The sequence below is a fragment of the Salvelinus alpinus genome, chromosome 22, assembly GCF_045679555.1.
Source record: "Salvelinus alpinus chromosome 22, SLU_Salpinus.1, whole genome shotgun sequence".
In the NCBI taxonomy this organism is placed as follows: domain Eukaryota; kingdom Metazoa; phylum Chordata; class Actinopteri; order Salmoniformes; family Salmonidae; genus Salvelinus; species Salvelinus alpinus.
Window position 1 is genome coordinate 19726289 of NC_092107.1, and position 144179 is coordinate 19870467.

General features: G+C 44.4%; 3 protein-coding genes and 1 long non-coding RNA gene across 6 annotated transcripts; 1 reads left to right on the plus strand and 3 right to left on the minus strand.

The window, feature by feature from the left end:
• Nucleotides 1-12684: 12684 nt before the first annotated feature.
• Nucleotides 12685-72982, minus strand: LOC139549200 (serine/threonine-protein kinase SIK2-like). The gene is given in 16 exon segments (XM_071359411.1): nt 12685-18600; nt 18692-18786; nt 19031-19141; nt 25091-25257; nt 26260-26559; nt 27578-27809; nt 30963-31133; nt 31495-31647; nt 34386-34447; nt 34450-34599; nt 40746-40869; nt 41644-41768; nt 54876-55037; nt 65905-65968; nt 68212-68328; nt 72544-72982. Coding segments are annotated over 16 exon segments (2742 nt in total). The 5' UTR covers nt 72682-72982; the 3' UTR covers nt 12685-18029.
• Nucleotides 72983-74057: 1075 nt separating this feature from the next.
• Nucleotides 74058-80153, minus strand: LOC139549201 (layilin-like). 2 transcript variants are annotated; one of them, XM_071359413.1, is made up of 7 exons: nt 79974-80153; nt 78799-79096; nt 77588-77745; nt 76988-77032; nt 75920-76006; nt 75526-75640; nt 74058-75198 (listed from the first exon to the last, which is right to left on the minus strand). In XM_071359413.1, the coding sequence occupies exons 1-7, from the start codon at nt 80047-80049 to the stop codon at nt 74871-74873; spliced, it is 1107 nt and encodes a 368-aa protein (XP_071215514.1). In that variant the 5' UTR covers nt 80050-80153; the 3' UTR covers nt 74058-74870. The 2 variants fall into 2 exon arrangements, with proteins under 2 accessions (XP_071215514.1, XP_071215513.1); XM_071359412.1 differs by having other exon boundaries at nt 74058-75201; nt 79974-80152.
• A 25871-nt stretch (nt 80154-106024) lies between these two features.
• Nucleotides 106025-109443, minus strand: LOC139549203 (apolipoprotein A-IV-like). Of its 2 annotated transcripts, none has more exons than XM_071359415.1 (6): nt 109227-109443; nt 108402-108837; nt 107827-107917; nt 107645-107707; nt 107389-107479; nt 106025-107095 (listed from the first exon to the last, which is right to left on the minus strand). In XM_071359415.1, exons 4-6 carry the CDS (start codon nt 107691-107693, stop codon nt 106279-106281), a joined length of 957 nt encoding a protein of 318 aa, XP_071215516.1. In that variant the 5' UTR covers nt 107694-107707; nt 107827-107917; nt 108402-108837; nt 109227-109443; the 3' UTR covers nt 106025-106278. The 2 variants fall into 2 exon arrangements, with proteins under 2 accessions (XP_071215516.1, XP_071215515.1); XM_071359414.1 differs by having other exon boundaries at nt 108389-108837.
• Nucleotides 109444-124216: 14773 nt separating this feature from the next.
• LOC139549790 (uncharacterized) lies at nt 124217-125938 on the plus strand. The gene is made up of 3 exons (XR_011669938.1): nt 124217-124350; nt 124448-124508; nt 124712-125938. It is a non-coding gene; the product is annotated as an uncharacterized lncRNA (long non-coding RNA).
• Nucleotides 125939-144179: the final 18241 nt, after the last annotated feature.

Here is a 144179-nt window from a genome sequence, read left to right on the forward strand (position 1 = left end):
ATTGAATGAAAACTCCATGAGAAAATCTTTTGGCCAGCAAGTGGGAGGGTTTACAGCAGGGGCCCAATTTCGACTTAAAAAATCTATGCCTTTCCTAGGCACTTCTCAGTAGTTGGTATTCAGACTTACTTTATGCAGGCGTGTACCAGGCTTCCCCTTGCGTCTACTGAATACATTTAATTCAACCACTAAAAAACCTCCCACTTGCTGGCCAACAGATTTTCTCATGGAGTTTTCATTCAATAGGGTTTTAAGTACATTTATTTGAATCCATCCCTTTAAATACGGTGTACCTTTCATTTGAATTTTGTCGACAAGACTAGAATACATTATGAGAACAGGTTCAGAAAATAGGGATCAATGAAAGAAAGCCATCTAAATATATGCATATTGCATCACTAACAGTTAGATTTAAAAAAAATACTCTGATGTTGTAGATTATTTCGGCACATTTTAGAGTTAGGAAAGTATGTACAGTACCAGAGAAAAGTTTGGACACACCTACTCATTCAAGGGTTTTTCTTTATGTTTACAATTTTCTACATTGTAGAATAATAGTGATGACATCAAAACTAGGGAGATGTGGGAGAAAATAGGGGGATGTGGGAGAGGGGGTGGTAGGCTATGATTGATCTCAAAGGAAAGAATGTTATCTCGGGAGGTAATGCGGTTGGCATGTGATGGTGAGGTTTTCCAGATCGGGAGAACAAAATTACTTGAGTTCCTGTACGTTACCACAATCACACCACGAGTAGTAAATCAGTAAACATATACCTCCACCCTGCTGGCTGAATGGACGGGGGCAGTATATCCGCAGAGAGACATGATTTCGTGAAACAGAGTATGTTACAGTCCCTGATGTCTCTCTGGAAGGAGATCTTCACCCTGAGCTTGTATACTTTGTTGTCCAGAGACTGAATGTTAGCGAGTAATATACTCGGAAGCGGTGGATGGTATGCATGCCTCCTGAGTGTGACTAGGAGCACAGTCCTTATTCCTCTTCTCAGGGGTTCGGGTGAATGGAACTGCCTCAGGGAGTTCAAACAAAGGATCCAATTCAGGGAAATCTAATTTCTGGTCGAAAAGCTGGTAAGTGATCTTCGATCTAATATCTGAAAGTTTCCCAGGTGGTGAAGGTAGGCAACAACACCTCCGCCACTTTGATTCTCATCATGGGGGCCCCACAAGGGTGCGTGCTTAGCCCCTTCTTGTACCCATTACTGTGTGGCCACCCATGTCTCCAACTCAATCATCAAGTTTGCTGACGTCACAACAGTGGTAGGCCTGATTACAAACAACAATGAGACAGCCTCGAGGCTGACGGACGGCCCTGGTGGAGTGGTGCCAGGAAAATAACCTCTCCCTCAACGTTAACAAAATGAAATAGCTGAGTGTGAACTTCAGGAGACAGCAGAGAGAGCACATCCCCATCCCCATCGACGGGGCCGCAGTGGAGAGGGTGAAAAGCATCAAGTTCCTCTGCATGCAGATCACTAACAACCTCAAATGGTCCATTCACGCAGACAACATAACATAACTGCATATAGCTAACGTTCTTTGATATTTGGTTCGATGGTGTTATGTATTTCCAAAACTTTGTTTACGGAAAGTATTCATACCCCTTGACTTATTCCATATTTGGTATGTTACAGCCTGAATAAAAAATGGATTACATGTATTTATTCATTTTTCTCACCCATCTACACACAATACTGATGACAAACTCAAAATACGTTTTTAGATTTATTTTCATACCCGAGAGTCAATACTTTGTAGAAGCACCTTTGGCGGCAATTACAGCTTTGAGTTGTCTTGGGTATGTCTACTGTATAGTAGCTTTGCACATCTGGATTTGGGGATTTTCTCCCATTCTTCCTTGCAGATTTTGTCAAGATCTGTTAAGTTAGATGGGGAGCGGCTGTGAACAGCAATCATCAAGTCTTTCTACAGATTTTCAATGGGGTTCAAGTCTGGGCTTTAGGTGGGCCACTCAAGGACTTTCACATTCTTGTTCTGACACCATTCCAGCGTTGCTTTGGCTGTATGCTTTGGGTCATTGTCCTGTTGGAACGTAAATCTTCGCCCCCCCTGTCTAAGGTCGTCACTCTGTAGCAGGTTCTCATCAAGGATTTGCCTGTATTTGGCTCCATTCATTGTTCCCTCTATCCTTACCAGTCTCCCACTCCAAAAAGCAAGTCCTGCAGACTCTAGTTTTGTCTTGTCTTGATTATTGTCCAGTCATGTGGTCGAGTGCCGCAAGGAAAGACCTAGCTAAGCTGCAGATGGTCCAGAACAGAGCGGCACGTCTTGCTCTTCATTGTAATCAGAGGGCTGATATAAATACTATGCATGCCAGTCTCTCATGGCTAAGAGTTGAGGAGAGACTGACTGCATCACTTATACTTTTTTATAAGAAACATTATTGTATTGGAAATCCCAAATTGTTTGCATAGTCAATTTACACACAGCTCTGACACACACTCTTACCCCACCAGACATGCCACCAGGGGTCTTTTCAGAGTCCCCAAATCCAGAACAAATTCAGATAAGGCATAGAGTATTATATAGAGCCATTATTGTATGGAACTCCAATCCATCTCATATTGCTCAAATGAACAGGAAACCTGGTTTCAAAAAACAGATAAAGCAACACCTCACGGCACAACGCCGCTCCCTTATTTCAAATCAAATGTTATGTCACATGCGCTGAATACATCAGGTGTAGTTCTTACTGTGAAATGCTAACTTACAAGCCCTTAACCAATGTACAGTTCAAGTCAGAAGTTTGCATACACTTAGGTTGGAGTCATTAAAATTTGTTTGTCAACCACTCCACAAATTTCTTGTTAACAAACTATGGTTTTGGCAAGTCGGTTAGGACATCTACTTTGTGCATGACACAAGTCATTTTTCCAACAATTGTTTACAAACAGATTATTTCACTTATAATTCACTGTATCACATTTCCAGTGGATCAGAAGTTTACATACACAAAGTTGACTGTGCCTTTAAACAGCTTGGAAAATTCCAGAAAATAATGTCATGGCTTTAGAAGCTTCTGATGGGCTAATTGACATCATTTGAGTCAATTGGAGGTGTACCTGTGGATGTATTTCAAGGCCTACCTTCAAACTCAGTGCCTCTTTGCTTGACATCATGAGAAAATCAAAAGAAATCAGCCAAGACCTCAGGAAAAAAATTGTAGACCTCCACAAGTCTGGTTCATCCTGGGGAGCAATTTCCAAACGCCTGAAGGTACTACGTTCATCTGTACAAACAATAGTACGCAAGTATAAACACCATGGGACCACGCAGCCGTCATACCGCTCAGGAAGGAGACAATTTCTGTCTCTTAGAGATGAACGTACTTTGGTGTGAAAAATGCAAATCAATCCCAGAACAACAGCAAAGGACCTTGTGAAGATGCTGGAGGAAACAGGTACAAAAGTATCTATATCCACAGTAAAATAAGTCCTATATCTACATAACCTGAAAGGCCGCTCAGCAAGGAAGAGGCCACTGCTCCAAAACCGCCATAAAAAAAGTCAGACTACGGTTTGCAACTGCACATAGGGACAAAGATCGTACTTTTTTGGTCTGATGAAACAAAAATAGAACTGTTTGGCCATAATGACCATTGTTATGTTTGTAGGAAAAAGGGGATGCTTGCAAGCTGAAGAACACCATCCCAACCGTGAAGCATGGGGGTGGCAGCATCATGTTGTGGGGGTGCTTTGCTGCAGGAGGGACTGGTGCACTTCACAAAATAGATGGCATCATGGGTCTTTCAAATGAACAATGACCCCAAGCATACTTCCAAAGTTGTGTCAAAATGGCAAAAGGACAACAAAGTCAAGGTATTGGAGTTGCCATCACAAAGCCCTGAACTCAATCCTATAGAAAATGTGTGGCCAGAACTGAAAAAGCATGTGTGAGCAAGGAGGCCTACAAACCTGACTCAGTTACACCAGCTCTGTCAGGAGGAATGGGCCAAAATTCACCCAACTTATTGTGGGAAGCTTGTGGAAAGCTACCCAAAATGTTTGACCCAAGTTAAGCAATTTAAAGGCAATGCTACCAAATACTAATTGAGTTTATGTAAACTTCTGACCCACTGGGAAGCTTGTGAAAGAATTAAAAGCTGAAATAAATCAATCTCTCCACTATTATTCTGACATTTCACATTCTTAAAATAAAGTGGTGATCCTAACTGACCTAAAATAGAGAATTTTTGCTAGGATTAAATGTCAGGAATTGTGAAAATCTGAGATTAAATGTATTTGACTAAGGTGTATGTAATCTTCCGACTTCAACTGTAGGTCGGGGTAAAGTGATTTGACCTATATAGTGTGTATGTAGGTGATATGTAGGCTACGTGTGCCTTTAAAATATATATATATATATGTGATGTAGTTCTGTTCTTGTCTATTAATGTTCTGTATCATGTCATGTTTCATGTTTTGTGTGGACCCCAGGAAGAGTAGCTGCTGCTTTTGCAACAGCTAATGGGGATCCTAATAAAATACCAAATACCAGTCCATGCTGCTGAAAAGCGTCCCCATAACATGATGCTGCCACCACCATGCTTCACGGTAGGGATGATGTTAGACGGGTGATGAGCTGTGCCTGGTTTTCAGACATAGTGCTTTGCATTCAGGCCAAATAGTTACATTTTTGTCTCATCAGACCCCAGAATATTGTGCCTTATGCTATCAGAGTCTTTCACGTGCCTTTTTGCAAACACCAGGCCTGCTGTCATGTGCCTTTTTCTCAGGAGTGGCTTCCGTCTGGCCACTCTCGCATAATGCCCAGCTTGGTGAAGTGCTGTAAGACTGTGGTCCTTCTGGCAGGTTCTCCCATCTCAGCCAAGGAACTCTGTAGTTCTGTCAGAGCGGGTTCTTGGTCACCTCCCAAGGTCCTTCTTGCCCAGTTGCTCAGATTGGTCAGGTAGTCGGTCTGGGTAGTTCCATATTTTTTTCCATTTCCCAATGATGCAGACAACTCCTGGAAACATTCTATAAAAGGTTGTATAGCCTTCCCCTGGTATATGCCTCATCACAATTCTATCTTGGAGATCTACGGACAGTTGGTTGTACTTCATGGTATAGTTTCTGCTCTGAAATGCACTGTCCACTGTGGGACCTTATAAAGACTTGTGTTTCTTTCTAAAACATTTCCAAACAATCGAATTGGCCACAGTTGTAGCGACGTCTCAAGGGATGATCAAAGGAAATTGGATGCACCTGAGCTCAATTTGGAGTGTCATAGCAAAGGGGTGTGAATACTTATTTAAATGAGATATTTCTGTATTTTATTCTCAAAAAAATCGCAAGTATTTCTGTTTACATTATAGGGAACAGGCTTGCTTGCCGGTCCTCCATATTACAACACACCCCGGAAAATGTTTTTCCGACACGACTTCGGCATTATTCTGAATTGACCGGTTTTATGTAATAACTAACGGCGACCCACTTCTGTAGAATCACCCAGAGCCCTGTGGAACCAGGTCAAAAGTGGTGCACTCTGGTGCCATTTGGGATGCAGACAGTGTTTGTATAATAGTGGCAATTGCTGCTGACTCATGCAACCAGATACTGTATATAGTAGAGCTCAACAACAAGTTCAAATCTAACGTTCAATAACAAAGTAACCAACTCAATAACAAGTTCTAATCTGACGTTCAATTCAGAGCTATTCAGTTATGGGCCTCAAGGGCTAATGGTTAATGAATTGATCAATTAATGAAATCATGTAATTGATTGGCCAGGTAGTTCACTCACCACCAGGTCTGAATCAGTCCCTGATTAGAAGGAAATAATGAAAACCAGCAGGCCTGGAATTAAATCACCCTCTGGTCGATTGGTTAAGATGGATGACCAGCTGCTTCCCTTCCCTTCTCTCCCCAGATGACCATCCATACCTGGGCCATGTGAAGACCTGTTGGCCTATCTGTCCACATGTGTCAGTGCTTCAAAGTGTGTTTGCACAGCTCTCTCAGTGATCAGCCCAGCTACCTCCAGCCCATTCATGGAGTCCCATTGTGCTCAATTGTTTGCAGATGTTCCTGCTCATGTTTGAGCATTATGGAATGGCAGCTGCTCTGGAGATTAAATATAGATAACTGGCAGGTTGTTTTGGCAACAGGGAGCTATAGCCTAACGTTACTTACACCTCGTGTCAACCCTGTCTCTGCTGCTGATCAGAGAGGCAAGTGTGAAAATCTGTGATGTGAGCAAAAACTGGTTGCATCAATGTTGTTTCCACGTCATTTCAACAACAAAAATTACATCTGACGTTGAATCAATGTGGGAAAACTGATTGGATTAGCAAAAAGTCATCAATCTAAGGGAATTTGGTATCTTTTTCACCCAACTTTTTAAGTAAATCCAATGACATGGTGAATGTTTTTGTTGATTTCACATTAGTTGGCAACTTGACATCTCAACCAAATGTAAATCAGAACTAGATGTTGAAATGACGTCTGTCCAGTGGGTCGGCCCTGTTCACGGGTGAATCGTTCAGGAGCTGGTTTCCTGGACACCGATTAAAGGCATAGTTCATCCAAGTTACAAAATTGGTTTTGTCGATGGACCGCTTACAGGGGGCTGGATTCAAACCTTATTGCTGAAGTTCAGCGCTCGAGCACGATTTAAATTTAAAGGTCATTTCCGATTGAGCCGACATATGCAGTGTTTACCGTGAATCGAGTCTCTGCTAATGCGGGAACATTGCCTTTAAATTTCTATCTACCTGTTATGCAGCTCTTCAGCGCTATGGATTGAGTCCAGTCCAAGATAAGGAAACCAATGTCATTTTGTAATTTGGTTAAACTATCCCTTTGAGCCTCTTGCCCTAAAACGCATGCTAATTAGTGGTTCTCCTTTGAAAGTGCTTCATAGACCAAAACTAGCCTTTTAATCTTTGTCTGGGAGAAGTGCCCCAGAATATTGGGGCTCCCTCGTGGCGCAGTGGTCTAAGGCAGTGCAAGAGGCGTCACTGCTAGTACCTGTTTCGAATCCAGGCTGCATCACATCCAGCTGTGATTGGGCGGCGCACAATTGGCCCAGTGTTGTCAGGGTAGGAAGTCCTTGTAAATACGAATTTGTTCTTAGCTTCCCTTCCCTTCTCTCCCCAGATGTCCATCCATCCTAGTTAAATAAATAATAAAATGTTGCAGCTAGAAATATAATAAATGTGACACGTTTTGTATTCTACATAACAGAATCATATTTGTTCTGGGTGGGTCATACATCTGTCTGAATGTTCTTTGGTGATGCTGAACTGTCCCCAGGGGTGTATTCATTAGGAAGCAAACTGTACAATACCTGAACTTGCCCAATAAGAATCTCTGTTGCAAAATGGTTGTAATGAAGAGCACCTCAATGTCAATTTAGGGACAAAAGTTTTTTTTTTTTTTTTTTACAACTTCACTTAGATGACGTAAAATGAGAAAAGGTGAATGATGGTGTGATATGATTCTGAAATTCAATCCATTGCAGATAGAGGACTTTCACATTTGTGCAACAGCATGGCCTGGATGAAAGGAGTGGACATATGAGTTGTACAAATGCTATTGTCTATTGAGGAATGATTTTTTTTTAAGTTTTGACTTCGCCCTCTGCAGCAGCATAGCGAATTACGTTTGAAGTATGCAGCAGTTAGCAGAGGGCGAATTCATTTTTGAGGTAGATTGTTCTTTATTTCCCTTGGTTGTCACACTGAAGGGTTACACAAGGGAAGACCTTGGCAGCACATCACAAACACCATTTCTGTTACAAAAAAAAAGAGCACTCAGGCACTTAAACACTAAACAGAGCCATCGCATCAGAGAGCGTCATTAAAATGGGAGCGCTTTTTAATCTCCATCAGCATACATAACCAACCCAACCCCCGATTTTATAGCTCATCGCTGGTACAGGCCTACACGTTATGCAAAGGTTAGTCTTTACGTCACATGGTAGCATAACAGTACTGTACTAGTACACAGAGTGTTGGCGGTTAAATGCATAATAGGGAGCCTGGAGCGACGTTGTCACAGCTGGACGTTGTTCAGTTTAGAGGTTGATGGAATAATCCTCTGCATTGGATTGCCAAACAGCTTTGTCAGGATTTACAGTGACTGTAGCCTAAATAACAGTTAAACAGAACCTTTTTAAAAGTATGTTTGATTTAATATTATTAGCCATAATTAATCTAGGAAGACCAGAGCTACTGAATTGAGGAGTTATGGATTCCATTATCTCTTGGATACTAATATTTGAAACTGTCAAACAGAACTGCTGCAAACTTTGAAATAATGCAGCTGGCTCTTCTGAAACTATATAAAGTCATTCATGACAGGATTCAGCAAAGGTACTTCAGCTCAGTGGGGGAAGAGATGCCCTCCGGTTGGTTTCTCTCACAGTGACAAAACATAGAAGACGCAAGGGAAACAAGCTTTTTTTCATTTTCCTAAAGTCAACTTGCCCTCAATATGTCCTTTCTCTCTCACACACTATTTTGAGTAGGTTAGTCTGTCTATCCCGCCCACTCGACCATCACAAGTAGAAGTGTCTTGCCTCTCGTTTCTGTGAGGGCACTGATGGACAAATAGAATCTTATAGTTAATTCGGTGTGAATAAACCATACAATATTTACTGCGTAAAATATTGAATCCTACAACTGTTATCAAATTAAGGGCAGCTTTCTTCTTATCATGTACAGTTTTATTACATAAGCCATGGCCAAGCATATGCTCTCATTCCATGTAAAGAAGACACAGACCTCTTCCATGTAAGAAGGATCTTGCGTAACTGATGGGCAGCAGTCAGTGTAGGTCTCCGTCTGTCTTAGTGTTGTTCTACTTTATCTGGACACCAGACGTTTTAGAGACCCTAATCCCGGCCTGCACATGACCTAGAAATAACTTTGCATGGTCACACATATCAGTAGTAGGTCAGGCTAATGGGATGTGTCAGGCTAGACAGGTACCTTCTCTTTTTTATTATTTTTTTATATATATTTTTTAAATTTTATCCCCTTTTCTCCCCAATTTTCGTGGTATCCAATCGCTAGTAATTACTATCTTGTCTCATCGCTACAACTCCCGTACGGGCTCGGGAGAGACGAAGGTCGAAAGCCATGCGTCCTCCGAAGCACAACCCAACCAAGCCGCACTGCTTCTTAACACAGCGCGCCTCCAACCCGGAAGCCAGCCGCACCAATGTGTCGGAGGAAACACCGTGCACCCGCCCCCCTCGGTTAGCGCGCACTGCGCCCGGCCCGCCACAGGAGTCGCTGGAGCGCGATGAGACAAGGATATCCCTACCGGCCAAACCCTCCCTAACCCGGACGACGCTATGCCAATTGTGTGTCGCCCCACGGACCTCCCGGTCGCGGCCGGCTGCGACAGAGCCTGGGCGCGAACCCAGAGACTCTGGTGGCGCAGCTAGCACTGCGATGCAGGTGACAGGTACCTTCTCATGTGGAGGTTTGCCTCTTTTTCATTGTCAGCCCTAGCCATCCTCCATCAGGGTTGTGTTCATTATGGCATGTGACAGAAAATGGTATGTTATGCAACGGAACACTAAAATGTCTGGGTAGTCTTTCCGTTTCAGTCTTTTCTTTTGTTTGGTGCCTAATGAATATGACCCAGGACTTGTTGCCTTTGTTCAGTGTAGCTTCAACTGACCCCAGCGGGTTAAACTGATGAGTACTCTGACCTCAGCTGGAGAGCAGAAGTATTCTGTTGTCATTCACCTGTTGCCATGGCAACCATCGATTTGAGTTTTACCAGCATGAACAGAGGGTAGAATTCTGATTTGGAAGAAATAAAATAGAAAATCCCTGTTTATATCTGGTGCTGACATGTGTCCTGTGTTATCTTCTTGCCATTCTGATTGTTCCCACATTTGTAGACGGTATAAACAAGTGGAAAGACACTTTTCTAGGAAGGCTTTCCACTTGCTGCGGGGACTTGCTTCCATTCAGCCACAAGAGCATCAGTGAGGTTGTGCACTGATGTTAGGCGATTAGGCCTGGCTCGCTGTCAGCGTTCTAATTCATCCCAAAGGTGTTCAATGGGGTTGAGGTCAGGCCCCTGTGCAGGCCAGTCAAGTTCTTCCAAACCATTTCTGTATGGACCTCGCTGTGTGCACAGGGGCATTGTCATGCTGAAACAGGAAAGGGCCTTCCCCAAACTGTTGCTACAAAGTTGGAAGCACAGATTTGTTTAGAATGTCATTGTATGCTGTAGCACTAAGATTTCCCTTCACTGGAACTAAGGGGCCTAGCTCAAACCATGAAAAACAGCCCCAGGCCATTATTCCTCTTCCACCAAACTTTACAGTTGGCACTGTGCATTCAGGCAGGTAGCATTCTCCTGGCATCAGCCAAACCCAGATTCGTCAATCGGACTACTAGATGTTGAAGCGTGACTCAACACTCCAGAGAACCTTGTTTCCACTGCTCCAGAGTCCAATGACTGCAAGCTTTACACCACTCCAGCCGACGCTTGACATTGCACAGGGTGATCTTAGGCTTGTGTGTGGATGCTCGGCCATGGAAACCCATTTTGTGAAGCTACCGACGAACAGTTCTTCCAGAGGCAGTTTGGAACTCTGCAGTGAGTGTTGCAACAGAGGACAGACGATTTTTACTCGCTACGCACTTCAGCAGTCCCTTTCTGGGTAGGCTACCACTTCCCGGTTGAGCCGTTGTTGCTCCTAGACATTTCCACTTCACAATAACAACCTCACAGAGATCTCCTCACAGTTGACCCGGGACAGCTCTATCAGAGCAGAAATTTGACGAACCGACTTGTTGGAAAGGTGGCATCCTATGGAGGTGCCACGTTGAAAGTCACTGAGCTCCTCAGTAGGGGCCATTCTACTGCCAATGTTTGTCTATGGAGATTGCATGGCTGTCTGCTCAATTTTATACACCTGTCAGCAATGGGTGTGGCTGAAAAAGCTGAATCCACTAACTTGAAGGGGTGTCCACATAATTTTGTATGTATATTGAAAGCAGGTGCTTCCACACAGGTGTGGTTCCTGAGTTAATTAGGAAATTAACATCCCATCATGCTTAGAATCATGTATAAAAATGCTGGGCGGGCCACTATTTTGGCTACCATGGCTATGCCCTCATAGGATAACGATGCCCCCATCCACAGGGCACGAGTGGTCACCGAATGGTTTGACGAACACAAAAACGGTGTAAACCATATGCCATAGCTGTCTCAGTCACCAGATCAACCCAACTGAACACTTATGGGAGATCCTGGAGCGGTGCCCGAGACCGCGTTTTCCACCAACCTCAACATGGATTTTTTTTTACAAGTTCCAAACACTATGCCAATGTGCATTGAAGCTGTGCTGGCCCAACGCCCTATTAAGACACTTTATGTTGGTGTTTCCTTTATTTTGGCAGTTACCTGAAACTGGGATTACAAGCCTGATTGGGATTACAGGCCTGATTTGATTAACTGTATTCCTGCTCAAGTTTTCTGGACAAGGACTAAACTTTGACTGGGACATTAGCTCAATCTGTACTGGGAATAAGGAGACCGCTAGGTTGAAGACCAAGTGATCTCATCATCCACTTATGGGGAGGTCCTCGGAGTCATGGTTCGACGGACTCACTCTAATGCTCCGGTATGTATAGGATAGAGTAGAGTTGAGTGCACTAATGGGAGGACATGGCATCTCTGGGTTCACTCAGTTCAGCTCCCGGGGAGCATTATTTGCTGATCCATACCCAGATAACTTATAGCAAAGGGCATCTGCCGAGAAATGGGCGCAATGGTTGAACTAATCAAATAACCTCCGAAGCAATGACGCTTGTTTGTGGGCCGTGTTTGTGTTGACAACAATCCAGTTAGCAACCAAGACCGACACCAATGGGAACTGGTTTAGTTATTAGTAGAACTCCGGTAGGGGATCCTGATTGAATTCCAGACAAGAGAACCAAGAGGGATATAGGCTATAGTCATGTAGAGGCCTTTTGGAAAAGTGGAACATTTCACTGTCTGAGATGCTCTATCTATTCACACCCATTCCTGGGCCATATTCATAGTGTCTCTGAGTAGGAGTGCTGATCCAGGATCAGTTTGGCCTTTTAGATCATGTGAATATTATATGGACGGGGGACATGATCCCAGATCAGCAGCTTTATGAATACAGGCCCCGATTTACTCCACATCTAGATGAAATGTGCTGTGCTTGTGAGGGAGGCAGACTTCAATCCATAAAGTTTAGACCATTAACTCTGGTCCAATTATGCCATTGATTACTCACAGAACTAGGTCTGTGTCAATGGTGTTAATAAGAACCCAGAACATATTTATCAACACAGTAATGATGCCACATACCCATCCATTTGGAGAGTTTTTACAAAACACTTGCCACATTACCAATCAATTTGGATGTTGAACGGGTAATAAAGTGCTGATAATAACTGACAATGGATGACCTTTGAGACCTTGGATATAGTTCCTGAAATGATTTCAGGCTCATGTACTGTGTGACTCAACTGTTTATGATAAAAGGGCTACGTGTTATACTGGTACAATTGAGGATCCGTTGATGTCCCTATTTGGGCTGTTGTAATGGAATCTCAATATTCATCATTGGATTCAACACAAGAGTACGTAGTCAGATTATTTGGAGAAAAAAAAAGAAAAGTAGATCAAGATACTCACACAAGTTGTTCGATAAACCTTTTTAATCTCAACAGCAAGTTAGCTTATGTGTGGTCAACATCAATGAAGGTAAATATAAAATTAGATTTTCTAACAGGTGTTTGTCAGCAGGAGGTGCAATTATGATACTGAAACACATCCACTACTAATCTTCATTATTTTCTGTATATTTTCAACTATTACTTAGAAATATTGCTATAATACTTTTTAAATGGCATATACTGATTGACCAAAAAAAGCACTGTCAAGAAGCTAAAACCAAGAAGCTCCTAACTCCACATGGTGGGGTTGTACAGGGAAACTTCTGAGGGGACTTTGGTTTTGTACCTTTGTAAAACCTGGGACTACTTATTTTCGGAAAGGATACCCCAAAATAAAAACAGAATGGAATTAAAACCAGAAATAAAAGCTAAAATATTCTTATCTTAATTCAAAACAAAAAAAGTTAAAAAGGCACACTGAACACTATTCACGCTCAACACAATATTTGTTGCATCTTGAGAGCACTAAAGATTCTCTAAACCCCTAATTTGTACAAAGCACAATGAACAACCAATAGTGTTATTCTCGCTGGTCTTTCTTTGAAAGAACCAAATGTTTTGTGTCCGTTTATTGAGATAAGACAGAGAATGTGTCCCTCGCTTTTGTTTCAGTCTCCCGGGGAAGCAGCAGACTAGGCTAAACACCATTCTGACTACCACCATCACCACGTCTCTCACTCTAGCTACATTTCCTTTGTCACCTCGTAAGTGCTCCAGTAATTCAACTTCCACAGACAATTCCTGCAGTCTATGGCTACGTCCCAAATGGCACCCTATTACCTACAGTGGGGAGAACAAGTATTTGATACACTGACGATTTTGCAGGTTTTCCTACTTACAAAGCATGTAGAGGTCTGTAATTTTTATCATAGGTACACTTCAACTGTGAGAGACGGAATCTAAAACAAAAATCCAGAAAATCACATTGTATGATTTTTAAGTAATTAATTTGCATTTTATTGCATGACATAAGTATTTGATCAGCTACCAACCAGTAAGAATTGCGGCTCTCAGACCTGTTAATTTTTCTTTAAGAAGCCCTCCTGTTCTCCACTCATTACCTGTATTAACTGCACCTGTTTGAACTCGTTACCTGTATAAAAGACATCTGTCCACACACTCAAACAGACTTCAACCTCTCCACAATGGCCAAGACCAGAGAGCTGTGTAAGGACATCAGGGATAAAATTGTCTGGGATGGGCTACAGGACAATAGGCAAGCAGCTTGGTGAGAAGGCAACAACTGTTGGCGCAATTATTAGAAAATGGAAGAGGTTCAAGATGACGGTCAATCACCCTCGGTCTGGGGCTCCATGCAAGATCTCACCTCGTGGGGCATCAATGATCATGAGGAAGGTGAGGGATCAGCCAAGAACTACACTGCAGGACCTGGTCAATGACCTGAAGAGAGCTGGGACCACAGTCTCAAAGAAAACCATTAGTAACACACTACGCCGTCATGGATTAAAATCCTGCAGCGCACGCAAGGTCCCCCTGCTCAAGCCAGCGCATGTCCAGGCCCGTCTGAAGTTTGCCAATGACCATCTGGATGATCCAGAGGAGGAATGGGAGAAGGTTATGTGGTCTGAAGAGACAAAAATAGAGCTTTTTGGTCTAAACTCCACTCGCCGTGTTTGGAGGAAGAAGAAGGATGAGTACAACCCCAAGAACACCATCCCAACCGTGAAGCATGGAGGTGGAAACATCATTCTTTGAGGATGCTTTTCTGCAAAGGGGACAGGACGACTGCACCGTATTGAGGGGAGGATGGATGGGGCCATGTATCGCGAGATCTTGGCCAACAACCTCCTTCCCTCAGTAAGAGCATTGAAGATGGGTCGTGGCTGGGTCTTCCAGCATGACAACGACCCGAAACACACAGCCAGGGCAACTAAGGAGTGGCTCCGTAAGAAGCATCTCAAGGTCCTGGTGTGGCCTAGCCAGTCTCCAGACCTGAACCCAATAGAAAATCTTTGGAGGGAGCTGAAAGTCCGTATTGCCCAGCGACAGCCCCGAAACCTGAAGGATCTGGAGAAGGTCTGTATGGAGGAGTGAGCCAAAATCCTTGCTGCAGTGTGTGCAAACCTGGTCAAGAACTACAGGAAACGTATGAACTCTGTAATTGCAAACAAAGGTTTCTGTACCAAATATTAAGTTCTGCTTTTCTGATGTATCAAATACTTATGTCATGCAATAAAATGCAAATTAATTACTTAAAAATCATACAATGTGATTTTCTGGATTTTTGTTTTAGATTCCGTCTCTCACAGTTGAAGTGTACCTATGATAAAAATTACAGACCTCTACATGCTTTGTAAGTAGGAAAACCTGAAAAATCGGCAGTGTATCAAATACTTGTTCTCCCCACTGTATATAGTGCACTACTTTGACCAGAGCCAATAGGGATCAGTTCAAAAGTATTGTACTATTGAGGGAATAGGGTGCCATTTGAGATGAAGGTTGTGTCTCTGACCTCGAACACTTCGGTTTTTCATCCTATTTAATGAAAAGTAGAGTCATGTCTTCGTCAGAAATCTATATGCTTCAAGTAGATTCAAAAGTTAAGTGTTCATTCTAAGCTTGTTGTAAGAGAGCCATGGTGAAACTTGTCAAAATTAATCCAGTGTCGGGTTACTAACGTCTTTTTCCCCCTTATGTTTTACAGCAACCTTTTAGGTTAGAGAAACATTACTTCAGAAACCCAGTAAACCCACTGTTAGACCCACATCAGCTGCATACAACAGGAGGTATAAGGTCACAATCTGGAGATAAAACTCACCTAACAACACTAGTGCAGCAAACTGATTTGATTGGACTTGACTTAGTGGCTTGCAAAAGTATTCACCCTCCTTGGCATTTTTCCTATTTTGTTGCCTTACAACCTGGAATTAAAGTAGATTTTTGTTGTATCATTTGATTTACACAACATGTAAAATATATATTTTTTAAACAAGCAAGACAAACTTGAGCGTGCATAACTATTCACCCCCCCAAAGTCAATACTTTGTAGAGCCACCTTTTGCAGCTACAAGTCTCTTGGGGTATGTCTCTATAAGCTTGGCACATCTAGCCACTGGGATTTTTGCCCATTCTTCAAGGCAAAACTGCTCCAGCTCCTTCAAGTTGGATGGGTTCCGTGGGTGTACAGAAATATTTTACCACAGATTCTCAATTGGATTGAGGTCTGGGCTTTGACTAGGCCATTCAAGACATTTAAATGTTTCCCCTTAAACCACTCGAGTGTTGCTTTAGCAGTACGCTTAGGGTCAATGTCCTGCTGGAAGGTGAACCTCCGTCCCAGTCTCAAATCTCTGGAAGACTGAAACAAAACAGGTTTCCCCTCAATAATTTCCCTGTATTTAGCACCATCCATCATTCCTTCAATTCAGACCAGTTTCCTAGTCCCTGCCGATGAAAAACATCCCCCCAGCATGATGCTGCCACCACCATGCTTCACTGTGGGGATGGTGTTCTCGGGGTGACGAGAGGTGTTGGGTTTGCGCCAGACATAGCATTTTCCTTGATGGCCAAAAAGCTACATTTTAGTCTCATCTGACCAGAGTACCTTCATCCATATGTTTGGGGAGTCTCCCACATGCCTTTTGGCAAACACCAAATGTGTTTGCTTATTATTTTCTTTAAGCAATGGCTTTTTTTCTGGCCACCCTTTCGTAAAGCCCAGCTCTGGAGTGTATGGCTTAAAGTGGTTCTATGGACAGATATTCCAATCTCTGCTGTGGAGCTTCGCAGCTCCTTCAGGGTTATCTTTGGTCTCTTTGTTGCCTCTCTGATTAATGCCCTCCTTGCCTGGTCTGTGAGTTTTGGTGGGCGGCCCTCTCTTGGCAGGTTTGTTGTGGTGCCATATTCTTTACATTTTTTAAATAAAGGATTTAATGGTGCTCCGTGGGATGTTATGTTTCAGATTTAAAAAAAATAACCTAACCCTGATCGGTACTTCTCCACAACTTTGTCCCTCCCTGACCTGTTTGGAGAGCTCCTTGGTCTTCATGGTGCTGCTTGCTTGGTGATGCCCCTTGCTTAGTGGTGTTGCAGACTCTGGGGCCTTTCAGAACAGGTGTATATATACTGAGATCATGTGACACTTAATTAGTTAGATTGCACACAGGTGGACTTTATTTGTGACTTCTGAAGGTAATTGGTTGCACCAGATCTTATTTAGGGGCTTCATAGCAAAGGGGGTGAATACATATGCATGCACCACTTCAGATTTTACATTACATTTTTTGAAAAAAGTAATTTTTTTCACGTCACCAATTTGGACTATTTTGTGTATATCCATTACATGAAAACCAAATAAAAATCCATTTAAATTACAGGTTGTAATGCAACAAAATAGGAAAAACACTTTTGCAAGGCACTGTATTCCTTTTAGCTCCTCGTGAAGCAAAGGGCCTCACAATCTGATGTGTAGTTTGTTGGAAATATCTAGCCGATTTATACAATATTATTTTCCCTTCTTCCCTTTTATCTGCTGCGATGGTATTAGTGGGGGGATTATCTCCTGATTATATCATCACGGTCTAGTGCAGTGATGAGCGGTCACTGTGGATATGTTGGCTGTGAGTCATCATACTGGAATTCTCCCCAAAAACATCACATTAAAGTACGACTTTCTGGTGAGGAAAAAGCCTGTTGCTTCAATATTGCCACGATAAAATATTGACTAACACTGCACTTATCAAGTGCGCATTAATTCATTACTCTCTTGTTCGTTTATTATTATTTTTACTACTTCAAAACACCCAACGTGTTTTTGAGAGTTCTTGTCCTATTTCAATACAAAATAGCATCTTTGTCGTTTGGTTTGTGCTTTCGGTAAGCCAAGTTCCGTTGTGCACGTCTTCCAAAAACGACCAAACTGTGCTAAGTTTTCTTGCATCGTCCAGCACTTGTTCTCGACGAGGCCGCTGCGGCTGCAGTCAGCTTTGAGGCAGTTGTGTTCCTGTGGAGCGATATCACTTCACACGTGACACCCCCCATCATGGCAACATCCATCCACACATACCCAGCCAGCCAACCATGCTGGCACGCCCCCATCACCCAGGCCTGGATCCTAGCATAGGGCTGATGGGAACAGAGAAGTGGGAAGAAGGGAGATGGGGAGGATTTTGGTAGAAAGGTTCTGAGGTTGGTTCACCACAAAAAAAAAAAAAATAGTATTCATTGATACAAAAAAACACTTCCCCTGTACCTTGACCCCCAACTCCACTCCATGACATCTACAACATAATGCTGTGTAGGTTTTCAACTGTCGGTAATACTGCTTTCTCCCCACAGTTCTACCGGCTTCAGTTCACCAGTAGGAAGCCGTGCTGCGAGTCTACAGTCTCCATCATCTCGCTGTCCAGAAAGGAGTCCTGAAGCTCGGTGGGTAACGCCAGCCCCTCGTACCCGGCAACAGGGGCCTCTCCTGGGCCAGGCCGGTGCGGCTGCCCGGGGTCCAGGTGGAACTCGTATTGCTCTGGATAAAGTGCCTCTTGCGGGGAGTGGAACTGGCCCTGCTGGTCACACAGCTGGTAGCTGTATCCCAGGGCCTCGGTGTGCTGGTTCTGCAGCTGGCCGGCCAGGGCAGGGGGCATTAATACTGGGCTGAGGTGGGAGTGAGGGTGGGGGTAGTGCTGGGCCAGGTAGTGGTCGTAGACCAGGTTGGCACTGGGCTCAATGAAGGGGCTGAGGGCCTGGGTGTAGGGAGGGGAGGCCTGGGAGCTGCCCTGCTGCTGGTGGGCCCCAGCCATGGCCCCCTGCTGCTGTGGAGGGGCCCCTGGGTCCCCAGGATAGGAACCTTCCACTATCTGCATCTGGTTGAAGTAGGCTTGGAGGTGGGTCTGCTTCTGGAGGTACATCCTCTTCTGGTGCAACCTGAAGATATAGTGATCGGTTACAGCGACAACCAGGAAAATAAGATGGCGGTGGGATCGGTTTGATAAGTATGAATAGTCTAATAATGTACCTATGCTCCTGCAGCTGTTGCTCTAGACTCCAAGGATTCTCCTTACAGAAGAGCTGGCAGCTAGCAGGACTCACATTAGCCATAACACTAGCTTTCTGTAAGGGACAGAGTGGGAAATATGAGGGATTCAATAATTTTATCTGTGGTTGCAATGAGGGTGACCAGTCTCAAATGTGCCATCCATAAACATTGGCAGATATAAAATTACAATGAAATGTATATAAAAATCGTACAGTAATGCATACAAACAAATGATTAGCCATTTTCTTATTGTAATTGATTACTCCCTTAATAAATACTTTGATAAATACAAGCTAGATTTGAGTGGTGTTTTGGTACCTGTAGTCTGTGTGCGAGATATTGTGTCTCCAGGCTCTGTCTTCGGGACAGTAGAGGCTGGGCACCACCATGGTATAAAGCTAAGTTATCCTCGTGCTTAGATGCCTCGCCCTGAAAACACACAATAGAGTTCAGAGGTTACACTCACAATCACACTGGGTTACAGACCGCCTACGCATACACAAATGCAGAGCAGAGTTTCCATTTGCCAGTAGTTGCCGGCTTTTGGCAAAATAAATACGTAAAGCAGATAAAATTGTCGGTGGCCAAATTGACCGGGAGAAAAAACAATCCCATTGAAAAATGCTTTTTATTAATTGATGGAAATACATTTGACAGTCATACTTATCGGCCTGTAGGTTAATTTGCCTAATTTTGTGGAATTAAATTTGGGCATGTGTATTGTTGTCATGTCTTATTTATCACACGAGCATAGCATAGTATAGAATATGCAGCATAGAATATCACTTGTCAGACAGTGCTAGAGCTGCTGTAGCGAAACACGCTTTTATAAGTCCAGTCATTTCGCAACATTTCTAAATGCAATCGCATATTAAAAACAGTTTTGATCACCACAATTAAAGAGCTACATTTTGTTTAATTTTTACCCGTTTTTCTTCCCAATTTCGTGATTAGAATCTTATCTCATCGCTGCAACTCCCCAACGGGCTAGGAGAGGCGAAGGTCGAGTCATGCGTCTTCCGAAACACGACCCGCCAAACCGCGCTTTTTAACATCCGCTCGCTTAACCTGGAAGCCAGCCCACCAACGTGTCGGAGGAAACACCGTTCAACTGACAACCGAAGTCAGCCTGCAGGCGCCCGGCCCGCCACAAGGAGTCGCTAGAGAGCAATGCGCCAAGTAAAGCCCCTTCGGCCAAACTCTCCCCTAACCCTGGCAAACGACGGGCCAAACACCAGGCTTTAGTGACGCTGCAGTGCCTTCGACTGCTGCGCCACTCGGGAGGCCAAGAGCTACTATTTTTATTTCTCAACTGGTAATTGAAGCATGCCTTCCATTCGCCATTCAAGTGCATAGGCAACGGTAGGCAGGCTATCAGTCCATCACCCATCACTTTGCAATGTGAGCTGGAGGCAGTTTGCATTTTGAACGTTTTACTTCATATTTTGAGGCATGTCTTACCTTGCTTCAAAGTAGCATAGGCAAATTCTGACCATAGAATTTCTTTATAAAGACTGCCATTGAAACTTTCTTTCATTGTCCAAAAGCACAATCCTAGTCATATTAGTAACCCATCCTAGTTGTTGCATCTTTAGATTCCCCTTCTGTCTAAGTTTCTAGAGATTTATCACTAGCACGTTTTCCATCCAAATGGCAACAGACTCATGTGAATATTCAAAAATATGCGCATTTTCTCACGATGTTTCCATCAAATTGACTTGTTGCAAATAAAACACTTTACGTGATACATGGGAAGTTAACCACAAAAGGTATCAAATAAAAAAATACGTTTCCATCGCATTTAACTTTCCTGATGGTTTTCTCACAAAAAAGTTTGCATTATATAGCGAGTATGCCCACTCTGGTATTGGCACGTGCGCTCTCACTAACAGCGCTACATGCACGCTTTTATCCTACACGTACTTTACGCAAAGGTTGGATGTAAACCTGGTTATAGTCACATATGGAACCGCTCACATCAGGTGCGCTGTTTAGAATGGTGTGATCCCACAAATTGCATTTTGACAAATGTTTAAAATTACGTTTTATTGGCTACTTCATTACAGCAGTTGCATGTTACGTTAAGAAGAATGACCATAATCTAAATGTGATTACTGTCATTCTGAGCACCGTGGGTGGATGCCTTAATGGGTTATGCACACTATGCATATGGGTCCGGTACATCTCTGATGGCCGGTAAATTAAAATCTTCCCGGTAAGGAAACCCTGAAGCGGAGACAAGCGCACACACACACACAAAGCTCCACTGAGTAAAGTTATTGCCACTCTTGTATACAGGGCCAATGTGTTGTTGTATTGTTGCTGACTGTGTATAGTAATTGTGTGGTAAGCAACTATAGGGACCTTGTAGACAGACATGCTGCCAATCAGCCCTTAGACCACCAGGGCTTTGTCCCAAATGGGACCCTATTCCCAATCCCTGTAGAGTGCACTATTTTTGCCCAGAGCTCTGGTCAACCAACCAACCAACCAACCAACCACACAGGCCTTGTGTTTACACGCAGCAACCACTGTTCTAAGCCAAGGGAAATGGATGCACTGATTCACAGATTGATCACGCGCTCTCTGTAGGGGCCATTGAATTGACTCGTTGTTGCCTGTTTACAAGCAGCAGCCAACGGTGAATCAGTTCAGTCACTCTCCCTCTCTCTTCTCATATTACCTCAACAACAATGGCTGCATTCACTATGTGCAGCACCAGGGGTTGACTGACTGTCAACAAGGGGACAATTGGCTACCTCCTCGTCCGTACGGAACATTATATAACCAGCCTCCTCTGATTCACCGGCTGGCTGGCTAACAAATCACTGGTGAGGTCAGGAGAGGTGCTGCTGGGTGGGGTCAAACAAGACATGGGTGAAGTAATAATGTTTGTACCATATTTTGTGCTGCTACCATGTTGTCATGTTGTGTTGCTGCCATGTTATGTTGATGTCTTAGGTCTCTCTTCATGTAGTGTTGTCTCTCGTCGTGATGTGTTTTGTCCTATATTTTTTATAAAATATTATTGGTCACATGCGCCGAATACAACAGGTGTAGACCTTAAAGTGAAATGCTTACTTACAAGCCCTAACCAACAATGCATTTAAAAAATAAATAATTAAACACCAAAAAATAAGAAAAAAGTTACATAATTAAAGAGCAGCAGTAAAATAACAATAGCGAGGCTATATACAGGAGGTACCGGTACAGAGTCAATGTGTGGGGGCACCAGTTAGTCGAGGTAATTGCGGTAATATGTACATGTAGGCAGAGTTATTAAAGTGACTATGCATAGATAATAACAGAGTAGCAGCAGTGTAAAAGGGGGGGGGGGGGGGCAATGAAAATAGCCTGGGTAGCCATTTGATTAGATGTTCAGAAGTCTTATGGCTTGGGGGTAGAAGCTGTTTAAAAGCCTCTTGGACCTAGTCTTGGCACTCCGGTACAGCTTGCCATGCTGTACCAGAGAGAACAGTCTATGACTAGGGTGGCTGGAGTCTTTGACAATTCTTCGGAACGTCCTCTGACACCACCTGGTATAGAGGTCCTGGATGGCAGGAAGCTTGGCCCCAGTGACGTACTGGGCCGTACGTACTACCCTCTGTAGTTCCTTGCAGTCGGAGGCCGAGCAGTTACCATACCAGTCAGGATGCTCTCAATGGTCAAGCTGTAGAACCTTTTGAGGATCTGAGGACCCATGCCAAATCTTTTCAGTCTCCTGGGGGGGAAAAGGTGTTGTTGTGCCCTCTTCACAACGGTCTTGGTGTGTTTGGACCATTTTAGTTTGTTGGTGATGTTGGCAACAAGGAACTTGAAGCTCTCAACCTGGTTCACGACAGCCTCGTCGATGGGAATGGGGGTGTGCTCGTTCCTCCTTTTCCTGTAGTCCACAATCATCTCCTTTGTCTTGATCACATTGAGAGGTTGTTGTCCTGGCACCACATGGCAAGGTCTCTGACCTCCCTAAAGGCTGTCTGTTGTGTAATCGGCAAACTTAATAGTGGTGTTGGAGTCGTGCCTGGCCGTGCAGTCATGAGTGAACAGGGAGTACAGGAGGGGACTGAGCACGCACCCCTGAGGGGCTCCCGTGTTGAGGATCAGTGTGGCGGATGTGTTGTTACCTACCCTGACCACCTGGGGGTGGTCCGTCAGGAAGTCCAGGATCCAGTTGCAGAGGGAGGTATTTAGTCCTGTGGCCCTTAGCTTAGTGATGAGCTTTGTGGGCACTATGGTGTTGAACGCTGAGCTGTAGTCAGTGAACAGCATTCTCACATAGGTGTTCCTTTTGTCCAGGTGGGAAAGGGCAGTGTGGAGTGCAATAGAGATTGCATCATCTGTGGATCTGTTAGGGCGGTATGCAAATTGAGTGGGTCTAGGATTTCAGGGATAATGGTGTTGAGTCATGACCAGTCTTTCGAAGCAATTCATGACTACAGACGTGAGTGCTATGGGTCGGTAGTCACTTAGGCAGGTGTTCTTGGGCACAGGGACTATGGTGGTCTGCTTGAAACATGTTGGTATTACAGACTCAGACAGAGGTTGAAAATGTCAGTGAAGACACGTGCCAGTTGGTCAGGGCATGCTCGGAGTACACGTCCTGGTAATCCGTCTGGCCCTGCAGCCTTGTGAATGTTGACCTGTTTAAAGGTCTTACATCGGCTGCAGAGAGCGTGATCATACAGTTGTCCAGAACAGCTGATGATCTCATGCATGTTTCAGTGTTACTTGCCTCGAAGCGAGCATAGAAGTAATTTAGCTCGTCTGGTAGGCTTGTGTCACTGGGCAGCTCTCGGCTGTGCTTCTCTTTGTAGTCTAATAGTTGGCAAACCCTGCCGCATTGGAGCCGGTGTAGTATGATTGTATCTTAGTCCTGTATTGATGCTTTGCCTGTTTGATGTTTAGCCGGAGGGCATTTCTTATAAACTTCCGGGTTAGAGTCCTGCTCCTTGAAAGCGGCAGCTCTACCCTTTAGCTCAGTGCGGATGTTGCCTGTAATCCATGGCTTCAGATTGGGTGTGTACGTACAGTCACTGTGGGGACGACATCTTAAATGCACTTATTGATGAAGCCAGTAACTGATGTGGTGTACTCCTCAATGCCATCAGAAGAATCCCGGAACAGATTCCAGTCTGTGCAAGCAAAACAGTCCTGTAGCTTAGCATCTGCTTTATCTGATCACTTGTTTATTGACCGAGTTACTGGTGCTTCCTGCTTTAATCTTTGCTTGTAAGCAGGAATCAGGAGGATAGAATTATGGTCAGATTTGCCAAATGGAGGGCGAGGGAGAGCTTTGTACGCGTCACTGGGTGTGGAGTAAAGGTGGTTTAGAGTTTTTTCCCCCCTCTGGTTACACATTTAACATGCTGGTGGAAATTCGGTAAAACAGATATACGCTTCCCTGCATTAAAGTCCCCGCCACTAGGAGCGCCGCCTCTGGATGAGCATTTTCCTATTTGTTTATGGCGGAATACAGCTCATTGAGTGCGGTCTTAGTGCCAGCATCGGTCTGTGGTGGTATGTAGACAACTAAGAAATATACAGATATAAACTCTCTAGATAGATAGAGTATCTCATGATAAGCTGTAGACCACACTACCTTGAGAATTCCTTAGATATCGTGAACCAGCTGTTTAAAAATATACATAGACCGCCACCCCATGTCTTACCAGAGGCTGCTGTTCTATCCTGCTGATACAGTGTAAAACCCGCCAGCTGTACGTTGTTCATTTTGTCGTTCAACCACGACTCAGTGAAACATAAGATATTACAGTTTTTAATGTCCCGTTGGTAGTTTGCTCGTAGGTCATCGACTTTGTTTGCCAATAGAACGGATGGCAGCGGGGGTTTCCTCGCTCGCCTACAAATTCTCAGAAGGAAGCCCGACCTCCGCCCCCTTTTTCTCTGTCTTCTCTTCACGCAAATGACAGAGATTGGGCCTGTTCGCAGGAAAGCAGTATATCCTTCACGTCGGACTTGTTAAAAGGAAAAAGCTTCTACCAGTTCGTTGTGAGTAATCGCTGTTCTGATATCTATAAGTTATTTTCGGTCATAAAAGACAGTAGAAGCAACATTGTTAAAAAAAAAAAACGAACCAAATAACACAGTTGGTTAGGAGCATGTAAAACGTCAGCCATCCTCTCTGGCGCCATTCTAATCCCAGCCCCCGTCCCCGCAGGAGGCCTTTTGGTAGGCCGTCAATGTAAATTAGAATTTGTTCTTAAATGACTTGCCTAGTTAAATAAAGGTTAAATAAAATACATAGAAAAATCAAGACAACGAGCTGAATCCCCACTTAGTTAGCAACAATGACAAAAAGCTACAATCTCGATGTCTGTCTGTTCCATCCTCTCCTGACACTTTGGAGCCAGTACTGACCTGCAGCATAGGGTCCAGCAGGTTCTCCAGGTTTGCATGGGGCCCCAGGGTCCTCATGGAGGACGGGTCCTCCCCGGAGCCCATCTGCTCGTACATCTGTTTGTTCAGCTCCAGGATGCCTTTGGTCCGTGCCAGGTTCTGGAGATGCTGCCGGAACGCAACCAGACCTAACAACAGAGTTGGGAGTTAGGGTTTCAGCAAAGCTAGAACACAACCAGACCTGGCAACATAGTTGGGAGTTAGGGTTTCAGCAAAGCTAGAACGCAACCAGACCTGGCAACATAGTTGGGAGTTAGGGTTTCAGCAAAGCTAGAACGCAACCAGACCTGGCAACAGAGTTGGGAGTCAGGGTTTCAGCAAAGCTAGAACGCAACCAGACCTGGCAACATAGTTGGGAGTCAGGGTTTCAGCAAAGCTAGAACGCAACCAGACCTGGCAACATAGTTAGAAGTCAGGGGATTTTAGCATCCAAACTAATCGTTATAACCCGGTTCCCTTGTATTTATCCGACTGAAATTACATAGCTATCACTTCTAGCCTACTTCCTCTACCGCCTGCAGGGAGAGAGTATGTACGTCATGAGTGTGTGTGTGTGTGTGTGTATTGGCGGTGTGTATCTCTGGCTCCTAAAAGGCTGGGTGATTGTTCCTGACAGCGTGAACCATGGGACCTGACTCATCCTAATGATAAGGCTATATAAAGATTTGAGACGCTCCTCCACGTCTCCCCCTGCAGCGGCACGCAGAACCCAGCCTCTGATTCACTGACGTTTCAAAACAGCCATTAGAAAGAACTGGGGCTCTGGTGACTCTAAACTCCTGCTGGGTGTGTCTGTGTGTGCAGACTGAAGAGGCAGCTGGGGGGGGGGGGGGGGGGGGAAACAACACATCTACCAGTACATTTTAAGGTCTCGATTAATTGAGTTACTTTACAGGGTGCTTCTGCAACGGGATGAAAAATTCAACAGAGCTATGTAGGCCAAACCTTCAAAGCACAGTCTGATTCACAAAATGAATCATCAGAGAGAGAGAGAGAGAAGAAAATAAGAGAACGAGAGTCAATTTACAGGTTGAAAATGTGCAGGGGTGAGAATGAAGCTGGAAAGAAGGAGAGAAAGATACACGAAGAACGAGATGGAGACTGGTAAAGAGACAACCAGTGGATCTCACCTTGTGTGAGGGAGGTGTCAGAGGCGCGGCGGCCCTCCCTGAAGCTGATGGGAGAGCGGTTGTGGGCCTCCCTCCTTTGGGAGCTCAGGGCCTGCATGGTGGGGTTGGGGGGCCGCTGGCTCATGAAGGGGCCCTGGGTCACGTGGGACCCCGAGCTGTGGGTGTTGGCCAGGACCACCTCGCTGAGAGAGGGGGCGTCCTCCAGCAGACCCAGGTCACTGTGCAAGGAGCCCATGTCGTAGCCCATGTCAGAGTCCACACTGCCCAGGGACGGGTTGTGGCCCATGGTGAACAGTTTATCTGTTGGTTCACAGCAATACAGGAAAGCAAGGGTTCATTGACAATACTACTGATGGATTGGATATTGCTCTAATCGGGTCACAGGTTTTTCAGGGTAGGGTTGGCACAATTATCATATAAACGCGTAACCGTTAACTATGGACAATAACCGCAATAACCGTTGTCATAATAGTTTTCATACATTCATGTTATGATAAGGGAATCAACTTTATATTTAAGTAGATATAGTTCACCCAATAGGAGTTTTTAATTTTTAGGTAGATAGGAAGTAGGTAAAGTTAATCATTTTACGAGCAGAACGGCATGGTCGGGAGGAGACGCTTCGTTTCCAAAAGTTCAAAGCAATAGTTACAGACAAGGGGGTCACTAAAGCTGTGTTGTATTCATTAGGTATGTGATAGCACATTTTAAAAGATGCATTCAGATGCATTACGAGCTCAACATTTTTCAACAAAATGAATATAACCGTGGCCATTTGCATGACAACTAATTGTTACCCGAAATTCCATAAACGTCACAGCCCGTTTTCCGGGTAAGGTTGCCGGTCAGGAAAGATTCCCGAGGGGTATACTACAAAGCAAGATCAATGACTTAGCCTGTTAACTTTTCAGAATATTCTGAAATAAAACATTTTTAAGAAGATAAGTATGAAATGGGCATGGTCTAAATGCCTCAACCATAATACACTAAGTTTAGCTTTCTTAAATGAACCAGAAAATCGATTGTAATTTCTGGTTGTTTATCAAAGTTAACGCGTTGATCCTGCTTTGTAGTGTACCCCTCTGGCCTTAGCTAGATACAATAAATAAAACCAGTTCATCCACTCATCCATCCACCTATCAATAAATGTGGTGCCTTTAAAATAACAATTTCCACTGGAAGCGCACATTTTCACCATTCAAACGCAACACTTGCTGGCTTAGCAGATCAACAACCCATCGTATGAACACTATGTCCCCTATCTAGCCGATGGCGTATAAGACTCTCTAATGTCCCAGAACCTTGGTTAAGATCTTACCTTGGTTGATGACGGGGCCCAGCTCATTAGTAACCTCGGACAGGGTGTGTCGGCGCTGGCCGAAGCGGGCCGTCTGGAAGGCGGAGAAGAAGTGGGCGGGGTCGTCCTCGGCATCGGGCTCCTCCGTCTCTATGCCCTCGTCGATGGACGTCTCCATCATGTTACTGGGTGACGACACGCTGGACTTGCGCAGCACTGTGGGGGGCAGGGGGTCCAGCATGCAGCCGTTCACCTAAAGGCAAAGACGGGGAGAGGCACGGTGAGTTGCTTGCTGGAGCAATTCATTTAGCTTAATCCATTTACTAAATGTGTTTATAAAATGTATTTCACAGGGACAGTGCACAGAAATAATCATTATTTCCCTTTCCACATTGATGCTCAATTGTCAGCAAAAGAGCAAATTTTCATCCATACTCGCTAGAGTTGTGGATCGAACTGGGTTTCCAACCCAGACTCTCAGGGCATTATCTCTAGGGAGCTAACGCGAGTTCCCAGCAAGGTTACTCATCATGCGAGAGGGTCTCTCCTTAACGCCTCTGTTACGCTTCACTCTGACGTGAATGGGACGTCCTGCTCTGTCACGCACGGCCTAAGAGGGTGAAACCATTCATCAGGACATGGCTCCTCTCTCGGTTACATGACCAGGCAGCTTCCCCCTAATGTACATATCCAGAGGGTGCTCTTTACTTGTGTTATTGGAGTGGACAGCTCTGGAGTTACGGAAACACACAATCTACTGCAAGGTTTGGGGAATGGATGGGTAAACAAAATGTGTCTGCCATTTCTATCCTGCCCTCCCTTTCCCCCTGTTGCTCAGACACTGTGAGAGGGGGAGGGGGGTGGGAGTCTGGAATGCATGCACAGGAAGTGTGCTTTGGCCGAAAGCACAGCGAGAGACTCTCCCACAGACACAGGCACACTGAGACACAATTACATTCGCTCATCAAAACACACACACGCACACACAATGTCTCTTGCACACACACGTCTCTCTCGCACTCACACGCACACGCTCTGTCTGTCTGTCTCTCACACACCCCTCGCTGACACGGATCAACTGAATGAGTTGCCGGGGAAACCAGAACCCTGGGCTCCTCCAGTCAGAGCTGCTTTGTACAATTCCTGATCCCAGTTTCCTGAAGCGTGCTGGGCCAGGAATGCTGCCTGTTACTCAACACACTGGGGAGGGATAGGGGCTGGCTGCTCAAACCCAGGCTACACCAGGCTATTACGGCACACTATACCCTATTTAGTACACTAGTTTGACCAAAAGTAGAGCACGAAATAGGTAACAGAGTGCCATTTGGGACTCATTCCTAGTACCTACAGTGCCTAGAGCAAGCAGGGGCTCATCAGGAGTGAGGGAGGGCAGAGGGAACGGGCCTCAACAGACAGCATCCTGGCCATGTGTCCTGCTGGTGCTCCTGCTGCTGAGATTATGCTAGTTCCTTGTTCTTGAGTGGGCCTGCCGTGTTCACTCACCAAGATAACACTTGAGCGGTGCTTTGATTTAATCTCTTGCAAGTCTGCTGGTTACACAGTAGTTTTTTTATGAGGGTTAATATTTTTTTTTTAAGTCCTATTTTTTTGTTGTAAACGTGATAAATAACAAAGTGGTCAAAATAAAACTAGTATAGGGTCTGTTTTTAAGGCAGTTTTTCAAAACCCAGCAGCAAGCAGGGGAATGGTAGGTTGTTCAACGCAGCGTGCTGACGTCAGGAGTGAAGTCGAATGCTAAAGCCTGGCCAGGCTGGAAGAAAAGGTCACAGTCTGGCACAGATAAAGACAGAAACTTAGCAGAGAGGGAGGGAGAGAGAGTCTGGGTCCAGACCTGCAGGGGCAAGAGTACAGCGGATGTCACATGGGCCAATGCTAAGTGTGCATGTGGTCCTAGTGTGTGTGTGTTTGTTTGTGTGAGGGGGAAAGAGGTCTCTAACTGTGCATGAGCTGTAGAGAATTGGGCAGCTGCCACGTCAGATGTGCGGCCCCAGCCAGTGAGACAGACAGAGGGGACGGACGGGGCTGAGTGGAGTGGCTTACGTAAGCTGGCGAGGGGCAGCTGTGCCTTGCCTGCTGTGCGGTTACTGTTAGAACCAGCCAGCCCAGTGCCTCAGCCTTAAGGGCTCTGGGGAGCTGCTCACAGGGCAGGACATATCCCTCCTTTCCCCCTCTGACAACCAGGCTGTGGCAGGGTGCACAGACAGAGTGTATCCCAAATAGCACCCTGCTCCTTATATAGTGCACTACTTTTGACTAGGGCACTAGTCAAAAGTAGTGCACCTTACAGGGAATCTATGAGCCCTAATCAAAAGTAGTGCACGGTAAAGGGAATAGAGTGCCATTTGGGACGCAGCAGAGGAAAAGGGGGCCATCCAAGTAGCACTAGCAGCTAGTGCCGGTCAGGAGGGGTCAGAATAGGACAGAATAGGCCAGGGGATTTGAACGAGGTTAACACCCAGACATGTTCCCAGCTTATGTACTCTACCGTGGAGCCCCGTTCTCAGTGAAATGTGAGTCAGAGCTCTTTCATAACATAACTGTGACGTAAACACCACCATCCATCACTCAGCCTGCGTCCCCACTTCTTTTGACCAGAGCCTCAAAGGCAGTACACTATAATGGCACCATATTCCCTTTATAGTGCGCCACTTTTGACCAGGCCCCAGGTCAAAAGCAGTGCACTACTAACTAGTGAGTAGGGTGCCATTTAGGATGCAGCCTCAGTCAGAACTAGCTAGAAGCTCCCACACAAGGTATAAAAGGGGGTAAGAGGGGACTGGGGCTGGACTATGTCACTCCTCCGCTGATTTTGTGTTGTTCTATTGAGTGCCGAACTGGCAAAGCTCCCTTCTCTCACTGCCTGGCTATGGGGAGTTGGGGACAGTCTTGAACTCCCTGGGGAGGGAGGGAGAAAGGATGAGTGGGCTAAACAAAACAAAACAGACAGACAAGAGTCCCCTCTTGGATAACTCAACAGCAGTGGCCAGTCGGGGTTGGGGTCACCTTGGGGGAGGATCGGTCCTGTTGCAATCAGTGCTCCATGGGGTTGTGTTCAGTTGGGAGAAAATGCTCTGAAATGTTTTCAAACAGAGCTACTCCCTGAGTTTGTCCAATACGAACATCGATTTTTGTTTCACGTTGCCAATCCATTTGATGACACTCTCCTTTATGGTTTTCTTCGAACTTCCCAAATATGTGTATATAGTTTAATATATCAAATACTTAATATATCAAAATGCTCAATTCCACTAACTCAACAGTGTTATCCAGCTGGAAAAGTGGATAACACTCCATATAGTGGGTGTCTACAGGCCGGGGTGCTTCGGTTCAGAATAGCTTGTGACCTTAGATGACATGGGGCGACTTGTTTGGAGTTGTGACTTACTTTAGGAGTGGCCACATCCTCGACCATGAAGCTGTGCTCGGGCAGCAGCGGCGACTGTGGGAAGTTAAAGGCATCGACAGAGGCTTGGGACAGCGCTGGGGAGCGTAGTAGACCCCGCACCCCATGGGGCAGGAGACCCACCTGGGGGGAGCCACCGCTCGGCTCGCTCGGCTGTAGGGGAGATAGATGGAGGGGTACAGAGAGCGCGAGAGAGAACGAGGGAGGAAGATAAGGAGACGAGAGAAAGAGATGAGGAAAAAAGTTGGATAGAGAGAGAATCAAAGAAAGAGAGGAAGAGGGTGAAAGGTGACAGAGAGAGCGAACAAGAAAGAAAGGAAGTTGAATGGATAGAGTGAAAAAAAAGGGGAAAAGAGGGCAGGGAAAGGAAGAGAAAATATGTTTAATGAACAGCCAGGTGTGTGAATGTAAATGTCCTTGATCATTACAACCACAGACACCCATACTAATGCACCACACAGACAGACCTGTTTTGTGACGCCAAAAAAATGGCAACGAAGACAGAGAGGGTTACCTTGACGACCGTCTGCTCGGCGATGGTGCTGGGCCGGCGCTGGCGTACGTCAAGCCGCTGCTCCACAGGGAAACTGCAGCGGTGGGCATTGAGACGCTCCACCAGCAGGTAGTAGATAGCAGCAAAGTGGTTGTAACTCTTGTTCTGGAGAGACTGGACACAGGAATGTTAAAGCTGCAATATGTTACTTTTTGGGCGACCCTACCAAATTCACAAGGAAATGTGAGTTATAGATATGTCATTCTCAATGAATGCCAATCTAAGAAGCGGGATCTGTTCTATGTGCACCATTTATATGCTTCCCGTTCTTAAGTTTCATTTTTGCGTCTTTTACTTTCGGTTTTGTACACCAGCTTCAAAACAGCTGAAAATATAATATTTTTGTGTCATGGAAAATATATTTATTTATTTCACAGCGGTTTAGATCAGTGGTTCCCAAACAGGGGTACTAGGACCCATGGGGGTACTTGGCCTATCCACAGGGGGTACTTGAGAAGAATCATAGGACAAATATAAGCACCCACTAGGGCTGTTGTGGTGACCGTATTACCGCCACATCACCGGTCACGAGTCATGATGGCAGTCAAATTCCACGTAACCGTTTAGTCAGTAATTAGGCTTCTCCAAGGTATGATGCTGCTGCTGGTCATTAGTAGCCTACCAAACTTGCTAACTGCCTGGTACTCAATACTCTATTGTCCCTCTAAATCACTCTGACATCAATGCAAATGTGATCGAAAATCTAATCAAACACTTCATGAGAGCCCATGAGCTCATGTTGCGCAACATTTCTATAGGCTATACAATAGTGCGATAAAACAAAGTGATGGCCTCTATTAAAAAGAGGTGGATTCTATCAGCTTTCTATAGGGTAGGCCTACTATAAGCACGTTGCTTATCTTTAAAACAGGAGTATAGCCTACCTGGCTGGCATGAAAATGAACCACAGGAAAAGCGTCCTCCATTTGATATTTAAGTGCATAGATGACATGTATTTTTCCCCGCTGCCCGTTTCGAGACAGGTGCATGATAATGGTCCATTCGAAATTAAAAATAATTTCACATATTATTTAGTATATGTAAAGACAAGATTAAATCAGGAATAGTCTGATGGGTGACAATATTAGCTTATTACTTGTGAGTGATAGATTATCACTACCAGCTTAAGGTAAGAAACGATTAAAGTGGCCAAATACCTTCTTAAAATTAAGCATATTAATCTGCTTTACAAGGGGTGTAGAGCCTAACTGGCATACATAAGTAGCGCGTGAGTTTCAAGTTTGGGGAAGAAAATGTTCACCATAAAAATGCACCTTTTATAATAAAAGCATTACGTGCATAATATAATTTGTGGTCCCTTCTGATAATGGTCTTTTCCTGCTATAGCCTACTGCCGTGTGCGATTTTCTACGGTTATAATGTGACAATTGCATCCCATAACTGTCCCAGACTATGTTTGGAATATTTATATCTCGCACAGAATAGGTCAACTTTTGTACTATAGGGGATAGTAGATTGACATAGGCTAGTGCTTTTGCTGTTTTTTAGGCCTACTCATCTTGTTGGCTGACGAAAAGTAAATGTGGACAGTTCTTCTAATATCTTCAATATGCACCTCGGAATTAGATAAGCACGAGCGCAGTTGCGTCCGCAATGTGTCTGTCTTCACTTGTAGCCTGTGAGAAAGACCAGATCAGGAGTAAAGGGTGCATTTTTTAAGAGTGCATTATGGCCCCACAAGGGGATGCCGCAAGGAAATTCGAAGCATTATCAAGTGCTTGTCAAATTGTGAATGAGAGACTGACGAAGTGTGTACAGCCTGCGAAAAAAACAAAGCTGAGCTCATGTCTTGCAAGCAACTTTTTCAAATCATCATTAGTCGCATAATGCAGCCTTACAATGTATTAAAACATCTAAAAACATATACCCCAATGTTTGTAGAACTCAGAATATGCTATTCTGTTCCCCTGAAATAGACTACATTTTCATTATAATCACATTTCTTGAGACCTGTCTAAAATAAATAAATGGATTTATTGTGACGGTTTAGGCTATATTACATGGATTTATTAGACTTTTTAAAATGTAGATGTTCCAAAGGTATGCATCAGTGGTTTGTAGGCTGTGTGGAAGCCAGGAGATGATAAATGTGTTTATGTTAATTAACGGTCAATTACCGCGACAGTTATTTGCTTGACAATCACTGGCTGATGAAATTTCATGACCACCACACCCACCAAATTATTATAATTGTATTATTAGCTAACAATCAACGGAAGTAATAGGGGCAACCATTCAAGTAATTTTTTTTGAAAAAAAGGTTAAAAAAAACTAAAATATGAATAGTTTTGGGTCCAGAGTGATGCCTAGAGTATCTATGAGGGAATTTGTCACTCAAAGCGACATACATTTATGCGTACACACATTTTTTAGGTATAGGTGGCCCTGGGAATCGAACCCACTTTCCTGGCTTTGCAAAAGCCATGTTCTACCAAATGAGCTACAGAGGACCATTGTGCTAACATCAATACTCATAATAGGGTGTCATTAGAGATACAGTATATTCACACTTGCACACTACTTTGAATCCATGCACAACACATTGCTTCATTCCCTTTAGTATGCTAGTTAATGCTAGTGTACAAAAGTCCACTGGCATATAGTATGCAAGTATACAAAATTGTGTTTTGCGACGAGGTGGGGGGCCGTCCAACCAAATCTTGCTTAGGCCCACCAAAAAGGTTAGAGCCGGCCCTGCTAGCGTAGATATTGTCTGCGTCCCAAATGGCACCCCTATTCCCTTTACAGTGTACTACTTTTGACCAGGGCCCTATGGTTAAAAGTAAGGAACTATATAAGGAACAAAGCACCCTCTCTCGGCCATCTCTCACCTCGATGGTCTTGTGTTGGTCGATGCCCAGGCTGTGCATGAGTCGCAGAACCTGCTCGCTGTCTCGCCCACGCTCAGGTCCCCCTCCTGTTGGTACAGCATGGGCCTCTGCACAGGCACGTCCAGTGCCATCCACTTGTGCTCCTTGATCTGAGCCACCGACAGACGCTTGGACGGGTCCAGCACCAGCATCCGCCGGATCAGGTGCTCGCAGTCTGAGAAGGGAAGGGGAAAAGGAATAAAGATGGAGACAGAGAGAAAGGGGAACAAAATCAATGTACAATCCCTGGTTCTCAGATCCATAACAGATTTTCCAATATCACTTGAGACATCGTCTGATGACAGAGAGGAGTGTGTTCTCCTGTCACGTCTGACTTTCCACATTTGCCCCGACACATCAGACCATACACAACAACACGCAGCCCGGGACAGTGGTACTGTGTGTACGGAGTGTACCGAGTACAGAAGGAAGAATACCCCCGTTTGAGTGAAGAGAGCGCTCCAGCTAAAACGTTGGGGGAACAAAGCGGTTCTATTAAAGCAGGGCCGGCCACAGAGAAGGAGTGCCTCCACTACTCATGCTAAGAAAAACAGATGAGCTCAGGCAGGAATGCACAGCAGGCTTTCTCTCGTTTTTCTCTAACCCCCTCTTGTTCTCTTTCTATCCCTATCCCTCTGCTTTCTTTACTCCATCCCTCTCACACTCCCCTCCGCCATCTCTCTCGGAGGAGGATGGAGAGACCTCTTATCCTTCAGTTAGCGGCTAAATGAGCTTGACGTCACCAACCGCTGGGTCTTAATAGGATTACTGCCCACTGGGCTGAGGCTGTTCTGTTTTGTGCTCGTGTGTGTGTGTGTGTGTGCTCGCACATCGGTCTGCCTGCATGCGTCTCTGCTCTTCTCACCTCTTTGGCACGAGAAACATACTCATCTTGCCTTCTGCGGTCTTATTTACAGTGCCTACGGAAAGTATTCAGACCCCTTGACTTCTTCCACACTTTGTTACAGCCTTAATCTAAAATGTATTAAAATCCCCCCCCCCCCCCCCCCCTTAATCTACACACAATACCACATAATGACAAAGCATAAAAATGTTTATAGGCATTTTTGTACATTTATATATAAAAAAAAATATATACATATATCACATTTACATACAGTTGAAGTCGGAAGTTTACATACACTTAGGTTGGAGTCATTAAAACTTGTTTTTCAACCACTCCACAAATTTCTTGTTAACAAACTATAGTTTTGGCAAGTTTTTCCAACAATTGTTTACAGACAGATTATTTCACTGTATCACAATTCCTGTGGGTCAGAAGTTTACATACACTAAGTTGACTGTGCCTTTAAACAGCTTGGAAGATTCCAGAAAATGATGGCATGGCTTTAGAAGCTTCTGATAGGTTAATTGACATAATTTGAGTCAATTGGAGGTGTACCTGTGGATGTATTTCAAGGCCTACCTTCAAACTCAGTTGCTCTTTGCTTGACATCATGAGAAAATCAAAAGAAAATCAGCCAGGACCCCAGAAAAAAATTGTAGACCTCCACAAGTCTGGTTCATCCATGGGAGCAATTTCCGAAAGTACCACGTTCATCTGTACAAACAATAGTATGCAAGTATAAACACCATGGGACCACGTAGCCGTCATATCGCTCAGGAAGGAGACGCGTTCTGTCTCCTAGAGATTAACGTACTTTGGTGCGAAAAGTGCAAATCAATCCCAGAACAACAGCAAAGGACCTTGTAAAGATGCTGGAGGAAACAGGTACAAAAGTATCTATGTCCACAGTAAAACGAGTCCTATATCAACATAAACTGAAAGGCCGCTCAACAAGGAAGAAGCCACTGCTCCAAAACCGCCATAAAAAAGCCAGACTACGGTTTGCAATTGCACATGGAGAAATGTCCTCTGGTCTGATGAAACAAAAATAGAACTGTTTGGCCATAATGACCATCGTTATGTTTGGAGGAAAAGGGGGATGCTTGCAAGCTGAAGAACACCATCCCAACCGTGAAGCACGGGGTGGCAGCATCATGTTGTGGGGGTGCTTTGCTGCAGGAGGGACTGGTGCACTTCACAAAATAGATGGCATCATGAGGAAACCCAATTATGTAGATATATTGAAGCAACATCTCAAGACATCAGTCAGGAAGTTAAAGCTTGGTCGCAAATGGGTCTTCTAAATGGACAATGACCCCAAGCATACTTCCAAAGTTGTGGCAAAATGGCTTCAGGACAACAAAGTCAAGGTATTGGAGTGGCCATCACAAAGCCCTGACCTCAATCCCATAGAAAATTTGTGGGCAGAACTGAAAAAGCGTGTGCGAGCAAGGAGCCCTACACACCTGACTCAGTTACACCAGCTCTGTCAAGAGGAATGGGCCAAAATTCACCCAACTTATTGTGGGAAGCTTGTGGAAGGCTACCCGAAATATTTGACTCAAGTTAAACAATTTAAAGGCAATGCTACTAAATTCTAATTGAGTGTATGTAAACTTCTGACCCACTGGGAATGTGATGAAAGAAATTACAGCTGAAATATATAATTCGCTCTACTATTATGACATTTCACATTCTTAAAATAAAGTGATGATCCTAACTGACCTAAGACAGGGAATTTGACAAGGATTAAATGTCAGGAGTTTTGAAAAACTGAGTTTAAATGTATTTGGCTAAGGTGTATGTAAACTTCCGACTTCAACTGTAAGTATTCATACCCTTTACTCAGTACTTTGTTGAAGCACCTTTGGCAGCGATTACAGCCTCGAGTCTTCTTGGGTATGACGTTACAAGCTCGGCACACCTGTATTTTTGGAGTTTCTCTCATTCTTCTCTGCAGATCCTCTCAAGTCCTTTCAGGTTGGATGGGGAGCGTCGCTGCACAGCTATTTTCTGGTCTCTACAAATATGTTTGATCGGGTTTAAGTCCGGGTTCTGGCTGAGCCACTCAAGGACAGTCTCCAAGTCCCTGCAGCTTAAAAACATCCCCACAGCATGATGTTGCCAGGTTTACTCCAGACGTGATGCTTGGCATTCAGACCAAAGAGTTCAATCTTGGTTTCTTCAGACCAGAGAAACTCCAAGCTGGCTATCATGTGCCTTTTACTGAGGAGTGGCATCTGTCTGGTCACTCTACCATAAAGACCTGATTGGTGGAGTACTGCAGAGATGGTTGTCCTTCTGGAAGGTTCTCCCATCTCCACAGAGGAACTCTGAAGCTCTGTCAGAGTGACCATCGGGTTCTTGGTTACCTCCCTGACCAAGGCAATCTCCCCCGATTGCTCAGTTTGGCCGGGCAGCCAGCTCTAGGAAGAGTCTTGGTGGTTCCAAACTTCTTCCATTTAAGAATAATGTAACCCACTGTGTTCTTGGGGACCTTCAATGCTGCAGAAATGTTTTGGTAGCCTTCCCCAGATGTGCCTCGACACAATCTTGTCTCGGAGCTCTACGGACAATTCCTTCGACCTCATGGCTTGGTTTTTGCTCTGACATGCACTGTCAACTGTGGGACCTTATATAGAAAGGTGTGTGCCTTTACAAATCATGTCCAACCAATTGAATTTAGCACAGGTGGACTCCAAATTGTAGAAACATCTCAAGGATGATCAATGGAAACAGGATGCACCTGAGCTCAATTTCGAGTCTCATAGCAAAGGGTCTGAATACTTATGTAAATAAGGCATTTCTGTTTTTTAAAAACCTGTTTTTGCTTTGTCACTATGGGGTACAGTGTGTAGATTGAAGAGGATTTTTTTTTTTAAAATTTACTCCATTTTAAAATAAAGCTGTAACGTAACAAAATGTGGAAAAAGGGAAGGGGTCTGAATACTTTCCGAACGCGCTGTATGATGACTGCCCTGTTGCCGAATGAGCACTTCTCTGGCTGAGAAATCCAGCAAGAGAGAGGGATGAGAGAGAGGGGGATGAGAGAGAGAGAAACTATGCAATCCACATTGACCCTCTTCTTTTCTCTTGAGTACATTTAAAATACATTTTTATTCATTTAACCTTTATTTAACTAGGCAAGTCGGTTAAGAACACATTATTTACAATGGCGGCCTACACCGGCCAAACCCAGACGACACTGGGCCAATTGTGCGCCGCCCTATGGGACATCCAATCACGGCCGGTTGTGATACAGTTTGGATTCGAACCAGGGCAGACACTCTGGTTCGAATCCAAACTGTATCACAGTTAGTGATGCCTCTAGCACTGAGATGCCGTGCCTTAGATCGCTGCGCCACTCAGGAGCCCAGTACATCAGGACAGCATCATGGAAATATTCAGGGCCGGACGGTTAACACCTCCTTTCGACAGTTAAAGAAAGCAGGGGGGGGGGATGTTATCTCGGATTTCTGTTACACCAAATCCCCTGGGGCCGCTTCGTTACGGAGGTCAAAGAATGTACGGTCCTGGGATGTACAGTACTGAAGGAAAAATAAAGTAGTGTACTACCAGTACAGCGAGGCCTGATTTTTATATACAGCCCGTGTACTGTACCGTACAGTGTGTGTATGTGTGCCAGTGTGTGTGTTGCAGAGACTGAGAACATGTGGGGAGGACACGGCACTCTGTTCTTCTCGTATGAAGCGGAAGGAGGGAACAGGACCGGAGCGCGCCGTGGGGCTGCATTCTCAACATGGACTAAATAGTCCACCCCTAAAAGGGGAGGCTGGCAGAGCCCTGCTTGAACTTCACTGGCTCTTGCCCAGGTTATGTAAACACAATGACTCTGGCTCTCTCTGATTAGAGTTAAATCGCACCAGGTTGACGTATAGAGTTCGCTCGAACCAGATAAGCTGAATTCTCTAGATTTGGAGCACCACCAAAAGGAGCACTGTTAGGATCTTCAGTGCCCATATTCATAAAGCGTCTCAGAGTAGTAGTGCTGATATAGGGTTAGTTTTGCCTTTTCGAGCATAATGGAGAAGATGCACAGTATATGGACAGAGGAGACCTGATCCTAGTTCAGCACTCCTACTCAGATGTTTTATGAATGGCTCAATCTTGTCCCTCTGCAGCAGACATATGGTGAACAATATGTTTGGAACATTGAACTGCAATAAAATCACAGTATCGAATCGCAATACATATCGTATTGGCACCTAAGTATGATAATGTCGTATCGTGAGGTCCTTGGCAATTCACTGCCCTAGTAGTAAATGGGTTCCATTTTGGACAGGTGTTTTGAACAGGTATTTATGCCATGCCGGGCAGTTGAGCCTCACTTCAAAAGCAGTCTATGCTTTCTATGCTAGACCCCTGTGCAGTGGTGAGACACAAGAGGGGGGATTCTGAAGAGCTCCAAGCAGCCAGTTAAATGGGTTATACAGTATTGGTACATATACTGAACACAAATATAAAACGCAACATGTAGGGTGTTGGTCCCATATTTCATGAGCTGAAATTTCCCATACGCACAAAAAGCTTATTTCGCTTACATTTTGTGCACAAATTTGTTTTCAATCCCCATTAGTGAGGATTTCTCCTTTGCCAAAATAATCGATCCACCTGACAGGTGTGGCATATCAAGAAGCTGATTAAACAGCATGATCATTACACAGGTGCACCTTATGCTGGGGGACAGTAAAAGGCCACTCTAAAATGTGCAGTTTCGTCACACAACCCAATGCCACAGATGTCTCAAGTTGAGGGAACAAGCAATTGGCATGCTGATTGCAGGAATGTTCACCAGAGCTGTTGCCAGAGAATTTAATGTCCATTTCTCCACCATAAGCCGCCTCCAACGTCGTTTTAGAGAATTTTGCAGTACGTCCAACCGGCCTTAACTGCAGGCGGCGTGTAACCACGTCAGCCCAGAACCTTCACATCCGGCTTCTTCACCTGCGGGATCGTCTGAGACCAGCCACCCGGACAGCTGGACGAAACTGAGGAGTATTTCAGTCTATAATAAAGCCCTTTTGTGGGGAAAAACTCAATCTGATTGGCTGGGCCTGACTCCCCAGTGGGAGTGCACCCCTGCCCAGTCATGTGAAATCCATAGATTAGGGTCTACTGAATGTATTATATGAATTGTAACTCAGTCAAATTGTTGAAATTGTTACATGTTTTTATTCACTATACATTTTTGGGAACTTTAAAATTAACAATATATAGCCATTGATTCGAGGAGGTTATATTTCTACAGCTTTATGTCTCAACCATTTACCAAAACAAGTGGTGGGGTAACCACTGTTGTTTTTTGTATCTTGGGTTGCCCCTTTAATGTCCTTTGCTGGCATCACAAGTAAACAAACCCCATTCCAACAACCACACAGACTGTTTTTCCATAGGAGCAGTGGTGTCACTTCTGTCTTTTTTCAGGTGTAAAGCACTAGGTTATTGAGTCTCACCTTCTGTCATGAAGTAGGGGATGCGGAAGCGACCCTCCAAGACGCGCTGTCGGAGAACGGGCAGGGTGGGGCCATCGAAGGGCAGGGCGCCACACACCAGCACGTACAGCACCACCCCCATACTCTATATGAAGACAAAAACACACACAAGCACAGCCAGACAGACGGACAGACTAGGTCAGGGGCTGCAGTGTGAACAATTACACTCACATAACTAGATCTATCAGGGTAGAAAGGCACCCAGATGTATGCGAGGGCGAGTTCACTATCCCGTAATACAGGGAAGGCTATAAAGAGAGGTTGGGAAATCTTATGATGTCTTCAGGTCGCCTTTGAAAAAGAGTGTAAGCAGGGCTATTTGTTTTTTTGACAAGATGTAATTCTCATACACTTATCACTGCAAGGGGGAAAGCAAACAGACAACAAACACAATCAGATCCCCGACGCAATCACCAAAAGCAGTATCTTTTTTTATCCCACCTTCTCGCAGTTCAGCACCTTGACTGCATCCCAAATGGCAACTTATTCCCGAAATAGTGCACTGCTTTTGATAGGGCTCTGGTCAAAAGTAGTGCACTATGTACGGAGTAAGGTGCCATTTGGGACGAATAACTTTTCCCCGGATTTGTCTTTGTTTAATCTGGTTGGCCTCACTATTGCTTCTAATGTCCATGATTACACTAGATCCAGTGTCAAAGAAAATGTATAGTCAGTTCTGGGACACTCCGTGTGTATCACCGAGGGACTAGTTAGCAGTATGTGTGACTCATTGCAGAGCAGGTGTGTGAAAACGGCCCCTATTCCTTATATATAGTGCACTACTTTGGACCAAAGCCAATAGGGTACTATTGAGGGAATATGGATGCCATTTAGGGCGTAGACAAGAGCATCGTCTTACCCAGATGTCCAGCTGGGGGCCCTCGTACTGTTGTCCCTCAAACACCTCCGGAGCGGCGTAGGGGGGGCTGCCACACCACGTGGCCAGGGGCTCCCCGGGCTGGAAGAAGTTCCCAAAGCCAAAATCTAACAAAAGGGGAGAATGACACAGTTAACTTATTACCCACCTTCACCTTGACTCAAACAAACATACACTGGGTTGAGTTCTTCTGCCCATAGACGGTATGGATGGTTCTGCCTGGGCACAATTAGCTGGCTGACTGACTAAGTGAGTGATGGGTGGTGAGAGGTGAGGGAAGGATGGAAGGGAACGGATCGGAACAGATGGAGATGCAGACAGAACACCGAGTACTGAGAGAGCGCGAGAGAGAGCAGACGGGTCAAAGGATCAGAAGGTGGCCGACTCACAGGAAGTCAAGACAGATTGACTACCTGTAGCCTGTGGCATAGGGGGGGCTTTAACACTAGCTCCAGATTAGAACATGCAACTGTGTGTGTGCGCAAGGAGTGGGGGTGGTTGCTAAAGAGGCAGAAAAATATTCCTTGCACAGCAGCACCTGTACATGCTAATCATTTTCCAATATTAAACAGCAATTTTAGGCACCCTAGGATTCTGTTCCAGCAGACAGAAGAAATTGAGATGTTTCAAGCAGAAACAAGGAGTTAACCGTTTTTGTCCTGCAAAGAACACTATATAGACCTATTTCTTTTTCATCAAGGATTAAAACGGCTTTAACTTGTTTACATAGGAAGGTGATATTAGAGGTCGACCGATTAATCAGAATGGCCGATTAATTAGGGCCCATTTCAAGTTTTTATAACAATCGAAAATCTGTATTTTTGGACACCGATTTTACACGTTTATTTAACTAGGCAAGTCAGTTAAGAACACATTCTTATTTTCAATGACGGCCTAGGAACGGTGGGTTAACTGCCTTGTTCAGGGGCAGAACGACAGATTTTTACCTTGTCAGCTCAGGGATTCATTTTTGCAACCTCCCGGTTACTAGTCCAACGCTCTAACCACCTGCCTTACATTGCACTACACAAAGGAGCCTGCGTGGCAGGCTGACTACCTGTTACGCGAGGGCAGCAAGAAGCCAAGGTAAGTTGCTAGCTAGCATTAAACTTATCTTATAAAAAACAATCAATCTTAACATAATCACTAGTTAACTACACATGGTTGATGATATTATTAGTTTATCTAGCGTGTCCTGCGTTGCATATAATCGATGCGGTGCCTGTTAATTTCTCATCGAATCACAGCCTACTTCGCCAAACGGGTGATGATTTAGCACTGTCGTTGCACCAAACCTAACCATAAACATCAATGCCTTTCTTAAAAATCAATACACAAGTATATATTTTTAAACCTGCATCTTTAGTTAATATTGCCTGCTAACATGAATTTCTTATAATTAGGGAAACTGTGTCACTTCTCTTACGTTCCGTGCAAGCAGTCAGGGTATTTGTAGCAGTTTGGGCCGCCTGGCTCGTTGCAAACTGTGTGAAGTCCATTTATTCCTAACAAAGACCGTAATTAAATTTGCCAGAATTGTACATAATTATGACATAACATTGAAGGTTGTACGATGTAACAGCAATATTTAGACTTAGGGATGCCACCCGTTAGATAAAATACGGAACGGTTTCGTATTTCACTGAAAGAATAAACATTTTGTTTTCGAAATGATAGTTTCCGGATTCGCCCATATCAATGACCAAAGGCTCGTATTTCTGTGTGTTATTATGTTATAATTAAGTCGATGATTTGATATTTGATAGAGCAGTCTGACTGAGCGATGGTAGGCAGCAGCAGGCTCGTAAGCATTCATTCAAACAGCACTTTCGTGCATTTGACAGCAGCTCTTCGCTGTGCTTCAAGCCTACCAACTCCCGAGATTAGGCTGGTGTAACCGATGTGTAATGTCTAGCTAGTTAGCGGGGTGCGCGCTAATAGCATTTCAATCGGTGACGTCACTCGCTCTGAGACCTTGAAGTAGTTGTTCCCCATGCTCTGCAAGGGCCGCAGCTTTTGTGGAGCGATGGGTAACGATGCTTCGAGGGTGGCTGTTGTCGATGTATTCCTGGTTCGAGCCCAGGTAGGGGCGAGGAGAGGGACGGAAGCTATACTGTTACACAGGCAATACTAAAGTGCCTATAAGAACATCCAATAGTCAAAGATATGAAATACAAATGGTATAAGAGAGAGAAATAGTCCTATAATTCCTATAATAACTACAACCTAAAACGTCTTACCTGGGAATATTGAAGACTCATGTTAAAAGGAACCACCAGCTTTCATATGTTCTCATGTTCTGAGCAAGGAACTTAAACGTTAGCTTTTTTACATGGCACATATTGCACTTTTACTTTCTTCTCCAACACTTTGTTTTTGCATTATTTAAACAAAATTGAACATGTTTCATTATTTATTTGAGGCTAAATTGATTTTATTGATGTATTATATTAAGGTAAAAGAAAAGTGTTCATTCAGTATTGTTGTAATTGTCATTATTACAAAAAAAACAAAAAAATTGGCCGATTAAATCGGTATCGGCTTTTTTGGTTATCCAATAATCGGTATTGGCGTTGAAAAATCATAATCGGTCGACCTCTAGGTGAGATGCAGTGCGTTCAGACAGTATTCATACGCCTTGACTTATTCCAAATTTAGTTGTTACAGCCGGGATTCAATTTATCTGTTTTCTCACCCATCCACACACAATAACCCATAATTACAAAGTGAAAACGTATTATGTATTTTGCTTTCAATAAATGTGCAAAAAATATATTTTATCACATTTACATACAGTACCAGACAAAAATGAGGACACACCTACTCATTACAGGGTTTGTCTAATTTTTACTATATTGTAGAATAATAGTGAAGACATCAAAACTATGAAAGAACATAAAAAGTTAAATAAATCAAAATATACTTGATATTCTTCAAAATAGCCACCCTTTGCATTGATGACAGCTTTGCACAGTCTTGGCATTCTCTCAACCAGCTTCATGAGGAAGTCACCTGGAATGCATTTCAATTAACAGGTGTGCCTTGTTAAAAGTGAATTTGGGGAATTTCTTTCCTTCTTAATGCGTTTGAGACAATCATTTATGTTGGGTAGAGGGGTAGAGGGGTATACAGAAGATAGCCCTATTTGGTAAAAGACCAAGTCCATATTATGACAAGAACAGCTCAAATAAGCAAAGAGAGACAGCAGTCCATCATTACTTTAAAGATATGAAGGTCAGTCAATACGTAAAATGTCAAGAACTTTGAAAGTTTGAAATCACTTTGGACCAGAGGCCCCGGTCACAAGTAGTGCACTATAGTGAATATGGTGCCATTTGGGACACCGTTTCCCGGAAAGGAACAGTTTTTCAAACATAGCCACTAGACTTGACTACTATACTGTTACATAGTTATTTATTAGTATTGCTACCTACCTACCTGTATTCTTATTCTCATTTGTTATTTTTGATTTGTGGTGCATTTGTGTGATACTTGGTAGTCTGTCCTTATGTTGCACTTCTCCTGATACTCATGGTTTGTTAGATGGAAGCAGAGATACAAACTATAGATCATTTGCTTCCAGGGATAGAAGATGGTCACGTTCCAAAGGTAAGACTGAATCCATTCATTATGCTTTTTCCACAGTTCCGGCCTTTTTCCTGTTATTTCATATACACTAACACTTTTGTCAATTAGTAGGCTAACTTTTGTAAAAAATACAGTACATTTTATTGTGCCATCAAAGTATTTCCCACATGTTATGTTACAGCCTGAATTTAAAATGAGATTTTGTGTCACTGGCATGCACACAATACCCTATAATGTCAAAGTGGAATTATGTTTTTATAAATGTTTACAAATGAATAAAAAATGAAAAGCTGAAATACCTTGAGTCTTCAACCCCTTTGTTATTGCAAGCCTGAAAGTTCAGGAGTAAAAAGTTTGAAAAAAAGTTTGAAAACATCAACTGAAAGTTTGAAAACATCAACTGCAGTCACAAAAACCAAGCGCAATGGTGAAACTGGCTCTCATGAGGACCGCCACAGGAAAGGAAGACCCAGAGTTACCTCTGCTGCAGAGGATAAGTTCATTAGAGTTACCAGCCTCATAAATTGCAGCCCAAATAAATCATTCACAAAATTCAAGTAACAGACACATCTCAACATCAACTGTTCAGAGGAGGGTTTCTTGCTTGGGCCAAGAAACACGAGCAATGGACATTAGACCGGTCTTGCCATCGATCTTTAAGCCAATTTCAGTCAAAACTAACTAGGCCACGCATTCAAAGTCGTCTTGGTAAGCAACTCCAGTGTATAGTTGGCCTTGTGTTTTAGGTTATTGTCCTGCTGAAAGGTGAATTTGTCTCCCAGCGTCTGTTGGAAAGCAGACTGAACCAGGCTTTCCTCTAGGAATTTGCCTGTGCTTAGCTCTATTCAGTTTATTTTTATTTGGAAAACAACTCCCTAGTCCATAATGCAGCCACCACCATGCTAGAAAATATGAAGAGTGGTACTCAGTGATGTCGTGTTGAATTTGGCCCAAACATAACGCTTCCTTCCTTCTTTTCACTCCTTTAGTAAGTATTGTGGAGTAACTACAATGCTGTTGATCCATCCTCAAGTTCTCCCATCACAGACATTAAAAACTCTAACTGTTTTAAAGACCGGTTTCCTTCCTTCTTGCTACTGAGTTGGGAAGTATGCCTCTATCTTTGTAATGATAACTTCACCATGCTCAAAGGGATATTCAATATCTGGATTTAAAAGAAAAAATCTAACTACCAATCGGTGCCCTTCTTGGAAAACCTCCCTGATCTTTGTGGTTAAATCTGTGTTTGAAATTCACTGATCGAATGAGGGACCTCACAGATAATTGTAAGTGTGGGGTACGGAGAGGAGGTAGTCAAAAATCAGAGTGGGTCCATGCAACTTGTGTATTGTTAGGCACATTTTTACTCCTGAACTTTCAGGCTTGCAATAACAAAGGGGTTGAAGACTCAAGGTATTTCAGCTTTTCATTTTTTATTCATTTGTAAACATTTATAAAAACATAATTCCACTTTGACATTATAGGGTATTGTGTGCATGCGAGTGACACAAAATCTCATTTTAAATTCAGGCTGTAACATAACATGTGGGAAATACTTTGATGGCACTGTATATGTACTGTATTTTTTACAAAAGTTAGCCTACTAATTGACAAAAGTGTTAGTGTATATGAAATAACAGGAAAAAGGCCGGAACTGTGGAAAAAGCATAATGAATGGATTCAGTCTTACCTTTGGAACGTGACCATCTTCTATCCCTGGAAGCAAATGATCTATAGTTTGTATCTCTGCTTCCATCTAACAAACCATGAGTATCAGGAGAAGTGCAACATAAGGACAGACTACCAAGTATCACACAAATGCACCACAAATCAAAAATAACAAATGAGAATAAGAATACAGGTAGGTAGGTAGCAATACTAATAAATAACTATGTAACAGTATAGTAGTCAAGTCTAGTGGCTATGTTTGAAAAACTGTTCCTTTCCGGGAAACGGTGTCCCAAATGGCACCATATTCACTATAGTGCACTACTTGTGACCGGGGCCTCTGGTCCAAAGTAGTGCACACCATATAGAGAGTAGGGTGTTATTTAGGACGCAGTGTAGAACAACCTGCAGGTTTTTTAGCCAATGTGATATGTAATGCACATATTTGTGTGTTGAGGCCATTGGTGGGCTAGCTGGGCCTTGATGAGGTCATCTCCCAGGAGACTGACATGAGCTCATAGAGTGACTGTGTGTTCTGATTGTTCCCAGGGAGAGAGAGAGAGAGAGAGTCAGTGAGCTCCAAACATACACTTGATCTAAATCATAACTCGGAAAGAAAAAAAGCTCTCTGTCTGCCTTTCATTAAAATTAAACTTCCAACAACGTGTTGCCAAATCTTCTACCAGTATGAAGCTGCTAGCTTTTTCTCTTACGCAAATCGCTACCTCCTCCCCACCCCCTTCTTTCCCTCTCTGTCTCACTCCCTCACGTGTCTGTTCCTTATGTTTAAGATTTCCATTTGAATAAACTTCTGTCGTTGCCCTCGAGTGTGAGAACGGAGAGATCGTTATCTGTGGAGCACGACAGTGTTAAGGGACCCTGTTGTAACAACTAACTTTATCAGATGAATAAAAAGTATTTAGTATTTTCTCCGCTCTTTAAAAAAAAAAAAAAACATCCCTGTTATATAAAGCCGAGGGAAGAAGATGCGTTGCGACAAAAACAAATAATAATACGCTGCCTTACGTAATGGGGGTAGGTCGTGTTGGACTGTGTGGCACAAAGCAGTGTTCAGTAGCTGAGCAAATTGATTTAGCCTCTTCAGTGCCCTGGCCAAATGCTGCGCTCACCCCCCCTCCCATGAGAGGCCAATGTCCAAGATCAACCCGTATAAAGCTGCAGCAGTGTCCCGGACTGCAACCCAAATGGCACCCTATTCCCTTTTTAGTGCACTACTTTTGACCAGGGCCCATTAGGAAGCCCATAGGCAGGACTCCAGATTAACATTTTACTAACTCGAACAGGAAGTACCAGTGACGCGCTCAATACGGAAGTTTTCCGATGAGCTACAGGACTGTTTAGTACAGACTGGAATATGTTCCGGGATTCATCAGATAACATTTAAGGACGCTTATAAGAAATACCACTACGACCCCTGACGATCCATCAAACAGTCAAAATGTCAATACAGGACTAAAATTGAATCCTACTACGCCGGCATTGACGCTCGTTGGATGTGGCAGGGCTTGCAAACCATCACAGATTACAAAGGGAAACTCAGTCGCGAGCTGTTCAGTGATGTGAGCATACCAGACAAGCAAAATTCCTTCTATGCTTGCTTTGAGGCAACCAACACTGAACCATGCATGAGTGCATCAGCTGTTCCGGACAACTGTGATCTCGTTCACCGTAGCAGATGTGAGTAAGACCTTTAAAACAGGTTAAAATTCATATGGCCACATAGCCAGATGGATTACCAGGACGCGTACTTGCTCTGACCAGCTGGCAAGTGTCTTGAATGCCATTTTCAACCTCTCCCTGACCCAGTCTGTAATACCTACATGTTGCAAACAAACCACCATAGTCCCTGTGCCAAAGAATGTCAAGGTAGCCTGGCTAAATGACTATCACCCCGTAGCACTCACATCTGTAGCCATGAAATGCTTTGAAAAGGCTGGTCATGGCTCACATCAATACCACCATCACAGACACCCTGGGCCCACTTCAATTCGCATATCGTCCCAACAGATCCATAGATGACGCACTCCATATTGCACTCCACACTGCCCTCTCCCACCTGGACAAGAGGAACACCTACGTAAGAATGCTGTTTACTGACTATAGCTTAGCGATCAACACCATAGTGTCCTCCAAGCTCAGGACCCTGGGACTGAACCCCTTCATGGACTTCCTGACAGGCCGTCCCTAATTGGTGAGGGTAGGCAAGAACATATCCGTCACGCTGACCCTCAACACACGTCACTCATTTTACATTTTAGTGCATTCATCTTAAGATAGTTAGGTGGGAAAACCACATATCACAGGCATAGTAAGTACACTTTTCCTCAAAGTAGTGAGGAGGGGGATTATTTAAGATACTCTTTGAAGAGGTAGGGTTTCAGGTGCTTGGACTGGGCTGAGCAGGAACGCCAAGAGACCAGAGGTGACAGAACGGAGTGCTCGGGTGTAGGTTTTGAGCATAGCCTGAAGGTAGGGAGGGGCAATTCCTCTTGCTGCTCCATAAGCAAGCACCATGGTCTTGTAGCTTTGACTGGAAGGTAGTGGAGGGTGTGTAGGAGCGGGGTGACATGGGAGAACTTGGGAAGGTTGAAAACCAGGCGGGCTGCAGCATTCCGGAACAGTTGTTGTCTGGGCTCCCCGCTTGGTGAGTGTGTGTGTGAGGCAGGGTCGTACTCCACGGATGTTGTAGAGAATGAACCTGCAGGAGCGAGTCACTGCTTTAATGTTTGCAGAGAACAACACCTTCATTAAGTTAGCTGATGACACGACGGTGGTCAGTAATCTGGCAGTGTGATGCCAGTACAACAACCTCTCCCTCAACTTTAGCAAGACAAAAGAGCTGATTGCAGACTACAGGAAACGGCGGGCCCAACACGCTCTCATCCACATTAACGGGGCTGTAGTGGAAATGGGTCGAGAGCGTCAAGTTCCTCGGTGTCCACATCACTAAGGAATCATCATGGTCCACACACACCAACACAGTCGTGAAGAAGGCAGGACAACGCCTCTTCCGCCTCAGGAGGCTGAAAATATCCACAAAAAATTCTACAGCTGCACCATTGAGAGCATCTTGACTGGCTGCGTCACCGCTTGCTATGGCAACTGCTTGGCATCCGACCACAAGGCACTACACAGAGGGTAGTATGTCACTGGGGCCGAGCTCCCTGCCACCCAGGACCTCTAACAGGCGGTGTCAGAGGAAAGTCCTAAAGATTGTCAAAGACTCCAGCCACCAATTATCAAAGACAGCACGGTGATGCACCAAGTCTGGAACCAACAGGACCTTGAACATCATCACGTACGCTGCTGCTATATTTATCCTGTTGCCTTGTTACTTTATCCCTACCGATATGTACATATCTAACTCAATTACCTCGTACCTCTGCACATCCACTCTGTACTAGTGCCCAGTGTATATAGCCAAGTTATCGTTACTCATTGTGTATTTATTCCTCGTGTTATTGTTGGGAAGGGCCCGCAAGTAAACATTTCACTGTTAGTCTACACATGTTGTTTACGAACCATGTGACAAGTATACTTTTATTTTAAAATGACAACAGAATAGCTGTGTTTTCCACGCAATAGGACTTTAAATGCTATACATTTATACAGGAAAGCAGAGCGAGTGGCTCACTCAACACAGCAGCAGCAGGTTCCAGCTAAACAGGTACAGGGGCAGGCAGACACTTTAATTGCAGGAATGATGAGAATAAATGTACTTTACTGCTTGACCAAATCATGGGTTTTAGCCTCCTAAAGAAAATAGGGTGTTTTGAGTGAGGTGACCATGTAGAATGTGCTGCTCGCACTGATGCTACCAATTGAAAAAAATTCACTCGCACAACCATGTAAAAGGGACGCAAAGTGCGACTAAATGGTCGAAAGTAGTGCACTATATGGGGAATAGGGTGCTATTTGGGACCCGCTGTCTCTCTCTGTCACTAGTGTGACGTCAGGGTTTCCGTTAAGAAAATGTGGCGCTGGACAACGTGACTGGGGAGATTTTAACCATGAGATTGTCTACCCACAGTGCTCAGAATGACAGAAATCACATTTAGATTATGGTAATGCATCTTAAGAAAACATGGAACTAACTCATGTAATGAAGCAGTCAATAAAACCTTATTTTCAAACATTTGCCAAAATGCAATTCGCGGGAAAACCCACTCTAAACAGCGCACTTGATAGCAGTTCCATATGTGACAGAGATGAAAATCTCTGTTAGAAACTTAGAAAGAAGGGGCGGGGGATCTAAAGACTCAACAACTAGGATGGGTTGCTAATTTGACTAGGAAGGTGCCTTAAGTTTCTGGACAACGAAAGAAGGTTGACATGAAAACAAATAAGACATGAGAAATGGCATAGCGGGTCCAATAGGGAAGTAAATTGAAATAAATTTGCCAGAATTATATAAATTACTCCAGTTTATACAGAAAGAAAGAAAATCATTCAAAATACTTCACCAGAAATCTTAGCCACAGAGGAATCAAGGACCATCAGCTTCTTTTAAAAAATAGCTGTGGATTGTTTCAAATCATAAGCTTATGCCTATTTGAGCAGTGCGCATGGCAATAGGCCTAGCTGATTATTGAGTTGCAGTTGTCAGTGAAAAGCATAAGTAAAATGTGTGAAGCAGTGGAGGCTCCTCAGGAGGAAAGGGAGGATCATCCTCCACAGTGAATTTCATACAAATAAAAATAGTGAAACATTTAAAAAAGTTATTATTTTAGATAAAACTACACTAAATATATTCACGTCACCAAACAATTGATTAAAACAGTGTTTTTCCTGTGTGCAATCTAAATAATTATGTGACTTCTGAAGGTAATTGGTTGCATCAGATCTTATTTAGGGGCTTCATAGCAAAGGGGGTGAATACATATGCACGCACCACTTTTCAGTTTTTTAATTTGACATTTTTTGAAACAAGTATTTTTTTTAAATTTCACTTCCCCAATTTTGACAATTTTGTGTATGTCCATCACATGAAATCTAAATAAAAAGCCATTTAAATTACAGGTTGTAATAGGAAAAACGCCTAGGGGGATGAATACTTTGGAAAGGAACTGTAAGCATGATCGTCAAATGTATTTACATTGACTTGTATCTCCATCAATGAATAAACAGCATAATTTTGCAATGGGATTTTTTCCCCTCCCGGTCATTTTAGCCTGCAACAGATTTATTTATAGTTTTTTCATTTTTTGGGGGTGGACAAAAGCCAGCAACTTTTGGCTAACGGAAACCCTGTGTGACGTGTACCACAGACTGCACAACACACACACTTAACAACAGCAGTGCAGCATTGCCATTGACTTGTCTAGCTAAAAACAAGGTTTCATAACCATCACCTAAAATGAACAGTAATCCAATCCCATGCAAGACTGGATTCTATTCTGGTAATTCTGTGAATCTGGGTTTACTGAATGAAAGTAATCTGAAATGTGTTTTTTTCCTCTTCTTTTTTTATACCTCACCTGAAAAACTGTCTAGCTCTGGCAATGCAATGCATCAAGGTCAGAGTGATGCTTGCCACAAGGTCAAAATGTGAAATGTTAAAAGTGAAGGCACGGTATACGTACGTCTAGATTTAGCCTAGTCTTTAGGCTACATTTGAACTAGAGACAAAAGAAGCGGTCAATCATATACCTTTATGCCCATATCTAAGACGGGGGATCTAAAGGTGTGTATCACCCCGAGACAAAGGGAGTTGTAGATAGACTAGCCGAGATAATTATGTCGGTGAGAGCCCTGGCAAGGCACGTTAAGGCAGAGTAAAGAAGGAGTGAGGGCTTATCAGAGGAGCTGACCCACTTTGCGGGCTGCATACTGAGCAGCGCGGCTGGCTGACGTCAATGCTCCCAACAGCCCAGGGGCTCGCTATGTGGGGAGGGTGGGCTGCGCAACGCCGCGCCCAGCACCAGTCACTCCGTCTGTGTCCCAAATGGATCCCAACAGTGGCTGTTCGTTTATAAATGAGGGACAATGCGATGTGTCCTTGTTCAAGTTGACACAAGTGCATAGAGAGCTCAGCTCACTATGGTGATTTATACAGCTGGTGGACAGTGTGTGTGGTTGAGTATCACCCTGTCTGAGGTACAGAGGCATGGGTGGGGTGAATGAGAGGGTAGTTTAATGATTATATCACACCTGCACCTTGAACATGTTATTCTGTGTAATGGGTGGCCTTTCAGCTTGGTCCATGAACAATAAAACAAGACATAGTATAGTAGTATGGGTGAAGAGGGACGGTGGTGTCAAGCAGTGTACCACTGTGATCAAATGTTGTTTGCTGCAGCAGCAGAACCAATCAATGGTCACATATGATATGGCAAGTGTTTTCAAAGCAGTTCATTCGATGCCAGCCTCAACCCCAAGTGTGATTAAGAGGCTTCCTGATTAGTGCATGATATGGCCGCTTCTCAGAACGTGCTGGCCTGGCCTGGCTGAGCACACACACACACACACACACACACACTTTGAAGTAGAAACATAAAAGCAACACTCCCTGCTGCCTGGCACTTGGGTGACCTTTCCCTGACTGACCATCAACCACCACAGCACTATGGAGCGTCTGAGAGACTGACTGCCCGGGCAGTTCTGGGTATACAAAAGGAGACCTTTAAAAAAGGGAGACTAGAGTGGCAGTGCATCCTCTTCTTTGAGGATAAAACATGAACCACACAATGTCCTTCGGTGAGGTAAAACAAGGCGTGAGATATCACCGGGGGAACATTTATCTGTTTCTCTGTGCAGTGAGTCTCTTTTTAAGTCCAGAGAGACTAGAACAAAATGACAAAAAAACATTGTCCTCATCTAAGACAAGCAAAGCACAGGATGTACCAATGTCCTTCTGTGCCTGCCTGATGTATTTGTAATCCTAGGTTAATGTTTTCACTGGTCCATTTCCCCCAAAAAGTGTACCTTTCCCAACAATTGGATCGGAGTCATTGTGGTGGCGATATTGTCTTTGGTAATAACAACCACCACCTGCAACCACAACCGATCATCTTCTCTTACATCCACAGAGAGACAAACTGGGTCGTGTTCATAAGATATCAAACGGAACAAAACAGACTAAAACCGAGGAGGGACTACAGGGACTCATTTAACGTTTGGAAACGTTTTCCTTTGCGTGCCCTAATGAACACGGGAAGACAGGCTTCTTAAGTATCTCTCTCCGTCAGTCACTGTCCGGACTAGCCTAGATCTCACACCCCTGGAGCAGGAACGCAAGGACTCTGTGGGCATGCGCACGTCACCGTGTTTGACAAACATCTCAGAACACTCCTCACCCAGCCCTCTCGCAGATGCTCGATGACATTTTCACCAGCCCGCTCAAAATGCCATCTTCCTGATAATGCAACAACAGCCCGAGGCTCTGTGCAGTACAGCCTAGCTTTCAGCTCCTGCTTCCCTGATCTAGCTAGGGGGCTTTGGTCACCTCAACACAGTGCAAATGGCCTGCTCTGGAATCGTTAGACATTTCAGAACTGAACCGTCGCTGAGGTCATTGCTCCTGGCCATGTAATCCAACAGCAATGTTCTGATCAAAACAAGTTGTGAAGTTGTTCTCACTGCAATATAAAAGACTCGGTTTACAACTTCTAGGCCTATGTCGATTTACAGGATCTTCACAACTGTGAACATGAAACTCTCTCTACACAAGGTATTTTCACACAGTCCAAAAATACCACAGGTTCCCCTGAAACACTAAGAGTAGGGTTGCAAAATTCAGCTCACTTTCCAAAAATTGCCAGGACTCCAACCAGGAGTTCTGGAAAACAGGGTGAATTTTGGAACCCTAGCGATGAGAAAGTCCAGGAGTTTTTCTTGACCATGTGACTTGACCAGAAAAAAATTCTGGTCTCTCATGACAGGTTATGGAGTCAGGAAAAAACACAAAAATGTCTGGCTTCACTGCACTGACCACCTACCTGCTATCTTGATGTTCATGTGTCCATCCAGCAGCAGGTTCTCAGCCTTCAGGTCTCGGTGGACTATGTTACGGTTGTGGCAGTACTCCACCGCTGATAGGATCTGCCAGAACTTGCGCCGCGCTTCTAGCTCGCTCAGTCGCCCGTGTTTGGCCAGGTAGTCTAGAGAGGGGAAGAGGGTTAGAGTCATATACATTCATCAGCTGGCTTACATTCAAATCAAGGGTGGCTAGGATGCATAGCCCTCAAACATGTACTGTAGGCCTGTGTGTGCTCCATGTCTTCTTCCTAACTAAGGCTTGCTAGACTACACATTAGACCAAATCCATCTGTGTGACTAACAGAATCCCCACTCTGCTCATGCCTGAACAGTAATAGGCTAGTACAATATGCCATGGTTGTAGAGTACAATCACATAGTGGCATGGAACACCTCAGCTCTCTTAACTATTCTTACAGTAACCACCCCTCCCCTGACCAGCCGACAAAGGAAAGGACAGTGATGAGCCACAATAAGGAGCCTGGCCTGTGATTCTGTGGTCGGGCCGAGGCAGCAGAGTAAACACCCCCCCCCCCCACCCTGCACGAACGTAATCATGTGGTCAGTCACCACACCCAGGAGTGCTGGGTCAGCCCCCAGGCCCTCAGACCCCTGCCAGCCAAGCCCGTAGACCCTACAGGCCCAACTAACGCATACAGTGCTCGACTAACACATTCTAGCCCAGCCTGGCTAGCTCCGCTCAGCTTACAGCTGGAGGGTTGAGGTGAGCTGGCAGGGCTGGGCAGTGACAAACACATTATAGCCGAAGCCTACTGTAATACACAGAAAACATTGAAAATGTCCTCATCAGCTAACTCAAGGAGGGGATAGAAGGAGGGTTACTCAGAACTGCCCTGCTGTTTGTGCATTAGCACATAAGAGGCGGAGGGAGGGAGTGAGAAAGAGCCAAGATTACCTAACTCCAATGTCCCTGAGTGCTGCAATGTCGTGCAAAGAGCTGTATAACGGTCTTCTGTTCTGACCCCTGCGCCGCCTCTCTAAGGGACAAACGGGTGGAAACAATTTGGGCAACGGACCATTTTCCTGAGAAGAATGCAAACACTTGGAATCTATTTTGGGGCTACCGAGTGGCGCAGCAGGTCTAAGGCACTGCATCTAAGTGCTAGAGGTGTCACTAGAGACCCTGGTTCGATCCCAGGCTGTATCACAACAGGCCGTGATCGGGAGTCCCATAAGGCGCACAATTGGCACAGCGTCGTTAGGGTTTGGCCGGGGTAGGCCGTAATTGTAAATAAGAATTTGTTCTTAACTGACTTGCCTAGTTAAATAAAAGGTTAAAAAATAAAATAATAATAATAATAAAAAAAGTTGGGGGCTTGGCTTATCTTGTTTTAATTGACATTAAGAGTGAAACAACTAGAATAGTCTACATGTTAAAGAAACCTCCCCATCCATCTCCAAAGATCATGGACCCATCATGGCTCGATTCTGTTGATATCTCTTAAATTAGTATTCAGCGATGCTGACAGTCTTCGCACACACAGCGAGTCCAAAAATCCTCCAACAGCAAACACTTCGCCCAAACTCTCACAACGTCGCTGGGACCAAAAGGCTCCTTAACAGCTTTTACCCGAAAGCCACAAGACTGCTGAACAGTTACTCAAATGGCTACCCAGACAATTTGCATTGACACCCTTTAAAAAAAAAAGAAGTTTTTTTACAAAGACTCTTGCTTGATGTACATTCACTGGACTCTAACTACACATACACACACACAAACAGAGTAGTAGCAGCAGTGTATCTATGCATAGTCACTTCACCCCTAGCTACAGTGCATTCAGAAAGTATTCAGACCCCTTGACTTTTTCCACATTTTGGTACGTTACAGCCTTATTCTAAAATGGATTAAATAAATAATCTCAATCTACACACACAATACACCATATTTACAAAGCGAAAACAGGTTTTTAGAAAGTTAGTATTTTTTTTTAACTGAAAAACCTTATTTACATAAGAATTCAGACACAGACTCGAAATGGACCGCCGGTGTATCCTGTTTCCATTGATCATCCTTGAGATGTTTCTACAACCTAACTGGAGTCCACCTTTGGTAAAATCAATTGATTGGACATGATTTGGAAAGGCACACACCTGTCTATATAAAGGTCCCACAGTTGACAGTGCATGTCAGAGCAAAAACCAAGCCATGAGGTCAAAGGAATTGTAAGTAGAGCTCCGAGACAGGATTGTGTCGAGGCACAGATCTGGGGAAGGGTACCAAAAAATGCCTGCAGCATTGAAGGTCCCCAAGAACACAGAAGTTTGGAACCACCAAGACTCTTCCTAGAGCTGGCTGCCTGGCCAAACTGAGCAATCTGAGAAGGGCCTTGGCCATGAAGGCCTGACAGAGCTCTAGAGTTCCCCTGTGGAGAACCTTCCAGAAGGACAACCATCTCTGCAGCACTCCACCAAATCAGGCCTTTATGGTAGAGTGGCCAGATGGAAGCCCCTCAGTAAAAGCCACATGACAGCCCACTTGGAGTTTGCCAAGAGGCACCTAAAAATGACTCTGACCATGAGAAACAAGATTCTCTGGTCTAATGAAACCAAGATTGAACTATTTGGCCTGAATGCCAAGCTGGAGGAAACCTGGAACCATCTCTACGGTGAAGCATGGTGGTGGCAGCATCATGCTGTGGGGATGTTTTTCAGCGGCAGGGACTGGGAGAATTGTCAGAATCGAGGGAAAGACGAACGGAGCAAAGTACAGAGAGATCCTTGATGAAAACCTGCTCCAGAGCGATCAGGACCTCAGACTGGGGCGAAGGTTCACCTTCCAACAGGACAACAACCCTAAGCACACAGCCAAGACAACGCAGGAGTGTCTTCAGGACAAATATCTGAATGTCCTTGAGTGGCCCAACCTAAGCACGGACTTGAACCCGATCGAACATCTCTGGAGAGACCTGAAAATAGCTGTGCAGCAACGCTCCCCATCCAACCTAACAGAGCTTGAGAGGATCTGCAGAGAAGAATGGGAGAATACAGGTGTGCCAAGCTTGTAGAGTCATAGCCAAGAAGACTTGAGGATGTAATCGCTACTAAAGGTGCTTCAATAAAGTACTGAGTCAAGGGTCTGAATACTTATGTAAATGTGATATCAGTTTAATTTTAAATACATTTGTAAAAATGTCTAAAAACCTGTTTTTGCTAGGTCAATATGGGGTATTGTGTGTAGAATGACGAGAAAAATAACAAATTAATCAATTTTAGAATACGGCTGTAACATGTGGAAAAAGTCAAGGGGTCTGACTACTTTCCAAATATACATAATTACCTCAATGACCTTGACTAACCCGTAACCATTGCACATTGACCCAGTACCGGTACCTCTTGTTTATAGCCTCATTGTTTCTATTTTATTGTGATACCATTTCTCCTTTAACATTTATTTTACCAGTTAAGTAGACTGAGAACACATTGTCATTCATAGCAATGACCTGGGGAATAGTTACAGGAGAGAGGAGGGAGGATGAATGAGCCAATAGGAAGCTGGGGATGATTAGGCGGCCATGATGGTATGAGTGTATTTAGCAAAAAAAAAAAAAATGCATTGTTGGTTAAGGGCTTGAAAGTAAGCATTTCACGGTATGGTCTACACCTGTTGTATTCGGCGCATGTGAAAAATAACATTTGAATTGTAACCATCCGCAAATTCCAAATCAAATAAAACTCGTTACGACTTCGTCCCGTCAATTACAATCATGAACAGATATAATGGGAGAGAGAATTAATAATTCATCATTTCCCATCCAGTCTCATCAACAGCCTCTGGGGAACTCGTGTCATGATGGCATCTTCACACCTGCAACCAGCAGGCAGCCATGCATGCAGCTCTGTATTTCACACCATCACATAGCATGGAGGGAGAAAGACAGAGAGGAATGGGAACTCATTTCTCTCTACAGTACAAGGGCAAAATTACATTCAAGACATTTCAACGATACAAAACATTTCAGGAGACCAAAGTCGAGTTTTTAAGAGTCTGAGTCATTTCAACAGCGTCAACCATCCTGTGCTCACACGAGAGACGGCTGGATAAAAATGAAAAATTGAGCAACTGCAAAGTTAGGCTATTCCTAAGGGCAATAGCAAGCATTAAATCCATCCATCTGAATTACAATTCCCTCATATCCAGTTCATTATGCAAATGAGAATGCATACAGCTAAAATTCCAGGAACCTGTGACATTATGGCCAGACAGTACAGTACTTCTGATGAATGGTTAACTTCAGAGGGAATTAGAAAAACATGACACTGATTAGAGAGGGTGCCATATTCCATATTGTTTCCCCTCTTGACTGAGGCTTCTCTTTGTGGCGTGTCGCTAATAAAAATACAAAAAACTCACTTGGCATGGGAATGTGGCGAGGTGCTCTGAATACAGAGATTGGGTGGGTGGGTGGGCTAGGGCTGCTGCAGCTACACAACACAGCTATGTGATAAACCTCTCTGCATATACTGAGTAGTAAGCCTACAGCGGCCTCTTGCCCTATAGTACCTATCCAATCCTTCGCTAGAGAAAGTCTGGACTTTGGATCCTGGATACCCATTTGGCTGGAATTAGCTGACACTTACATTGGACAATAGAAGTGTTGTTCACTGTGCTAGATACTATTTTTATTGCATTGAAATAGACATTACGAGAAATATAATATAGGGGCTGAGATGATGTCTGAATGACCACTCCTTCCTCTGTCCCCCATAGATACAACATCTGTAAGGTCCATCAGGCAAGTATTGAATTTCAAGCACAGATTCAACAAAAAAGACCCGAGAGCTTGTCGAAAGCATCAAAGAAGGGCAGTGATTGGACGATGGGTAACAAAAACAAATCAGACATTGAATGTCTCTTTAAGCATGGTTAAGTTAATAATTATGCTGTGGATGATGTATTAAACCACCCAGACACAAATATACAGTTGTCCTTCTGAACAGAGCTGCTTTCCACCAGACACTGGGAGAGGAATTCACCTTCCAGCAGAATAATAACCTACAACACAAAGCCAAATCTACATTGGAGTGGCTTACCAAGAAGACAGTGAATGTTCCTGAGTGTCCAAGTTACAGTTTTGACTTAAATCTCCTTAAATCTATGGCATGACTTGAAAATTGCTCTCTAGCCTTGATCCCCAACACCTTGACAGAGCTAAGCCGTTCCATTCACACACGAGCAACAGCGTCTGGTGCGCTCCAGAGTGCTTCCGCTAAGGGCTAATGACACAAAAAAAGCAAGCTTGTCACAGCAGCTACCGTCACACCAGTGGATGGATGAGTAATGCACTGCTTCAACGTCAGAAAGGGCAAGGAGGAGGACCAACAACATGGCAGCACAGTTAGGTGTACTGAGTCAAAGAAGGGCTGCATTCTGGGAGAAAGTGGGAGAGATGGGGGGGGATGAATGATGAATCACCGGTCCAGGACAGGGTGTTAAAAACAACGAGGGAAAAGCTCAGAAGAGCACCGTGTTCCAGTTCTGTTGGGTAGATGTGTAATCTCTTAACAGCTGCTCAGGTTTTGAAGAGATTGGGAAGCCGAGCGAGAGCAGGACCTGGCGTCCGTACATTTCTCAGTTGGCCGGCGTCCAGACAGCCAAGCCAGGGGGAGCCTGCCCACTGAACAAGGGAAATAACAACGCTCTCCCTCTCGCCCGATCAATCCTGCAACGTTCTCAGCTCCAAACTTATTTTCCTGAAATTTAGTGCAGAAGTAAAGACGTACGCATACGCTACACAATTCAACATTACCTAGCATGCTCCAGGTCAATCAGCCATCAAAACGATGATACTAGTGTCAGCTAGGTGAGTCAACAGTGTAGCCAAGCCTTTTCAGCTCAGACAAAAACACCCGATACCTACTGAGTAACAGAATATAAAAAAAATGACAGACCCAACTACTGCAGCGGACAATAGAAGTTGACAGCCAAAATGAATCTCGCCGTGGCACGCTCTCAAGAAGACAGATGTGGTTAGGCCTAGTCAATTAAACCCAGCCACTCTCCTGTAGTGTTTTCTTCTTAATATGCATGGCCTACATTTTTTTTATACCCCCTTTACAAATTCAAATTGATGTCCCTTTGCTGCCCCCCCCCCTCTGCCTGGCAGTTCTGTTCCTCCTCATTATTTGTAGTTGACCCAATTTCTCCAGGTTTGATCCACTCCTGCAGCTTGGTGGGTGGGTGAGGCTGACAAGCCAGCAGACAGGTTGGCATGGCTGCTTTCAATGTGTCTGGCCCACCACCCTGCCAGACTCAAAGTCCACAGGGCTGGGATGGATGGATCGTAGAAATAGACCTACTGGAACTGTAAGTCATTGACTTGTATAGGAACGTCCGTCTTAGTAATTCCATTCTATGGGATGGACAGACAGACTAGATCTCCTCCCAGACAGCTAGCTAGTTGACACCGAGTCTGGGACAAAGCTGGATGGACACGGACCGAGAGCAGCAGGCTTATAAAAAGGACTTCTAAGCATTGATATCAGATAGGTGGGTGAAGTGCTTTCTGGTGATTGGATAAACTGTGGCTTCACTGTGGCTTCACAAAGCCACTAACAGACACTACTTGACAGCCAAGCTACTCAGTCAAGTAGCACAAATGTAGCTTGGTGGATCTTTAGATTGATGTTAAGTGGAAGGGATGTCTGTTTATAGTGGAAGAATACAGAACATTATAATCCTGTTTACCTATGTCAGCTATTGTGCTGCTTGCTGGGTGTCTGAAAATCTCAGTGAGGATGTTGATGGCGAAAAGCATATAAATGCCTTATATAACCATATTACTTGGTGCAATAAGCACAATAAGTGGGGCCAAAATGGTTCTGTAATACCTAGACGTGATCCGCGGAGAAATCTAAGTATTCTCTGAAATGAGGTTACCCAAATGTACTGTCCGCCCTTCAGTAGGGCACTGGTGGAGAGCTGCACTGATGAACTATCAAGCCCAGTCTATTTCTATCATAATGGGCTTGTAGTGGGCTGATTGCAAGACAAGTCCTCCAGGTGCCACATAAGTCAATGTAGCCCCTTGAAAGAGTCCTGAGCCCTATGGGCTTCCCTATGGGCCCTGGTCAAAAGAAGTGCACTAAAAAGGGAACAGGGTGTCATTTGGGATGTGGCCCCGGTCTCAATGCAGTCGTCTTTGTCCCATTCACTCGCCACTACTCCGCACCCTTCTTTATCAGTCGTGGTGAAAACAAGACGGCTGTTGTTAGAATCAACACCAGTGTCAGGGTCTGAGCTTGACCCTGGCATGACCCAGGCACAGGGAGAAGCAGAGTGTCAAACACAGTTTGTTTATTTAGTGCAGTATCGTTGCTTTGGACACACACACACGAATGCCATCCAAAATAAGGCATCAACCACTCGATGAGAATCATTGCCACATTTCCCTACTCCGACCCTCTGTAAACAGGCCTGACTGGGCAAAAATCACACAAACACACCACCTAAGAAGTGAGTGTTTAAGAACAAACAAAGACCTGTCACATACAGTGCCTTCAGAAAGTATTCACACCAATGTACTTTTCCCACATTTTGTTGTGTTACAGCCTGAATCTAAAATGGATTAAAAAGAGATTAAACTTTTTGTCCCCAATTTCATGATATCCAATTGGTAGTAGTTACAGTCTTGTCTCATCGTTGCAACTCCCGTACGGACTCAGGAGAGGCGAAGGTCGAGAGCCAAGCGTCTTCCCAAAACACGACCCTACTTCTTGACACACTGCTCTCGTAACCCGGAAGCCAGCCGCATCAACGTGTCGGAGGAAAAACTGTACAACTGGCGACCGTGTCAGCGTGCATGCACCCGGCCCGCCACAGGGGGTTGAATACATATGTAATCAAGATACAGTGCATTCGGGAAGTATTCAGACGCCTTGCCTTCCCCTTTTCCCAAAATGTGTTACGTTACAGTCTTATTCTAAAATTGATTAAATTCATGTTTTTCCTCAATCTAAAACACAATACCCCATAATGACAAAGCGAGAAAAAAAATACTGAAATACCTTGTCTATATAAGTATTCAGACCCTTTGCTATGAAACTCGAAACTGATTTCAGGTGAATCCTGTTTCCATTGATCATTCTTGAGATGTTTTTACAACTTGGAGTCCACATGTGGTCAATTCAATTGACTGGACATGATTTGGAAAGGCACACACCTGTCTATAAGGTCCCGCAGTTGACCAAGCCAGGACGAAGAAATTGTCCGTAGAGGTCCGAGACAGGATTGTGTCGAGGCACAGATCTGGGGAAGGGTACCAAAAAAATTCTGCGGCATTGAAGGTCCCCAAGAACACAGTGGCCTCCATCATTCTTAAATGGAAGGAGTTTGGAAACACTGAGACTCTCCCTAGAGCTAGCCGCCTGGCCAAAACGAGCAATCGGGGGAGAAGGGCCTTGGTCAGGGAGGTGACCAAGAACCCGAAGGTCACTGACCGAGCTCCAGAGTTCCTCTGTGGAGATGGGAGAACCTTCCAGAAGGATAACCGTTGGCATGGAGAAGGCAGACAACTTTGTTGAGTGCCCTGCATCACTTTACTTTGTTCCACGGGTAAAGAAATGTCATCCTTCATGTGTCAAGCAAGCACCCCCTTTCCTCCCTCTATACAAAAAAATTAATAAATGAGAGAACCGGAAAACGCTGCTTTTATAACCAAGATGGCTGGTGGCAACAGCGCTGGTTCTCATTGGAGCAGACCAGAGAGCCTGGCGTGTCTGTTAGTGATAGAACTCCTACCTCAATGGTACATCAAGATTGGTTCTATAAGTGCTAATAGGTTATTTCCAGGGCTTCTGGTTTTGCTCTCCTTTCATGGCCAGACTCTTATTCATTCTTCACAGCTGCTCCAGTCCAGTAGTAGAATCCCGGATAACCAACAACGGATAACCAACCCACTCACCTTGTGCACACCCTCGAGCACACAGAACAGGAGAGTCACTGTACCCGGCTCTGCATTGCCTACAGTACCATGATGTGTCAAACATCATGCAACATGACTCATCAATACAAAAATCACTTTACATAACCATTGGGAAATGGCTTGCCTCGGGAAGAAGGCCTGTCTGTGAGGTCCATGTACTGTACAAAAAAAAACTAAATGTGCTTTGGGGTAAAATAGCATTCACATTTCACATCTTTACCTACATCATATGATATTATCTTAGGTTTAGATTCTGTCTTATTTGGTGGGGATATAGAACAGACAGGTAAGCCTGTAACAACTCTGTACAGATACAGACGGGTATTGAGGGAAGCCTGTTTTGACTGACCCCTGAACTGAAAAATGGAGGCCAGACAAGCTCTATTAACCCATGCCTCCTCCTCCTTGCCCTCTCCCTGCCCCAGTGGGTGCCACCCAAGTGGCACAACAACTTAAACAAGGGTATTTGGACAAACTACCAGCCTTGTTTAGTCAAAACATAAGACCAGGAAATCATCTCTAAATTCACCATCTACGTGGTTCACAATCATAGATCATAGAATTCTAATGATATGGGTTTAACGCAATGCTCCTCACCTATGACAATCAATCTTCACTGAAAGTAGGCTTAGGGGCAAGATATGCAAATGGTGAGGAACTCAAGGGAACATTTAACCAAATCATCTCATTGTCTCAACAAGTGGAGGCATTCCTTTGTCCTACTACCTGTCCTTAGACAGACAATGAAAGAAGCCTTCCTTTCTGATTAAGCAAAAGCCTATCAGGAACATACACTGAGTATATATCAAACATTATGAACACCTTTCTAATATTGAGTTGCACCCCCTTTTGCCCTCAGAACAGCCTCAATTTTTGGGGGGCATGAACTCTACAAGGTGTCGAAAGCGTTCCACAGGGATGTTGGCCCATGTAGCTTCCAATGCTTTCCACAGTTGTGTCAAGTTGGTTGGATGTCCTTTGGGTGATGGACCACTCTTGATACACACCGGAAACGGTTGAGCGTGAAAAACCCAGAAGCGTTGCAGTTCTTGACACAAACCCGTGCGCCTGGCACCCACTACCACAGGGGTTCCCAAACCTTTTCACTCGGGCCCCGCAATCCAGCATTGGGGAACATCCCGCACCCCTCCTTCATACGCGCCACATTTATTTCTACGGGCACAAGCACTGTTCATGACACAAACTGTTCACACCCCTCTTGTTGGCAGAGAGAAAATGTTGCTGGTTTAAAGCACATTTTGTCATTGGCTGCAGAGAACATTTTGTCCCTTTTATAATGCAAGTGTTCTTGCAATTCTATACATTTTGCCATGTCTAATGTGTATTCATGTGATATTTGAGTCATAAAACATTACTACAAAATCTATGGGCTAAAAAAACATAGCTAAAAAACCATTAGCTGACATGGGCTAGTTGATCTGGAACATTATCTAGAAGTTATAAATAGCTCTCTAATGTATGCCATGACTAACATGACAAGAGGAACTGATGATGCACTACCTAATTTGTAAATTGCACCTTGTGCATTCTACTATTACAACTTTCAAGAGTAAGTTGAAAGCCGGACTTAGTTCCTCAAAAAAAAATCAAAGACCCCCAAGCCCCCCCTTGCGGGCACACCCCACAGTTTGGGATCCGCAGCACTATCATACGCCGTTCAAAGGCACTTAAAGATGTTGTCTTGCCAATTCACCCTCAATGGCGCACACACATACAACCCATATTTCAATTGTCTCACGGCTTAAAAATACTTCTTTAACCCGTATCCTCCCCTTCATCTACACTGACTGCGGCATCAATGTGGGATCATAGCTTTCAACTGGATTCACCTGGTCAGTCTGTCATGGAAAGAGCAAGGTGTTCTTAATGTTTTGTACACTCAGTATCGGCTACAGCATGCAAGTAGGCTACACACAATATAACTAACAGGAGAGGAGGTGACAACACATTACAAAAGAGCTTTATGCAAAAATTGTTCGACATTGTTTTCGGGGGAAAATGTGCTTGGGTACGTCTGCGTCACTTACCGAAAATCTCCCCGTTCTTGGCAAACTCCGTCACCAAATAGAGCATGTTCTTGGTCTCCATTACCTGTGGAAGAGGGAAGGGAACAATGAGTAAGCGATAATCACACAGCAAAACAGATTAAGACCAACTTCAGCAATGACCTCGGTGCTGTTAAGATGCCAATTCATCTGATAATCCTTGTGCATGGATTCCTGGAACAGTATTAGGCTGGCCGACGCGGGCCTACCGAGAACCGCAGAACAGTCTCGACGAAAGGATCATAAGGAACAAATGAATGAATGCAAACTTGCACTGATCAATAAATGTTAAAATGTTGCACAGTAAAGGCTTATCCTGGCTGCACACAACAACAACAACAAAAGTCATTATTTTTTCGAGAATTACAAAAATTACACAAATACGAGAGAATAGGAACGATGTTCTGTTCCATGGTTGAACGGCTCCTCCATTCCCAGTAGAGTGCCAGCGGTGTGTGTGGGAGGACACCAGGGTCTACATCCCAAATGGCACCCTATTCCCTATGAAGCGCACTTCTTTTGACCAGGGCCCTATGGGAAGTAGCGCACCACATAGTGAATAGGGTGCCATTTTGGGACACATCCCCTGGTGTCCTCCCACACACACCGCTGGAACTATCAGTACAGAATTAGCCAAAGAAAACAAAGGGATGAAGAGAGCTAAATTGAGAGAGAGAGGAAAAGAGATGCATTAATGAATCAGATACATCCACATAGAAATCCCCCAAAGTGGTGATTTCATGTAAATTCCCATCTGGGCACACTAACCCGTTGCTCTGCACCCTTTCTGACCAATATGCCCCTGCCTCCATGACTTTCTCAAAGAACCTGTAGGGATAATCAATGTGACTTTCCCCAGTGCTTTCCATAACATGCCGACCACATGGCACTAATCATCCAAATTCTGCCAGAGTACTCTGTCAATGATAAAAATGGGGAAATGACATGGATTGTTGTCCCATGTAAAGGACAACATTATAGCCTACAACTTCTGTGTTGTTGTGAACGCTTGATGGAGACAAATAGGCAATATATTGATGAAGGTGGGGATGAGGAGTTTATTTGAAACAGTGAAGTTGGGCGAAGAAAGAGCTGTGTGTGTGTGACTGTGGAAAACGTGGGTCTCTGAGTCCACTGAGGGGGCATCCTGTGAAGCAAAGAACCCAAAAGGGGGGGGGGGGGGGGGTTGGTTGTTTGGGGATGAGAGAGCGAGAAGAGAGCCGATGCCGAGCCTGCTGCCCTCTGTTCATGAGGCCTGAAAGGAAATTACTAATTGACCCAAGCCGTTTGAATGGGAGAGCTGTTGGAAATAATGATACACAATGATTACACAGCAATGTCTGGACCCGAGCCATTTGCTTGTGTAATAACAAACTGCTATTCACATTGCCAATGACCAAAGTGACCTAAAGTCTTATGTAATAAAGTGAAGTCTCGGGTGGGCTTTTCAGGTTGACTAGTAGGACCTCCTCTGATGATAGAGCTTGGCGGCTGAACATTGCTTTCCCCCTCTGCTATTAACACGAGAGGCTGAAACCTACAGCGCAGTTTGGGTGAAATTCTGTCAAGCACCTTGAAGATGCATAAGGGTTGGTTGTTTAGTCATTAACTCCGTCAGACGTCAGTTCTGATATCTATGAAGGTCTAGGACTGTGAAGGCCAGGTAGATTGGAGATGTTTGCTCACCTATTAGAAAATATCCTGAATGACTGTAGGCGTTGCAAATGTATACAAAAAACAGTGGTGTAAAGTACTTAAGTAGTGCTTTAAAGTATTTTTACTTAAGTCATTTTCTGGGGGTATCTGTACTTTACTATTTCTTGACAACTTTTACTTCACTATGTTCCTAAAGAGAATGATGTACTTTTTACTCCATACATTTTCCCTGACATCCAAAAGTACTTGTTACATTTTGAATGCTTAGCAGGACAGAAAATGGTCCAATTCGCAGAGAACATCCCTGGTCATCCATACTGCCTCTGATCTGGCGGACTCACTAAACACAAATGCTTTGTTTTTAAATGTCGTCTGAGTGTTGGAGTGTGACCCTGGCTATCTTGCTTAATTATTATTCATACTTTTACTTTTGATACTTAAGTACATTTAGAATTTTACTCAAGTAGTACTTTACTGGGTGACTTCCCCCTTTTACTCGAATCATTTTCTATTAAGGTATCTGTACTTTTACTCAAGTATGAGAACTGAATTCCACCACAGACAAAACCCCAGAGGACCAAATAAAAAGGGAATGTATGTTGTATACTGCTTTTTTTAAGAGGAGAGGTTTACCTGGTACAACTTGATGATGTGCGGGTGGTCCAACATTTTCATGATCTGTACCTCCCGGTAGATCTTCTCCAGGTTCACAGCATCTAGTTGGCTCTTGTCTATTATTTTAATGGCAACCTGTGGAACACAGAATACAGTGATGAGTCCCTGGACAAAACATTCAAAAGGATTCCCTTGAGATCTTTTTATGTAAAGGAAAATAAAAAAATGCTTTTTTGTAGGCCTACATTTTTAAGTGTCGCTTAGACTGAGGAAGATAATTCTAAAGTCAAAAGGGAAAAAAAGTGTTAAGCAGTAGGCCTCTCTCTCCATAATATAATTCCACAGCACTCTCAGTTCTTGCAAGGCAAGCAGAGACAACAACAAAAAACTCCTCAAATGCTCTCCTTTGCACAAAAAAACTGTTTGCTGGAGAAAATCATAAACAGCTTTTATATTCTGTCACCCACACTGGGTGAGAGGTAAGGGCGGCAAACACTAGCAGAAGCTGCTGGAAAACAGGCCATTTCTTCATCCTTGCGAGAGTTGATTAACAGTGTCTCCATGTCATGATAACATGCAATATCCCAAGTCTCTCTCTCATAAACAGCATTTCATCACCAGGACTTGAAGAGATCCAAATGTCTGCGAGCCAAGCTCATGGAGTAAACAAAAGCGAGGGGAGGCCTTTAATCATTCCACTCTAAATCTTACCCAACACAACGCTTGATTAGATACATAGCACTACACTAACGCTCCTCTCGTTCTTCCTTATAAACAGAACATATTGACGCCTCGATCACACCTACAGCGTCATTGCGCAAAATGGTATGCAGCATCATCTGGATATTTGCGCAACAAAAGTTCAACATTTACCTTCTGCAACCATTTCTGTCAAGCCATCCACACATACAATTTGATGCATACGTCCGATATATTCAATGAGGTCAAGTAAGGTCGGGGGCATTCGTGAACTGAGGTCCGACTGATCGCAAGATCATAAATGAAAGAGACCAATGAAAAAAATGGAACAACAGGAGATGGATAGTGGTGTAATCATCATTGCACACCATAGCAAACAGTTGCAAACCGCTTTGTAACAGAACACGTTTTGCAATGAAAACAAGAGTTTTTGTTGGACAAATTCATGTAGATCCCTTGCCATTTGCTTCTGTTGGCTTCCGTTTTGTGCAAACACCCTAGTTCTCCTATCGTTATCCTACTGACTGAACGTTTTCACGCAACATGGACAGGCTAGGATTTCATCCCAAATGGCACACCATTTACAAAATAGGGCGCTGCTCAAAAGTATCGCACTATGGGCCCTGGCCAAAAGTGGTGCACTACATAGGGAATAGGGTGACATTTGGGACACATCCTGGATATGGAGGGTCTGGACAACATGAAGGTCAGAGGGAGAGCAGCAGAGTAGACCCATGTTCAGTGGCTTCGGCAGCCTCACAACATAAAATACAGTGAGGGTCATGCTAAGTACTGCACTGTCTGGTCTCTGCATGCTTATGACTCACGTCACACTCCGTAATGGTCATCAATTTGTATTCATCTGCGGTAGAGGGTGTCACATAATATGTTATTCCTCGCTTGTTTCAAAAACGTAGCCGGGCTTATGTTGGTCTTTGAAATGACCCGTGTGACTCGCTTGTTTAGCTGAGAAGCGGTGCCACTGACTAGCTAAATAGATACACTAAATAGATACATATGCTATATTCAGAGGAACAGCACAGGACAGGACTCCAAGTTTCAGCGCCGAAATTGTTTCATTTTGCACCTTCGAGAGCTCTCTGAGCTCAAAGCTAATGAAGAAAGATGACCCATCTGTGTCTATTTTAAAAACAAGCACAGTCACAATGGTTACTAGTCCCCCTGTGTAATCGCAGTAGAATAGAAAGCTCATGGTGTTCCAGACATTGATGTTGCCAGTCAGGCGATTCAATCCAAACATGTCCTTCAAATGCAATTTTAACAAAACTATAAGATCTTACGATGTATGTTTATGCAGCTCTACTCGGCTCCATACACATCCCCAAAGAAAACATTTATGAATGTATCACACATTTTTGTCATCCTTTTTAAAAGATATGACATTGCATTTGCCTATTCCAGATCCTTCATTATTAGACCAACTGTTTTGCTTTAAGAGAAAAGACTGACGAGAGAGACCATCTAGCTACATCCGTGCTCTGCATTGGTCAGAAAGCAGGAACTAAGGACACACTGTGCCCCGTGATGTTGTGTTGCCAGCTTGCAGGGCAAACTCTCCCATTGAGCAGTAGACTATCAAGGTGACTGCCAATATTACAAGTTATTTCTCGTGTAGGCTGCTATCTTACTCGAAATATAATCAAGTGGGATGGAACAAGTTGGCCACGGTAGCTACCGCAAGCGATATGTGATACAGCTGCCTGGGGAAGCAAAACAGTGGGAAGCACCTCGATACAACCTCGTTACGTTAGCCAACTGGCATATCACGGTGACATCCAGATGGAAACCAATACTATAAGTAGGGCTGTGACGATTATGGAATTTTGGGTAAAGATTAGGCCCAATTGTCGTGCAAATGGACACGGTTATTGTCACATTTGTCATTTTAATAGAAAAACGTATTTAAGCTTTGAATGCATCATAGAAAAGTTGCTATGACATATACAATGAATAAATAACAGCTTTGGTGACACCGCTGTTTCCAAAATAAATGGTTTTGACCGCTTGGAACATTAGGAAATGATGCTTCTCCTCCCAACCGTGCCATTCTGCTCGTAAAATTATTAACAACTTTATCCACTTCTTGTAAAAATTAATAAGTGTTATTGGGTAAACTAGAAATACTAAATACAACGCTGAATCACTCCTTCTCCTGAAAAGAGTAGTAAGACGATTATGCCCAATAAATTGTTAAGTTCACGGTTATTGTCCATAATTGTCGGTTACACGATAAATGTGCCAGCCCTAGCTACAAGTTATTTCTCCTTCGCCCATCGAAACAAACATCACTTTGTTTTACAAGTTTTAACTAGTGCCATGCTGCTATTGTTGCCAGCTAGCCAGCATAAACTAACTAGCTGGGAAGGGCTCATCAGGAGGACTGACTGAACCGAATCCATCCATCTCCACTTGACACAACATACATCAACAATTTGGGCACCAGGCGTGTCCGTATAGCCTCTCCCTAGTCCACCCCGTCTTCCATCTGTTTCCGTAAACAAGCGCTGTAACATGGAAATACAGCCGTGTGGGAACCCTAACCCTATGAAGGTGTGTAGTAGTCTAACCTTTTTGTTTCTTGTAAATGATTTCTTGCTGATCTGAAAGATACGTTCTTATGTTTCCAAAACCATACCGCAAGCGATGCATGTTAATGTTTAGAGGAAGCGTCGTGGCTCAACAAAACTCCCCTGTAAGGAAGATGCCTTCGTCCAATGACTCTTATGTGTAATGTAATGGAACTGAAAGTCATGATCAAGGGCTATTAGCGTCTGTGAATGGAGTATGTACACAGCAGCTTCTTGATTGTCCCAAGAAGCAACAAAATCACGTTATTATTGGGTTATGTAACTAATGCAATGCTGAATGCCCTAGATATTTATGTGGTTGTTTACACCAGTCAAATTCCAATGATCAACGCTCGATGATGAGTTGGTAATTTGAATCCATTTTTTAGTACTAGGGAAAAAAACAAAACGCGCACGCAAGGTGGGCTCCAGGACCGAGTTTGAGAAGCCCTGGTCTGTGGGGTGGCTTGTTGAGCACATTATACATAACATTATACAAACGTCACACAATTGTTACTGAGAGTAATGAAGCAATGTAATGATCCATGGTCAAATAAAGGCAGTGTATTGCACAACATTGAGGTTACAAGGTGATAGGATAATGATGTGTCTCATGAATCAGCTTCACGGTTAGGCGAACGTTCGCTACATCTAAAACTGGGTGACACCCAATTTGACTAGTTCACCATAGTCGGACAGTTTTGATAAACAAGTTATATAATAGTTGGTCTATTGCTTTCTTCATGTGTGGGTCAAAAGCTTTGCAAAAAAAGAGACTACCGTGTTTGCAACAAAGCAAGCTACCTAGGTGTGAAATAGTCTAAACATGTCAATGTCAAATGTGAACAGAATGAGTTAACTACGGAATAAATGTGCAAATATAACTTTAGATAGCAAGCTAATTTATAGCTGCAAAACAGGGGGTAAGTAACTAACGTTAGCTTGTTAGTTAAAAGGCAAGGTTGGTGTCCTTTGCAAGAGAATCACACGCTTATGCTTACTGTAGCTCACCGTTACCTAACATGCTAGCCAGCTAGCTAACGTTAATTTGCTCAGTACTCACCTCGGTCTTGGTAATGCGATGTCTAGCCAGCTTTACAACGGCGAAATTACCCTTTCCCAGAGTACGTTCGATATCGTAGAAGCCCACTCGGACAGGACCCCGGAACATCGGTTTTTGGTGATTGTCAGCCATGACCATGCTGTATTAAATGTGGTTTGGGGTGAGGAGGTAAGGGCTCGCAACTTTAGCCTACAGATATCGAGGAAGGCAAAACAAACCGCCCGCTAAAATGTGTCTATTCAAAATAGACAAAGTACAATTCTCGGTCGCCCTGCCAGTTTGAACGTTAACAACCCTTCAGACCAACGAGACGACAGATGACATTTACGAGTGACACGGGCTGTCACGCCACGTTCTCCAAAACAATAAGGCTATAATATTTCAGCTAGCTATCTCTATTAACTAAAGTACACGAGTTGACTTGCAGGAGGCATCATATTCTCTCGTTGACGTACATTGACGTCAGAGCCATGGGGTATTTGTACAGGGGGCGGGCCTCTGAAGCTGTTCCACGCTTCAGTGCCAATTCATTTCCAAGGCAACCTGACCAACCTCTAACGTCAACCGGTTACATTGCTATTCTGAAATCTGTTAGCTCGCCGCCCTGAGTGGATAGTTGACTTTGAAGTTTGGCTTGCAGGTGCACACATAAAGATTTTGTTACTCAGGGTCAAAGTGCAGGGAATGGACTGTGTGCCTTATTTATGTACATTTATACTAGCAAATTACTCTATGCATGCAAGTTGTTTTGATATGTAAAAGTTGTGTGTGCAGCTGGGCTCTGACTATGGAACATATGCATGTTTATTCACAAAGCAAATTATGCATGCAAGTGATGCAACCACAAATACATCTCAGTACCAGAGACGTCACTACAGACCCTGGTTCGATTCCAGGCTGTATCACAACCGTTGATTGGGAGTGCCATAGGGCGGCGCACAATTGGCCCAGCGTCCGGGTTAGGGTTTGGCCGGGGTAGGCCGTCATTGTAAATACGAATTTGTTCTTAACTGACTTGCCTAGTTAAATAAAGGTTAAATAAAGATGCGTGCCAGGTTTCCCAGCTATGCACAAAACGGCAAACATTCATTTGGATTATGCTGGATGGTGTGTGTTCTGCAATTCAGGTTTGTACATTTTTGATACAGGCTATTATGCCGAATCAATTGGTTTGAGACTAATAAAATAATATAACAGAATATGAGCAAATTATGATCCTTTTTTTAACATACCCGTTGCACATCTAGCGATCAACATAGAATTTGAGTTAAGGTGCTGGAGTTCGAGACCAATGGAAAGACAGTTAAAAGATGACATGAAACAGCACCACCTGCTGGTTAAACAAACAATATGGAAGCCATACGTAAGTACTTTTTGCAATAGTACAGTGAAGTAAGCTATATCTTACCAAAGGTTTTATGACTTAGAAATTGTCTATTTTTCTGTCTTCTTGTACACAAAAACACAATAAAGTCACATTCAAGTAAAACTAACAAAATAAAAACACTTATGCATGTCATTCATAGGCTTTATTTGTAGTCAGAGCAGTGTGCGCGATATTTGATAGGCCTACATGTCCAGCAAGTACATGTTTTGTTAATTAATCTATCGTGACAGCCTTACATGGAAAACTGTTGAGCGCAGCACCCCAAAAGCCTCTGCTGTCACTGCTAGATTTCCTGGATGTGCGAGTTCCAGATGTGCTTCGGCATTTCCTGTCCGACATCCTTCAAGAACACTCAGCTACTTTTTCACAACACTCTAGTCAGCCCCACTTGAATATACAATGTACGCAAAACATATATTTTCTTGATTTTCTTGACAACATTGTGATAAATACAAGTTTATAAGACGAAGACACAGGAATAGGCAAATAAATGAATGCCACACGCTGTTATTCAACCTGGACTTTGGTGTAGCCATGAAAAGGCACATTAAAGACTATATCCAGCCAGCTCAAACTGATGTCATAACAGTGGAGGCTTTGGTAAACATCATTGGGAGGATCATCTCTCGCAGACCATTGCTCAGCAGTATCGTGGGGTCAGACTTCTGTCATCCGAGTTTCCGAAGATATTGTCCTTTTCACTGACATCAGCCTCCACACAGGAAGCCTCAAATGGGTCTTCTTTGTATGGTTAATGGGCATACCCTAAAGCAAACACTTTATAATACCACACAGGATCTGTCCGTCCTGTCTCGCATCACATGATGCCATACAACCCACCAGCAGGATATATGAAAGATGAATGAAGACACCAACAGTCAGATGCCCAGATGGCTCAATGGACATGTGGTAAAGAGAGAGGCACTGCAGGACAGCAACATTATTCATAGATCTCATTCTCCACCCATCCAGTCTCTTTGAGATAGTGCCGACCCTGGTCTTGGCAGGCCTCATAGATGCCATTGGTCACAAAGCCACTCTCTGTCACTGTCTCCTTGTTTGAAACATTCTCGTAATCATCACACTGGGTATGAAGAGAGGAGGCACAGAAGGACATCTTCTTGATTGATTTAGGTGCCATGCTCTCCAGATCGGCTGGTTGAAGCTTGGTGATGTCCTGGTAGGCATAGGGTCCTTGGATGTTGCAGGCCGCTGTGGACATTGTACCCCATTGCTCTTGCTTAGGGTAGCTGTCTGTTTGAGACTTTCTGCTGCATAAAGACAGTCACACTATCAGTTACAGAGGCATGTAGTGAGCCACACACACCTCCAGCATTGCCTACGTCAAATACGGCATTCAGAACCACCTCAAAACAAAACATCTCTTAAGGCCCTCTTATGCTCTGTGACGTCTGATGTTGATTATGTTTCCAAAGCCCTCTTGTGAGCTTCCTCTGTTTTGCCCCTCTTATGTCATTTTTTGAACTTAGAGATTTTTTACACACTTTTAAATAATGTTAAGTGCCCTTGAAAGGTGCCTATCGTACAAAATGTGTTATTGCATGCTATTATTTAATGAAGCAAACAAGTATTACCTTTTGGCCGCCCGTTTATAGCAGAAGACTCCTGTAGCCACAAGCAGCAGCAGTAGAACAGGGATAGTGGCAAATAGAATGTAGGAGACATATATGGCATTATCTGAAAGAGTTACTGCAGGGAGAAAAAGAACATCAGAGGTAAGATAATGGTATTATAGCCTGGTCCCAGATCTGTTTGCGCTATCATGCCAACTCCTTGTCACTCATTGTCAATGACAAGGAGCTGACATGATAGCACAAACAGATCTGGGACCAGGCTAATGGCAGTAAGTTGGCACCTCACTATGAATATTTTTGGAAAAAACGTTGGAAAATAAATGAGGAGATTACTTATTGCATTTGGGACACAATGTACAAGGATCAAACTCGATAGACAGTGCAGATTTTTTACCTGATGATTCAGACAGTCCTATTTTTGTTTTCTCATCACTCACTGTAGCTGACGGGAGGTTTGGCATTAGAGATATAATTGGGGCAACTGGAAAACAGATCATGAACAAAACGTGTAAATAGACAGACACTGTAACAAAACGTGTAAATAGACAGACACTGTAAGTTCGTATGATATCCAAAAACGTCATATTGCCCAAATAAATATGTAGACTAAAAATAAGCAACATTTGTCTTCATCTGAGATGACAGAATGAGCACGTGTGATGCAGAAATGGGTAGACTAGTATAGTATGACTAATATGCAAATTAGCAGCCTACTAGAAATATACTCCTTGGGTTTCAAGCAGCATCACTGGTAATCTATAATTGTACTATAGCCTACTGTAGGCTATAGTACTGTACTGTAGCCTAATGCATTGCCTCTATTATCTGGGAAGAGGATGAATTGAACGGGACTCTGATAAAGTTGTTCTATTTTACCCTCTTCTATTCTATTATATTGTGATTCATAAATCTTGACCACTAGATGTCATCCTATACATAGACACTTCGGCGATTGAGACTGGTGATGTAATAATAATGTTCGAGCTGTTGATCTCAGCATCAACAAATGACTAATCCCAAGGATTCACATATTTGACCTTAACAAAATCTAAATGTTTCTGTTAAAAATGTCAAAACAATGTTTATAAATAGCACTTTTATGTAAGCGTAACTTAGTGAAATCATCACTTACTGTAGGACACAGCCAGGCCTAATTGCTGAACATTAAAGGTAAGGGGAAGATATAATTCACTAAATTGATGGACAAAAATAACCATTAGATCTCTTTTTTTATGCAGACCTTTACCTATATTGAATGGACTCAATCACTGGTCTATGTGTTACGGTAAATGTGTAAAATCAGACCGTCACACTGGTAGGCTAAACGTGTGGAAATGTATAATAGATTTCCTGATTTTACACATTTACCGTAACATATGCACCAACCATATGTTTTGTGGTCCAATGGACTCTAAAATATCAGAGTCAAAATGGTTTTTTTTAGCTGCAGGAGTGGGTTTACCTGTGTATATTGAATTCCACACCACAGTAAACACTGGCAACTTTTCTGTAAGAGAAAGAAAGAGACAATCATCAGCTGCAAATTAATATGGACTATATTGATTCTGAATGATCTTTTTCTCTGGTTCCTTGGTGATAAGCTGGTATTCAATCAAAATCATACCATACAATATTATCTCCTTCAGCGGAGATAAACTACAGGATTGAGATTGGATAAATGTAATGTAACATGGGTCATATTCATTAGTGCACACTGTTGCAAACCGTAACAAAACGTTTTGTCAATGGAAACGAGAGATTATTATTGGACAAATTCAGGTAGTCCCTCCCTTTTTCGGTACCTTTCCTGCCGTTTCCTGTCTATTGAATACAACCCTGGTTTAATCTGTTCATGTCTAAATATGGACACTATCAAGGACACCGGGGCCATGTTCAGAAGGGCACAATGTTGTGGAACGTTCAGATAGAAGAACATGATGTAGAACAAACATAACTCTCTGACATGTAGATTAATGAATCATGTCAGCTCTATTCATGACATTTCTATCTGCAATGTTCCACAGCGTTTCCCTACTCAGAACGTGTCCAGGGTACAGTTCACCTTCAGAATACTTGCAGACGAAATTGTTCTTGGTGTTGCAGTTTTCATCGTTCCACTGGAACATGAAGCGCCCACCTTCGTCAGGGAGGGCAGAGGGCTGGTGGTACAGCACCACACACATCTCGTTGCCACACGATGGCTCGTCCCAATGCCAGTTTCTGCAATGAGCGTGTTTTCCATAGGTCAACAACCCTATCAGAAATTCTCTTATAGTCAACATCATGCTTCTAAAAATGGACGCTCATCCTACTGATACCCAGTTTTGGGGAGTAGTGAACTACATGTAGTTCTGCTAGTAATTTAACTACATTTTGCAGTAGCTTGGTGGCATTTGAACTAAATTCAAATCAAAGTAGAGTTTTCAGTAGTTAATTACTTTTTTTGCCATGTAGTGGTGTAGCTAACTACTGGAACTACACACTATTCTTTTTTGCAAAATAAAATAAAATAAAATATGGGTGAAATCGGCAATCATTTCCTTTATTTTTCGGCCTCAGGCCTGCCTAATTCTCACTTGAAAGATTTATTTTGTGATTAATAGGATAAATGACACATTCTGTTAAAATCTGACTACAGTGATCTGTTATTGCAATTTGTCGTCTTGTGACACTTCGGATTTACATATGATAATGGTCCGGTGTGGCTCAGTTGGTAGAGCATGGCACTTGCAACGCCAGGGTTGTGGGTTCAATTCCCACGGGGGGACCAGGGTTCAATTCCCACGGGGGGACCAGGATGAATATGTATGAACTTTGTAAGTCGCTCTGGATAAGAGCGTCTGCTAAATGACTTAAATGTAAATGTAAATAATTTTTCACGAAGTAGTTTGGATGTAGGGAACTACTTTTTCAAAGTAAACTATGTTTTTTTAAGGGTAGCTTTAGTGTAGCTTAACTTCTGCCAGTGTGAAGTAATTAGTACCTTGGTAAACTATATTTTCAGAATAGCTCCCTCAACACTGCCGACACCACAACATTCATGGTTATTAACATTTTACAGATAAAATAGCAATGACCCTCAAAGCATGTAGACACCAACATATGTTAATCTACGATGCTCTTTGATGACTCTCAGACTATTGTGAGTCATGTGAGGTATCTCTATGGCACTGTATTGTCCTGTGGTGTGCATGGCAACCGCTGCAGGGATCTCCTAGACATTTTACTACAGGGATCTCCTAGACTTGAAACCAAAGTAAAACACAAGGACACCTGAATCTGGCCTTGCTGCCATCCAGCCAGTAGTACTGCGAAGGGCAGCCTATGGTAGTCATCCGGTGGCGTGGGCTTCTGTTCAGCCCGATCCAGAAGTCCCCATCAGTGGCCTGCAACTGCTGGATGAACCTCTCGACCAGGTGCTGCTCATTGTCAGTCTCGATACTGAGGATCTCCCCCCCATCCGTTCTGCAGGCCTGGCTGGCATCATTGAAGGTCACCCTCCGCCGTGGGTCCTGGAAGTAGTTGATCCTGTAGCAGGGTCGCTCTGTGCCACGTCGGCAAATCCTCTGGCCTACAGTGCATCGCATTGGAAAATAAGAAATTGCAAATCAAGAATGCAAATCAAATTGCAAATCAAATGCAAATCAAAGCATGGCTAATCAAGATTGGCAAATCAGAATGGTAATTAATTGGAATAATGTTGCAAGTGGTTTTGCAAGATGTGAGTACATATGGCACACGTATTAGCCTACATGAATTACATGATAATAGGCCTATGTGCAAGATCTCTTGATTTTATGTTGGCCTATTGCCATAAGCTTAAGAAATGTTTTATTGTTTTTCATAAGCGCTTGCATGTAACACTATGAATAGGCTGCATGTTATTATTTATTTATTATTACTCTCTTATTTTCTTTATTATTAGGGCCTTTATTAATAATGTTGCGAACCACAGTGATTAAGCTTTATGTAATATGGCCCACCTTGACTTTGAGCGTTGATTTTTGCACCACCTTTAGGCCATTGAATACCACATTGGTCTTGTAAATATGTAGCCTACTTGGGAGCACAATACCCCATCTCAAAACGAATCATATTTTTTCCGACACATCTCAAAACGAATCATATTTTTTCCGACACACAAACCAAAATGAAAAGCCTGCCCTGGACAATGTAAAGGCCTATTGAAGTGAAATTTCGCAGTTACTGTTTTTTCCATGTAGCCTCCTAAAGCACCCGACTTTGAGCGACGTTTGAAGTTTCTATTTAAACGTTTTAGTCGTCCAAAATCTTTCTTCTTTCGTTAGGCACTAAAGAAACATTTTTTTTTTCGCACAATCAACAGGACGCAATATTTTCATGCATTAGATCACTTTGGTTAATCATACCGTTACTTTTTTGACAACGGGCTTTGACAAGTTTGAAATTTTTTCCCTGTAAACACTCACCATTGAGTTCAAATTGGGTGAATCCTGGTTGGCAGAAAACGGCGAGAACAATACCGAGCAGTTTAATAAAATCCATTTCTTCATCTTCACTAAAGCGTTCGCGTGAATTCGAGCAAATCCGTGGCTACTCGTCAAAGCCTGAGAGAGGGAAACAATCGGATATGGTCACATCAGAATTAGGTCGAAGTGTTTTTGTAGGATCCGGTTTTTAAACCCCTCGTACTGCGGATGGCCTTTGATTTTGTGTAAGTCCATCCAAGATAAAAGTTTAAAGGAGGAATGCTTCTCATATCTTGCTATGTTTTTTTGCACTCATATAAAGGCATAATGACATTAGGCTACTCCATGCTGTACCCACACAATAATCAAAGTCACATATATTTGATAGGAATGGGAGAGAGACTGGAATGAAGGGATGTCTTTGTATGGTATGTTATACTGAGTGAGAGAAACATACATAGGATTGAACAAGTGTATAGTAAATATTTTCAATTTCACATACATACACACGCGCCCATGCACGTGCACGTGCACACACACACACACACACACACACACACACACACACACACACACACACACACACACACACACACACACACACACACACACACACTACTTTAATTGAATATCAATCATTCATATGCAAAAGTTCCTGCTATTATAGCCTAGATCTACTGTGTGCTAGGGGAAAGATCTGACCACCGGGGTGGGAAATAAGAAATAGTTGATAGAAAAATGTGTCATTAATTATGTACATGGTGAAGCATTAATCTTGGGATTGTGTTCTTCCACTTGAGGAAATTATGAAATTCTAGGCCCGGGTGGCGGGTGCGTATTTAGCAAGGCCTTTGCAGTCACTTTTCTTTGTGGACTGCCCTGCAAAGATCCATTGTACTGTAGCTACTATATATTTTGCTCACTTTACCGTTTGCTCTAGTGGTTGCTGAGCCATGGAAAACTTTGGTGAGACTTTGGGAAATGTTCAAATGTTCTAGGCAGCAAACTCCAGACAATGCAAGAAAATGGTGAGCGTTTTTTGTTGTTGTGAGGTTACTATGTGATGACCAATGTAACCAGATAACAACAGCCCTGAAATCTGTATCCACATAATTTACACATGGTCAGTCAGTAAAAAAGCCTGTTTTACGCCAGAGCAGATCTGAGATATAATTGAGTGCTGATGCTCATCTGGTAGTCTCAGAGAGCCAACATCAGTCACCTCAGACTCTACCATAATAACACATTTGGTTGTATGCTGTGGCCTAGGCTACATGGGAAAGGGTTGGCTAACTTGGCAACAAACGGCAGAGGGTTGCCAGGTATGTTAAACCTGGAAACCCTAATTACCCCTATAGTGAACAGTTTTCAGTTAGTGTTTTGACTTTCACTATCAGAAACGGAAAAGTCCAGGACCTGCGTTTATAAGGCGTCTAGAGTAAGAGTGCTGATCTAGGATCAGATTGAATTGCTATTGAGGAGAGTTGATCACGGTGAGAGGTCATGGGCTCAGAGGAGTGTGCAAAGCATTGGCCCCTAACAGGAAGCCAGAAAGGAGGAAAGGGAACAGCTGTTATTTCAACACTATATTTCCTGTCCCAGTTCCTTCTCGTTTGTTTTTCAGGCACTTCCACTCATTTCCCTTTCTCTCTAGAAAAATGTAAATAAGTATTTTTCACATTTTTTATGGTGAAAAGGATTGTAGATTTGATGAAACTATGCATAGGCCTAATGAAGAATATGAAGAAAAATGTAGAGGCTTAAAAAGGCTTAAAACAGAGTAATCAATAACAGTATTATACACATGACATGCAGCAAATAGAACCCTCATCTCTCAACTAATAATATTAGTTACACATAATGTAGTCAGAACATAGTTCTGTGCAATATTGTCAATGAGCGATTATGCCCAAGCAGAATCAGGAAACATGCTTTCTCATACCATAAACAGCATTGTCGGTGTCCTGGAAAAACCTATTTATTTTTAATTTAAAAAAGAAATACATTGATGTTCAGATATATTTCCATGTAAGATTTTTGAATGACCTAGACTCATTTTATGCAAAATAAATTACAAATATACATATATATTTTCATCTACATCTAAATTAGCAAAAAATGTGATACAAGATTTTTCCAGGAAGCAGACAGCATGTAAACAGAAAAGACTAGCCTATTTGGCCCAGCACACACAGTAGTAGTCAGCCACAAGTAAATCAGCCACAAGACCGAGACTCATTGGCCTCTCTTCTATCAGTTATCAGCAGATGGTAAACCCTGCAACACATGTTTTCTGGGAGCAAATGAAGAGCTCAGACAAGCTGGGCTGTGTTCCATAACACAGGCATTTTATGTGAGGCACTTTTGTGCTGTCTGGCTGGCTCTGGGCCAGAGGTTCACTACTCGTCTTCCTGGAATGTAACGCTCTATCATGTCCCTTTATTAGTGACACAAGTCTTGGCCCCAAGAGAGGGTCGTAACCTGCATCGCGGAATGCCTGGACACAGTCCTTAGCCTTGGTATATTGGTCATATACCACAAACCCCAGAGGTGCCTTATTGCTTTTATAAACTGGTTACCAATGTAATTAGAGCAGTAAAAATACATGTTTTGTGATACCTCTGGTATACAGTCTGATATACCACAGCTGTCAGCCAATCAGCATTCAGGGCTCGAACGACCCAGTTTAAAATACTAAATAGGGTCTTACTGAAAGGTAATGAAAGTCTATGATTTGGAACAGGCATTTTATTTATTTTTTATAATCAGATTTAAATTTTTGGGTATTTCCAAATAATAAGAGGAACATCCACTGAGTGCACAAAACATTAGGAACACCTTCCTAATATTGAGTTGCATCCCGTTTGCCCTCAGAACAGCCTCAATTCGTCGGGGCATGGACTCTATAAGGTGTCGAAAGCATTCCACAGGGATGCTGGCCCATGTTGACTCCAATGCTTCCCCCAGTTGGATGTCAAGTTGGGTGGATGTCCTTTGGGTGCTGGACCATTCTTGATACACAAGGGAAACTGTTGAGTATGAAAAACCCAGCTGTGTTGCAGTTCTTGCACCTGACACCTACTGACATACCCTGTTCAAAGGCACTTCAGTCTTTTATCTTGTCCATTCACCATCTGAATGGCACACATACACAATCCAAGTCTCAATTGTCTCAAGGCTTAAAAATCCTCATTCAACCTGTCTCATCCCCTTCATCTACAGTGATTGAAAATGATGAATAAGGGATCATAGCTTTCAAATGGATTCACCTGGTCAAGTCTATGTCATGGAAAGAGCAGGTGGTCCTAATGTTTTGTACACTTTGGTCCACAATCACTGATAACCACCCAAACTTGGCCAGCAGATGACAGCAAAAGACTCCTTCTCTCACGACAATCTTTTTTAACTCATCACCATATGTTGACCGTCATTGCATTGTCTTATCCAAGCAATGGCAGTGACCAATAATCACACTATTTCTACTAGTTCTACTCCAACATCTCTAACACACAAGAGCCGTCTCAAGGACACAACATGAAGCCATAACTAGACAATGGCCCTTGTATGGCCATAGAACAGAGACATGGTCAAACAGGGAAATGGTTCTAATCGTTTTTCCTCCATAAATTTTTCCTATAGGGGATTTTAGAAACACTTAAAATAAGGGCTGTGTTTTGTCTAGGTTTACCCTGGTGTGGTGTTTTGATAACCATGTTAATCTCTCTCGGACGAGGTGACTTTTATCAAAGTATTCAGCTCTATTTACTCTCAGATTTGAAAATGCTAATTAACATGAAAGTGCACATCATCTAAAACTACAAATCCCTGCAAGCTTCTGCATCTCTAGCGGATACCTTTTATAACAGATAAAACTTGCACAAGACAGATCACAGAATTGTCCATTTAAAGAAATGTAATCGATTTATTCATTACTACATTTATCTAACATTAGATTCTTACCTTTGCCTCGATTCGGCAGTCTCGTCCAGATCAACATGGCATTTGTAGTTCTTTATGATAGCCACATTAGCAGCTAATTAGCGTTTCATTTTTTGGGGTGTAAATACAGGTGAATATATTGATATATATTGATCCTCTTAAAATAGATTTATACGGTTATGAAAACGACACGCCAGGGTAAACCTACACATTGTAAGTGATTCTAAAATCGCACATGGGAAAAATGAATGGTGGAAAAACGATTCTAACCATTTCCCTGTTTGACCTCTAGGTTTTATGGGTATTATGACTCATACTGTGGTATTCTACAGTATGTCCACCTTGCAAGCTGACATGATGAGAAAGGAGAGATAAGCTAGCTGTGTGATGCAGGGGCTGTCCACAGAGATACAGAGGTAGCATTATGACTCCTTGATCTATCCACTATACCCTTCCAAAGTGTACAGTATCATTCTCTTACCCATTCCCAGCATCTCTTCTTGCCCAAATCAAATCTAATTGCCCTTGGTTATTGCTATGACTGTGATAAAATTTCTGCCACCATAGTTGATTCCTGAGAATGAATACTGTAAAAAGCACAATGGCGATTACTGTGTTGGAATATGTTGTCACTACAGTATAATCCTGGCTGACATGTCTTGACGTTATTACACTTGTCATGTTGTTTTCTGGCTCATTTTCAGTGGTGAAGTTTACAGTTCATGCAGGATTTAACTTTGTGAAATTTGAGGGTTCCTGTATTGGTGACTGAATGAATGAAAAGCTTTATTAGAAAGACTGAATGGAGAACGATTCCACATTTAACAGCTATTATTAACCCATTCATCTTACATATGAGTTAATTGTTCTAAAATCCTTTGTGTCCCCCTCTCAAACCAGAAATAATATAACAGATTATATATGCTTAATTGTTTAACTTACACAGGGTCTGGCAAAACACTGTTGAGGGTAGTGCACCACATGATGCAGTCCACACCATGTATCATTCACATTATCAGCCTACATTATGCTGAGAGTTTGGAGCATCGCCAACCACACTGCCCTCCACACCACCCTCCTTAATTCCCCCCACAGCCTACCTCCAAGGCTGGTTTTGGTTACCCTCCCTACTTCCATCCCCAGGACAGGCCTGGGACACTCCTGCCCCCATGGCAGCCCCAACCCTGCAACAGGAGCCACACCAAGACGTCCTGTGCTCACCCAGAATTGAGCAGTGGCAGTGACTCTGGTCCCATGCAGCAGCTCCACTCCTTTGGCGGGAGCTTCAACTGGTTGGACTGAGCTCTGCCAACACTGCTCTTCCAGTTCACGCCCCAGCTCCTGCATCCAGCTACTTGAGGGAGATTCTTCAAAGTAGCCACCCTTTGCCTTGATGACAGCTTTGCACACTCTTGGCATTCTCTCAACCAGCTTCATGAGGTAGTCACCTGGAATGCTTCAACTAACAGATGTGTCTTGTTAAAATTTAATTTGTGAAATTTCTTTCCTTCTTAATGCGTTTGAGCCAATCAGTTGTGTTGTGAAAAGGTATCGGTGGAATACAGAAGATACCCTATTTGGTAAAAGACCAAGTCCATATGTCAAGAATTATGGTCCATATTATGGCAAGAACAGCTCAAACAAGCAAAGAGAAAGGACAGTCCATCATTACTTTAATACATGAAGGTCAGTCAATCTGGAAAATGTCAAGAACTTTGAAAGTTTCTTGAGGTTCAGTCGCAAAAACCATCAAGCGTTATGATGAAACTGGCTCTCATGAGGGCTGCCACAGGAAAGGAAGACCCAGAGTTCATTAGAGTTACCAGCCTCAGAAAGTGCAGCCCAAATAAATGCATCACAGAGTTCAAGTAACAGACACATCTCAACATCAACTGTTCAGATGAGACTGTGTGAATCAGGGCTTCATGGTCGAATTGCTGCAAAGAAACCACTCCTAAAGGACACCAAAAAGAAGAAGAGAATGCTTGGGCCAAGAAACACGAGCAATGAACATTAGACTGGTGGAAATCTGTCCTTTGGTCTGATGAGTCCAAATGTGCGATTTTGGGTTCCAACCAATTTTCGGTTATTTGTAAGACACTAAGTAGGTGAACGGATGATCTCTGCATGTGTGATTCCCACCGTGAAGCATGGAGGAGGAGGTGTGATGGTGCGAGGGTGCTTTGCTGGTCAGTGATTTATTTAGAATTCAAGGCACACTTAACCAGCATGGCTACCACAGCATTCTGCAGCGATACGCCATCCCATCTGATTTGCGCTTAGTGGGACCATCATTTGTTTTTCAACAGGACAATGTCCCAACACACCTCCAGGCTGTGTAAGGGCTATTTGACCAAGAAGGAGAGTGCTGCATCAGATGACCTGACCTCAACCCAATTGAGATGGTTTGGGATGAGTTGGACCACAGAGCGAAGGAAAAGCAGCCAACAAGTGCTCAGCATATGTTGTAACTCCTTATAGACTGTTGGAAAAACATTCCAGGTGAAGCTGGTTGAGAGAATGCCAAGAGTGTGCAAAGCTGACATCAAGGCAAAGAGTGGCTACTTTGAAGAATCTAAAATCTAAAATATATTTTGATTTGTTTAACACTTTTTTGGTTACTACATGACTCCATATGTGTTATTTCATTTCTGTAATGTAGAAAATAGTTAAAATAAAGAAAAACCCTTGAATGAGTAGGTGTGTCCAAACTTTTGACTGGTACTGTAACTGCAGATGACCCTATGCCTCTTAGCTCTTTTGAGAATGAACTTAATACCCCCTCTGACTTCAAATCTTGTAGAGGGCTTAGGCTAATGCACTTAAATGTGAAAATTATGACATTATTGACATTTGGGTACAGGAATAATGTCCTGACATTCTGGTTCTCTCAGAAACATGGTTAAATGGTTCTGTCTCTGACAAAGACATCTAAGTAAATTATTAGAATGTATTTAGATGTGACAGATTACAGAAAGGGGGAGGAGTGGCCATATATGTAAAACCTTATTTCACGATGTGCCAATCTTTGTAATGCCCGGGGTGTAGTGGATGAAGGAGTCAGACGCAGGAGACAGAGAGTTCAGAGTAGCGTTCCAATTTAATTCCCAACACGGGTGAAACACGACGCTACTCTAAAAGTAATGCTCCACCACATAAAGTGAGAACACGAAATCACAAGACACAACGTACACAAACTGTGACACACAAGAATGTACTACCTGTACACACAACAATCCCGCACACCTGGGTAATAAAGCCCCACTAATCACCCTAACCACAAACAGGTGTAACCACTAAACAAAAAGGGAGGGGGAGGAAAAGTCAGTAGCAGCTAGTAGGCCGGTGACGACGACCGCCGAGCGCCACCCGAACAGGAAGGGGAGCCACCTTCGGTGGGAGTCGTTACAATCTTTAAATATTTTTGTTCCCAAGACGTTTGAGCTCCTGGTTGTAGATGTGTCCATAAACCAGAATACACATTTATTTGCTGGGATTTACCACCCCCCTGCTGCCATGGTGGATGCTATTGGTGCTATAGCTGAGTGTTTAACACCTTTTCTGTCCTCAGAGTTGGTCATTTTAGGGAATTTGATTCTGGATTGGCTATCTCCGGCCTCAGATCAATTTAAGAGTAAATGCACTGATTTTTATCTGACTCAAATTATCTAAAAACCCACATGGCTAAATGTGAAAAACCCTGCTAACTCTTCATTGACTGATAGCCCACATAAATAACCCACATAAATATTTGTTTAGTGGAGTATTTGCATATGATTTCAGTGATCATTGTCCCATAGTATGTATTAGAGAAACAGCTAAATACTAATCCTTGTTCAATTAAGAAGATGCATTTAAAAAAAGTTTTCTGATCATGATATGCTCTACTCTGATTTAGCCACTGTCTCATGTATTCCTGACCCTGAGTTGGCTCTCCAAAATGTATCCTCCATATTTATTAATCTGGCAGATAAACACGGCCCTTTTAAACAATTTAGAGTCAAAGATAGACTGAACACTTTGTTTTCTTCAGAATTATCTGAGCTAATTCAGAGGAGAAATCGGGCCTAGGCCAAAGCAAGGAAAACTGACTCAAAGAAAAGAAAAGAAAATTTTATTTGTCACATACACATGGTTAGCAGATGTTAATGCGAGTGTAGCGAAATGCTTGTGCTTCTAGTTCCGAAGGAGCAGTAATATAATACAAGTAATCAAACAATTCCACAACAACTACCTAATACACACAAATCAAAAGGGATGGAATAAGAAAATGTACATATAGATATATGGATGAGCGATGACCGAGAGGCATAGGCAAGATCCAATAGGTGGTATAAAATACAGTATAAACATATGAGTTGAGTAATGCAAAATATGTAAACATTATTAAAGTGGCATTATTAAAGTGACTAGTGATCCATTTATTAAAGTGGTCAATGATTTCGAGTCTGTATGTAGGAAGCAGCCTCTCTGTGTTAGTGATGGCTGTTTAACAGTCTGATGGCCTTAAGATAGAAGCTGTTTTTCAGTCTCTCAGTCCCAGCTTTGATGCACCTTTACTGAACTCGCCTTCTGGATGCTGGCGGGGTGAACAGGCAGTGGCTCGCTCGGGTGGTTGTTGTCCTTTATTATCTTTTTGACCTTCCTGTGACATCGGGTGCTGTAGATGTCCTGGAGGGCAGGTAGTTTGCCCCCGGTGATGTGTTGTGCAGACCGCACCACCCTCTGGAGAGCCTTGCGGTTGAGGGCAGTGCAGTTGATGCAGCACAGCAGGATGCTCTCAATTGTGTGTAACAGTATAATTGTGTGTAACTTTAGTACGTCCCCTCGCCCCGACCTCGGGCGCGAACCAGGCACCCTCTGCACACATCAACAACAGTCACCCACGAAGCGTCGTTACCCATCGCTCCACAAAAGCCACGGCCCTTGCAGAGCAAGGGGCAACACTACTTCTAGGTTTCAGAGCAAGTGACGTAACTGATTGAAACGCTATTAGCGCGTACCCGCTAACTAGCTAGCCATTTCACATCCGTTACACTCACCCCCCTTTCAACCTCCTCCTTTTCCGCAGCAACCAGTGATCCGGGTCAACAGCATCAATGTAACAGTATAACTTTAGTACGTCCCCTCGCCCCGACCTCGGGCGCCCTCTGCACACATCAACAACAGTCACCCACGAAGCGTCGTTACCCATCGCTCCACAAAAGCCACGGCCCTTGCAGAGCAAGGGGCAACACTACTTCTAGGTTTCAGAGCAAGTGACGTAACTGATTGAAACGCTATTAGCGCGTACCCGCTAACTAGCTAGCCATTTCACATCCGTTACATGTGCATCTGTAAAAGTTTGGGAGGGTTTAAGGTGACAATCCAAATATTTTTTGCCTCCTGAGGTTGAAGAGGCACTGTTGCGCTTTCTTCACCACACTGTCTGTGTGGGTGGACCATTTCAGTTTGTCCGTGATGTGTACACCGAGGAACATAAAACTTTACACCTTCTCCACTGCTGTCCCGTCGATATGGATAGGGGGGTGCTCCCTCTGCTGTTTCCTGAAGTCCACGATCATCTCCGTTGTTTTGTTGACGTTGAGTGAGAGGTTATTTTCCTGACACCACAGTGCCCTCACCTCCTCCCTGTAGGCTGTCTCATCATTGTTGGAAATCAAGCCCACTACTGTTGTGTCGTCTGCAAACTTGATGATCGAATTCGAGGCGTGCATGGCCACGCAGTCATGGGTGAACATGGAGTACAGGAGGGGGCTGAGCACACACCCTTGTGGAGCCCCAGTGTTGAAGATCAGCGAAGTGGAGTTTTCTACCTTTACCACCTGGGGGTGGCCCATCAGAAAATTCTCTGGCAACAGCTCTGGTGGACATTCCTGCAGTCAGCATGCCAATTGCACTCTGTTCGGACTGGCAATGTTTCAGACAATTGAGAAACAGATGTACTGTATCTTAATTAAGAAAGCTAAATCAAGCTCTCTGACTCTGCTGGTGATCCTTCAAAACTTTGGAAAACAGTAAATGCACTGAAGTATAGGCAGGCTTTTTATACTGAACAAAAATACAAACGCAACATGTAAAGTGATTAATTCTCAGCTAAGAACTTTCTTATCTTTGAAATGTATTCTAAATGTACATCAGTCCGGTTTTAGACCAGGTCATAGCACTATCCCGGCTGTATCCCTAGTTATAATGATGTGGTTAACTTTGACCTGTCTAAGGCTTTCGATACCGTTGATCACTCATTGCTAATTCAGAGGCTTTCCTCAATTGGCCTAGACCAGGCTGCATGTAACTGGTTTAAAACTTACTTGACAAATAGAATTCAATGTATATCTACTGATGGTGTCATGACTTCCGCCGAAGTCGGTCCCTCTCCTTGTTCGGGCGGCTTTCGGCGGTCGACATCATCGGCCTTCTAGCCACCGCCGATCCATTTTCCATTTGTTTTGTCTATGTCTTACACACCTGGTTTCACTCACCCAAATTACCTGTTTCCCATGTTTGGTTGTGAGTAATTGTTTGTTGTATTGTGGTCCGTATTGTGGGCTTGGATTTATCTTGTATTTTGATGACTTTGAGTAAAGTTACCTTCATTTACTCATCTCTGCTGTCCTGCGCCTGAATGCTATGCACCAGCTACACATAGACCCTTACAGAATCACTCACCTTGATATGGAGTCAGCAGGAGCAGACGCCCTCCCAGTTGCAGTGGAGGAGCGCGTTCAGCAGCACGCGACAATGTTACAACGTCTGGGCACAGCCATGGATCGCGTGCTGCAGACGATGGATCGTTGGGAGAGAGGAGGAGATTTTTCAGCGCCTCCACCAGCCCCACTACAACAGGTCCCACTGTCCACTCCTCTTCCACCTGGTCCCAGCGGGATTTGACTCACGCTCCCGAGGGAGTATGATGGTACGGCTGCCGGATGCCAGGGGTTTCTACTACAGCTGGAGCACTACCTGGCGACCGTCCACCCGGCTCCTTCGGGGCGTGAGAGTGTGTCCGCCCTCATTTCCTGCCTCTCAGGCAAAGCCCTGGAGTGGGCCAACGCCATATGGAGTGAGGGAGACGCGGCGTTGGACCATTACGCAGAGTTCACCCGTGGAACGTCTGTTCCACCTAAGGCAGGGGACGAGGAGTGCGCAGGATTTCGCCTTGGATTTCCGGACTCTGGCCGCCAGCACGGGATGGAACGACAGGGCCCTGATCGATCACTACAGGTGCAGTCTGCGCGAGGACGTTCGTCGGGAGTTGGTCTGCCGAGACACCACCCTCACATTGGACCAGCTGCTGGACATGTCCATCCGGCTGGACAACCTGCTGACTACCCATGGACGTCCGGATCGGGACCTGTCAGTTCAATCCCCCAGCACCCGCGCTCCGACGCCCATGGAGCAGCACTTAGGTGCTGCACTTAGGGCGACCGGAGGAGGGGCCATTCCCTGCACCATCTGTGGCCGCAGAGGGCACACTGCTGGTCAGTGCTGGGAGGGTTCCTCAGGGAGTCCAGGCAGCAGGCAGGGCACTATCGTGTCACCCCAGGTGAATCGGCACCAGGCTCACCCAGAGCCCCCTGTTGCTCACATGTATGTGTTTATTTCATTTCCTGAGTTTTCCCCACATTCCCAGCATAAGGCGCTAGTAGATTCAGGCGCAGCTGGGAATTTTATTGACCATTCATTTGCTCATAGTTTAGGGATTCCCCTTGTTCCTGTGGATATGCCCTTCCCTGTGCACGCCCTAGATAGTCGAACATTAGGGACAGGGCTGATTAGGGAGGCCACCGCTCCACTTGACATGGTTACGCAGGAGGGTCACAAGGAGAGAATCAGTCTCTTCCTTATGGATTCTCCTGCGTTGGCCTGTCATAACCCCACTATTTCGTGGCAACAGAGGGCTCTCAAGGTGTGGTCACGAGAGTGCTCAGGGAGGTGTGTGGGGTGTTTCCATCTGTGCGACTAAGGTGGAAAGTCCAGACCAGGTCTCCACCGTGCACATCCCCCCAGAATATGCCGATTTGGCTCTCGCCTTCTGTAAGAAGAGGGCGACTCAATTACCACCTCATCGACGGGGGGATTGTGCGATAAATCTCCTGGTAGACGCAGCACTTCCCAGGAGTCACGTGTATCCTCTGTCACAGGAGGAGACGGCGGCTATGGAAACATATGTCTCCGAATCCCTGGGGCAGGGATACATTCGGCCCTCCACTTCACCTGCCTCTTCGAGTTTCTTTTTTGTGAAGAAGAAGTATGGGGGTCTGCGCCCGTGTATTGACTATCGAGGGATCAATCAGATCACAGTGAGGTATAGCTACCCGCTGCCTCTCATCGCCAGTGCGATCGAGTCAATGCATGGGGCGCGCTTCTTCACAAAATTGGATCTCAGGAGTGCTTACAACCTGGTGCGTATCCGGGAGGGGGACGAGTGGAAGACGGCATTTAGTACCACCTCAGGGCACTATGAGTACCTCGTCATGCCGTGCGGGTTGCTGAATGCTCCATCAGTCTTCCAGGCCTTTGTTGACGAGATTTTCCGGGACCTGCACGGGCAGGGTGTAGTGGTGTATATCGCCGATATTCTGATATACTCCGCTACTCGCGCCGAGCATGTGTCCCTGGTGCGCAGGGTTCTTGGTCGACTGTTGGAGCATGACCTGTACGTCAAGGCCGAGAAATGTCTGATCTTCCAACAGTCCGTCTCCTTCCTAGGGTACCGCATTTCCACTTCAGGGGTGGCGATGGAGAGTGACAGCATTTCAGCCATACGTAATTGGCCGACTCCCACCACGGTAAAGGAGGTGCAGCGGTTTCTAGGGTTTGCCAAGTACTACCGGAGGTTTATCCGGGGTTTTGGTCTGTTAGCAGCTCCCATTACCTCACTGCTGAAGAGGGGACCGGTGCGGCTGCAGTGGTCAGCTGAGGCAGACAAGGCTTTTGGTCACCTGAAGGCTCTGTTTACTTCAGCTCCCGTGCTGGCTCATCCGGATCCCTCTTTGGCGTTCATAGTGGAGGTGGATGCGTCCGAGGCTGGGATAGGAGCCTAGCTCTCTCAGCGCTCGGGTACGCCACCAAACCTCCGCCCCTGTGCTTTCTTTTCGAAGAAGCTCAGCCCGGCGGGCGAAACTATGATGTCGGGGACCGGGAGCTGTTGGCTGTTGTCAATGGAGACATTGGCTTGAGGGGGCTAAACGCCCTTTCTCATCTGGAGTGACCACCGCAATCTGGAGTATATCTGGGCGGCGAGGAGACTGAACCCTCGCCAGGCAAGGTGGGCCATGTTTTTTACACGTTTTGTTTTCACTCTATCCTATAGACCAGGTTCCCAGAACGCTAAGGCAGACGCACTGTCCCGGATGTATGACACAGAAGAGCGGTCCATGGATCATACTCCCATACTTCCAGCCTCTTGCCTGGTGGCACCGGTGGTGTGGGAGCTGGATGCGGACATCGAGCGGGTGTTACGCATAGAGCCCACTCCCCCCCAGTGTCCAGCTGGGCGCCTGTACGTTCCATCTGCTGTCCGCGACTGTTTGATCTATTAGACCCACACGTCACCCTGCTCTGGTCACCCTGGCATTGGTCGGACGGTGCGTTGCCTTAGTGGGAAGTACTGGTGGTCCACCTTGGCCAAGGACGCGAGGGTTTATGTTTCCTCCTGCTCAGTGTGCGCCCAGGGCAAGGCTCCCAGGCACCTGCCCAGAGGTAAGTTACAAACCCTACCCGCTCCACAACGGCCGTGGTCACACCTGTCGGTGGACTTCCTGACAGATCTTCCTCCCTCACAGGGCAACATCACGATCCTGGTCGTTGTAGATCGGTTTTCTAAGTCCTGCCGTCTCCTCCCTTTGCCCGGTCTCCCTACGGCCCTACAGACTGCAGAGGCCCTGTTCACTCACGTCTTCCGGCACTACGGGGTGCCTGAGGATATAGTCTCTGATCGGGGTCCCCAGTTCACGTCCAGGGTCTGGAAAGCGTTCATGGAACGTCTGGGGGTCTCGGTCAGCCTCACCTCAGGTTTTCACCCCGAGAGTAACGGGCAGGTGGAGAGAGTGAATCAGGATGTGGGTAGGTTTCTGCGGTCATATTGCCAGGACCGGCTGGGGGAGTGGACGGCGTTCATCCCCTGGGCAGAGATGGCCCAAACTCACTCCGCCACTCTTCCACTATCTCTCTCTGCTTTCCAGTGCGTACTGGGGTATCAGCCGGTTCTGGCACCGTGGCATCAGAGCCAGATCGAAGCTCCTGCGGTGGACGAATGGTTTAAGCGCTTGGAGGAGACCTGGGACGCCGCCCATGTGCACCTGCAACGGGCCGTGAGGCGGCAGAAGGCGAGCGCTGACCGTCACCGCAGTGAGGCCCCGGTGTCCGCACCGGGGGATCGGGTCTGGCTCTCGACCCGGAACCTGCCCCTCCGCCTGCCCTGCCGGAAGCTGGGTCCGCGGTTTGTGGGGCCATTCAAAGTCCTGAGGAGACTGAACGAGGTATGCTATAGGTTACAGCTTCCCCCAGATTACCGTATTAATCCCTCGTTCCATGTGTCTCTCCTCAGGCCGGTGGTGGCTGGTCCACTCCAGGAAGCTGAGGTGTGGGAGGTCCCTCCGCCCCCTCTGGACATCGAGGGGGCCCTGGCGTATGCTGTTCGAGCCATCCTGGACACCAGGCGAGGGGCCTTCAGTACCTCGTGAAGTGGGATGGGTACGGTCCGGAGGAGAGATGCTGGTTGCCGGTGGACGACGTCTTGGACCCTTCGTTGCTGCGGGATTTCCACCGTCTCCACCCGGATCGCCCTGTATGCATTCATTGTATTACAGGTAAAACTTTATTGACCTGAAATGCAGGTAAAACGAATTATACAGTGCCTTCGGAAAGTATTCAGACCCCTTGACTTTTTCCAAATGTTGTTAAATTACAGGCTCATTCTAAAATTGATTAAATAAAAACAAATCCTCAACAGTGCATGTCAGAGCAAAAATCAAGCCATGAGGTTGAAGGAATTGTCTGTAGAACTCCGAGACAGGATTGTGTTGAGGCATGGATCTGGGGAAGAGTACCAAATCATTTCTGCAGCATTGAAGGTCCCCAAGAACACAGTGGCCTCCATCATTCTTAAATGGAAGAAGTTTGGAAACACCAAGACTCTTCCTAGAGCTGGCCGCCTGGCCAAACTGAGCAATCAGGGGAGAAGGGCCTTGGTTAGGGAGGTGACCAAGAACCCGAAGGTCGCTCTGACAGAGCTCTAGAGTTCCTCTATGGAGATGGGAGAACCTTCCAGAAGGACAACCATATCAGCAGCTCTCTACCAATTTATGGTAGAGTGACCAGACGGAAGCCAAGCTACAATTTTTGTACTCTCTACCAGAAAGTTGTTTGGCCCTCTTTGACATCACGTAAGTTGATACATTGCTTTGTTTTCATTTATAAAGCCCTTTTACCACACCCGGTCTCATGGATGGCTAACTCCGGAAATTCCTTTGGTCTCTACTGAGTTAGGTAAATCAGATTTTAGTTTTCTTGCACCTTATTTGTGGAACAATCTTCAAAATGTTCTTAAATGTCATGTTCTAGTGCCTCTAGGGCAATTTATGACCGTCATTTTCTTTCTGCTTGCGTTTTGTATTTATATTTGGATATATATAACAAATGTATAACAAATCTCTTCTCTCACCAAGTGGATTTTGGCAAAAACATATCTGGTCTTTTTCATTCTATATTTCACACTGAACAATAGGCCTTGAACAGTAGCAGTTGTAGCCTATAGTGAAGGCTACTTGCAAAGGAGCTCTTGGAACACAACAGAATAGAGGTCTATTTTTGTTTCTGTGTGTTTCTTACCTTGTGGCGTGGGTTATCAGATTTCCAAATTCATAGTGTTTCATTCTCAAGACATGAATCCACTCTTCTACATAGGACATACCATAGACAGCTTTGTCTCTATTGGATATTTAAAATCTCACTTTTAGATGGAAGCTTGATGAGAAATGCAAAAGGAACCCCAGGGATGCCAAACCTGAGAAGCTCTAAGGGCCTGTTTCCTAGACAGAGGGTAAGCCAAGTTCTGGGCTAAAACCCATGCTCAATGGAGAATCATTCTATAGTATTCCATATAGATTTTTTGTATCATCTCATTGGCTCAGAATTTATATTATCGGATATTCTACACATTATCTCAACCAATCAAAAAAATTAAAAAGGTTTACATACACCTTTAATTCCCTGTCTTAGGTCAGTTAGGATCACCACTTTATTTTAAGAATGTGAAATTTCAGAATAATAGTAGAGAGAATGATTTTTTTCAGCTTTTATTTCTTTCATCACAATCCCAGTGGGTCACAAATTTACATACACTCAATTAGAATTTGGTAGCATTGCCTTCAAATTGTTTAAGTTGGGTCAAACTTTTCGGGTAGTCTTCATCAAGCTTCCCACAATAAGTTGAGTGAATTTTGCTCCATTCTTCCTGACAGAGCTAGTGTAACTGAGTCAGGTTTGTAGGCCTCCTTGCTCGCATACGCTTTTTCAGTTCTGGCCACACATTTTTTATAGGATAGAGGTCAGGGCTTTGTGATGGCCACTCCAATACCTTGACTTTGTTGTCCTTAAGCTATTTTGCCACAACTTTGGAAGTATGCTTGGGGTCATTGTCCATTTGGAAGACCAATTTGCGACTAATGTCTTGAGATGTTGCTTCAATATATCCACATAATTGTCCTGCCTCATGATGCCATCTATTTTGTGAAGGGTACCAGTCCCTCCTGCAGCAAAGCACCCCCACAACATGATGCTGCCACCCTCGTGCTTCACGGTTGGGATGGTGTTCTTCGGCTTGCAAGCGTCCCCCTTTTTCCTCCAAACATAACGATGGTCATTATGGCCAAACAGTTCTATTTTTGTTTCATCAGACCAGAGGACATTTCTCCAAAAAGTACGATCTTTGTACCCATGTGCAATTGCAAACCATAGTCTGGCTTTTCTATGGCAGTTTTGGAGCAGTGGCTTCTTCCTTGCTGAGAGGCCTTTCAGGTTATGTCGATATAGAACTCGTTTTACTGTGGACATAGATACTTTTGTACCTGTTTCCTCCAGAATCTTCACAAGGTCCTTTGCTATTGTTCTGGGATTGATTTGCACTTTTTGCACCAAAGTACGTTAATCTCTAGGAGACAGAATGCGTTCCTGAGCGGTATGACGCCTGCGTGGTCCCATGGTGTTTATACTTGCATACTATTGTTGTACAGATGAACATGGTAACTTCAGGGGTTTGGAAATTGCTCCCAAGGATGAACAAGACTTGGCTCATTTCATTTGTTTTTCCCATGATGTCAAGCAAAGAGGCACTGAGTTTGAAGGTAGGCCTTGAAATACATCCACAGGTACACCTCCAATTGAGTCAAATTATGTCAATTAGCCTATCAGAAGCTTCTAAAGCCATGACATAGTTTTCTGGAATTTTCCAAGCTGTTTAAAGACAGTCAACTATGTACACTTCTGACCCACTGGAATTGTGATACAGTGAAATAATCTGTCTGTAAACAATTGTTGAAAAAATGACTAATGACATGCACAAAGTAGACGCCCTAACCAACTTGCCCAAACTATAGTTTGTTAACAAGACAATTGTGGAGTGGTTGAAGAACGAGTTTTAATGACTCCAACCTAAGTGTATGTAAACTTCTGACTTCAACTGTATATATTTGTATTACATTTTTTCCACAATTAGCAAATCACTGAAGAATATTGCATTCAAGTGGGTTCATTATAATGTAAAAAAAAAATCATGATGCTTAATTGAATGAATCTAACATGATATTTGAAACAGATATGAATACAGTGTACAATCTGTCCCTGTAAAGCAACAACGCTCAATCCTTTTCAAGATATCCCTTAGATATCCCAAGATATATTTGTTTACAAGAAATATTAAATATCTCATGCAGGTTAACCTTTGAGATCTATGTCAAACCCCACTGACAGTCCTCTTAGTGGTTGTTTGATGGTTTCGCTTAAAAAAAAGCTTATGTGTGTGTGTGTTGATGGGAGGGATGTGTGTTTCACTCCCCTGTGATATTAGATGTCAGGGAGGTCTAACACCTGTTTATAAGACACATCCCACCACCACCTGCTCACACAAACACCTCCTCAGGAACCTCACAGGTAGGATAGGATGATTTGAGACTCAGCTCTCCTTGCTTTAGTTTTGAAAGGTCCAATCAACCTTTTGGGGGGAAGTTTATCATTTTAGAAATGTTACAGATTTTCTTTAATGGTACATTTAAATGTGCATTTCCTATGTTAGATAACAAATCTCCCAACCATCTCTGTATTATCATCTGCTTTGCACTCTGGTCATGGAAGCTGACTGTGGTTCTTTCTGTTCTGTGAATGTCCTCTGAGTATGTCTCTCATCCTCTCTCGCCACATTAGTTAAGAATTTAAAAAATATGGTGTTAAGTTGTCACGACTTCCGCCGAAGTCGGCTCCTCTCCTTGTTCGGGCGGCGTTCGGCGATCGACGTCACCGGCTTTCTAGCCATCACCGCTCCATTTCTCATATGTCCATTTGTTTTGTCTTGTTCCATACAACCTGGTTATCATTCCCCAATCAATCTACATGTATTTAGTCCTCTGTTCCCCATCATGTCTATGTGTGTAATTGTTTACTGTTACGTGATTATTTTGTCAGGTGCTGCACTTTTGTTATAGACTGTGTTTGTGGCACTAGTAGGTTTTATGTGCTGTCGTTGTTGACCGGTATTAAAGTGCGCCTGTTTAATATACTCCGCTCTCCTGCACTTGACTTCGCCTCCCATATACACGCCTAACATAAGTAAAAAATAGATAAGTAAAAAATAGTAAATAGAAAATAAAAGTAACAAATAATTAAACAGAAGCAGTAAAATAACAAGCGAAGCTACATACAGGGGGTACCGGTACAGTGTCAATGTGCGGGGGCACCGGTTAATTCAGGTAATTGAGGTAATATGTACAATGTAGGTAGAGTTAAAGTGACTATGCATAGATTATAAACAGAGTAAAAGAGGGGTCTGGGTAGCCCTTTGATTAGCTGTTCAGGATTCTTATGCCTTGGGGGTAAAGAAGCCTTTTGGATTTCGATTTGGCGCTCCGGTACCGCTTGCCGTGCGGTAGCAGAGAGAACAATCTATGACTAGGGTGTCTGGAGTCATTGACAATGTTTAGGATCTTCCTCTGACACTGTCTGATATAGAGGTCCTGGATGGCAGGAAGCTTGGCCCCAGTGATGTACTGGGCCGTACGCACTACCCTCTGTAATGCCTTGTGGTCAGAGGCCGAGCAGTTGCCATACCAGGCAGTGATACAACCAGTCAGGATGCTCTCGATGGTGCAGCTGTAGAAATTTTTGAGGATCTGAGGACCCATGCCAAATATTTTCAGTCTCCTGAGGGGGAATAGGCTTTGTCGTGCACTCTTCACGACTGTCTTAGTGTTTTTGGACCGTAATAGTTTGTTGGTGATGTGGACACCAACTCAACCTTTACCACTACAGCCTCGTCGATGAGTGTGGGGATGTGCTCAGTCCTCCTTTTCCTGTAGTCCACAATCATCTCCTTTGTCTTGATCACGTTGAGGGAGAGGTTGTCGACCTGGCACCACACGACCAGGTCGCTGACCTCCTCTCTATGGGCTGTCTCATCGTTGTCGGTGATCAGGCCTACCACCGTTGTGTCATCGGCAAACTTGATGATGGTGTTGGAGTCGTGCCTGGCCATGTAGTCATGAGTGAACAGGGAGTACAGGAGGGGACTGAGCACGCACCCCTGAGGGGCCCCCGCGTTGAGGATCAGCGTGGCGGATGTGTTGTTCCCTACCCTTACCACCTGGGGGCGTCCCTTCAGGGAGTACAGGATCCAGTTGCAGAGGGAGGTGTTTTGTCCCAGGGTAACTTAGCTATTGATGAGCTTTGAAGGCACTATGGTGTTGAACTCTGAGCTGTAGTCAATGAGTAGCATTCTCACATAGGTGTTCCTTTTGTCCAGGTGGGGATGGGCAGTGTTGAGTGCAATAGAGATTGCATCATCTGTGGATCTGTTGCGGCGGTATGCAAATTGGAGTTTGTCTAGGGTTTCTGGGATAATGGTGTTGATGTGACCCATGACCAGCCTTTCAAAGCACTGCATGGCTACAGACGTGAGTGCCACTGGTCGGTAGTCATTTAGGCAGGTTTTCTTAGTGTTCTTGGGCACACGGACTATGGTGGTCAGCTTTAAACATGTTGGTATTACCAACTCAGTCAGGGACAGGTTGAAAATCTCAGTGAAGACACTTGCCAGTTGGTCAGCGCATGCTCGGAGTACACGTCCTGGTAATCCGTCTGGCCCTGCGGCCTTGTGAATGTTGACCTGTTTAAAGGTCTTACTCACATCGGTTATGGAGAGCGTGATCACACAGTCATCCGGAACAGCTGGTGCTCTCATGCATGTTTCAGTGTTACTTGCCTCGAAGTGAGCATAGAAGTAATTTAGCTCGTCTGGTAGGTTTGTGTCACTGGGCAGCTCGTGGCTGTTCTTCCCTTTGTAGTCTGTAATAGTTTGCGAGGCCCACCATAATCCAATGAGCGTTGGAGCCGGTGTAGTACGCTTCAATCTTAGTCCTGTATTGACACTTTGCCTGTTTGATGGTTCGTCGGAGGGCATAGCGGGATTTCTTATAAGCTTCCAGGTTAGAGTCTCGCTCCTAGAAAGCGGCAGCTCTACCCTTTAGCTCAGTGCGGATGTTGCCTGTAATCCATGGCTTCTGGTTGTGGTATGTACGTACAGTCACTGTGGGGACGATGTCATCGAAGCACTTATTGATGAAGTCAGTGACTGATGTGGTGTACTTCTCAATATTCTCGGAAGAATCCCGGAACACATTCCAGTCTGTGCTAGCAGTCCTGTAGCTTAGCATCTGCTTCATCTGATCACTTTCTCATTGACCGAGTCACTGGTGCTTCCCGCTTTAGTTTTTGCTTGTAAGCAGGAATCAGGAGGATGGAATTATAGTCAGATTTGCCAAATGGTGGGCAAGGGAGAGCTTTGTACGCATCTCTGTGTCTGGAGTAAAGGTGGTCTAGAGTTTTTTTTCCCTCTGGTTGCACATTTAACATGCTGATAGAAATTAGGTCAAACTGATTTGAGTTTCCCTGCATGAAAGTCCCCGGCCACTAGGAGCGCCGCCTCTGGATGAGCGTTTTCCTGTTTGCTTATGGCCGTATACAGCTCATTGAGTGCGGTCTTAGTGCCAGCATCAGTCTGCGGTGGTGTATAGACAGCTACGAAAAATATAGATGTAAACTCTCTAGGTAAATAGTGTGGTCTACAGCTTATCATGAGATACTCTACCTCAGGCGAGCAAAACCTTGAGACTTCCTTAGATTTTGTGCACCAGCTGTTGTTTACAAATATGCATAGGCCTCCTCCACTTGTCTTACCAGAGGCTGCTGTTCTATCCTGCCAAAAAAGCTTAAAACCCGCCAGCTGTATGTTAATCATGTTGTCGTTCACCCACAACTCTGTAAAACATAAGATATTACAGTTTTTAATGTCCCGTTGGTAGGATATACATGCTCGTAGTTCGTCTATTTGTTTATCGATTGATTGTAAGTTGGCTAATAGGACCACAGCGGTTCAGATCTCTTGGTGTAGTGGCTAACGTGTTGGGTTGACAGTCACTGGACCCGAGTTCCAAGTCCCGGTCAGCGCTAACCCCTGAATTTGCTGCAATACTATAAATAGTTTGTATAAGCATAAGAACTTGTCTTTGTCACAGGCTTGCAGGAGAAAGAGATCACTGGAGCCTTTTGGATCTGAGTCAGTGGAATCGGCTACTGTTTCTGTGTGGACCACTCTATGCTACTCTATGCTACCAGAGATGGTGAGCCCTGTAGTCATCTGTTAACGATTTTGTTCAACATTATGTCTGAGATTCTTATATTCAGTAATAATGATCACAGGTAGCAAGTCATTCACTGGAGTTTATAGAGTTAATTGCTATTAGTACCTAGAAAGCTACTCAAATTCCATTTCAATGAATAATATGATGTTTTCCCTTCCTGTTGTTTTTCCTACAGAGGAAAGACCTGCAGCGTTGGCATATAGTGAGTTAAATGTTTTTGCTAAATTAAAGTGTCAGATGTTGAATATGTCTAGGTGGGAGGAAAAACATGAAATTTAAAGCACGCCCCAAACTATGCTCTACGGAGGGGTACAGTCAGGAGGTGACAGGGTTAACATCATAGGGCTGGTGGTAGGTATCCTTTTTGGCACTGCGGCCATAGCCCTGGTGGTCATAGGCAGCTGGTTTTTCCTCAAGAAGTTCCAGTGGACAGGCCCCATTCCTTTGACTGACAGGTGTCTTGGCCAATGACCATCTACCAACCAACCTGTCTACCTCCGAGCTGCCCAATCTGACAGGGTGTGTTTCAGATTTCTCATGATGTCAATCATTTTGTAGACAAAACAACTAGAACACATTGAGCGTGTCCTAAGAAAATAAGTGGACACTAGTGTCTCATTCTACTTTTGTTTATAGATTAAGTTAATTAATTCCTGATATGCAATATCAATTACATGTTATGAAGGAACATCTGTAAACGCCTGAACCAATTCATCCCAAAGGTGTTCGATGGGGTTGAGATCAGGGCTTTGTGCAGGCCAGTTGTAACGGGTGTCGTCATCTGAAGAGGAAGAATCGGACCAAAGCGCAGCGTGGTAAGTGTTCATGACTTTTATTGAACTGAACACTGGAACAAAATAACAAAGATAATAAACGAAACTGAAACAGTCCTGTCAGGTGCAGAAAACACTAAGCAGAAAATAACTACCCACAAAACACAGGTGGGAATATGCTACCTAAGTATGGTTCCCAATCAGAGACAACGATAGACAGCTGTCCCTGATTGAGAACCATACCCGGCCAAAGCAAAGATATACAACACATAGAAAAATGAACATAGAATGCCCACCCAAATCACACCCTGACCAAACCAAAATAGAGACATAAAAAGCTCTCTAAGGTCAGGGCGTGACAGTACCCCAAAGGTGAGGACTCCTGCCGCAAAACCTGAACCTATAGGGGAGGGTCTGGGTGGGCATTTCTCCGCGGTGGTGGCTCTGGTGCGGGACGTAGCCCACGCTCCACCTCTGGCTTGGCCCACTTAGGTGGCGCCTCTAGTGCGAGGACCCTCTTAGCGGGCCCCGGACTGGGCACCCTCGTTGCGGGCCCCGGACTGGGCACCCTCGTTGCGGGCCCCGGACTGGGCACCCTCGTTGGAGGCTCCGGACTGGAGGGTGTCGCTGGAGGCTCCGGACTGGAGGGCGTCGCTGGAGGCTCCGGACTGGAGGGCGACTCTGGAGGCTCCGGACTGGAGGGTGTCGCTGGAGGCTCCGGACTGGAGGGCGTCGCTGGAGGCTCCGGACTGGAGTACGTCGCTGAAGGCTCCGGACTGGAGGGCGACTCATGAGGCTCCGGACTGGAGGGCGTCGCTGGAGGCTCCGGATTGGAGGGCGTCGCTGGAGGCTCCGGACTGGAGTACGTCGCTGGAGGCTCCGGACTGGAGGGCGATTCTGGAGGCTCCGGACTGGAGGGCATCGCTGGAGGCTCCGGACTGGAGGGCATCGCTGGAGGGCGACTCTGGAGGCTATCTCTGGAGGCTCCGGGCTGGACGCAGGCACAGGACTCACCAGGCTGGGAAGACACACAGGAGACCTGGCTCTGGGAGCAGGCACAGGACTCACCAGGCTGGGGAGACATACAGGAGGCCTCTTCCTTGGCCGAGGCACCGGATACACTGGGTCGTGGAGGCGCACTGGCGTTCTCGAGCGCAGAGCTGGCACCACCCGTTCTGGCTGGATGCCCACTTCCACCCGGAAAATGCGGGACGCTGGCACTGAGCACACCACACTGTGAATGCTCGGCCGAGACACAGTGCGCATCACCCCATAGCACGGGGCCTGACCAGTCACATGCTCGCCACGGTAAGCACGGGGAGTTGGCTCAGGTCTCCAACCTGACTCTGCTACACTCCCCGTGTGCCACCCCCCAAAAATGTTTTTGGGGCTGCCTCTCGGGCTTCCTTGCCAGCCGTGTTCCCTCATAACATTGCCGCTCCGCTTTAGCTGCTGCCTTCGTCTTCCTCTCTGCTTCTACCTGCTCCCAGGGCAGGCGATCCTTCCCGGCCAGGATCTCCTCCCACGTCCAGGATCCCTTGCCATTTAAAATGTCCTTCCATGTCCAGTCCCCCTTCTTACCACGCTGCTTGGTCCTTTGGTGGTGGGTAGTTCTGTAACGGGTGTCGTCGTCTGAAGAGGAAGAATCGGACCAAAGCGCAGCGTGGTAAGTGTTCATGACTTTTATTGAACTGAACACTGGAACAAAATAACAAAGATAATAAACGAAACTGAAACAGTCCTGTCAGGTGCAGAAAACACTAAACAGAAAATAACTACCCACAAAACACAGGTGGGAAAATGCTACATAAGTATGGTTCCCAATCAGAGACAACGATAGACAGCTGTCCCTGATTGAGAACCATACCCGGCCAAAGCAAAGATATACAACACATAGAAAAATGAACATAGAATGCCCACCCAAATCACACCCTGTAACGGTTGTCGTCAGTGGAAGGAGAGGACCAAAGCGCAGCGTGGTTAGTGTTCATCATATTTAATAAATCCAAAACTGAACACTTCAAATTAAAAAAAAAACAAAGTGGAAAACCGAAACAGTTCTGTCTGGTGCAGACACACAAAGACTGAAAATAACCACCCACAAAACCCAACAGAAAACAGGCTACCTAAATATGGTTCCCAATCAGGGACAACGATTGACAGCTGCCTCTGATTGAGAACCATATCAGGCCAAACACAGAAATAGAAAATCATAGAAAAACTAACATAGACAACCCACCCAACTCACGCCCTGACCATACTAAATAAAGACAAAAACAAAGGAAATAAAGGTCAGAACGTGACACACCCTGACCAAACCAAAATAGAGACATAAAAAGCTCTCTAAGGTCAGGGTGTGACACCAGTCAATTTCTTCCACACCGATCTCAACAAACCTTTTCTGTATGGACATCGCTTTGTGCACGTGGGTACTCTCATGCTGAAACAGGAAAGGGCCATCCTCAAACTGTTGCCACAAAGTTGGAAGCACAGAATTTTCTATAATATAATTTTATGCTGTAGCATTAAGATTTCCCTTCAAAATGCGGCGGCTCGGCCATGGAAACCGATTTCATGAAGATCTCTAAGAACGGTTCTTGTGCTGAAGTTGTTTCCAGAGGCAGTTTGGAACTCGGTAGTGAGTGTAGCAACAGAGGACAGGCGATTTTTACACGCTACGCGCTTCAGCACTCCGCGGTACCGTTCTGTGAGCTTGTGTGGCCTAACACTTTACAGCTGAGCCGTTGTTGTTCCTAGACTTTTCCACTTCACAATAACAGCACTTACAGTTGACCGGGGCAGCTCTAGCAGGGCAGAAATTTGATGAACTGACTTGATGGAAAGATGGCATCTTATGACGGTGCAACGTAGAAAGTCACTGAGCTTTTCAGTACTGGCCATTCAACTACCAATGTTTGTCTGTGGAGGTTGCATGGCTGTGTGCTCGATTTTATACACCTGTCAGTAATGGGTGTGGCTGAAATAGCTGAATACACTAATTTGAAGGGGTGTCCACAAATACTTTTGGCCATGTAGTCTATGTTAAAACACTTGAGCAATACTGTACAAGATAACACGAGGCAACATCAATAATTCTGACTACTATTAATAGTGCTTCCTATGACTCCATAGATATATGCACTGAGTCTTCCACAATGTTCTGATATGATATAGGTTTTGGGTTTTTTATTTTGATACACTGTACTCAATACAGTTGACTTCTAACCAAAGATGGCTGGTTTTCGTGTCAATCATGCTCCAATTTCAGACCTGCTACTGCTGCTCTGTACTGTATATTATCTGAAAAAAGACTCAATTCTGTTTAATATGAATTCAATGTTATCTGTCCTGATTCCTGTTTTTATGAGAATATAGTCAAAGCACTGCTTATGAACTAGCCGTAACAATACATACTATTTACACAGTGTAAACTTCACACAAGCTTTATTTACAGTCGACATACAATGCCTTTACAACAATCATCCACATGAAATAAACACAACAATGGAAACATCATAAATATACATGGATTACTTACTGTACTCTATATACAATGGTAGAGGAGTTGATATGTATAAGCACGAGGAGCAGAAACAATGATATAGTTTAAATGCTCCCTATAATGGGACACAATGCACTCTCTCGCTCTCATTCTGCTGTGTGGAAAGTTATGTTCTGCTTTTACTGGACATTGTTAAGAATGTCCTGGAGGAGAACACTTAGTTTCGCAGAGAAGTCCTCCTCCAATAAGCCCAGAGGTTGTAGAGAGAGCGGCTCGCTGGGGCTCTGAGCCTGTGACTCCTGCCCCAGAAGATGCTTCTCAATTCGGGCATGGAACAACTGGTCCTGTAAGGCGACACTCTGGCAGAACTGATCCATACTGGTGGACACCACTGCCTTGAGGGGCTGTGGAGCCAGCAGGAGACGGGCCAGATTTGCTTTCAGCACCCCCACCCTGCCCTGGACCTCCAGACTCATCGCCTGCACCTCCTGTCCCAGTCGGACATTCACCTCCTGCCAGAAGTCCCCCTGAATGGTACCAATGAGCTCCCTGATCACGCTGGACGTCTTGGTTTTGAAGTCCTGGATGAGGAAGGTTATTTCGGCACTGCTGTCGTCCAAGGTCTGGCTGATCCACTGCACAGCCTCCAGGTATAGGGTGGGTCCGGCCGCCGCCTGGCTTTCCGCGGCCTCCAATCCCTGAAAGTAGAGCCTGAGGTGGCTACACAGCTCCTGGCTGTTGCCGTCCAAGGCGCTCTGGAGCTGCTTGATCAGGGGGCCTAGGCGATCTCTCATGCTGGCCAGGGTGGACTCGCTGGACTGGGGGTGGGCAGGGTACGGGGCGAGCCTCTCCCTCAGCTTAGTGAGCTCCTGGCGAAGGTGGGCGCGCAGCCTCTCGGACTCCAGGGTAAGCTTGTGCCTGATCTCGCTCACCATGGGGTTGGGGCTGTCCTGGGAATACAGGTTGCTGTTCTCCACATGGCTCTTCCACAGCCCGCTGTTAACATATAGGATCAGTTAAAGGACTGTTATAAGGCTGTCATGAGGCTGTTAAGGGGTTGTTACAGGACTGGTATAGGGCTGTTAAAATACTGTTATAGGGCTGTTAAAATACTGTATAATACCATTATATGACTGTTATAAGGCTGATATAAGTCTGTTATGGGACTGTTATACGGCTGCAATAAGGTTGTGTAGGACTGTTAGAAGGCTCTTAAAAGGCTCACCTGTATACAAGCATTTCTGATTCATGATTCAATTGTTTATGTCATGTATTGTATGAGGACATACTTGACATCCTTGTTGAGGTCTGTCTTCTCATGAGCTTGATTGTCCCGTAGTGCCTGTGATGTTTCTCTGCGGGTACGGTGGAGTGGGTATGCTACAGTAGAAGATAGGAGAAGTTAACACCATTGATACATGAACTCCTTTCAAATTCTATTATTCTCTTTATTAAAACACCATTACATCTGCTCTATATTATGATAAACACTGTTTGACAGCAGATGCGAGGATGTTTTTAATGAAAAGGAAAGAAAGCACAAACCTGTGGTTGTCAAAAATGACAAGGCGAAGATCACTACTTTGAGATGCATGTTTTTGTTTTTCACTGAAGAAAAATGGGAAAATGATTTTTTTTGATTTTTCACAGGAATCTTCAGACTAAATAGACCAAACAACAATAGAAGTAGCTGAAGATCAATAAGTGAGAGAGTGGCCTGTCCTTACCTGTGTACTAGGTTTGGCAGAATGACTCTTCATCAAGACCGTGCTTATAAAGGGATGGGTCCTTCTTTTCATTGGCTGTCTTTAACTCTGCCTGTGTCAACACACAACACGTGGAGGGTCATAACGAATAGCACCCAACACAACGCACAGTAACTCTCCCTGTCACAGACTGCACAAGCTCCAACATTCCTTGCGACATCGGTTTAAAGAATTTAAAATGATGTCATCCTGTATTAAGGGGCAAGATTGTAAAAGAGTTGTGGTATTAAAATGAGTCATGTGGGGCGACAGGGTCAATATCAGGAAGAGTTTGCAGGTCAATATAAGAGGACATGCAAAGTTGATTCAATACAACTACCACAGGGACACGTGTTCCTAAAAAACACCACGTTGAATTCTAATTTAAATGCACTATTAAATTCATCCGCTTAGATACACTACATGGCAAAAAGTACAGTATGTCAACTTCCAGGTTTCTATGACTACAGGCCACCACACAGACAAGGCTATAAAGTAAAAGTTTTTTAAAATGTTATTTCAAAAGTATCAGGGTGGTTCACACCATTCACACACACAGTCCCAAAACACTGTCCACGCTGCTGGATGTCCTCAAGAAGGCCTCCGCCACCACCGTCGGTCGCTCGTCCAGCATTTGTCCGTCGGGTTGTTGGTTGCCAGTCGTTCCTCTTCGCCCGTTATCGTCAAGCGTCTGTGGCACCGAGCCCATGGTCTGTTCCACACTGGCGATAGAGGGGGGAGAGGAAGACATGCATGAGCAGGGGCCATTCCGAACAGAAGTATTTGACCACACTCGCATGTTTAGGGGTTGACCGTCCCTTATCTGCGGAATAGAGCGTTGTCGACTCAGGTCCCCCTCTGGCTGCAGGCTGGATGTGACGTGGTGACTAATGGTGGTCGTGTTAAAGCAGCAGTAGTTCGGCAAAAGTGCTTAATTTGTAAATTGGGAGGTGCCGGAACAAAATGTGAGCCAAGATGGGGGGCTATAGGTACCTGAGAACGCATGAAAAAATATTATAATAAAGCATTGCGTAATCATCACTTTTGTGTGCTGGCATTGAGCAGTAGAGTAGAGCCGCTTGCAGAAGTTGCACACATAGGAGAACCAGACATTTAAGCCTGGGATCTGGGGAAAATGTGGCCTTTTATAAATGCCTTTCATGCAATTCTACATCATTTTAGATGACTGGAGACCTCGTTTTTAATACCTCACAATTGATCAAAATGACAGGCTACTTTGACACTGACAAACAGAATCTGAGATCAATAAAAACAACCTTGTCTTGAATCCTTCAATAGCCTGGGCCTACTTGTGTGGAGACACATTGTACAACATGAGGAAATTATAGTCCTTAAACAGCTTTCCAGTTTCACTGACTCACCCAATGCTCGCTCGCCATCGATGGCAGATGTGCTCTGCCTGAAGCCTATTTCTCTCGTTTTACTTCGTGTAAAACAATGCTGTTTTCTCAGAAGGCCTATTTGGAAGTTGACAACATATTTGGTAGCCAACAGACAGATTAGTATTCTCTTTTCACTGACAGATTTGTCACGCGTTCCCGACTGTAGGCATGCCATGTGATTGGGCTACACAATCCACAGCTAGGCTTTTTTTAGGCTGCAAGATGAAGTGCAATGCTGGAAATTAGTGGCAACGTGTTTTTCATGGGCTACAATGTTGCACGGGCCGACTCAACATTAATCCATTCTTAGAATATTAGCCACATTTCACATTACGTTTTTTAGGGGGCATGAGAACTACAGAGAAGGCAACTTGAATTAACTCTGCTTTTATTAGAATTTTTACATTGCAAACAGTGAAGAAAATGTGTCTTGCCACAAAAGGTACTGGATTCTGGCAAATGGGTTCCGGAACCAAACAGTCCAAAATTGAGAGGTGCCGAATCCTGTTCCAGCAGTATGCGGCTTTGGTGTGTTCGCCATCCAGCTGCAGTCCCCAAACTCTTCTTTGGTGGGGTTTATCGTGCATGTACTAGAGTGTGGGCCAGAGACAGGGAGAAACTAAATCCTACCTGCCAGCCCCGTTTCTCTTAAAAAATATAAAATATTTGAGACTGTATCCAATGATGTTCTACTTAGTAAGCTGTTTAAACACATTTCCTGTATCTCCTTCATACTGGATCACAACTTTTCTTTCCCTCTCATACTGTCCACACTGTATCAGTACATGTTCCACTGTCTCTGTTTCCTGGCAATAATCACACTTTCCTGTTGGATACTTTCCTATCACATTTCATGTGTTATTCAACCAGCTGTGTCCCACCCTTAATCTTGTAAAAATAGCATCCTCTCTTCCTGCAGTCTTCCCCTCCCCGATTTTCCTCTGTACTTGGAATAAATGCCTGCCCTTAGTCCCCCTGTTCCACAGCTCCTGCCATCTCCGCACCACAACTGTCCATATCAGACTTTTTGCCTCTGCCTTGCTCATTGAAACTTCAACATCCAATTCCTCACTACTAAGGGCCTGTTTAGCCAGTACATCAGCTGGCTCGTTCCCCTCCACCCCCACATGGGCAAGTATTGTTTGCTACGTGAGCTAAAGAACTTCAGACTCATCAACACTGCACATAAGTCAGAGCAGATAACTATTCTGATCTCCTCCGCCCACTGCAAGGCCAACAGTACGGACATCAGCTCTACTGTGTAAACAGCCAGGGGATCTGTGATACGTTTCCTGACTGCCACCCCACATTCCTGCACTACAAATGCTGACCCAGTATGTCCTGTCCTTGGGTCTTTTGAACCATTTGTGAATATGGGCACAAAATCCTGATATACAGACATCTATTAAACAGATTAGATGGATCAACCCCCTTCCTATCTTCCCCGAGTCTCTCCAACACGTCTAGATCAACAACTGGAGGTGGAAGTAGCCATAGTGGGTACACAGAAATAGCTACCGTAGGGCTAAACTCCCTTCCATACAGTCCCATCTCCCTCGCCTGGTTATTACCCCACCCAAAGCTTGTGTTCTGTCCTCGCTCATGTTCCCAGCATGTCTGTAAAATCCCTTTTGCAGGGTAGTCTTCGACCTGGAGCTGCGAGCTCCCTTTTCAGTAGTGTGGTAGCTCGTTATTTCAATCATGCCCAGGTGTGGCAGACCTCGGCTAACTCATTCTCCAAGTAGACCAGCCGAGGGGGAGGAATCTACAATAAATAAATCAGAAAACACAAAAGGAGGGAGAGGCACAGCACACCATTGAAAATCATGTAACATAGCAGTAAAGCACACAAATTATGATAAAGGTCACTGGAAACTCTAAATAAATATAAAATATACACAAAAAGGGCTGGGTTCCAATTGGGGGAAAAAACAAGGGATGGCAACATGTGACAGGCAATTAATGGCACTATCAGATATAGAACACTGAAGCCAACTAGGATAAAGCTCAATGGTTGCATCCCACCAGTCCCTGTCATGAGTCAACAACTGGGTGAGCCTGGAAAAACTCAAGCTCCTTCAGTTCATTCGATAAACTCTGGGAAATGTCTTGATTTAGTCTTGAATTCCCTCAGTCTGGGGCAGAGACTATGCCTACTTTGCTTAAAACGAAGAGTACACAGACATGGAAAGTAGGCCTCTGCTAAAGACCTCGCACTATCTGCTCCTCCTCTGAAAACAATGGTAGTATCAGGGGTCTGGCTGCACTTGGTTGAGTGTTTCCATCTGACTAGAGTTCTCTAATCAGTTCTGGAATACCTCATGGAACACTCAGGATCATGGAGGCACTCGGCTACATTCACAGACTAGTGTTATTGTCTGTGAATGTAGCCTTATTGAGACATAATATATGCTGTTAAAACTAAAACCACATCATCACAAATCCATAGAAATGGCCTTCTCAGTCTAAGGCCGGCTCTTCTTGATACCGTCTCTTGTTTTTAAGTGTTTTTTACCCCTCCTCACGTCTATGCTAACATGGCTAGAATTAGCTAGCTAGGTAACCAACAACTGTAATGATGTATTTGAGACACAATAAGTGCTTATTGGGCAAATGTATGTATGTTTCCAATAAAAATCTGCATACTAAATATAGTTTACATGTTGTCAGTATTCCTTGGACTGTAAGTCAACCCCGTCTGTTTTGCCTCAATGTTGCGCATGTATCGGTTTTGTTGGTAAACAGCCCACCCATCTATATTACTCTCACCTCATATGAGCTCATCTGTTCCAATATCTCTATACGAGTCATATTTATATATGAATTAGTATAACATTTACATTTACATTTAAGTCATTTAGCAGACGCTCTTATCCAGAGCGACTTACAAATTGGAAAGTTCATACATATTTATCAGCCATTATAACCAGCCATAATGTCATTGATCTGAAGTCATCATGCCAACACAGACAGTTTAACCATTGACTGCAGCCAGGGCACATCCTGTATGTGTGTGAAAGGTCACCACAACTCTCCTATGTAACTAGCTAGTTGTCATTGACAGAGCATAGTCCAGAGCTTCTGTGGTGAATTATGTAGGTTATTCCAGGTAGGCAAAGTCCATTCTTAAAAAAAAAAGTGGAAGAATATATTACAGGGAATGTCCTCGAGAGTGGATAACAGTGGCATACCGCAAGGTCTGAGCAAGGGGGGGAAACAGCTAACTCCTACAATTCTACACATTTTGCCATGGGGAATAGAAAAAATGTAACTGTTTTAAAGCTCATTTCCTGCAATTCTACTCACATTGACATGGAGCAGAGAGAAAAATTTGCAGTTTTAATCTAATGCTATTATTCACATTTTGCAATGAGGCTGAGAAGATCTAGAATTTTTAAAGCTAATTTCTTGTCATTCAAAGAAAAAATTGCCATCACTTTTGACATCCATCTAAAGCGTTGTACACTCTATATTTGTGGTTTCTAGGCAGTTAGCCTATGTTCACATTGCGCCTTGTTTTCATTGATATTGATTTGTTTGGTGACATTGATTTAGTGTATGGGTATGTGTACCACTAGATAAAGGCCAGGAGAGTCCTGTTATCTCTTCATTTGATGAGGAGGCATCAAGGGTAAGATAAGGGTAAGGGATAAGATAAGGGTAAGGGATAAGATAAGGGAGACATCCAGTTGTAGATTAAGGTCACCTGCTTCTGAATGTGCAGACGGTTGACTTCTGAACATACTGCAGGTTATTACACATCCCAGGCACACACACACACACACACACACAAGTGCATTCACACTCAAGCATTTGCACACTCAAGCGCACATACACACACGCACATAACCCATGCACATTCCTAGTGTATACAAACACACACAGACACAAACACACACGCGCACACACACTTGCATTATACACTTCAGTTCTGTATTGGTGGTTTCTAGGCGGTTAGCCTATATTAACATTTCTACTGGTTTTCATTGATATTTATTTGGTAAGCGGTATGGATTTAGTGCATGCGTATGTGTACCACTGGATAAAGGCAAGGATAGGCCCGTTATCTCTTAATTTGATGAGGAAGCAAAGGGTGAAGATTAACCTTGGATTTTGCAAACAAGCTGGCAACATTTCAGTACACAGCACAAAGTTTGACGCAACTGGATGAGCAGCAAAACATAGTATTCATTTCTCACGGCCACTCTTTGACCCGGCAAAACGGCAAACAGAAACCTGCTTAAAAACAGTCCACTAATTCTGAACATCCAACGCAAATGAATAGTACATTCCTAGAATTTGGGGAGAATTGCAATGAACCGTAAAGCGAAGTTGATGATGATGTGACGAGAGCTAAATACCTATCAGTACCATGGTACGATTGATATGAAGAAAGCCTGTAATCTGAACTGGATATAATGGGTTACCGCTTTCAACCCACCAGTCCCCCAATGTTACGTCACCTCTCAAGCCCCATCAATGATTCAGTAGGCCAGGGAAAGTGCTGGTCTCCTGTACCCCACTGACTCTCACTGAGTCTGGGACAGCAGTAGCAGGACTGTCCAGGACTGGGATGATGCTAAGGAAGTCAGGGCCAGGGGTCTGCAGGTGACCCACCCTGCTGCTTTGGTGCCTGTATGTCTGTGTGAAGGAGCACACTGTCTATGACCACAACAGAACGGAGAAAACCAGGGAGATGGAAAGGCCATTTTGTGAACAAGGTAGGCTGTCTGTGTGTCTCTGCATGCTTAGATAGAAATGGATATTGAGAATAATTATGATCTCATTGTTAGGCTATTGTGTTTTAACTGTGTGTGGCATGAGAGACAAAATCTGACTATGCCACCTTGTGACAATATATGAATACCCTTGGTGGTCCACTACCATCTCATGTGGTAAAACTCTGTTTATTCAATCAGGATACTATTGTCCAGTGGGAAGTCCCACGCCAGTGCAATGTCTGAAGGGTACGTTTGGGCCGACGGTCGGTGCCTGATCCATAGACAGCTGTCTCAGCTGCCCAACCAACCACTACTGCCCCTGCCCTCCTGCTCTGCCCTCCTGCCTGCCCTGTGGAGCCTGGGCACAGTAGCCCCTACCTGGCCAGGACAGATTTATTTATGTTTAGTGTCGTGTATCAACGTCTCTGTCCTATCAGTCTTTCGTAGTACCAGGCACACAGGTTTCACGCACGAACAGTTCACACAACATGCTCTATCCACTTGATTCATGGGTACAATCAACATAGCCGGAGTCTGGTTTCCGTCCGTGTCAGTCACCCATCCGTGTCAGTCATGAGCCTTCCACTCAGCAGTTAATGTTCAAAAGGGAAATGACTGTAAGGTACTCTGAAGGACTTCCAGTTATTGGGAGATTGAGTGTTGATCGAAGCATTTTGTTGATGTCAAATCAAATCAAATTGTATTTGTCACGTGCTTTGTAAACAACAGGTGTTTACTAACAGTGAAATGCTGACTTACTGGACCTTCCCAACAATGCAGAAAGAAAAATAGGAAAATAATAGAGAAATAATAGGAATAAAAACACAATGAGTAACAATAACTTGGCTATATACACGGGGTACCAGCACCGAGTCGATGTGCAGGGGTATGAGATAATTGAGGTCAATATGTAAATTGTCACTGCTGCTCTCGCTCTTCCCCCCTGGCACTCGAGGGCGCCAGGCTGCCCTGCATTACGCACTCCTGCCGCCATCATTACGCACACCTGCCTTCCCTCGTCACGCGCATCAGCGATTCATTGGACTCTCCTGGACTCAATTACCTGTTTTATTACCTCCCCTATATCTGTCTTTTCCTCAGCTCCTTTCCCCGCTTCAGCATTGATTGTCGTCTGTCTTTGTGTTACCCAGTTCTGATGCTGTTCCTGTCCTGTTGCATGTCCATTCCAAATTAAATGTAAACTCCCCGTACCTGCATCTCTTCTCCAGCATCGTTCCTTACATAAATATACACAGTACCAGCCAAAAGTTTGGACACACCTACTCTATATTTTTTCTATTTCCTACATAATACAGAATAATAGTGAAGACATCCAAACTATGAAATAACACATATGGAATCATGTAGTAACCAAAAAAGTTTTAAACAAATCAAAATATATTTTATATTTGAGATTGTTCAAAGTAGCCACCCTTTGCCTTGATGACAGCTTTCACACTCTTGGCATTCTCTCAACCAACTTCACCTGGAATGCTTTTCCAACAGCTTATAAGGAGTTACCACAATCGAGAATCAAATTCCCTAAAATGACCAACTCTGAGGACAGAAAAGGTGTTAAACACTCAGATATAGCACCAATAGCATCCACCATGGCACCAGGGGGGTGGTAAATCCCAGCAACAAATAAATGTGTATTCTGGTTCATGGACACATCTACAACCAGGAGCTCAAACGTCTTGGGAACAAAAATATTTAAAGATTGGCAGGTCATGAAATAAGATTTGACATATATGGCCACTCCTCCCCCTTTCTGTAATCTGTCACATCTAAATACATTCGAATCATTTACTTTGATGTCTTTGTCAGAGACAGAACCATTTAACCATGTTTCTGAGAGAACCTGAATGTCAGGACATGATTCCTGTACCCAAATGTCAATATTGTCATAATTTTCACATTCAAGTGCATTAGCCTAAGCCCTCTACAAGATTTAAAGTCAGAGGGGGTATTAAGTTCATTCTCAAAAGAGCTAACAGGCATAGGGTCATCTGCAGTTACAGTACCAGTCAGAAGTTTGGACACACCTACTCATTCAAAGGTTTTTCTTTATTTTAACTATTTTCTACATTATAGAAATGAAATAACACATATGTAATCATGTAGTACCCAAAAAAGTGTTAAACAAATCAAAATATATTTTAGATTTTAGATTCTTCAAAGTAGCCACCCTTTGCCTTGATGTCAGTTTTGCACACTCTTGGCATTCTCTCAACCAGCTTCACCTGGAATGCTTTTCCAACAGTCTATAAGGAGTTACCACATATGCTGAGCACTTGTTGGCTGCTTTTCCTTCACTCTGCGGTCCAACTCATCCCAAACCATCTCAATTGGGTTGAGGTCGGGTGATTGTGGTGGCCAGGTCATCTGATGCAGGACTCCATCACTTTCCTTCTCTGTCAAATAGCCCTTACACAGCCTGGAGGTGTGTTGGGTCATTGTCCTGTTGAAAAACAAATGATGGTCCCACTAAGCGCAAACCAGATGGGATGGCGTATCGCTGCAGAAAGGTGTGGTAGCCATGCTGGTTAAGTGTGCCTTGGATTCTAAATAAATCACTGACAGTGTCACCAGAAAAGCACCCCCACACCATCACACCTCCTCCTCCATGCTTCACGGTGGGGACATGCAGAGATCATCCTTTCTCACAAAGACACGCCGGTTGGAACCAAAAATCAAAAATTTGGACTCATCAGACCAAGGACAGATTTCCACCAGTCTAATGTCATTGCTCGTGTTTCTTGGCCCAAGCAAGTCTCTTATCATTGGTGTCATTTCGTAGTGGTTTCTTTGCAGCAATTCGACCATCAAGTCCTGATTCACGCAGTCTCCTCTGAACAGTTGATGTTGAGATGAGACTGTTACTTGAACTCTGTGAAGCAGTGATTTGGGCTGCAATCTGAGGTGCAGTTACCTCTAATGAACTTATCCTCTGCAGCAGAGGTAACTCTTTGTCTTCCTTTCCTGTGGTGGTCCTCATGAGAGCCAGTTTCATCATAGCGCTTTGCAACTGCACTTGAAGAAACTTCCAAAGTTCTTGAAATGTTCCGGATTGACTGATCTTCATGTCTTAAAGTGATGGACTGTTGTTTCTCTTTGCATATTTGAGTTGTTCTTGCCATAATATGGACTTGGTCTTTTACCAAATAGGGCTATCTTCTGTATCCCACCCCTTTCTTGTCACAACACATCTGATTGGCTCAAACGCATTAAGGAAAGAAATTCTAAAAATGACCTTTTAACAGGTGCGCAATTTTTTTCAATTGCTAGCAAGCATCGGTCAATACTGAAGCCACTTTTTCAAAAGTATTCACAGTCTGCATTACCAACATGTATCTTGGCCAAACAGTTAGTCTCACCTCCAAAACTCACTCAAACCACTTCATACATGTCTCAAAATAAGCGCGTTAGACCAAAACACTGGCAACAATTCTCACTCAGAAAGCGTACATTGTCACTCATTGTCACTCACACACTGACCTACAAAACACTAACAACAGGGAACATTACATAAATGAACTGTTCTCTTTGAAGTTTGAAGGAATTTCACAAAAATCTGTATTTCATTATAGAATAAGAATAACACCTTTTCACTTCATTAACTGTACTAAAGTAGATGTAACAAGAATGAATCAGAAATGCAGCAATTTGCTTCAATAGCCTTTATTTTGTCTATATCTTTGCACATAGTAATTTACTTGTGAAAAATAAAAAGTTGAAACAAAAAACAAATTCCTGAAATTCCAGGCTTGCAATAATAATTACAACAACAAAAAACACAACATGTATAATATAATCACTCATACTGTACAGTACTGTGAGGGTTCTAGTTCTCATCAACATGTATAATATAATCACTCATACTGTACAGTACTGTGAGGGTTCTAGTTCTCATCAACATGTATAATATAATCACTCATACTGTACAGTACTGTGAGGGTTCTAGTTCTCCCTCTCTTCTCCATTTGGCCACAAGTTCTCATCAACGTCACATCTTGTGTCTTCTCTGGCGATGCATCTTGGAAAGTATCTTCTGGAATGTCTAATCCAACCCTGGCAGTCTTCAGGAGAAATGTCTCCACACCCCACATTTATGGCATCCAGTAAGGACATCTGGTCATGTGGATGGTGGTCATAAACCTTCCATCTCTACACAGAGAAAAACTCCTCTATGGGGTTTAGGAAGGGGGAGTATGGAGGCAGGAATAGTACTGACATCCTGGGATGTGCAGCAAACCAGTCTGTGACTGCAGCAGGGTGGTGGAATGCCACATTATCCCACACAACAACGAAGGTATGGGAGTTTCTTGCCCCACTCTCCTTCGCTGGCATAAGTCGATTATGCAGGTCATCCAGAAAATAAATGAGCCTCTCTGTATTGTAGGGGCCAATGAGTGGTTTGTGTAACAGCAAACCGTCATTGGACAGTGCTGCACACATTGGGATGTTAGCTCCTCTCTGGCCTGGGACATCCACGGTTGCTCGCTGTCTAATCACATTTCTTCCCCTGCGGTGTGTTTTGCCAGGTTGAATCCAGCTTCATCCATAAAGATGAATGTATGTGCAGTTTTCCAGTACTTTACATTATGCATAGCTGTGTATGTACCCTGTTTGGTTATTGAACAGACATCTTAACTGGACATATTGATACCGGAGTTCTTTCACACGTTCACCGTTTCTCTCAAAGGGTTCAGTGTACAACTGCTTCATCCTTATTTCATGTTTCTCTGGGACTCTGGCAATTGTCTTTGTGCTGACCGTTGTCTTTGTGCTGACCGTTGTCTTTGTGTTGCCAATTACGATGTCAACAATGGCAATTTCAAATCAAATCAAATCAAATTTTATTTGTCACATACACATGGTTAGCAGATGTTAATGCGAGTGTAGCGAAATGCTTGTGCTTCTAGTTCCGACAATGCAGTAATAACCAACGAGTAATCTAACCTAACAATTCCACAACTACTACCTTATACACACAAATGTAAAGGGATAAAGAATATGTACATAAAGATATATGAATGAGTGATGGTACAGAACGGCATAGGCAAGATGCAGTAGATGGTATAGAGTACAGTATATACATATGAGATGAGTAATGTAGGGTATATAAACATAAATTGGCATAGTTTAAAGTGGCTAGTGATACATGTATTACATAAAGATGGCAAGATGCAGTAGATGATATAGAGTACAGTATATACATATACATATGAGATGAGTAATGTAGGGTATGTAAACATATTAAGTGCCATTGTTTAAAGTGGCTAGTGATACATTTTTACATACATTTCCATTAATTCCCATTATTAAAGTTGCTGGAGTTGAGTCAGTATGTTGGCAGCAGCCACTAAATGTTAGTGGTGGCTGTTTAACAGTCTGATGGCCTTGAGATAGAAGCTGTTTTTCAGTCTCTCGGTCCCTGCTTTGATGCACCTGTACTGACCTCGCCTTCTGGATGATAGCGGGGTGAACAGGCAGTGGCTCGGGTGGTTGTTGTCCTTGATGATCTTTATGGCCTTCCTGTGACATCGGGTGGTGTAGGTGTCTTGTAGGGCAGGTAGTTTGCCCCCGGTGATGCGTTGTGCAGACCTCACTACCCTCTGGAGAGCCTTACGGTTGTGGGCGGAGCAGTTGCCGTACCAGGCGGTGATACAGCCCGACAGGATGCTCTCGATTGTGCATCTGTAGAAGTTTGTGAGTGCTTTTGGTGACAAGCCAAATTTCTTCAGCCTCACAACGCTGTCTGTGTGGGTGGACCAATTCAGTTTGTCCGTGATGTGTACGCCGAGGAACTTAAAACTTACTACCCTCTCCACTACTGTCCCGTCGATGTGGATAGGGGGGTGCTCCATCTGCTGTTTCCTGAAGTCCACAATCATCTCCTTTGTTTTGTTGACGTTGAGTGTGAGGTTATTTTCCTGACACCACACTCCGAGGGCCCTTCTTTCCCCTCCCTGTAGGCCGTCTCGTCGTTGTTGGTAATCAAGCCTACCACTGTAGTGTCGTCCGCAAACTTGATGATTGAGTTGGAGGCGTGCATGGCCACGCAGTCGTGGGTGAACAGGGAGTACAGGAGAGGGCTCAGAACGCACCCTTGTGGGGCCCCTGTGTTGAGGATCAGCGGGGTGGAGATGTTGTTACCTACCCAATTTCCTGAGCATCTGATAATATTCTGCCTCTCCCTCCTGTGGGAGGCAACCTTTGGATCCTACTGAAAAACACAAAACAATCAATATATTTCAAAATGTCAGGACATGTGTAACCGATGTGAAATGGCTAGCTAGTTAGCGGTGGTGTGCGCTAATAGCGTTTCAATCGGTGACGTCACTCGCTCTGAGACCTCGAAGTAGTTGTTCCCCTTGCTCTGCAAGGGCCGTGGCTTTTGTGGCGCGATGGGTAACGATGCTTCGTGGATGTCAGTTGTGGATGTGTGCAGAGGGTCCCTGGTTCGAGTCCAGGTAGGGACGAGGAGAGGGACGGAAGCTATGCTGTTACATTGATGCTGTTGCTGCGGAAAAGGAGGAGGTCAAAAGGGGGGTGAGTGTAACCGATGTGAAATGGCTAGCTAGTTAGCAGGGTGCGCGCTAATAGCGTTTCAATCGGTGACGTCACTCGCTCTAAGACCTTGAAGTAGTTCTGAACATACTGTATTGTACTGTAATATGTAGTTCAATTATCATTGAAGAATGCACATCTCACCTGTTGTTTTGCCGGAAAATGTGTACTATTGATACAACTGTTGAATGCTGCAGATTTGGTTGCACCCTTAAACCGGCCTCTCTCAAAGAGAGACCATGGTTTACACCATGGTCAATAATTGTGTCACTTATCTCATCAGAGACCACCGCTCTTGGTGTTCCTCTCCTTTGTCCTACACGCATTCTGCCTCTCCCTGCCACTCTTCTTTCCCCAACAACCTGTCTTCCTTTATCCATGTTCCCAAACTAAATCATTCCGAAGCCGTCCTCTTTTGTCTGTTTGGTAACGAGACTAAAAACAGGACACTTGGGTAGGCTTTTAGCTGAAATTGCAATCATCTGCGTTTGGAATGATTAAATATTCTGCTGAGATTTTCTATATGTTTCAATCTGGTTACTGCATAAATGCACAACATCTGCCATCATTCAGTTTTTAATGTGTTTTTAACAGTTTTGGAAACAGTGTGTTAGCATTTGAAAACGTGCTGCTTTTAGTTTTGCAGGTGGTGGAGTATGAATGAGAAAAATAGTTAATGGATTTCGGAGAATGTGGTCGTTGAATGCATTTTGTGGAAAAACTGTGAAAAATGATTCACAGTTTGGTCCACATACACTTCTGTTTTGCTGACTGTGTGAAGAGTTTTGACAATGTGACTTCAGTTTTGACCAATGCATGTTAGCAATTTAAAAAAAAATGTAATTGAAATGCATTCCAGATGACTACCTCATGAAGCTTGTTGAGAGAATGCCAAGAGTTTGCAAAGCTGTCATCAAGGCAAAGGGTGGCTTTTTTGAAGAATCTGAAATATAAAATACGTTTAGATTTGTTTAACACTTTTTTGCTTACTACATGATTCCATATGTGTTGTTTCATAGTTTTGATGTCTTCACTATTATTCTACAAAACCCTTAAATGAGTAGGTGTGTCCAAACTTTTGACTGGTACTGCATATGGTAGAGGTAAAGTTACTAGGCAACAGGACAGATAATAAACAGTAGATGCAACATATGTGATGAGTGTGTGTGGTGACAGTATGCCTGTGTGCTTGTATATGTTTTGTGTGAGTGAGTGTCTGTGTGTGTGTGTGTGTATGTGTTGGAGTGTCAGTGTTAGTTTGTGTGAGTGTGGGGGAGAGTCCAGTGTGTGTGCTTAGAGTCAAAATAGTTAGTGCAAAAAATCTAATGTCTATATGTGTGCATGTGTGTGTATGTGTGTTTGTGTGTGTGTTTGTGTGTGTGTTGGTATGTGTGTATGTGTGTGTTGGTGTTGGTGTTTGTGTCTGTGTTTGTGTGTGTGTGGGTGTGGGCGTATGAGTGTGTTGGTGATTGTGTGTTTGTGCGTGTGGGTGTGTGTGTGTGTGTGCATGCGCCAATGTAGGCCAGCGATGGGCAGTGCCAGCGATGGGCACACACACACAGACACACACAAACTCTACCTGTGTGCAGTACAGGTGTGTTAATAATACTTTTTTGATAATACAATTTGCTTTACCATGACATGCATACAAAAACCATGGGAACTGTTTCCATTGATCGATTCTATTATGTGTACAATCACAGACAATGTACAGATGGAACTGTAGAAACATGGATGTCTACTCTGTACTTGTCCAACCAATCATTTATATATACACTAGATAAGTCGCGAGGTTTTTTTTTTTTTCAAGGAACGCAATCCGGCTTTTAACTTACACCTGAAAGTTGTAATAGTAGAATGCACAAGGTGCACTTTTGACATTGTTTAGTGCATCATCTGTTTATCTCTTGTTATGTCAGTCATTGCATACCTTAGAGATCGATGTATAACTTGTCAGAAATATCCAGATCAACAAGCCCATGTCAGCTAATGGTTTTTGGTTAGGTTTTTATGCCCATAGATTTTGTTGTAATGCTTGAGTCACTCAAATATCACATGAATACACATACAGACATGGCAACATTTATAGAACTGTTTAAACCTGCAAAATGTTCTCTCCACCAACAAGAGGGGTGTGAACAGTTCGTGTCATGAACCGTGCTTGTGCCCATAGAAATAGACGTGGCGTGCGAGCGCAGCGCGATGTTCCCCAATGCTGGAAGGTGGGTCTGAGTGAAAACGTTAGGGAACTCCTGCACTAGATGACTGACAGGGGGCGCTGTTTTGTCGCCTTCGCGCCTCCATCTGGGCACTCCCCCACCATTGTAAAAAATATTTTGGAAGCTATCAAAATGCATTTATTAATGTCTGCATTTGTTTTTGCCACGTTTATTCTATTATTCCATCATTGGCCAATACATAGCATCAGCAATCCAGGATTTATATACATCAACGAGTACAACTTAATGTGAAACCTTTTTCCCTTGACTGGCTGCCGCTCAATCCCAGCCCTTTCCTTTAGTCTGTGGGTCAACAGGTCCCAAGTGTTCCTCTCTTTCTCTCCCAGGCGTGTCTCATTCAGGGGACTACCAGGGCTTTGATGGAGCTCTGGACCTGTGTCTGTGCAGGGAACCCCCAGAGAGAGCGGTGTGTGGGGGCTGGTGTAGGAGCAGACCCAGCTGGCACTGCATTTAGTGTGTGCTGCTGTAGACTTGCAGCTGGTCTATAGCAACTTTGAAGGCCAGGTAAGCCATGATAACTTATGGAAAGAGTTGTATGGCAAACACATTATGCACACATACTCACACAAGGCATTATGCAAACACACACACAATTATTTGTCTCTCTGAAATGAAAACATCAAGTGTGTCACGACTTCAACCGAGGCAGGCTCTCCTTCCCGTTCGGGTGGCGCTCGGCGGTCGTCGTCACCGGCCTACTAGCTGCCACTGACTCTTTTTCCTCCCCCTCCTTATGTGTTTATTTGTATCACCTGTGTTCAGTTAGTTGTTAATTAGTGTGGCTTTATTAGTCAGCCAGCCCGTACGCTTCTTTGTGTGGGATTGTTACATTGTAGCTTTTGGATTTCGGGAGTGGATATTATTATTGTGGACTGGGTTTGTTTCTCGTGTCGTTGGACCGTTGTGTATGACACCCAGTACGTCCGTGTTGGACATTTTGTTTGCCAGTTGGGTATTAAAGACTCAACATATTGAAGCTCTGCTGTTCCTGCGTCTGACTTCGCACCCCCCGACACCCAGGTCGTTACAAAGTGAAAGATGTCTGTCATTGAACAACCCCATGCCATGATTAGATAGCGAAAAAACCGCACCAATCTCTTTCATAATTTCTTTAAATAATAAAAGCTAATTCACCAAAATTTCTGAAAATGGATATATAGCATTTTGGAATGAAACTCTTGAATTACAAACACTTGATCCTGTTCCCTTATCTCCAACCAACATCCATAGGACAATTTTTTTAATGATAAGAGTATACAGTAAGACTAGCTTGAGTTTCAACTTAGCTTATACAGTCACAGACAATGTACAGAAGATGCAATGAAAAACTTGGATATCGTATATTTGGATATCATAAACTTGGATATCATATACTTGGATATCATAGACAGCCGCATAGAATACCCTGACATATTTATCAGTAAACGGGCCAGTGTTTTCTCTAACAGGTGAACGTTTAAGGGAGTGTGATGCTGGAGACAGTGTTCAAACGCTTGGACTCCCAGGGGACCTTGCAGTGTGACGGTCGCCACAATGTCTCCCTTCCAGTGTACACAGTGCAGACAAGTGGTGAGCTCCTCGGATACAGCGTGGGCCCAGTAACAGTAGGCCCTTAACCCATAGTAGGACCAACAATAACAATGACTGTGTGTCTGCTTTTTTAAAGATGCAGGGTCTCCTCAATGACGAGATTCAGAAGTTTTGTCCAGAGAAAAGCAACTCAACAGGTGACCTATCGTCAGATAATGATATAAAACCTACATGTTATTATAATTTTACTGTCCACACACTGTTACTGATAAAATATTATCTCTGTGAAGAATTAATTAATTCAATTAATCCATCCATTCCTCCATTTGTTTCTTTGTTGGTTTGTTAATTTGTTCATTCATATTCATCCATCCATCCCATCATTGCTATTTGCTACCAGGTGACTCTGGTATCAGAGAGGAAGGAGGGGCTGGTCTGGGTCTGATTGGTCCAGCAGAGACACCATCTGGGGAGGAACCATCAGCTCCAGCTCTGTGGGGATTCTGAACCCTGCTGCGTGTCCCACCTAGGGGACACACTGCTCTTCACTGTCACCAGACAACACTACCCTTAGTATGATGTGTAAGTCAATCAGACTGTGGTCCTGATAGTGGATTTTCTACACTACGTTCTCAGAAATGTGTTTTTTATTTGCATAGGACTTGACGATTTCTTTATAAAGTGTCAAAACTCTTCATCCGGGACAGGGTGCTGTTGCAAATCAAATGCAGTATGGAAAACACACTATTTGCAACAATTATTTCGGCCTTTGTGTGTCTATCTGTCTATGATCTGTATTTTCTTTATCCTTTTTTTGCTACTGAGTTTCAAGCTTCCTGTCTTGTTGTCCAGAGAAAACCTGTACAATACCAACCGTGACTTTGACTGGGGTCCTTTGAGGCTGCTGGCTGAGGACCTGACACTGGCCAGGACTCCCCAACACTCTTTTCCATGATCTTCACTCAACCTGGGGTGTATGCCTTCAAACTCAGTGGGCATCAATACGAACACATGGTCTTACAGCCATTTCTAACTTAAGTCGGGAACATAATCTACTTACTAGAAGTGCACATCAATATAATTATTTTCTCTTTGATTTTGGCTGAGCCCTGTAACCCAGTTACCCTGTTTGCTCGAACAGGGCCTTAGATGTTCTTATGTAATGAACAAAATGGGTGAAAGGTGCAATCGTTGTATAGTAACGCCCCGCTCTTCTTCATTGATTTTCTTTATTGCGTCATGGAGTAACTTTAAACAGATAAAAGTGAAATCCATAAGCCTTCCCAATATCTAAAGCACATATGCTCACGTGCTCCTCCTACAGTATGTGAGGGTAATGCCAGCAGGTGGACAGTGCTATGAGGCTGAACTGTTCTTCCCCACTGTCCCCTGTCATGTGACAAGGATGGGCATCGACAAGAGACGCCACCTGCTCCTACGCCCTGACTGGTTGGTGACAGGAGCAGTGATGACCCGTCATTCAGGGCAGGTGGGACAGAGCCTGTTTTGAGCTTACATTTTCAGCAGCAACATTTTATTTTTGTATTTTTTTGAGGGGGGGTTGCCTGTTTTGCATGTTATTTTGGCATTAATACATGTCACATATTAGTTTGCAAACAATGTAAAAAAAAATATATACACTGCTCAAAAAAATAAAGACTTAAACAACACAATGTAACTCCAAGTAACTTCACACTTCTGTGAAATCAAACTGTCCACTTAGGAAGCAACACTGATTGACAATAAATTGCACATGCTGTTGTGCAAATGGAATAGACAAAAGGTGGAAATTATAGGCAATTAGCAAGACACCCCCAATAAAGGAGTGGTTCTGCAGGTGGTGACCACAGACGACTTCTCATTTCCTATGCTTCCTGGCTAATGTTTTGGTCACTTTTGAATGCTGGCGGTGCTTTCACTCTAGTGGTAGCATGAGACGGAGTCTACAACCCACACAAGTGGCTCAGGTAGTGCAGCTCATCCAGGATGGCACATCAATGCGAGATGTGGCAAGAAGGTTTGCTGTGTCTGTCAGTGTAGTGTCCAGAGCATGGAGGCGCTACCAGGAGACAGGCCAGTACATCAGTAGACATGGAGGAGGGCCGTAGGAGGGCAACAACCCAGCAGCAGGACCGCTACCTCCGCCTTTGTGCAAGGAGGAGCACTGAGGGTCTGAGGATCTCATCACGGTACCTAATGGCAGTCAGGCTACCTCTGGCGAGCACATGGAGGGCTGTGCGGCCCCACAAAGAAATGCCACCCCACACCATGACTGACCCACCGCCAAACCGGTCATGCTGGAGGATGTTGCAGGCAGCAGAACGTTCTCCACGGCGTCTCCAGACTCTGTCACGTCTGTCACATGTGCTCATGTGCTCAGTGTGAACCTGCTTTCATCTGTGAAGAGCACAGGGCGCCAGTGGCGAATTTGCCAATCTTGGTGTTCTCTGGCAAATGCCAAACGTCCTGCACGGTGTTGGGCTGTAAGCACAACCCCCACCTGTGGACGTCGGGCCCTCATACCACCCTCATGGAGTCTGTTTCTGACCGTTTGAGCAGACACATGCACTATTTTTGTTTCGTCAGACCAGAGGACATTTCTCCAAAAAGTAAAATTTTTGTCCACATGTGCATTTGAAAAATGTAGTCTGGCTTTTTTTATGGCGGTTTTGGAGCAGTGGCTTCTTCCTTGCTGAGCGGCCTTTCAGGTTATGTCGATATAGAACTCGTTTTACTGTGCATATAGATACTTTTGTACCTGTTTCCTCCAGCATCTTCACAAGGTCCTTTGCTGTTGTTCTGGGATTGATTTCGCACCAAAGTACGTTCATCTCTAGGAGACAGAACGCGTCTCCTTCCTGAGCGGTATGATGGCTGCGTGGTCCCATGGTGTTTATACTTGCGTACTATTGTTTGTACAGATGAACATGGTACCTTCAGGCGTTTGGAAATTGCTCCCAGGGATGAACCAGACTTGTGGAGGTCTACAATTTTTATTCTGAGGTCTTGGCAGATTTCTTTTGATTTTCCCATGATGTCAAGCAAAGAGGCACTGAGTTTGAAGGTAGGCCTTGAAATACATCCACTGGTACACCTCCAATGGACTCAAATGATGTCAATTAGCCTATCAGAAGCTTCTAAAGCCATGACATAATTTTCTGGAATTTTCCAAGCTGTTTAAAGGCACAGTCAACTTAGTGTATGTAAACTTCTGACGCACTGGAATTGTGATACAGTGAACTATAAGTGACATAATCTGTCTGTAAACAATTGTTGTAAAAATTACTTGTGTTAGATGTCCTAACTGACTTGCCCAAACTATAGTTCGTTAACAAGAAATTTGTGGAGTGGTTGAAGAACGAGTTTTAATGACTCCAACCTAAAGTGTATGTAAACTTCCGACTTCAACTGTATGTAAACTGTAGCTAAGAAAGTAATACGACGTGTGTGTTGTGTAGTAAGATGTTATTAGGGTGAGGCACACGGGCTACTTATTTGGACTATTTACCCCTCTTAATTTCGCCTACTGTTCTGACTTGGTGGTGCACATGTAGCCTGTAACCTGTTTTAGAGAAATGTAATCATCGAATATTGTAAGAGCTTTCATTGTCTGCTTATATGCACCCTTTATTTATCCTATGGTTCTGACTTGGTGTCCAGGGAGAACACAGTAAGAACCTCCCATATTCTGAATTCTGTCGGTGTACATTTCAAAAGAGCTAAACAAATAGCTATTTATTATGACTACGGCCTTTTCTAGCTCGCTCATTAATGTCTTAATCGAAATGACGGATTGCCTCTTATCCGCTTGTCGTCCCCTTATGCCATAGTTTGTACATCTCAATTGTCATTAGAAACCACATTTGTTTAAACAAGTCAGCCAACCTTTATTTAACTAGGCAAGTCAGTTAAGAACAAATTCTTATTTACAATGTCGGCCTACCCCGGCCAAACCTGGATGTAGCTGGGCCAATTGTGCGCCGCTCTATGGGACTCTCAAATACGGCCGGTTGTGATACAGCCTGGAATCGAACCAGGGTCTGTAGTGACACCTCTAACATTGAGATGTTGCGCCACTCAGGAGCCCGTAGCAGTATTAGATGTTGGAACTGATGTTGGGAAAGCTTTATGTAGGCCTAACAGTTTGTGGGCACCTTTTGTCACCGTTATAGTGTAATTAATGTATTGTTTAGTGTTGTGTAGTGGCTTTGCTGGCATGCGTCCCACTTTAATGAAAATAATTCCCACCAAGATTTACACACTAAAATCGCCACTGGACAGGGGGACTGCTGGTTGGTGCTGTGGTCATCCTCAGCCTGTGTGTGACGCTGCTGGTAAGAGCACTTCTTGGAGTTGACAGGTACATGCATTCTCACAGGCATGCCCTGATTGCAAACGCGCACACACGGATACACGTCCATAAACATTATTGGCAAGTGTGTAGCAGTTAACTATTAGCGCACGGATCCCGTTAACGGGATCAAAATCGACAACATCCGGTGAAGCGCGCCAAATTCAAATGACAAAATTGTAATATTAAACATTCATGAACATACAAGCGTCCTACATCATTTAAGAGCTTAACTTCTTGTTAATCCAACCGCGTTGTCAGATTTCAAAAAGGCTTTACGGCGAAAGCATACCATGCGATTATCTGAGGACAGCGCCCCGAATACAAAAGCATTAAAAACATTTTCCAAACCAGCAGAGGCGTCACAAAAGTCAGAAATAGCGATAAAATAAATCACTTACCTTTGAAGATCTTCCTCTGTTTGCAATCCCAAGGGTCCCTGCTACACAACAAATGGTCGTTTCGTTCGATAAAGTCCTTCTTTATATCCCAAAAAAGTCAGTTTAGTTGGCGCGTGTCACGTTCCTGACCTGTTTTCTCTTGTTTTGTATGTCTTTATTGGTCAGGGCGTGAGTGTTGGGTGGGTAGTCTATGTTTTGTATTTCTATGTTGGGTTTTGTGTTCGGCCTGGTATGATTCTCAATTAGAGACAGGTGTGTATCGTTTGTCTCTGATTGAGAGTCATACTAAGGCAGCCAGGGTTTCACTGGGGTTTTGTGGGTGTTTGTTCCTGTGTCAGTGTTTGGGCCACACAGGACGGTTGAAGGTTAGTCACGTTTGTTGTTTTGTAGTTTTGTAGTGTCTTGTTTGCTGTTTTCATTAAAAGTATGATTAATCACCAATCCGCATCTTGGTCCGATCCATGCTCCTCCTCGTCTGAGGAGGAGAACAACAATGACTGCCTTTACAGAAACACCCACCACAACAGGACCAAGCGGATTGGAGCCGGAGGAAAGGAACTAAAGCAATGGAGAGAAGAGGAATGGAGTTGGGAACAAATATTCAACGGAGAAGGACCCTGGGCTAAGGTTGGTGGGAATCGCCGCTCGCGGGAGGAGAAGAAGGCAGCCACAGCCCAGGAGCGGTGGATTGAGGAGGCAGCACGTATGAGAGGCTGGAAGCCCGAGAGTCAGACCCAAAAATTTCTTGGGGGGGGGGGCACACGAGGAGTGTGGCAAAGCCGGGTAGGATACCTGAGCCAACTCCCCGTGCTTACCGTGGAGTGAGAGAGCGTCGTACTGGTCAGACACCGTGTTATGCGGTAAAGCGCACGGTGTCCCCAGTACGCGTGCTTAGCCCAGTGCGGGCTATTCCACCTTGCCGCACTGGGAGGGCTAGGTTGGGCATCGAGCCAGATGTCATGAAGCCGGCCCAACGTATCTGGTCTCCAGTACGTCTCCTCGGGCCGGCATACATGGCACCAGCCTTACGAATGGTGTCCCCGGTTCGCCAGCATAGCCCAGTGCGGGCTATTCCACCTCGCCGCACTGGCAGGGCTACGGGCACCATTCAACCTGGTAAGGTTGGGCAGGCTCGGTGCCCAAGAGCACGTGTCCTCCTTCACGGTCCGGTATACCCGGTGCCACCTCCAAGTACCAGTCCACCGGTGGCAGCCCCCCGCACCAGGCTGTCTCTCCGGGTTCTCTCTCCAGCTGCTCCCACCTGTCCAGCGCTGTCAGAGCTTTCCTCCTCTCCAGCGCAGCCAGTGCCTATACCACGCACCAGGCCTACTGTGCGCCTCAGCAGGGCAGAGTCGGCCGTCTGCCCAACGCCTTCTGCACTGCCTGTCTGCCCAGCGCCGTCTGAGCCATCTGTCTGCCCAGCGCCGTCTGAGCCATCTGTCTGCCCAGCGCCGTCTGAGCCATCTGTCTGCCCAGCGCCGTCGGAGCCATCTGTCTGCCCAGCGCCGTCTGAGCCCGTCTGCCCAGCGGCGCCTGAACTGCCCGTCTGCCCAGCGGCACCTGAACTGCCCGTCTGCCCAGCGGCGCCTGAACTGCCCGTCTGCCCAACGGCGCCTGAACTGCCCGTCTGCCATGAGCCGGCAAAGCCGCCCGTCTGCCATGAGCCTGCAAAGCCGGCCGTCTGCCAAGAGCCTACAGAGCCTTCCGCCAGACCGGATCAGCCAGAGCCTTCCGCCAGACCGGATCAGCCAGAGCCTTCCGCCAGACCGGATCAGCCAGAGCCTTCCGCCAGACCGGATCAGCCAGAGCCTTCCGCCAGACCGGATCAGCCAGAGCCTTCCGCCAGACCGGATCAGCCAGAGCCTTCCGCCAGACCGGATCAGCCAGAGCCGCTCAGCCAGCACCTGCCAGAATTCCTCAGCCAGGACCTGCCAGAGTCCCTCAGCCAGGACCTGCCAGAGTCCCTCAGCCAGGACCTGCCAGAGTCCCTCAGCCAGGACCTGCCAGAGTCCCTCAGCCCGGTGCTGCCCCTTATCCCGGTGCTGCCCCTTATCCCGGTGCTGGCCCTTATCCCGGTGCTGCCCCTTCATTTAGGTGGTTTTAGTTGGAGGGTGGTCATTGGGAGGGGGATACAGAAGCGGGGAGTGACTATGGTGGGGTGGGGACCTCGTCCACCGCCAGAGCCGCCACCGTGGACAGACGCCCACCCAGACCCTCCCCTAGACTTTGTGCTGGTGCGCCCGGAGTTCGCACCTTAAGGGGGGGGTTCTGTCACGTTCCTGACCTGTTTTCTCTTGTTTTGTATGTCTTTATTGGTCAGGGCGTGAGTGTTGGGTGGGTAGTCTATGTTTTGTATTTCTATGTTGGGTTTTGTGTTCGGCCTGGTATGATTCTCAATTAGAGACAGGTGTGTATCGTTTGTCTCTGATTGAGAGTCATACTAAGGCAGCCAGGGTTTCACTGGGGTTTTGTGGGTGTTTGTTCCTGTGTCAGTGTTTGGGCCACACAGGACGGTTGAAGGTTAGTCACGTTTGTTGTTTTGTAGTTTTGTAGTGTCTTGTTTGCTGTTTTCATTAAAAGTATGATTAATCACCAATCCGCATCTTGGTCCGATCCATGCTCCTCCTCGTCTGAGGAGGAGAACAACAATGACTGCCTTTACAGCGCGTTTGATTCAGTAATACTCTAGTTCAACATGCATACAAAGGAATCCCAAAAGTTACCAATAAACTTCGTCCAAACAAGTCAAACAACGTTTCTAATAAATCCTCAGGTACCCTAATATGTAAATAAACAATACAATTTAAGACGGAATGTAGTATGCTCAATACCGGAGATAAATAACGAGGTGCGCACCCTCATCCACACGCGCCACAAGACTACAGTCAAAATGAGAGCCACCTTGAAAAACTACAACTACTAATTCATTTTTCAAAAAACAAGCCTGGACCCCTTTCTAAAGACTGTTGACATCTAGTGGAAGCCATTTGGAACTGAAATCTGTGAGCTATTTATTTGTATATGTTATAGACAAGCGTTGAAATGGACAGTGACCTCAACAACAAAAAATTTCACCTGCAATATCAGTTCTGTTATACTCACAGACATTATTTTAACAGTTTTACACTTCAGAGTGTTTTCTATCCAATGCTACCAACTATATGCATATCCTAGCTTCTGGGCCTGAGTAACAGGCAGTTTACTTTGGGCACGTCATTCATCCAAACTTCCGAACACTGCCCCCTAGCCCTAAGAAGTTTTAAGAACGTAGGGGAGAGTGGGGTCAGTCGAGCCCAAGGGTTAGTTGAGCCACCCCTTTTTTCTAGGAAATTATACATAAAATATTGACCAAATATTTAGGAAAGAATCATAATTTCATCCAGTCTGTGAAGAAAGAAACCACCTGGAAAAAGTGGTAAGCAAGTTGGGTAAAAAAAAAACGATTTTTGCAAAGTCAAATTAATGTATTGTGTTATAGGTTACATGATGCTTGTATCTAAACCAAAGTAGATTGTTTTGAAACTGTTATATACATCAGTTGGGGTCTCTATAAGCTTATATACATGAGGTCCTAAACCTAGCATGAAAGGACATCCGTGTAGCTGTGTGGGCTAATATAGTCAAAAGGGTTGCTGTGGGGCAGTGGTGGAAAATACTTTAAAGTACTACTTAAGTCGTTTTTGGGGGGTATCTGTACTTTACTTTTTATATTTTTAGAATGTTTACTTCACTATGTTCCAATGAAAAGAATGTACTTTTTACTCCATACATTTTCCCTGACACCCAAAAGTACTCATTTTGAGTGCTTAGCAGGACAAGACAATGGTCCAATTCACACACATATCAAGAGAACATCCCATGTCATCCCTACCTCTTCTGACCTGGTGGACTCACTAAATACAAATACTTAGTTTGTAAATTATGTCTATGTGCTGTAGTGTGCCCCTGGCTATCTGTAAAAAATATAAGCAATATAAGCAATATGATGTGATTTATGCTTTTACTATACTTTTTCAATTACATTTACTTTTTATATTTAAGTATATTTTAAACCAAATACTTTTAGACTTTTACTCTAATGGGTGACTTTCACTTTTACTCGAATCATTTTCTATTAAGGTATCTTTACTTTTACTCAAGTATGACAATTGGGCATTTTTCCCACCACTGTATTTTTCCTTCCTGTAATACACAAGCTTTTCAGTTTTCTATTTGTGACACTCATGGTGTGGGTTGATGGTCAACAGAACCTGCATACTGAATGTTATGGATTATTGTCATATCTGTTGATTACCACCAGAATGGAGGTACAAGGACCTAGGACTGTCAAACGGTGGGTGAAGCTGGTGCCCTCCGTTGCCATGAAACAGTGGGGTCATGACAAGCTAACCAGGGTAGGCCTAGCACCACGGGAAATGCAGGAGAGTCAATGAGGAAGAGACTGATTCTCTCTTTGTGACCCCCCTGCGTCACCATGCCCAGAGGAGCGGTGGCCTCCCTAATCAACCCTGACCCTAATGGTCGACTGTCTAAGGCGTGAACTGGGAAGGGCATAGCCACTGGAACAATGGGGATCCCTAAACTATGGGCGCTGCCTGCTGCCTCGACCCCCAGAGGAATCAACCCGGCACCGACCGGCAGTGTGACCTCTGCGGCCACAGATGGTGCACGAGATGGAACCTCCTCCGGTCTCCCTGAGCGCAGAACCTCCCAGCTCCATGGGCAACGGAGCGGTGGTGCTGGGGGATGGAACCGACAGACCCCGATCTAGACGTCCAGCCGAATGGACAGGTCCACCAGCTGGTCGAAGGTGAGGGTGGTGTCCCTGCAGGCCAACTCCCGACGGTCCATGGCGGCGCCGAGATGGTAGAGCATCGCCGCGTGCTCCCGGACGCGCTCCTCGACCCCTATACCAGGGTCACCTGCTCCTGCTGACTCCATACTGTGGGTGTGAAATTCTGTCAAACGGTGGATGTAGCTGGTGCATGGAAGTCAGGCGCAGGAGAGCAGAGATGAGTGGACAAAGCACTTTACTGAGGCAATTATTTGAACAGAACGCAACCGCGTCGCAAAACAAATGCCCAAAGAACAAGTGAGGCAGCACAAAGTACAACACCCAAGTACAAAGTACCAGCTGCCACAAAGCCCGGGTACAAAACAAAACCCGGCGCAAACCAGCCGGAAGCGTGCCAACCTGACAATAAACTATTTCACACACAGACATGGGGGGAACAGAGGGTTATATACACGACAAGTAATGAGGGAATGTAAACCAGGTGTGTGGGAAAACAAGACAAAACAAATGGAAAATGAAAGGTGGATCGGCGATGGCTAGAAGACCGGTGACGTCGACCGCCGAATGCCGCCCGAACAAGGAGAGGAATCGACTTCGGCGGAAGTCGTGACAAGGACACACTGATTATTCACTATTCTATTGTATTGATGACATTGTGTGAACACTGTGATTCTGTAGAAGCTGACAGTCACTGCCTTTTTTGTTTCGACTTCCTACAAATCTCTCTGGCTGGTGTTGACTAACTTTTAGCTTCTAGTGGAGCAAAGGTCATGCACATTGTACACACAATTATGTTTTTACACACAAGTCAGGCAGATTTGTATTCCCTCGTGTAGATCTTGTTTCGAGAGTGTGGCCGGCCAGAGAAAATTGCCAGTACTGTACGCTCCAGCTCCAGTACCCCATGGGTTCCAGGGTGACGACATTAAATAAGCACCACAGGAACCTCCAAGCCATGATGACAGAGGCCTCTGTACAGCCCGGTACAGTAGAACATATCCTCCTTACTCCCACTCACTCTTCACCCACCGTAGCCCATAGGCAAACAAGCTATTGTACAACATTCCCAGGGACCGGACCGTACTATAGCAGCTCGCACCTGCACCCTTTACTACCTTACACAACCCTGTTTACATAACAGTGAACGTGACCCTTAGGCATCCAAAAGCCACAACCAATCACACTGTTGTGGTGGTTGCAAAATACCACCATTCATGTGCATGCTCACGTAATATTAAATAACCACAAATACTACAACTGAAACAGACTTGATCAAGTTGGACTATCAGCCCAAATACGCTTATATCTGTTATATTTATATTTTGGCAATTTATATTTTTACAAATTTACATTAGAACGAAATCACTGCAGTGGTGGAAGAATAAGATCAGTATACAGAAAAATGTGCTCAGTAGCTGATTCAGCATAATATAGAATGGAATATAATATAGAATGTGAACCAATGATATTATAGACAGGACAATCAGTGCAAGACAGTACAATAGGGACACAATGTTACAGTAATGTCAGTAGCGGTGCGTGGGTAAAATCACTGGGGAAGCCAGAGAAAAAGCCATATTACAACCTAGAGTACTAGTCAAAAGTTTGGACACACCTACTCATTCAAGGGTTTTTCTTAATTTTTTACTATTTTCTACATTGTAGAATAACTTTGAAGACATCAAAACTACAAAATAACACATATGGAATCATGTAGTAACCAAAAAAAGTGTTAAACAAATCAAAATATATTTTAGATTTAAGATTCTTCAAAGTAGCCACCCTTTGCCTTGATGACAGCTTTGCACACTCTTGGCATTCTCTCAATCAGCTTCATGAGGTACTCACCTGGAATGCTTTTCCAACAGTCTTGAAGGAGTTCCCACATGCAAAGGGAAATAAGGTGATGAAAGAAATCAGACAGGCCAAGGCAAACTTTTTTATTAACATAATTGGTGAAGCAAAGGGAAATTCTAAATTGATCTGGGAGAATCGAAAAAAGTTAACAGGGAAAGACCATAGTAACACTGCAAAAAGACTAGAAATCATGGTGAATAACAATCTAACACAGGATGCAGTCGAAATAGCAATAGCCTTCAATTCCTACTTTATTGACTCTGTCAGGGTACTGACACAGAACCCCTCCACTGGTTTCTTGGGCTCAGTGCGTCATAAGGGAGGTTTCTGTGTCAAAGGTGAACAAGGTGATTAGCTCACTAAAGAACTCTAAAGCCAAAGATGTGTTTGGGCTGGACTATTCCTTTCGTAAAACTACAGTCACTCAGTGGCCCCTCTACTAAGGTCACCAACACATCTATTGGTCTCGGGGTGTTTCCAAGGGTATGGAAGTCGGCCATAATAACGGCCATCTTTGAATCAGGCGACCCTGCTGACGTGAGTAACTACAGGCCCATTAGTATACTACCTGTGGTGTCAAAGGTTGTTGAAAAGTGTGTAGCAGAACAACTGATTGCCCACCTCAACAACAGCCCCTTCACATTACACTCCATGCAGTTTGGCTTCAGAGCGAAACACTTCACAGAAACGGCCAACTGCTTTCTTCTGGAAAATGTGAAGTCCAAGATGGACAAAGGGGGCGTTGTTGGGGCTGTGTTTCTGGACCTAAGGAAGGCTTTTGATACTGTTAACCATGAGATTCTCATCAAAAAATTGTGCAAGTTCAACTTTCCCCCCGATGCCTTGAGATGGATGAAATCATACCTTGAAGGCAGAACTCAGTGTGTCAGAGTGAGCAATGAGCTGTCGCCCACTCTTAGCTATGATGTGGGCGTGCCCCAAGGGTCAATACTGGTGCCCCTCCTGTTCATCCTGTACATTAATGATCTGCCTTCTGTCTGTACTGGGTCTGAAGTTCAAATGTATGCAGATGATACAGTGATATATGTGCATGCAAAGAGCAAACAAGAAGCTGCACAAGAACTCAGTACTGTAATGGTCCAGGATACAAAGTGGCTCAGTGACTCGTGTTTGCATCTCAATGTGAAAAAAACTGTTTGCATGTTCTTCACAAAGAGGGCAACAGACGCTACTGAGCCAGATGTCTATGTGTCAGGGGAGAAGCTCCAGATGGTATTTGATTTTAAGTACCTTGACATCATACTTGATTCCAACCTCTCGTTTAAAAAGCATGTGAAAAAGGTCATTCAAATAACCAAATTCAACCTAGCTAATTTCCAATTTATACGAAATTGTTTGACTACAGAGGTAGCAAAACTGTACTTCAAATCTATGATACTCCCCCACTTAACATACTGCTTGACTAGTTGGGCCCAAGCTTGCTGTACAACATTAAAACCTATTCAGTCTGTCTACAAACAGGCTCTCAAAGTGCTTGATAGGAAGCCCAATAGCCATCATCACTGTTACATCCTCAGAAAGCATGATTTCCTGAGTTGGGAAAATCTTGTGCAATACACCGATGCATGTCTTGTATTCAAGATCCTAAGTGGCCTGGCTCCCCCTCCACTCAGTATTTATGTTAAACAGAAAACCCAAACATATGGCAGCAGATCCACAAGGTCTGCCATGAGAGGTGACTGTATAGTTCCCTTAAGGAAAAGCACCTTTAGTAAATCCGCTTTCTCTGTGAGAACTTCCCATGTCTGGAATACACTGCCATCAGACACACATAACTGCACCACATATCACACTTTCACAAAATGCATGAAGACATGGCTAAAGATCAATCAGATTTGTGAACATAATCCCTAGCTGTGTATTGCCACTTTCCATGTTGTCTGTCTGTAGCTTGTGGGGTGTGGAAACACTTTGTTGCTTTTATGAATTTTGTCTTGCTGCTTTTTGTTCTATGTTGCTCTGTCTGTATGCTACGTCTTGCTTGTCCTATGTTGCTCTGTCTGTATGCTATGTCTTGCTTGTCCTATGTTGCTCTGCGTGTGCTCACTGCTCAATGATTGTCTATATTGTAATTGTTTTTAATAACCTGCCCAGGGACTGCGGTTGAAAATTAGCCGGCTGGCTAAAACCGGCACTTTTACTGAAACGTTGATTAATGTGCACTGTCCCTGTAAAAATAAAATAAACTCAACTCAACAAATATGCTGAGCACTTGTTGGCTCCTTTTCCTTCACTCTGCGGTCCAACTCATCCCAAACCATCTCAATTGGGTTGAGGTCGGGTGACTGTGGAGGCCAGGTCATCTGATGCAGCACTCCATTCTCCTTCTTGGTCAAATAGCCCTTACACTGCCTGGAGGTGTGCTTTGGGTCATTGTCCTGTTGAAAAACAAATGATAGTCCCACTAAGCGCAAACCAGATGAGATGGCGTATCACTGCAGAATGCTGTGGTAGCCATGCATGTTAACTGTGCCTTGAATTCTAAATAAATCACTGACAGTGTCACCAGCAAAGCACCCCCACACCTCCTCCTCCATGCTTCACGGTGGTAATCACACATGTGGAGATCACCCGTTCACCTACTCTGTCTCACAAAGACACGGCAGTGGGAACCAAAAATCTCAAATTTGGACTCGTCAAACCAAAGGACAGGTTTCCACCGGTCCAATGCTCGTGTTTCTTGGTCCAAGCAGGTATCTTCTTCTTATTGGTGTCCTTTAGTAGTGGTTTCTTTGCAGCAATTCGACAATGAAGTCCAGTCACTGGCTTCATCAATAAGTGCATCGATGACGTCGTCCCCACAGTGACTGTATGTAATACCCCAACCAGAAGCCATGGATTACAGGCAACATCCGCACTGAGCTAAAGGGTAGAGCTGCTGCTTTCAAGGAGCAGGACTCTAACCCGGAAGCTTATAAGAAATCTCGCTATGCCCTCCGACAAACCATCAATTAGGCAAAGCGTCAATACAGGGCTAAGATCGAATCGTACTACACCGGCTCCGACGCTCGTCGGATGTGGCAGGGCTTGCAAACTATTACGGACTACAAAGGGAAGCACAGCCAAGAGCTTCCCAGTGACACAAGCCTACCAGATGAGCTAAATTACTTCTATGCTCGCTTTGAGGCAAGTAACACTGAAACATGCATGAGAGCATCAGCTGTTCCGGACAACTGTGTGATCACGCTCTCCGTAGCCGATGTAAGACCTTTAAACAGGTCAACATTCACAAGGCCGCAGGGCTAGAAGGATTACCAGGACGTGTACTCCGAGCATTTTCAACCTCTCCCTGTCTGAGTCTGTAATACCAACATGTTTCAAGCTGACCACCATAGTCCCTGTGCCCAAGAACACTAAGGTAACCTGCCTAAATGACTAACAACCCGTAGCACTCACGTCTGTAGCCATGAAGTGCTTTGAAAGGCTGGTCATAGCTCACATCAACACCTTTATCCAAGAAACCCTAGACCCACTCCAATTTGCATACCACTCTAACAAATCCACAGATGATGCAATCTCTATTGCACTCCACACTGCCCTTTCCCACCTGGACAAAATTAACACCTATGTGAGAATGCTATTCATTGACTACAGCTCAGCATTCAACACCATAGTGCCCTCAAAGCTCATCACTAAACTAAAGAGCCTGACTGGTTGCATCACTGCCTGGTATGGCAACTGCTCGGCTTCCGACCGCAAGGCACTACAGAGGGTAGTGCGTATGGGGCCAAGCTTCCTGCCATCCAGGACTTCTATACCAGGCAGTGTCAGAGGAAGGCCCTAAAAATTGTCAAAGACTCCAGCCACCCTTGTCATAGACTGTTCTCTCTGCTACCGCATGGCAAGCGGTACCGGAGCGCCAAGTCCAGGTCCAAGAAGCTTATAAACAGCTTCTATCCCCAAGCCATAAGACTCCTGAACATCTAATCAAATGGCTACCCTGGCTATTTTCATTGCCCCCCCCCCCCCCTTTTACACTGCTGCTACTCTCTGTTATTATCTATGCATAGTCACTTTAATAACTCTACCTACATGTACATATTACCTCAATTACCTCGACTAACCGGTGCCCCCGCACATTGACTCTGTACTGGTACCCCCTGTATATAGCCTCGCTATTGTTATTTTACTGCTGCTCTTTAATTATTTGTTACTTTTATTTATTTTCTTTTTTTAAAACTGCATTGTTGGTTAAGGGCTTGTAAGTAAGCATTTCACTGTAAAGTCTACACCTGTTGTATTCGGCGCATGTGACAAATAACATTTGATTTGATTCAAGCAGTCTCCTCTGAACAGTTGATGTTGAGGTTAGTCTGTTAGTTGAACTGTGTAAAACATTTATTTGGGCGGCTGCAATCTGAGGTGTAGTTAGTTGAGACTGGTAACTCTAATTAACTTATCCTCTGCAGCAGAGGTACAGTAACTCTGGGTTTTCCTTTCCTGTGGTGGTCCTCATGAGCGCTTGATGGTTTTTGCGACTGCACTTGAAGAAACTTTAAAAGTTCTTGAAATGTTCTAGATTGACTGACCTTCATGTCTTAAAGTAATGATGGACTGTCATTTCTCTTTGCTTATTTAAACTGTTATTGCCATAATATGGACTTGGTCTTTTAAAAAATAGGTCTGTCTTCTGTATACCACCCCTACCTTGTCACAACACAACTGATTGGCTCAAACACATTAAGAAGGAAAGAAATTCCACAAATTAACAAGGCACACCTGTTAATGGAAATGCATTCCAGGTAACTACCTCATTGTCACTGCTACTCCCGCTCCTCCCCTCTGGCGTTTGATGTCGCCGGTATACTAACCACTGGTCCTGGGATCCATCATTACGCGCACCTGGCATCAATCATTACGCGCACCTGCATGTCATCATCAGGCACACCTGGACTCCATTACCTCACTTATTACCTCCCCTATATCTGGCACTCCCTTTGATTCTTTCCCCCGTCAGTATTGTTCCTGTGTTTATGCGTAGATGATACTGTTATGTTGTCTCGGTCCATGTTTTATTGATCGTTGTGCCTGCTTCTCGACTCTCAGCGTCTCTGTTACACTCATGAAGCTGGTTGAGAGAATGCCAAGAGTGTGCAAAGCTGTCATCAAGGCAAAGGGTAGCTACTTTGAAGAATCTCAAAAATAAAAAATATTTTGATTTAACACTTTTTTGGTTACTACATGATTCCATATGTGTTATTTCATAGTTTTGATGTCTTCACTATTATTCTACAATTGAGAAAATAGTAAAAATAAAGAAAAGCCCTTGAATGAGTAGGTGTGTACAAACTTTTGACTGGTACTGTATGTGTTGTGATAGTTGCATTGTTTGCTCTGTAACCTGTTAGTTAATATGCCTTGCGACTGTGATATATATAGGCCTAAGGCCGAGACAAGACACAGTGGCAGAATAAATTAAACCACACCTTTGTTTCATCACAAAACCGGAGAGCAATCTCTGTCCGGTGAAGTCCACAAAGCATATTGCACGTAACAAACAGTTAAATAATTTACAGCATGGTCAAGCAAGTAAATGTTTCCAACCTTTTCGGACTGCTAAACAACCATTGATTTAGAACCACGGAGAGTTACCGCAAGTTGCAAAGAAAACAGGAGCTGCCTTCACAATTCCAGCACCATTTCAACTTCAACATTTCAACATCATCAAATCACCCATGCTTAGTCTAATACATTGACAACTAGAAGATTCCAAAAACAAGATTCCAAAAAATGTAGTCCAATCAATGTAAGCTAAATATGATTTGTCGGTCCATGGTTCTGCTTTTTCTGTGGGTGCGTCCGTGCAAGTAGAGAAAACATGTTGACTCACCCTATGTAGAGAAAAGCCAATGCCATCCTCCTCTCTTCCATATTGACGATACGTTCTATGACTTGTCATACAGTACGCTTTAAGTTTTTGTTGTCATAGGCTACCTGGCTACAATGCTTGCTTGCTAGACTAACTCCGTTCATGAATGGGCATCGATGAGCCAGCTAGTTAACATTAGCCTACTACATCTAGCTACATATTGAACTTCCATCCTCTCAGGCCAGGGGCAGAAAGTACGAATTTATGTTTGGATCAGAATCCCCGTTATAATCATTGGCCAGTACGGAGAATTAAATAAAACACACAAGTCCAAATCCCTATCTCCATCCATGACTAACTAATGAAAGGGCCAATTTTAGCCACCAGAGGACAACAACACAATGAGATGCAACAATTCAAGTTTTTTCTGTCTTTTGAAGTTTTGCTCTTGATGTGATGTGAATGGTGTGAAGCCAAATCCAAACTTGACACTTTTTTGTGGTGTGCCAGTCCCATTCACAGTTGAGCTTACTCAGTTTAGCTCTAGCTGATTGGCTATTATTTTATACTTTCTTTTATCAAGGGAGGCCAAATGCTTGCTGGCTTCCCTTGCATTCAATGGTGGCAACAATTTCATACTCTTTTTGACCAGACCACATCAGATAGGCCGAGGTTTTTGTGGAAGGTACTACACAGCACACAGATTCCCTCGCACACTAAACGTTTGTCGAGATATGTCAAGTTTCCTTGTAGGCCTGCCTATTTGGCGGGGAAACTTTTAAGCCAGCTGTATATCCTATTGCCTGTATATGTGTATTTTATTAAAGAATGTCTGTTTGCTGCTTTTCATTAAATCATGCATACTGTCAGGTTTTGGCCAAGACTGTTCGGGTTTTGGTCACTAGATGTCCCCATTGCACCTTTTTTGTACCTTTTGTTTTTCTTGCTCTAATTATTGTTTGCACCTGTAGGTCATTCCCTTGTTAGTATTTAAACCCTGTGTGTTCCTCAGTTCCTTGCTCAGTGTTTGTAAGTTAGCACCCAGCCCCAGCCCAAGCCTTGTTTTTACAGATATTTCTCTTGTTGGATTTTCCAGAGGTTCTCTGGTTTAGTTCTTGTGTATTATTTGAGTAGTCTTTTGAGGTTTGTTTTTCCCTGCTGTTTTTTACCACTTTGTGGAGTTTCTTTTGTATTTTTGAGGATTTCCATTTTGTGCCTCTTGGCTTTATTTTTGGACATTGTGGATTTAGTTTCTTTGCCTGAAGATTTTGTTCTTTAATTAAACCACCATCTCTAGTACTGCTGTGTCTGCCTCATCTTCTGGGTTCTGACGATTATTAGTGACTGTTTCTCGCACCGGGTCCTGACAGAAACACTGAGCCATTATAATGAACCCAGAGGCAGCCAGTACCCAGGATTTTTTTTCCATGCTGTCCCACCACGAGGGGACTGTCCAACGCCACGAAGCTGCTCTGGTTCAGCAAGAGGCCTTAATGGCTAGACATTCTCAACTTCTGTCAGAGATGCTGACTTCCATAAAGCAGATTTCGGATCGACTTTCCCCGGCAACCGCTTCTGCTCCAGTTCATCCGATTCAAGTGCCCCTGGCAGTTAACCCCCTGGCTGAACCTCGTCTGCCGCCTCCCCAACGGTTCTCAGGGGATCCGAGTGTTTGTAAGGGGTTTTTCACCCAATGTTCTCTCTCCTTTGAGCTGCAACCATCGTCGTTTCCCACCGACCGGTCCAAGATAGCATATATCATCACCCTGCTGTCGGAAAAAGCCCTAGCCTGGGCTACTGCTGTGTGGGATGCCCAAAGTCCCTGCTGTGCCAGCTACTCTACCTTTGCTGAAGAATTCAAGCGAGTGTTTCAAGGTCCTACCAACGGCCCTGACTCAGCCAAACAGCTCCTGACTCTCCGCCAAGGTCGGCGCAGCGTGACGGACTATGCCATCCAGTTCCGCACTGTGGCAGCAGCAAGTGGCTGGAACGACGAGGCGCTCACAGTGTGTTTTTTGAAGGGTCTTTCTGACACCATCCAAGATGAACTGGCCACTCGGGAACCACCGGACAACCTCGAGTCCCTTATCAAGTTGGCTTCACGCATAGACCAGCGTCTGAGAGAGAGAGAACTCAACCGTAGACCGCTCACCCTAGCTCCTATCGGTTCCAGCTCCGAGTCTCCACCTTTATCCTCGCTGGCTCCACCAGAACCCATGCAGGTTGGACGCATCTCCCAGGCTGAGAGAGACCGCCGGATGAGGGAGCGATGCTGTCTATATTGCGGCAAACCGGGCCATTTCAGCTCCACGTGTCCCGGGCTCCAGGGAAACGCACTCTCCCGTGCAGGCCTGGGAGGACTGTAACGGGAAACATAACCTCCTCCCATCCATCCAACTCCCGCCTGCTCATTCCAGTTACCCTTTCCTGGGACGACCACGAGTTTTCTCTTCAAGCCTTGGTAGACTCTGGAGCCGCAGGTAACTTCATGGATGGGGTCTGGGCGAAGGAGAATGGCGTTCCTTCTGAACCTCTAAGTGACCCCATAAGGGTTACTACGTTGGATAGAAGCCCTTTGGGATCTGGACTTGTCACTCGTGCCACTACCCCCTTGCGACTTTCAGTTTCCCAACA

Excerpts from the sequence above, each read along its gene's own strand:
- LOC139549201 (XM_071359412.1), bottom strand. The coding sequence starts at position 80,049 with ATGGATTTTATTAAACTGCTCGGTATTGTTCTCGCCGTTTTCTGCCAA. Across the intron at positions 77,033-77,587 it reads CGTCTGCAAGTATTCTGAAG|AAAAGTTGCCAGTGTTTACT; the intron begins GTGAACTGTACC and ends TTTCTCTTACAG. Across the intron at positions 76,007-76,987 it reads GTGGAATTCAATATACACAG|TTGCCCCAATTATATCTCTA; the intron begins GTAAACCCACTC and ends TCTGTTTTCCAG.
- LOC139549203 (XM_071359415.1), bottom strand. The coding sequence starts at position 107,693 with ATGCATCTCAAAGTAGTGATCTTCGCCTTGTCATTTTTGACAACCACA. Across the intron at positions 107,480-107,644 it reads GTCATTTTTGACAACCACAG|CATACCCACTCCACCGTACC; the intron begins GTTTGTGCTTTC and ends CTTCTACTGTAG. Across the intron at positions 107,096-107,388 it reads GACCTCAACAAGGATGTCAA|CGGGCTGTGGAAGAGCCATG; the intron begins GTATGTCCTCAT and ends ATATGTTAACAG.